The 119,357-nt window shown below is 41.7% G+C and overlaps 2 protein-coding genes across 5 annotated transcripts; one reads left to right on the forward strand and one right to left on the reverse strand.

Moving 5' to 3' along the window:
• The first annotated feature begins 14,144 nt into the window (after window positions 1–14,144).
• Window positions 14,145–20,011, forward strand: LOC134539370 (mitochondrial ribonuclease P protein 1 homolog). Its single transcript, XM_063381358.1, has 2 exons — window positions 14,145–14,548; window positions 18,698–20,011. Exon 2 carries the CDS (start codon window positions 18,705–18,707, stop codon window positions 19,929–19,931), a length of 1,227 nt encoding a protein of 408 aa, XP_063237428.1. The 5' UTR covers window positions 14,145–14,548; window positions 18,698–18,704; the 3' UTR covers window positions 19,932–20,011.
• Window positions 20,012–22,443: 2,432 nt separating this feature from the next.
• LOC134539372 (regulator of telomere elongation helicase 1 homolog) lies at window positions 22,444–102,318 on the reverse strand. Of its 4 annotated transcripts, none has more exons than XR_010076302.1 (16): window positions 102,110–102,313; window positions 101,130–101,337; window positions 89,310–89,473; window positions 88,207–88,461; window positions 81,258–81,371; window positions 79,641–79,829; window positions 73,361–73,540; window positions 68,314–68,426; window positions 65,045–65,251; window positions 64,597–64,759; window positions 63,179–63,439; window positions 49,623–49,856; window positions 34,770–34,997; window positions 28,043–28,199; window positions 25,228–25,325; window positions 22,444–25,114 (listed from the first exon to the last, which is right to left on the reverse strand). XR_010076302.1 is itself a non-coding variant. In XM_063381361.1 (16 exons), the coding sequence occupies exons 1-15, from the start codon at window positions 102,296–102,298 to the stop codon at window positions 27,316–27,318; spliced, it is 2,805 nt and encodes a 934-aa protein (XP_063237431.1). In that variant the 5' UTR covers window positions 102,299–102,313; the 3' UTR covers window positions 22,700–22,763; window positions 27,313–27,315. The 4 variants fall into 4 exon arrangements, 3 of the variants coding, with proteins under 3 accessions (XP_063237432.1, XP_063237431.1, XP_063237433.1); XM_063381361.1 differs by lacking the exon at window positions 25,228–25,325 and adding an exon at window positions 27,313–27,458 and having other exon boundaries at window positions 22,700–22,763; XM_063381362.1 differs by lacking the exon at window positions 25,228–25,325 and having other exon boundaries at window positions 22,444–22,763; window positions 102,110–102,318.
• Window positions 102,319–119,357: the final 17,039 nt, after the last annotated feature.

The following is a 119,357-nucleotide window of genomic DNA, read 5'->3' on the forward strand; positions in this document are numbered from 1 at the left end:
ATGTTACGTGGAGTTGCGTTGCACGAGTTTACAAAGGAAATGTTACACGAGTGTGCGTTGCACAAAGTCACTAACTATTACTTAGTAGCGTGGACCTAGGCGTTTCTGAGCCTGGTTATTCACACGAGGGATGAGGGTGATTGGAGGCGGCCAATCCCGTAAGTCTACGTATCGAGGCGGTGTTCGTATCCACGGTAGTGGAGCACGGACCGCAGCTAAATTCGTTCAAAGTTCCCTTGCGGGTGGTGTCAGTGCCGGAGCGACTGATTTTAACTAAAGTTCTGTTCCTCGGGAGACGGCCCGTGCCGGATGCTGGACCTACCCCGCGGACCAAGTGTGGTGCAGGGGGGTTTTAGATTTATGCAGCTGGATTAGGTCCTGGACCGAAAACCGGACCGGGTACGCACGGAGAGGTTATTAAAAAAGAGGTTTTAAGAAGTGACTATATTTACCAGAAGTGAACTCGGTGTGGACAAAGGATGATGTCTCTCCGTGGGAAGTGCGTCCGCCCCGGTCCACGAGTCGCGCTGTACTGGCGTCATGTCATGGCGTCTGGCCGAGGCTCGGTGGCCCTCGCGCCAGGGTTGACCTCATTACGTTAGTTTTTGATATGATATGTTAATAATAGAATTTAAGGGTGTTAAATTCTTACGTTAATTATTAAAGCTGAATCAAGGTCATTCGTCCCTTCTACAAATTGAAGTTATTATGTTTAGGAATTATTTAATTTAAATTTTACGTCACACCAGCGACTGTTCGTCTCTTGCCGGATTGCTCTGGTGGGGGTAATAACGTAACACGAGGGATGAATAATTATGTCATATGGTTTCATTGACTAATACAGGCAGAAGGCCGCCAGGGGAACACACACACACATATTGAAGTATTACACACGTGAGTGCCCGGGCACTCCTACGTCGCACTTTCGTCAACCGACTTTAAATTAATACATAATACTGTTTACTAATCAGTGTTTGTTTTTATAACGTGGTTGGTTGAAATGGCGGTCTGTTTATTTGGGTGGGGCCGGGTTCTACCTTGGTTGCTGGTGGCTCGCCTGACTCGGGTGGGCCATGGCTAGGGGCGCGTTCCGTTAGCGGGGTTGAATACTGGCGGTTGCAGGTCGGGCTTTAGGGTGGCCTTCGGTCGGACGACGTCAAGACATAACAGGCTGCATATGTACTACTTTGAGCAGCTGAACTTTCTTAGCCAGCACGTTTCGTCACATAACTATATCCGCAGACGTATCAGGCCGTGTGTGCACTACTTTGCGCTTCTGAACTTTCCTAAACAGTACGTTACGTCATGGGACTGCATCCACGACCACATCGAGTCGCGTTTCGTTATCGAGAGTGTATTTCCGGGAGTCCAGGTCGCGGCGAGGGAGAACGCTCGTCCTACAACGTACTTGCCAGGCTGCGATAGGGTTTGTAACGGAATAAAGGAGCTCGTGAAAACGCAGAGCATCATCTTCTCCTTGCTACCATCTACCATTCCCACTACATATGTAAATTTCCCTCCTGGTCCCATATTCCACGGTCCCGGCCACATTGGCCTGAACTCCACTCTCTCTCCAACTGGAGCTACGCGGGCAAATCAGGGCGATTTTCAGGACAATTCGCAGCAGGGACTTAGGGACCACAAGCCGAGGGACGTCATACTAATATATAATAGGTATATTCGTTTATAAGTTTCAAGACATATTTATGTCTAGTTCATAAGTTTACATGTAAAAGTATTCTTGTTTTGGTTTTGCTCGGTTTTGTATGGAGCGAAATGTCGCCATCTTCCTTCAGGCTCTCGCGGACTCCGACTCTGGGTGGACTCGTACCACAGGGAATCTACAGCCTTTCATTCAATTGAGTTTCATCTTGCTGGTAAAAATAGTCACTCACCTGAAACATTTGCTTTACTTCTCCTGCATTCGTGGGATGTCTTTGTGGAACTGCTGGGTCTACCCCGACTGCTTTCAACTTAAAACCTCCACACAACACATGTAAAGATGTACAGTATAAGGCACTGGCCGCCTCCAGCCACAGAACTTGTACTAATGCAGCCGCGCACATGCCTGCTGGCCACAACGAGACAATTTTAGAATAAACCTAAGGTCGATCGATGGCCAGCGCAAACCCCATCAGGTCACGTGTTAATAAGTAAACTACAGTAATAACCACCAAGCAATTCGCCTCAAGACTGCCGCTAGCCAAATCCTAGTGAATAATATGTCGTGTTTTTTTTTTTATCATTGCCACAGTGCAAGTTAAGCATAAATTTTTGTTTTGTATTCTGTTCTTATAACAAAATGCTCAATGTTCTATGTAAGTGTAGTGTTTAATGTGTAATGTAGTATCATAATGCAAAATGCAGCATGTCACTGTCTTATATCCTAAGCTGATCTTTTTATGTGTAAACCAGGCCAACTAGCACACACAAAATGTGATTAAAACTCGGGCTACCAAATGTCGGCTTTTATTTCATAGTAACAACCTACCCCGATCAATTAGGTATTTAAAAACAGTGTAGAACCTAGTGAATCCCGCTGTGGCTGACGACCCACACATAAAGGACTAGTAGCAAGCTAGCATGATGCCCTCCCAGAGAAATACAACTTTCCAACACCAATAATTCTACTAGATTCACCCTTGTTCACAAGCACAACACCGAGGGCCACAACAAACAGCACACATTCAACTTAAATTTCAATTTTCCTACAGTTTGGTTAACATATCTGGAGTAATGGAAGAAATAGCCTTTTCAATTATATGTCTCAACTCTGTTAAATCATTAAATAACAGCGGAATTTAAATACAATTTTTGATTGAAAAAACTTAAAGGTAAAATTAGCATGACATCATGTCAGGTGAACATTTATGCTGACGTCGTCCGACCGAAGGCCACCCTAAAGCCCGACCTGCAACCGCCAGTATGCAACCCCGCTAACGGAACGCGCCCCTAGCCATGGCCCACCCGAGTCAGGCGAGCCACCAACAACTAAGGTAGAACCCGGCCTCCCCCAAATAAACAGACCGTCACTTCAATCAACCACGTATAAAAACAAACACTAATTATTAAACTATATTACGTAGTAATTTAAAGTCGGTTGACAGAAGTGCGACGTAGGAGTGCCCGGGCACTCACGTGTGTAACTACAGCAATACGCGTGTGAGTGTTCCCCTGGCGGCCTTCTGCCTGAATCAATCAATCAGACCTTATGACATAATTATACAAGCCTTGTGTTGCGTCATTAACCCCACCAGAGCAATCTGACAAGAGACGAACAGTCGCTGGTGTGACGTAAAACATTCAAACATAATAATTCTTAAATATAATAACTTTCAATTAATAGAAGGGACAAATGACCTTAATTCAGCCTTTATAATTTATATAAGAATTTAACATCATTAAATTCTCTTGTTAACTTATCAGATCAGAAATTAACGTAATGAGGTCAACCCTGGCGCGAGGGCCACCGAGCCTCGGCCGGACGCCATGACATGACGCCAGTACAGCGCGACTCGTGGACCGGGGCGGACGCACGTCCCACGGAGAGACATCATCCTTTGTCCACACCGAGTTCACTTCTGGTAACTATAGTCATTCTTCAAAACCTTTTTAATAATCTCTCCGTGTGTACCCGGTCCAGTTTTTCGGTCCAGGACCTAATCCGGCCGCATAAATATCACACCCCCCCCCCCCCCCCCCTGCACCACACTTGGTCCGCGGGGTAGGTGCATTATCCGGTACGGGCCGACTCCCGAGGACAGAACTTTTGTTAATCTCAGTCGCTCCGGCACTGACACTCCCCGTAAGGGAACTCTTGAGCGAATTTAGCTGCGGTCCGCGCTCCACTGCCGTGGACGCGAGCACCGCCTCAATACGCAGATTTACGGGATTGGCCGCCACCAATCACCCTCACCCCTCGTTGAGCAGTCAGGCTCAGAAACGCCTAGGGACACGATAATACGGAATAATTACTAACTTTGTAACATTTCTTTTGTAAACTTGTGCAACGCAACCTCGTGTAACATTTCTTTTGTAAACTTGTGCAACGCACCCTCGTGTAACATTATTTTGTAAACTTGTGCAACGCAACCTCGTGTAACATTCCTTTTGTAAACTTGTGCGACGCATCTCTCCACGTAACATTCGTGAACTTATATAACGCAACCTCGTGTAACATTCCTTTTGTAAACTTGTGCTACGGTAATTCAGAAACTCTCAGACTCAGTTGCGTGTAATTGTGTAATTTGTATCTTGTAACGTCACCTATTGTACGACGTGGCGTGTAACCAACAACGTTACACCAGAGCCACTGTCGACTGAATAAATGATGCACGTCATTTATTAACTCACTCCAGCGTACGCTTCTTTAAACCTGCTATTCCCAACCACCGCCGAGTAGGGAATCTCTCAAACCCACGCAACACCGCCGACGGTCCTAGTGGGCCACGCAGGGCAATCGACCCCACGACCCAACTACCGACTAGCACCAAAACTAGTCTGGCGCCCACCCGGACTCATTACATTCGCAACAGCCACTCCCGCTAGGAACCGCACCGGGACTCGAGCCCGAGACCCCGGACGACGGCATTTGGCGCCCGCTGCGTGGGGCGAAGATAGAAAAATCAAGATTTTTCCCACACAAAATTGCAAGAACTTTCACGAAAAAACGGAAAATTTGAGCCATTATTAAATCATAAATTTTTTTTTCCGGCCACGCCAAGCCACAGCACGGACACGGGACGGCCATTTTGCACAGGCAAAAGTAATTAGGGTCAAGACAGGCCGGCGCGACGAAGCAAGCGGACAAAGGGGCTCCAACCACCCCCCCACCCCCCTCGGCATTCCAGCGCCAGCCGCGACGCAGAAGCCTACGTCACAGCCCGACCCCCCTCTCCGCAGCGGCCATCATCGGCCTCCGCTTTGTGCGAGTGTCCGGGCGCCCTCGCCCGTTGCCTCGCACGCTCATCCGTACCCCCCCCCCCCCCCCCAACGCGGACAATTCTCGACCTCCGCTTTGTGCGGCTGTCCGGGCGCTCTCGGCTGCCACTGCGCACGACGATCTGCGCACCACCTCCGCCGCGGCCATTCTCGGCCTCCGTTTTGTGCGGCTGTCCAGGCGCCTGCCCAGCCGGCGAGCGCGACCCCGCGCGCAAGCCTGCACCGCGCACACAGAGCCGCGAGCGAGAAGCACAGACCAACACCGCTAAACACGCACCATAACTAGCGCAACATGCAAACCCGGAACTCCGACGTTGTATGCGCCCAGTGCTTACTGCCCAGGGGAACAGATCTACTGATGGGGTCGAGACCATGGTACATGACCTGCCAATGCACCCCCCACAGTCAGGACCAACACGACCACTCATGGGTACAGCCGTGGGACGGACAGTTCCCGGGGAAGAACCAAGCACCAACCGTAAAGACGGAAACAGTAACTAACACCACCGTGGTGAGCACTCGCCCGACCACCTGCACGACATGCACACACGCCGCGAAAGAGGAACACCATGCGCAACAGCCAACGCCACCCGCCGACCCAAACCTCGTTACGTACAACCGCCCCCAAGGTTATCAGGGCAAGTTCACACTACCTGAATTCGGTGGCCTCACACATGAGGACCCACGAACTTTCGTAGAAAACTGTGAAGTGCGATTGACCCGAGCAGGGATACCAGTAGACGAGTGGTCGGGACAGGCCAGCGGACAACTGCGAGGCACAGCCCACGAATGGTGGGACATATGGGGACGGTTCGACATGCCGTAGACGGAGTTCGCCGGCGCACTTACCCGCCGATTCGACACGGAACAGGCATTAGTCGACTGCACCTCACAGTTCTATGGCGAGCGGCAGAAGGACGGCGAAACGGCCAAACAATTCGTAGCACGGAAACTATGTCTCTTCGCGCGCGTCAACCCGCACGCTCGACCCACGACAGCGCTACCCACTGTTACAGCGTTGCTCCACACCGGCCTCCAGCCTTTCATGCGTTGTTGTCGCCCAGAGTCGGTAGAGGAATACGTGCAACAAGCAGCGGCCATCGAACAGAACCTGCGCGACCTCTGGCAACGGGGCACACCGGGCATGAGTCGGGGACGCCTCAGCCAGGCATCACAACAGGGGGGAGCTGACACCCAGCCACTGACCCGGCGACGAGCCATCGAAAACACGCCCCAAACCAACGCCACACCCACCAGGTCGGCAACACAGGACGTCCCGGGACTACCACTGTGCCAGCGAGGTTGCCCAGACGGTACACGCCACTGGCACAAGGATTGCCCATTACCACCTCCTCGCGCGAACAAACCGCCGGGAAACGCCAACCCGGGGGCGGAGCATTAGGAACACCGCTCCCGGTTGTCACGGGAAGGGAAAGACCCCCCAACTGTACCAGCTGACCCACCCGCGGGACAGCCTCCTGCGCATCCCCGTAGAGTTTGACGGGCGAGCCGCGGCTGCTCTAGTCGACACAGGGGCGAGTCACGTATTCGTCGCCCCCCCCCCCCTGGTACCGCCCGGGAAACTCCAACTTTAACAGACGGAATTGCAATTAGCCACGAACACCCGACCAGGCCTGACCGTAGGGCGAGCGACACTCCAGGTTAGGATAAGGGGCTACACCACCACCGTGACCGCCCTCGTCGTCGAGGACCTCCGCGAGGAGATAGTCCTAGGGCAGCCCTGGCTAGCAGAGCAGGACGCCGTAATCGAGACCAAGGCCACTCGGGTACACATCGGCACGCAGGAGCGGCTGGTAGTTTATGCCGTCGGGTCCCTACCCGCACGGGCTCATGAAACCGCTACACTTCACCAGGTACGTCACGACGTCCCACCCGAGTACCGCGCCGCCGTAGACCGGGTACTAGCAGAGCGACAGGAAATATTCACGGTGTCCGACCCCCTCAGACGAACTACGGTCACTGAGCACCACATCCCGACCACCCACAACAACCCGGTGTACGAGCCCCCCAGAGGATACGGTCTCCGGGAGCAACGTGCCATACGGGAACAGGTCGCGGAGATGCTCCGGGATGGTGTTATCGAACCGTCGAATAGTCGCTACAACGCCTGCATAGTACTCGCGCCGAAGAAGGACGGATCACTGCGGTTCTGCGTGGACTTCCGGCCACTGAACACTATCACAGTTAGCGCCCCGCCACCCCAGATCAGCGTGGAGAACGCGGTAGCAGGACTAGGACGAGCAACGGTGTTCAGTACCCTCGACCTTAAATCAGGGTACTGGCAGGTTCCAGGGACTGGAAGTAACGCGCTACTAGTAACGACGCTATTTGTAACAGTTACTTTTTATGGTAACGATCGTGGTAACGCAATATATTAAGTTTTCAGTAACTGTAACTGTAACTGAATTACATTTTTCTGCCTTGAAGTAACGATAATTGTCGTTACTTCTTGCGTTACATTTTTTAAATGTATTTCTTATTGAACGAACAACGATTTGTTGATTGTTTCAATCCCAGAACGAAAATCCCGACAAGCATATTATTTGCGATGGTATTGCTTGTACTTGTAAAACTGCTGTTGGCTAGCCTGCGCTCGTATTTTGTTTTTATTGTCATTTATTTAATATTTGCGACATGCGGGTTTACTGCTGTGCTGTTTCATTAATTAACCTACCTGTGCACATGCGCGAAAGCAATGACAGAATCTAATGAATCGAGAAGCCGAGAAAGCAGTCCAGAATTTTCGTTGCCGTGGCCTTCATATTCTAATTTTTTCGAAGTTCGGTCGAGTGATAAAAATAACCTTATTGTGAAGTGTTTGTTGTGTGGTTCTACGAACAATTTTGTAGTGTGAACTAATTACTAAATGTAATTTAAGACCTATTTAAATTTTTCAGTTTAAATAAACATATACGTATATTTACTAAACACAATATGTTTTATTAGGTTTTAATGATAACAATATTACGTATCACATTTTTAGTTTTTCACAAAGTAACTGTTAAAGTAACTTACAGTTACTTTTCTCAGAACTGTAACTGTAACTGGTTCATTTTAAGTAGCGTAACTTGTAGTTGTAACAGGGTTACATTTCCAATGGAGTATTTGTAACTGTAACTGAGTTACTTTTTAAAAGTAACTTTCCGGTCCCTGGCAGGTTCCCATACTGACCGAGGACCGCGAGAAGACCGCGTTCACCATCCCCGACGACCGCAAATTCCAATTTCGAGCGATGCCATTCGGACTGAAATGCGCCCCTGCGATGTTCCAGGAGATGATGACGCGCGTACTTGAGGGCTACGTCGATCGCTTCGCACTAGCATACCTCGACGACGTAATCGTATTCTCAGAGACCTGGGAGGAACACATCCGACACCTTACACTAGTCCTAGAACGCCTCGCTGCCCACCACTTGACCGTCGCGCACTACAAGTGCCACATCGGGACGCAGGAGGTCGAGTTTCTGGGGCACGTCGTGAGCGCCGCGGGTAACCGGCCGCAAGCAAGCCACCTCACGAAGATCGCTGAAGCCGAGGTACCGCGAACGCGGAAACAGTTACAGCGCTTCATCGGCCTGATCAACTGGCTCCGGTGCTACGTCCCTAACTTCTCGAGGACAATAGCCCTCTGACGGACCTCCTGTCACCCCAGTCACGTTACCGGTGGAACGACCACGCCCAGCGCGCATTCGAAGAGGTCAAACTCGCCTTCACACAGTGCCACATGCTCACGCGGGTAAACCCAGAACGTCGCCTCTACCTACAGACGGACGCGAGTAACCTCGGGGTGGGCGCGGTACTATACCACGTAGGCCCAGACGGCGAGCGTGAGGTCACAGACTACGCTAGCGCAAAGCTCGGCTCGGCAGAGCGCCGATATCACAGCAACAAGCAGGAGTGCCTAGCCGTAGTCTGGGCCATGAAAAAGTACCGGCCAAACCTCGAGGGAAAGACCTTTACACTTCGGACAGATAACGGATGCCTGACGTGGCTGCACACAATGCAGGGCAGGAAGGGCAAACTGATTCGGTGGGCCTTGTTTCTCCAATCGTTTGATTTTGAGGTAGAGCATGTCCCCGGCACCGAAAATCAGCTGCCCGACCTGTTATCACGAGAACCCGACCAGAACACCGAACTGCGGGACGACGACGACTGGGACGCCATGTTACCCCCAGTCAAGCCAAACCCACCCGAACACGGCGACACTACATGTAGCCGCCTCACGGCCGAGGCCCAGGACGAGGAAGGACCGCCCAACACCGCCGCCGACCTGTATCGGCGCGTATGCCAGGCCCAGGAGACGTCACCCGACGCCGACCGCCGACGTCGACAGATCCCCGCGGCCGAACACGGTACCTGGAGCGTGCAGGACGGCGTGGTCATGACGCGGACCCCAGGCAACCACGGCGACTGGCGAACTTACGTCCCCACAGAGGCGCGAGAGGCCACCTTGCGGTTCCACCACGACCACGACCTCGCCGGGCACCCCGGGACGGACCAGACCCGCCGCGAAGTGGGCCAACACTACCACTGGCCAGGTCTGACCCACGATGTCCGTGAATACAAACGCGAGTGCGAGGTCTGTCAGAGACGAAAGGCACGCCGACGGGACGGGGAGGAGCAACAACGACCCAGGGAGCCCACCACCGCCTTCCAGACCATCGCGCTGGACGTGATGGGCCCCTACCCCCGCACGCCCCGCGGGAAACTCTTCCTGCTTGTCGTGACAGACCTGTTCACGCGGTGGACCGAAGCGTACACGTGCAGCAACATCAGGACCACCACTCTACTTCACATCCTGACCAACAAGTTTCTGTCATGCTGGGGCTACCCCCAGTCCATATTAACAGACAACGCCAGCCAGTTCCTGGGCCGTCAGTGGAAGGCCTGGTGCACCGACCACGAGGTCGAACACCACACGATGCCAGCCTACCACCCGAGGGCAAACCCCACCGAACGACGGAACCAGGAGCTGAAGGCACAACTGCGTATACGACTGGGGGCGGACCACACTCAGTGGGATACCCACATGCCAGACGCACTGTTCTGCGTCCGGAGACGCACCAACGCCGCCACCGGCCGGACACCGGCAGAGATGGTGCAGGGGCACAACCTGCCACTGCCAGGGGAATGGACCACACACGGACCACCCCACCCGGCGGAAGACACAGCCGACCGCGATCGACGGCGCACCGTCGAACACGACGAGGCTCGACAACGTCAGAGACGGTACGCCCAGGGAATAACACCCACGACCGAACACCCCCCACCCGCGGTGCGGGTAGGCGACCAGGTGTTTGTCCACGTGCACCCCCTCTCCACAGCGCCCCGCAACTATTGCGCTGGACTAGCCCCAAGGTGGAGCGGTCCCCACCCCGTACGCCGACGGCTCGGGAGGACCACCTTCCTGATACGCACCAGCGGGAGACGAGACAAGAAGGTACACCGCGACGATCTGCGGCTGGCCCACCTACCCGGGGAGAACCCCCCCGACGAGGAGGTAGCACCCACACCGGACACCGAGGAAGCGCCGGAGGAGGACACGCCCGCCGAGACCACCCCAGCACGAAGACCAACTGGTCAGAGCCGACCACAGACGCTCGTGTACGAGGACACAACGGCCACACCGGCACCATAGGTAGCCGACGAGCCCAGCGGGACACCTACCCTCGAAGACGAGCCCCAAGGACCCCTCATCGAGTGGCCGCCGGACACTGACGAACCCACGACTACACCGAGACCGCCAGAAGACGGCGTCGAGACACTCTCGATCACCGAGCTCTCGGACCCCCTCAGCACCCCGACAGAGGACGGCGAGGCTGAGACCATCCCCGTGGTGACGGAACCAGATGACAAGACCACTGACCTGGGACCGCCTGGCATCCCAGAGCGGGAGAGACGTCCGTACCACACTACGCTGCGTTCAGCCCCGGACGACCTACGGCCAGACGCCACCACATCGCCCCACGAGCCCCCGGGCCCGGGAGACGCCCCAGGGAACCTCCCCCCGAGGAATCGCCGACCACCCAGGTACCTGGACGACTACGTACGGGGGAAGGCGCCACGGGCCCCTGCCAACGTCCCACCACCCGGACTCCCGACTCGGGACCACCCAGGTCCAGAGCGCGGGCCCTACCAGCTGCCAGACCACCTCGGGCACTCGACGCGGGACCACCCAGGTCCAGAGCGCGGGCCCTATCAGCTGCCGGACCACCTCGGGCACTCGACGCGGGACCACCCAGGTCCAGAGCGCGGGCCCTATCAGCTGCCGGACCACGCCGACGAACCAACACCCGGCTGTTCGACGTGGGACGACCTGGACCCAGTACGCAGGCCCTACCAGTTGCGGCCGCCGCGAGCACCACCTGGCTGGAGCTGCTGCCGAAGCTAGGGGCGCCCCCACGTGGCGGGGTCACTAGCGGCGCAAGGTCGGGCTTCTCGAGGGGGGGGCATTTGACGTCGTCCGACCGAAGGCCACCCTAAAGCCCGACCTGCAACCGCCAGTATGCAACCCCGCTAACGGAACGCGCCCCTAGCCATGGCCCACCCGAGTCAGGCAAGCCACCAACAACTAAGGTAGAACCCGGCCTCCCCCAAATAAACAGACCGTCACTTCAATCAACCACGTATAAAAACAAACACTAATTATTAAACTATATTACGTAGTAATTTAAAGTCGGTTGACAGAAGTGCGACGTAGGAGTGCCCGGGCACTCACGTGTGTAACTACAGCAATACGCGTGTGAGTGTTCCCCTGGCGGCCTTCTGCCTGAATCAATCAATCAGACCTTATGACATAATTATACAAGCCTTGTGTTGCGTCATTAACCCCACCAGAGCAATCTGACAAGAGACGAACAGTCGCTGGTGTGACGTAAAACATTCAAACATAATAATTCTTAAATATAATAACTTTCAATTCATAGAAGGGACAAATGACCTTAATTCAGCCTTTATAATTTATATAAGAATTTAACATCATTAAATTCTCTTATTAACTTATCAGATCAGAAATTAACGGCGCGAGGGCCACCGAGCCTCGGCCGGACGCCATGACATGACGCCAGTACAGCGCGACTCGTGGACCGGGGCGGACGCACGTCCCACGGAGAGACATCATCCTTTGTCCACACCGAGTTCACTTCTGGTAACTATAGTCATTCTTCAAAACCTTTTTAATAATCTCTCCGTGTGTACCCGGTCCAGTTTTTCGGTCCAGGACCTAATCCGGCCGCATAAATATCACACCCCCCCCCCCCCCCTGCACCACACTTGGTCCGCGGGGTAGGTGCATTATCCGGTACGGGCCGACTCCCGAGGACAGAACTTTTGTTAATCTCAGTCGCTCCGGCACTGACACTCCCCGTAAGGGAACTCTTGAGCGAATTTAGCTGCGGTCCGCGCTCCACTGCCGTGGACGCGAGCGCCGCCTCAATACGCAGATTTACGGGATTGGCCGCCTCCAATCACCCTCACCCCTCGTTGAGCAGTCAGGCTCAGAAACGCCTAGGGACACGATAATACGGAATAATTACTAACTTTGTAACATTTCTTTTGTAAACTTGTGCAATGCAACCTCGTGTAACATTTCTTTTGTAAACTTGTGCAACGCACCCTCGTGTAACATTATTTTGTAAACTTGTGCAACGCAACCTCGTGTAACATTCCTTTTGTAAACTTGTGCGACGCATCTCTCCACGTAACATTCGTGAACTTATATAACGCAACCTCGTGTAACATTCCTTTTGTAAACTTGTGCTACGGTAATTCAGTAACTCTCAGACTCAGTTGCGTGTAATTGTGTAATTTGTATCTTGTAACGTCACCTATTGTACGACGTGGCGTGTAACCAACAACGTTACACCAGAGCCACTGTCGACTGAATAAATGATGCACGTCATTTATTAACTCACTCCAGCATACGCTTCTTTAAACCTGCTATTCCCAACCACCGCCGAGTAGGGAATCTCTCAAACCCACGCAACACCGCCGATGGTCCTAGTGGGCCACGCAGGGCAATCGACCCCACGACCCAACTACCGACTAGCACCAGAACTAGTCTGGCGCCCACCCGGACTCATTACATTCGCAACAGCCACTCCCGCTAGGAACCGCACCGGGACTCGAGCCCGAGACCCCGGACGACGGCAATGCAAGCTAAAAAGAAGTCTGTAGTCTCGATCATTATACCAAATCCAATAGTCAGAGACTTCGATGTTTAACCACTCTCGTACAAAGATATTAAAATGATAAGGAGTTCCATCCTATTACTAAATATGTGTTGTATAGAGCTCATGTTGCGGTAGTAGTAGCATGTTATTATGTTGACGTCGCCTCAAGTGCTCCCCCTCCCCCTATTGTTGCACATTGCTACCTATTTGCCCCGATGGCACCACCAGTGCGCGTGTAGGGAAAAGTGTAGATGCACGAGGTAATGGGGAGTGTGGGGAGGGCATAAATAATCTTGCAGGCCACACACAATCGTTTCGCGGCAGTATCGCGCGAGTCGCAAAAGCCTTCACGTCTCAAGGAGCTCGCAGCTGCCGGAGGAGTGGAGTGGCAGTTTTGCTGTTGGCAGCAGAGACGTCAGACACGCAGGAGGCGCGTGCTAGCGCGCAGAAGCCTTGGCCAACACGGGATGCAACTATGGTGAGGAAACTTCTCAGGTTCTTCATCTCGTTCCATGACCAGAACCTGTGGTACTCTTCGGGACAGTTCCTGAGCGGGAGAGTGACACACCTGCTCTAGGCTAGATCCCCCAGGCCACGAGGCTCGAACCCCCTCTATCACCCATTTGACAGCCGGGACTTTAACCACTCCAAACGGGATCAGCCCCAGCAGCATCAAAACATGTTTGATATTTGATCCTTAATGCACTTTTAATAGCTTATATTACTTTCCTGGATTCATTAGGAAAGAAATATCTCTCAATAACGAGCATAGTACTAAATCACATAGCAAGATTTTTATTTTATTTTTATGTATTACAGTGAATTAATCATTAATTAAATAACATATGGAGGCTAATTACCTTTAAGGAACAGAACCAAAATATTTTATGCATTTTGGTTGTTTAGCTTTTTACAATGATGAGGTTATTTTAACTCTGCATATGTCTGCTGACCGGTCAGCATTCCAGTCCACTTGGACACTTCCTTATAACACACATTTAGCCTATGGATGCATAGTGTGAGGGAATGGCCTATCTTATATAGGCACTTAACTTACCCTTCCTTGCGTATTTAGGTTCCTATCTTTACTTTTTATTGGGTTGCTTTTATTAACGATGGGATTTTTCTCTTCCTAGAAATAATTAAACTTTATTATGGCAGGGAACCGTTAAAACTAGTGTGGCGTTAATGAGTTTATTGACTGGATATAAGTTAATCTAAACTATTATACCTTTTGTGGGATATTTTACGAGCTTATCTAGAAAAAATTTTTCGAAAACAAGTGGCTCCATTTTTGTATATCTATGGTACGATGTTTTGTATGTAAACGAAAAGTTTCAAAAATCTTTGAACGACTAAAACTAATGAGAATATGGTTTAACGGAGAGTTAAGTATTGTTGTGAATAGATTTTAAGGTACGTTTTCCGTTTTTTTCTTCTTTTTTTCACATATTAATATAGGTTTTTTTACTAGTTTTACCTTTCTAGTTGCTGGTTTCTTGGTAATTTCACTAACCTAACCCACCTTTGAAACGGTTTAACAGTATTTTTAAAATGTCACTAACCTAATTCAATCACCCTAAACAGCTTCGGTTTCTATCACGTATCCGAATTTATTCCTTAAGCCTGATGGTATGATCGTGTATATTTTAATCTTGTGGTACATGATGGTACCTGTGTTTAGTTTAGTAGGCTACATGTAATGGGTTAGGGTGGCCACCACCATTGTGCGTATAGCGAACCCAAGGCACTTTCCAACAAGAGATGGGCCTGATTTTTGCTGCCACTTTATTAAGGTACTGTTTGTGTACTTGACACTAGCTGTAATTCATCTTGTAGTTGTCCAGAGATACTTAGGAATATAGTATAGCTGAGCCTGTTTTCAAAATGATAGGGCTGTTTAATGTCAGAACATTATGGCCAGGGCCAAGACTCTTTTCCTTCTTAATTTGTTTCAATTTCAAGTGAAAAATGGTTAATTGCACGTGCAGTTCTTGAAATATTGAAATGCAACTCCACAGGACGATTAGAAATTGAACAAGGAACTCAATAAATCCATTCCAATCTACCATTGTCACAATAACACAGTATTTGTCATGAAGCTGATCTACCCTAACCACTCATTAAAAGGTAAATTACTTGATCCTATATAGGAGTTTATTCAAATATGTCCTAGAAATAGAAAAAAAATATTTTGGGATTTTCAATTTTCTTTTCTAAAAAAAGTGGCTCTCTTTCAGAATTACCAACTTTTTTTTGTGTGGAGAAGCCGCTACTCTAGAAAAGTATGCTGTTTCTAATTCAGCAACCTGTATCTTGGTACCAATTGAGCTGCTCAAGTTTAGATTTTTTGAATAGATTCTGGCTGTCTGCATTTATAGAATGTTCACGGAGTATCGTTACCGTCCTCAAAAACACCACCTAGAAGTGTTAAAACCGACTCTGCTGGGGAAAAAAAATTCTGGGATTTTAAATACTTTCACAGTTGACCTTACCTTATCAACCTTTCACTTTCATATATGTCAGTATTGTGTGTTGCATGTGGAGAGTTCAAATAGCGAGTTAAAGTGTAGATGTAATGTTTACAGCACATTTAGCACGTGAGTCTCTCTATCACAGAAATTTAGGTTCAATTCCCAATCTATGAGCATCCATATCTTCCTGTTTGGGAAAAGTCGCAGGTCCTCTGAAGGTTGGTGTTCCTTCGCACCAGATTCTTGGTTCATGTCATGTTCAGGGACAAGTGTCACATTGTGTCACCTCATGTTTCACACATAGCCTACACAACCGCTCTGCTGCACCAGTAAATATTTAATTCTTTCACAACGCTCTAAGTGGCCAAGTGCATCGAAAAGACATCTCACTCAAGAAGTTACAATAATTTTGGTCGTTTGCAGCATGAATGAGTAGTGTTGGCTCGATTCTAATTCTCGTTTCTGTTCTCATATTTGAGATATGATGCTTTGATTTTGATTCCATACTTTTCAAGATAATGCTTTTAAAACTGTCAGTTGTCTTTTTTCTTTTTTTTACGAGATACAAAAGCCTTTTGAGTTATTTTACGAAAGTAATAACAATTGATGTTTATTTATTTATTTATTATTATAAATAATGATAAACAATTTACTAAGGTAGGGGCATTATAATTTCAGGTAACCGAATCACAAAATAAAATTAACTTTGTGAGTGCCAGATTTGTTACTTTTGTACAATAAAAATATAATTTCTCTATTTTTATACTTTGACAAAGTTGTGTTTCGTGATAAGATTTAAAATAGGGTGGAAACTTGTTATAACAACACATTGAGTAGGAACTTTATTGTTATAATAACTCACACAGTAATAAAAATAATTTAAATTACACTTGTAGTTAAAACAAAATTTGGTTTAAAGCATAGAAATGTTGAGTTTCTTTAACTAAGGATTTTTCAGAACATAAACCATTCTTCATTGAATAGGATCCTTAACAAGCAAACTAATCAAACTAAACTCGTATTAAAAAAAATCCTATAGAATTGGCCTGATACTTTGAGTAATTGGTTCAAGTTTCAATAAAATAAAAAAAAATGAGAAGTATAAAAATTCTGAAAAATTGGATAGCTCTTTATTAATCTGAAAGCACCCAATTGCTCAGAAAACTCCCTTTAATATATCAAAAATTATTCTTTAAGGTATCGACAAATTAAATTTAATGTTCTTAAATTTGGAGTGCTTACTTTAAGGAAAGAATTGATAGGCTTCCTTTGGATTCTTCTTTCTACTTTGATCCCATTAGAATCAATGGAACCTGTAGATTCCAGAATTGGAATCGACCCAGCACTGTAAGATCCCCCGCCCCAGTCGAGGCTAAACATCTTGAAGGCAGCAAGATTGGGAAAGCTATAAGCCAGTGCCTGAATATTGTGTTTCATCATTAGTTTGTACTTTGCAGTGTGCATTTAAAAAGCTGTCCTTATTTCAGTGTACTCTGTTTTCAGATATATGCCAAAGCGCACAAAAGTTTTAAACACAACTTTACAATGAAATGAAACATTTTTAAATATACCAAAAAAAATTTCTTTTGCAGAGGAAAATTTGTAATTATAATTTTGAAAATACATATTCCTGATGTACTTCATGTAAGCTAAAAAAACATTCCATTATTCCTTCTGTGGAAACGCAACTGAAAATTGCCATCTTGTTTCAACCATTTTTTTGTCATTAAATGTCATTTAATATTACAAATTTTTGGCTCTGTTTGATCATATCACATAATAAATGGGATTCCTTATAAATAGTGACCAACTGCTACATATAGTTTCTCCTGTGAAATAATAATTGGTGTTTAGTTTTGATATTTTTTTTTTCTCTTTAAGGCACTGGTACATATTAAGCATTAACCAAGCCCCCAAACGAATGAAGAAATAGTAGGTAATCTGGGAAAAAAATTTCAAAAAATCAGACAGAATTAGGACTAACATATTTTATACAAAGCACTCATTTAACGCAATGTTTAATAATGGGTTCCACGACTATAGTGTCGTTAGTTCGCAGACCACCGCAAGCTTCACTAAGCCGACGAGACACGCCAAGGCAAAAGATAGGAAGTTGCCAAACCCATCTATATAACGGTGCTCTGTACCTACTGCAATATAAGAGTGATACAGGCTATAGTGAGGAAAAAATCCCAGTGTTTGCCTGGGTTTAATTTGGGGAAACCATGGTAATTCGAAACCAGGACGACCGGACCAGTATGCAAACCCGGGTCCTCTGGAGTGCAGATCTAGCTCTAGTGTCTTCCCACGGCTATATATAGTTACACCCATCACTGACTGTAATCCCAAAGAGATATGTATATACCTTGGAGACAAGCGTATGAAGCACAAATATTAGCGTACTCAATAGAGATGTGTCAATTGAGTAACATTCATAATACAGCTACATAGTGGAACACGCCTAAGTTTTTAAATTAAATTGTTTGTTATATTCATCTATTTTTTTTCGACTGGCACCTAAGGCACCTTACAACCTCCTAAGTAATTATATAACGAGCACTGAGTCTGTGACCAGTACGTTAAGAGCGTCTGCAACCTTGAGACACCTCTGTGTTTGTCAATCTTATTTTACGTTGTATACTTGTACTAGTGTAGTTGTAATATACTTAACTTACTAATTTTAATATGTAGTGCTGTTTAATCAACTTTGGGAAATACAGTAGTCTTGATTAACCGAGTTAACATGGACCTTGACTAAGCAAAATTTCGGATAACATGATTATAATTCAAAAGTCATCATGGTTTTCAGTTGGTCCAAGGGTAATATTGTTCCAGCTTTTCTTTAGTGTAAATTCTTTCACGTCACTTCATGATTCACTTAACTAGTCAATTGCATCATTGAGGTTAATTTTATTAAGGTTTCAACAACAGTTAGATAATTTTCTAGGCCCTCAAAAATATGTTTCCACAAACGTTGCCAGGAATGGCACTTGAGTTCACCTTGTTTAAACGGAACTTGGTTAGTCAAGAGACTACTGTACCTGTTTTATTTTACATGTATTTCTAAAAGGCTTACTCTTTTTTTTTTCAGGTGTAACATGGCAGTGCAGTTTATAAAATGGAACTTTTTGGCAGCTATTGCTGAACAGTGCTGCAAAACATCCAAGATCATTTCACGTTCACATTCTTTCAAACATCCAAAAACAACAGCTTCCTGTACTTCTGTTTCCCTGTGCTGTAGGCCTAATAATTTTTCAACCATGGGAACCAAGATAGAATCTTCAGTTCCAGTGGTCTCTGGACTGGGAATTGATACAAGTAGTGTTACAAATGGTCAGCCAGAGCTGGAAAAGAAATTGAAACTCATACTTCTGGAAATGGAAGTGTCCAGACAGGAAGGGAAAAAAGTTCCGTCAAAGGTTTCTGTCGATCAGTTGAAGGAATTGGTGTCACTGAATACCATATCTAGTAGAAAGAAGTATTTGTCTTTTTTGTTTGAGGTTGAGATAAAGAAAGAAAATAGGAAACGAAAGAAAGAAGATAAACGACTGCAGCATGAAGAAAGAAAACCTGATGATGATGATGGTCACATCAAATATGGATTAAGCAACAACACATTATTCTTCAGGCTGTACGACCGTACGATAAATAACTTTTACCACAACAGGCTAATGCACGCAATGCAGTTCAACCAGAAGATTGTTTTTGACTGTGGTTTTGACCAGCACATGACGAGACAAGAGGCCAAGAACTGTGCCAAACAACTACTGCTTACTTTCTCAGAGAATCGCATCTATCCAGATCCGTTCGATCTGTATTTCTGCAACGTCAACAAGGAAAGCCTGACCATGAAAGCGTTGCTGAAGCACATCCCATCTATGTACGACGAGCACTTCCCACTCAACGTCACAGAGAAAAGCTACTTGGACTTGTTCCCGAAAGAAAATTTAGTGTACCTGACGCCACATTGCCGGGAGGAGTTGACGACGTACGATCACGACGCTGTGTACATCGTAGGTGCCATGGTGGACAAGGCCAATCAAGAACCTCTGTCCCTGGCCAAAGCCAAGAAAGAACGACTGAAGATGGCAAAGCTGCCGTTGGACAGGTATCTGATGTGGGGGTCGGGCTCCGGGAAGACTCTGACTCTGAACCAGATGATCCTGATAATGCTGGACATCCGGTCGACCGGTGACTGGAACAAGGCTTTGATGCACGTGCCAAGAAGAAAGCTGTTTGACAGTGATAAAGAGCGTGTGAAAAGTTTGGGCAGGACTATTAATAAGTACAGTAGCTTCAGGGTGGATAAAATTTTGAAAAGCTAATAATGGTAACGTAATGTACTGTTTGTAGTGAAATGAAGTTTGAGAATTACTTTCAGAATACAAAGTTTTTTATGCATAAAGAATGTTTTATTTGAAATATAATTAAATCTCTTGGTCTGTGCTTGCACAGTTATCTCGGCACTATCTATGGGATATTGTTTGCGGTGCCTGTAGAATAAGTGCATTTAAATTAAACAGTTTCTTGTGCATGTTAAAATTCTGCAAGACCTTCCATACATAATTCTGTTAGTTCCCAGTGATCTTAAGTTCAAGTATTAATTGAAGCCTAGAAATGTTGCAATAAAAGTTTAAAACACCATTTCTTAACTTTCTAAGTTCTGAATAAAACCATTTGGAAGGTCACCTCAGCAGTGTCGGAGTGTAGCAAACACGATTCTTGTGATATCTATGGCACACCATTTATCTTTATAAGCCTACCATCAAATACTTTGTATGAGAAATACGACACTGCGTAACGGGAGATAATTATCATCAGTCGGCTGGTTGACTTGCTGCCCGGGCATGACCTTCATCTCACGTCATGTACCTTTCCGCAAACTTTCCAAACCATCCTTTACTGGTAGTGAAATCAACATTACTGTCCGGATAGTTACATTTTAATTTTTCAAAAATTAAAGTGCTTATTTGTGTATTTCCGCTTGGTTCACATCAATTCTATCAGGCCCATGATTTTTTTTTTAAATTTAATAACCTTTTCCATGTGAATCATCTGTTTATTTCTGTTCTGGTATCTAATATCAAATACGTATATTCCCGTTAGTACAACATTCAACAGCATAAATGTTTCATAGTCATTTTGTACGATTGTGCACACAGTTGACTTACTTAAAACTAAACTGCTACCAACATAAGTGTGGCCTTCATGACATTCTGCATGCCGTAATACTTGTTTTGTCTGAAATACTTGAACACGATGCATTATGATTATGAGTGATCAAGCACGTACAGTTACCGGCAGCTGAATGGGCAGACATTGTTTTGTTTGTGTGAATTCCCTGCCACTGGCTAGACTGAGTTCACGGCCCGGTCTGTGGCCAGGCAACAATGGTACGGCATGGCACGGCGGCATACGCGCGGACGTAAAAACATTTGGTCCTTTACACTCCAAAGCCGCAACTTAACTTGCCATAGGTGATGTTTGCAGAATAGCCGATAGCGTAGTCAGACCTGCGCACACATATCTTCCCCCCCCCTCATAAGGCTGGCTACCTGTATGCTACGGTACATCTGTTGTTTACCGAGTTGAAACAGACTTTGTGGCGTCATGCCCAACTTATTTTTGTCTGTGAAGATTTTGTGCGCATCAACTAAATTACACATTGGCTTCAAAACAAATAGTTATTAACAAGGGTAGCATTTGGGCTGCAATCTCCCCAAAAATTAATATAAAAATAATTATGTTGAAGCAGAAAAATAATCTTGTTTCCCAATACAGTGCTGCATAAGTATTCTTAATGATATGAGAAATATTATCCATATTATCCCAATGGTTCAGAACGGCTTATGAATACAAAAACAAAGGAAAATCTTTATTTTCATTTCTCACTCTGTTTCTTACGTACCATCAGAACAACATTTGGTTGCCAAATTCAGCAATTTTCATCTTGCTCTCTATGTCTAGCCATTCTGTTTTTTAATGCTCTGTTTACGTTTTGTAGTCAAGATTTTATTTTTATCACAATGTTTCTCCACACTTTTGTGCATACTGTTGAATATTATGGTTCTCTTGTAATTTCTTCCTCCTATCTTTCACGGTGTTCAAAATGTCATCTTTCTTCAGTTTAGTGGACAAAGTGGTTAAATCCCAAAATCTCTGGCAATGTGGTATTCACAGATTTAAACAGCGACATTACACTCCTCTTCAATGTGACATACATCAACTGTGAGAACAAAGTTAAAAATAACACAACTGAAAAGAAAAAAAACATAAAGCTTAAGGTAGTTATGATAAAGCAACAGACCTGATCCGAGAATGTTATAATACTGACAAGGTGAAAACCATCTCAACAGGCCTTACTACATGTATCCTGGAAGACCTAAGTTTGCTTAGTTGGATAGTTCATACATTCGTTGCTGGTGCCGGACCATCGGATGTATACTCACAACTGTTTTACATGTATTAGATAGGAAATGCAAGGGACAACCAAAAATTTAGAACTACAGCCAATTCCCGTTAAGTTTTTTGAGGTACTGGACTTACTAGCAAGAAAATGTTACTAAAAGGGTAAAATTTTATTAGTTTACAGGACATGCAAAAATTTTTTAAAGCTTATTATTATAATTTCTTAAGTGGTATTATCTTAAGAGGTTCACCTACTAAAAGGGTAAAATTTTATTAGTTTACAGGACATGCAAAAATTTTTTAAAGCTTATTATTATAATTTCTTAAGTGGTATTATCTTAAGAGGTTCACCTTAATGTTAAATTAATCGTAAGATTGAAGAAAAAATTGTTACAAACATATTCCAAACAAATTTAAGTTTATAACAAATTTTTTTTTTTTTTTTTTTTACAGAAAACATCACCAATATGATAACCATGAAAATGGAGTTGCTACATACAATATAAAACTGCTATGACGAAAAATATAACAAATGTTGCACTTAAAAAAAACACACATTTGTAACAATGCTACACAGGCACTTACAACATTAAATCTAAGTGTCTTTGTAGCATGTTTGCTGCTCAGTCTTAGTCGCCACACAATCGGAAGGAATGCACTCTGACGTTATCCCAGCATGCTGGCCTCTAAACACATGTACAAATCTTCAAATGTCTTCTTATGCCCACGCATGACAAATCTGTGAAACCCTGAAACACACCCAAAGCAAATGTAAATTTTTTTTTCCAAACAGTTGTTCAAAACTTTTAAATACCTGTATGTACATCCGTACGGGAAAAGAAAACCACTCAAATTCATGACCATTCACAGCATACGCTCAAAAATTTGAAATGATATCAGCAGGGCCGTGGAGAATGGGGTGATGGCCAAATCCCTGGGACTTTGACACCAAGTGAGTTTGGTGATTTGAGTTCACCATACATGAATGAAAATTACAAGTCTGTTGCTAATACAATTCATTGGAATTGCTTGGCTTCTGGGTTTTTTTAAAAAAAACTTTCTGGTCTGTGTTGTTACAGAGTTTAGTGATCCTGCAGGAGACATCTTACTTTTTTTTCCTAGATGAATGTATTTTAGTTTGTAAAAATAAAAACGGGTTAGAACGAACCTCTAGATCAAATGTTAGGCAGTCACGTTTTAGTGACAGGAACAGCAAACATTTTTGGGATAAAAAGTAGCCTATGTGTTTAATACAGTATGAAGAAGTAACAAACACACACACTCGTCACAAAATTTGACAAACCCTAGGCGGACTCACTGAAAAGCATGTTTAAAATTCAAAACTGAACTGTTATTAGCGCCGTTAGTTCGCTAGTCGCCGTGAGCTCCACTGAGCGGGCGGGTCTCACCAAGGAGAAGGATAGGAAGTGTCCAGACCTTACTGTGGTGGTGGACATTGACACTTACTGTTTGTATGTCTGTGAACTATGATTTTCTGTTTAAAAAATGAATTTACCCCTTTTTCACACCATTAGGGATGGAATTTCATAGTAATATGTGGCATATGTGTTAATCCAGGTTATGAGCTAGCTGTATGCTGTGTCTAATCCAAATCATTTCAGCGGTTCGGACGTCAAGTAGTAACAAACATACACACATAATTTTGCTTTTATAATATTGATGTGACTTACATGAATGTTTTTATAAGCCTTTGATATTTAATTATTTTATTCTGAATTGCCATTTAACTAAATTTTTGCTGGTTTTCACACTGTTTGCTAGGTTAGTATTTGTTTAAATGTATATTTCTTTATTTTATTTACTTTCAGTATGGTTCTAGAACATTGTGTTTTTTTGGGAAAAGGAAGGACATTTGACGGATGCGCAACACGACGGGGCCAATTTTCTAGACATATTTTCAGTTACCAAGACATTCCAGCACTTTCTGTAAGTAATCTCATGATGGAAATATCAGCAGGTATTCGCTCCCACGGGTGATGGGGAAAAATTATTAGGTTTTCATGCCAACCAAGCAGAGAGAATTTTGTGTTTTGCATGTTTGTTTTTGCAGACATGCCTCGATGCGAGGTTAAGGTATTACGTATGGGATTGTGTCCTTGGATGAAAGCTGTGTTGCGATTGGCTGGTGAGGTCACGCAGCTGCTACTTCCCTGCGTGGTGGTACACATTAGTGTCGCCTCATCAGTCGTCGTTCAAGTACTGTGCCGTTAAGGACGTGTGAGACAGACAGTTTAACTTCTGGAGTTAAGGCTGTGCCGTAACTGAAGTGTTTAAACCTTTATTTTTCTTTGTTATCGAACGTTTAACTTTAGGCCCTATGTGTGCAACACAGGCCTGGTTCGCCTGCTCCAAAGGGACTTAGGTCCAGTTTATTCAGTAGCTAGGTAGACGAGCTTGCTAGGGACATTACGCTGTGAAGACACAGAACTGAGGAGCGATCTCCGGAAGTGAGCGAGTGTTTTCGTTCATAGTTTGAATGAATTTTAAATTTGTGATGTGAGAAGATCCCGTAGCAATTGTAGCAAGGTTCAAACCATGCCAACTGCCATCATTCTTGTAGCAGCCAACCACGGTCTGACCACCATCTTTGCCTTGCTGGGTGGATCTTTAGGTTTCACCAGTTTATTAGAAACGAACAAAAACAAGGTGTGATTCCGTCTGAAATATAATTACTCCATACTGAGGAAACTTATAACAGAAACAAGAAAATATTAACGTACAATATTAATTACATTCTTAAACAGGTCTCAGGTATATTAAAAAAAAACATTGGCTGGCCGTACATGGAATTATCAAAGTTTCATTTACTAAAAATACATAAACCAATAAAAAAAAATACATATGTGTTTAAACGATCCCCGGATATATACTTAAAGTTCAGAAATTATGTTTATCTAATTAACTGCATCTGACGACGTAATTAAAAGAAAGTTCAGAAAAGGGTCAAAAGATACAGAAGCACCGGAGGTCGGGGCTTCCTTTCCCGGAGATCACGCGGGAACATGATGCCAGGGCGCTTGTGTCCTGTTGAGGAAAGGAGATGAAAATGCCAATTCGGCGTCCGGCTCTCGGACCCTGTCTGGAACAGTCCGAATCAAAACTGATCAGAACTTGAACACAGACAGTATACGGGGCAGAAAATGCCCGGAAAAGTTAAGGGGAGGTTGGGGAAAGTCGCGGATCGTCACTCACCAGACAGGGGAGTTGGCTTCTATTTACAGATGCGTCGCCAGCCAGGAACTGGATCCCGCGATTACGCAGCTGGGCGCGGTTGATTTCTTCATTTCAAACTAAATAAATTTAAAAGAAAAATAACTATTACATTTTGTACTACGCAGACGGACTAAGCTACTTGAAAAAGATTACAGGGATAGCATCCCTTATTTATGCGACTACATAGTCGGTTGCGGCTGGATGGAAGTCTTGCAGTGTCTCGTCGATTCGCCGATAATCGCGAAATGGTCCGTCTGCAGTCGCGACGTGAAGTGTCTCGCGGAGAACTGCGTCTCGTAATTAAAAGTAAATCTTGAATCAAAAGTGGAGGGGGGGACTGGGAGTCCAGACCGAAAGGTCCCGAAGTTCCCCGAGTGGGCATCATAAAAAAACTCTGACTGATGTCTCGAAGTTGGTAGCACTGGCCGACTTTAGCGCTACCTGTTGAGAGGTGTCTGAAATGAAAAGTATCGACTCGCCCAAGGCGTCTGCTTTACCAAGGGAATAAAGGGCGCAGTCTAGTGCTGCACTCTGGCGGCCTACAGGATAAGTTGGCTGGGAGGTTCGCGAATTTGCCGCTAGGTATCGTGTGCGGTCCATCTTGGCACACACATTTTTTATGCGAGGCGTCCTTGGAGACGGTCGCTGTCTGCTGGGGTTTCTGACCTGTCATTGGCCTTAGGCGAATTCTTAGAACAGAGAGAGGAGGGGGGTGAACAAAAGTGCAACGATGCTGAGAACAAGCGTCCATGACGTGCTTTTCGAGGGGAGAACCTAATACGTATTCGTGACAGTAAAGGCTATGGTCAGCTCGTCTCTGAGAAATGGTAACAGCTCGTCCAGAGCTGCTGTAGGCGGTTTTAGTCATGAAGTGAAGTAACGTTACAGGCCTGGGACATGCCTGTAAGCGAGGGAAATTTCAAACTGGCTGCCAGCAAAGTATTAGATCTGCAAAATATCAGATACATCTCTGGGAAAGGTGCTTCTGTCTACTGGCACAAAGTTTAACTTAGGGGAGCACACCAGACTAACAAAGTGTAAATCGCCCTTTAGTAACCAAATTATAGAGCAAATAAAAATTTCCAAAAATTATTTCAAATTATAATAAACATTTAAAACATATTGTGTCGAAATGCCTAATTTCCGGCACACAATGTATATGCATCGTTATCCAACAAAGTCAGCAATACTGGTACACGTTTTCCTTCAACTACTTCGTTTGCTACAAAATACTGTTTGAAGACTCTAACTCCATATTTTCCAGTCATCTTCTCACAGCTTCAAATGCATATAATTTCCCAGACATGAATACCTCGTCGGTCCAAGCGTTTTGGCCTCTGCAGCCTACACTGCTATGAGTCTAGGTTATGTTCTAAACGACCCATCGGGTACACACGTGATTGAGCCTTTACTAATTGCCACATTAAATTATTTACACTTTTAATTTGCTCCTTCATTACAATCTTTATTGCTGCTATTCACGTTACATTTCTCGCATATATCACACATAAGTCATGCACAGTTAGTTTGCGTTCCTTCTCAAGTCCACTGTCCCAACCTCACAACTTTACATATATCACACCGGGGATTTTAGTAGATAAATGTTTAGGTTTTACAATTAATAAGAATGGATTTAATATTGACAAGGTACAGAATTTATGATTTTGTTTTTTTAATTTCTACCACTGTGGTGGGAGTGACCAAATTGGCTAAAACAGAAAGAAGAAGATCGGCCAAAGTCTGAACACACCCCTAATACAGAAAGCATGTGTCAGGAAAAGGATAGGCAGCGCTTGAGGGAGAGGCATGGTACTTAAACTACTTATCTAGTTACAACAGAGTTAAGGTTGATAGCATGGAATTTCAGATTCGGAGGTAATTCAAAAGTGAATCCTGAGAAACGACAGAAAGAAGAGTTGTAAAATAATGAGCTTTTGGTGGCAGAGATGCTTCTTGTGAGAATTGTTCAAAATAATGATTCCGCCTGGACAAATAAACTGATTTGAAAATGTTGCGAACTTTTGAAGATGACGAAATCATTTTGAGAGTCAGAACTAAAATTACCTCTCAGGAGGATGCTGAGGATTTTCTATGTCGAATGGTACTTCCTAGTAACCACACAGTAACCAGATATTTGGTTCTTGAGAACCACAAACCGGTACGTCCATGCTGGAACTCACGTGTCAAAATTGTGTGAGCGATTCCGGATCCTGAAAGGAAGATGCATTTTTCAAAACGTTCTCATCCAAGTGTGTCAGATGTAGAAGGTATGAAGCTAAGTGTAACCTGTGCCTTTACCAGAAAATAAGATCAAAGATGCTTTTGCATTTGAGATAGATATTGCAGATGGAAGTAAGGCTTGGACTGTTCTATCCACATGTGCTGTATACAATACTGTGTATATGGACATTGTTTCTTCCCTTAGGACGAATTATTTTCTTCTTAGCTTTCAATTCGCACAGCATACATTATTTTGGTGTGTTGCATGTGCCAATTATTTTAACACAAGATTAAATAATAAACTTAAATGAATGCTAAATAACAAATTACAGTGGTGTAAAAATGTTAATTTGTTCATCAGAAAGTTTAGACCTTTATGTATTTACAACTTTGTATACAATATTATTCTTCCTTGCTGAGTAATTTAGAGGTGAATAATTTTTCCAAAGTCTACAAAACTATGTATCGAGGCCTTAACAAGAACGTATTCTAAGTACCGTATATTTGTTTCGTATTTACATACATCTTATATTTATATGGAACACATGTTATCAGGTAATGTAAAATATCTTACTTTGTAATAATGGCAGAAGTTGGGTAGAGACAATTGGTTCTGGTAGGAACACCTCTTTTAGTACATGGAAGAAGTCTTCCATGCTGCCATCTACAGTGTATTTCTTCAGAGCTGTCATAAATTTTTTGTAACAGGCACTATCCAATGATTTCTCCACCTGAAAAAAAATTAGTCCAAATAGTGTCATTGCATAGCTGTTGAGTGGTACATACTCAAGTTGTTTAACTTTATGTTCTTTTTTTTTTTTTTGCATACTGGACATCATGTAGTCTCTAATTATTTTTTAGTAATTTCTTTTTATTCACATACAGTGAAACCCCTTATTTACGTTACCGTTATTTACGTTTTCCCGTTATTTGCACTATATTCTTTAGGTCCCGTTTGGTTCCCATTTAATCCAATACAATACTTTCACGCGAATTACGTCTCAAAAATCTAATCCATCCCGCTATTTACGTCACGTAACAACGATAGTAGGCCTAAAAACATTGTGAAAAACGTAACTTTTATAGTCGGCAGTGAACATTTTAAATCGCAAAATAAACATATTTTATAACATGAAAAGTTGCTTTTATTTCTAAACATATAATAATTTAAGCCTAGGCGTGTAAAAGTCCGAGTAATTATAGCAGGAGACAATCTAAAATGTACTCGGGAAAAACGTAAACTCACGAATGTATAAACATGCTGTTACTATATTTATGTCACAACTTAGTCAAAATACTGGTACGAAACATAAACCTCACTAGATAAAATGAGCGGAGTCTTGGTAACTGTTTAAAACGTATTTTATAATTTCGGAAGTATTGTACAGTTGACGCATATTTTTTAAACTAACCATTTATATCTGGGGATCGTAAATAATTAATTATTGGTATCAAGACATCAAGGTGAACGTAAACTTGAACACGTCACGGCAGCGAGAAAACTGGTGCGTATACCAATAAACTGGTATTAGAACTGGACAAAACTGGTACACGGGAGGTGGAGCTTATATTTTTTTCCGCTAAGCTCGCATCTATTGGCTGGCTGCTGATGGAACGTCACGAGTCTGGGCAGAGCATTGAGTGAGTTATACTGCGCATGCGCAGCTCAGACAACAGAGAGAGCCAGCCGGCGGGTATGTCGTGCCATAACAGCTGATTGAGTACGATGACCTTTCTCCGCGCACGGCGCGCAATTGACGGTAAATTTCCAATTTGCTGCCCTTTTATTTTAAAATTTTTTACTGTGGTGCAATGCGTATGTGTAATGTGGCCCGCATTTGTTATGAACGCTGCAGGATGCGACTGTATTTTAAATAACTTTAACGTATTTCTTACTTTTCCCTTTATTTACACTTTCCCGCTTTTTACACTTTTTTACTTTGTCCCCATGAAAAGTGCAAATAAGGGGTTTTGCTGTATTTGTATTTGAGGTGAGATGCCTTAGTCTTAAGGTTGTTTCAATGGGCATGTAACTATCAACTAATGCAAAGTTGTCAATTTTGTTACTGAGTTAAAACAAAAGTAATTATTGTAAAATGCTTCAAGATTTACAGAAAAACAAATAGACAGTAAATATTTTGAAACTAAAGTTAAAATAACTTAATATATTTAAATAATAATCTCTGTAGTATTTAATTATGATTTAGGAACAAACCAGGTTTTTGTGAAATTTTGGACTACCAGTTTCGACAGCTTGTGTCTATCTATGATAGTTTTACTTCTTTGAAGGTTTTGTCCTTCTCCTGTAGTCATCCATCATGTAAACATCGTAGTTTAGTTTATTTCAAATCCACTTGATTGTGTGGTGATTTTGTTGCTCCATGCCACCTTTTGGGTGAGTTTTTTTGCTTGATTCACCCAGGACTCATTTTAAGTATTTAATTTTGACCGATGTCCCCCCCCCCCCCCCCCCCCCATATTTCTTCTAGCGGTCGTGTGGCGTGAGGCATCCAGGCCCATGGTTGATTAATTTCCCATAACTTTTGGAACAGCAGTGAGTCCTCCTGCTCTTGTGGTCTCAGAATGCTGCCGGCCATGTCAGGAAAGTCGCTGCAGTAAATTTTTTTTTTTTGGACTTATTCCTACCTATCATTGCAATGGAATTAATTTTTTAAACTAAAGAAAGGACTTTTAAAATGTAAAATTTAATTGTTACCAAAGTCATTTTGTATGTTGTGTTACTCATAGTTAAGTATAATTGCCACAAAGGCTTAACTGGTTGTGTTAACCACGCTCTGCTACCAAACTTTCTGCCATTTTCTTTGCTTGCCTAGGTTTGCCTCGTGTAAATAACTCTCCTGTGTTGGTTTTAAAAAGTGTGTTACGAGTAAGTACAAATTGTTTAGTTGAAATACCAGAGCCGTGCGTGGAAAGCACTACGAAAGGCGTCACTGCCCGGCCGCAGCACCAGTCAGTGATGTGACTCGCTGGACTGGCATTCGGCTGGAGGAGGGGAAACATAAAAATAAGCCAGCCAGTTTGTGTGTGTGCGTTCTGTGAGTGCGTGAGGCCATGCAGCGGTGTTGACGGTTCCCCCTCCCTCCCTCACACTGGTAAATGTCCGTAAACTGGCACAATCTCCACGTGTCTATTTCGACAGGTTTTCAAGAAGCAACTGTGACCCTACGTTATTGTATCTTGCGTGAGATTTCTCAGCTTTCAAATTCAACATTCCATGACAAAACTGAGCCAATTGTTGGTGCTTTGAAAGCCGTATTCCAAAGCCCGGGCATTCTCGCATGAATTTCTCCCTCACTGTAACATGCGTGCCAGATTTTATAAAAGAAACTGACGAAGGGTAGTTTGCTACCTTTTTTTTTTCCTATTCTGGACGAGGACTTGTTTAAAAAATATAAAATACTAGCCGGGAAGTGATAGATGCCTTTCACTTCATTCAACACTAATAAAAGTAGCACAGAAAGCAGACCAAAAAAAAGGAACGAGGGTTAACACCAGTGTCGTGTTTCTTAAGCACCAATAAGCTGAGACAAGGAACAAAGACTTCACTTATACTCAACTGTAGACAGATATATAGCGCGACTTACATTCGAAGTGACCCTATCTCAGACCCAAATTATAGCGGAGACCCATACACAGGACCAACTCTTCTGCAGATAAATACGGTATCGAGTACTTTGATACCACCGTATCCAGCATATAAGGTCAGCTTATCACAAATGAAAATAGGGATAAAATATGCAGCTTTAATGAAGGCTAGAGGCCACAAAAACTTATCAACCAGAAAAATTATAAACAATTTTATAAACCACACTACCTTGCTTTGAAATTGTGCAGCATGGAAAAAAAAAGAGGCAGTCGATTAAGTTAAGCACGATGTTGCCAACTGCCAGGCAAACCCATCAGTAATCACATTCATGGATACAATTCAACACTCCTTAAACAAACACTACGAAGTAGACTCTACAAAATAATTAATACTACTTATAAGCAGTAACGATATAATCCAGGCATCATGTAATTTAATAATTACACAGATTTTCAATCCACATAATAATCAAAAATTAAAATAAATTTCAGGATAAAATTTTGTGTTAAGTACTTAATAAAGATTTACCTTCTTACGTCATGAGATACATGAGTGATATTTGTCTATGTACATGGTGGCCACTCACAGTCACCAAAAATATTCCCTGATTTTTCCCTGATTTCCCTGATTAAAAATTCAAAATTTCCCTGATATTTACAATTACAAAAAAACATAATTTTGATGAAATAATATAATATTATAGAAAGAGATTACTCACATTTTAGCACCCTGCTGTATTTTCTTCATTATATACATACAGAAGTTCGTTAAATAACATAATACATTTTAAATATGTCACTTTACATTATAGTGTCCCTTTCAATGACCAGCAGTCTGTGTTTTGTTTTATGTCTAGAGACCGGAAAAATTCGCAAATTCATTTCGCGATAGGCTAAAATACAAATAGTTATACCTCAGTGCTGCCTCTGCTATTGGCTCACTACTCACCTGGATGACTCTGGGCCAATGAGAAACACCCGACCAAAGCTTTATCGAATCTCAGGCTGCTACGTTGGGACGTCTCAAAAGACAGCAGCCAATGAGTGGGTGGCATTTGACAGAGAGTACGCAGAACTATGGAGTTCATCCTACAGGTCATTGAACCCGCGATTTTTTCCTGTCCCTAGTAATGAGGTATTTCAGTGGTGAGCGCTCAAACATTTTTTCACACGACTTTTGATAACTGTTCTTACATTCATTTTTGATTTGAAGTGTAACATTTCTAGTTGCGAAATATTCTTAGTCTTAGTACTCTCAACAAGGGATAACAGTACAGTGCCAATTTTACCTTGTGTTTGATTTAAAAATGAAACAACTAATGGATAAATCTTCACTCAATTACAATCAGTACTCCCATCTGTAGCTAAAGCAAATGGTCCACTTACTAAAGATTCAACAGTTTCAATTTAGTTTCACCAGCCATATACTCCTCTCCACTAAGGCAGATGTTTTTGTTCTCGCACAGCTGTATTTCCGTGCAATTCTTGAGTCCGGAAACATAGCTCTATACAAATTACCCGAATGATCGGCTACTGCCATCGGTAAATTGTGTTCTACCAAAAAACTTGTAAACATTAACTCTGCGTTTGTTACTTTCGTTTATTCAGATATAGCGAAAAACGACGATATAGATTTATTGCTCGTCACGGCTTTAAAATGTTCTGCATGTTTTTTTGATTCAATATGCCGTCTACAGTCATCCCTTCCACCATGCGCAATCGAAAAGTCACACGTGCATACATTACAAAACGCGTGACGTTCCAAAACATTTGAAGATGACAAGCAAGGACATTCTTTTGAATAGTTTGGCGAAAGTTCTGAAGAATAACGTTCTTTTTTTTTTACCCCAGATACACATTGTTCTGTCACACGCTTCATTTCTACAACCGGCACTGAAGAACACAACACTATCGAACAACATAAACAGGTTTCACGTCTGTAGACACGACAAAAACACTTTGATGAAAAAAAATGGCTTTCAAGAATGTACACAACACAGGTTAGCCAAAGTACCGTACAAAAATTATCGTGATGTAAGTAGTTAACAAACGAAAAGTCAGAGAATATGTACTAGTTTTATCGTACAACGGACGTAATATCGTACCATTTCTATTACAAAACACAAGAATTAATCTACTTATTTCGACAGTACATGCGCACACTTATTAGTTCCGTTATCTGCGCAACCACGTGATGTATTCGAACTGCGTTCACGAAACACGCACACCAGAAACGGAATTTTTTTTCCGTTACCGTGCAGCACAAAGCCTCGTTTCCGTAATAAACCAGCGATGTTCCGTAATTCGGTGTTAAATTCGTAATAATTACGGAAAATCCGTAATGATTGGCAGCTCTGCGGAAATATACATGACACAAAAAATTCCCGGTTATTAAAAAAATTCCCTGACATTTCCCTGATAATTCCCGATCAACGTGATTTCCCTGATAAATCCCGGTTTTCCCGGTGAGTGGCCACCCTGATGTAATACTATAGAAAGTTTACATCAAGACATGAAGAGTTGATAAAGGTTCTGAATTAAAAGGTGTGGTAGTTTTAAAATTACATATATGCAATACTTTGTACATCCAATTATTCGATAGGTACTGTGATAAAACTTTCTATATTGTATTGACTATTCTGATTTGTGTTGCGACACTATCAGAGTGTACACATTCTGTAGTGTCAGGGAAAAGTTCAGGGAATTTTGAATTAGTGAGGAAATTTACTTGAAAACCTGGATATATCATGGAAATTAACTAGTGGTAGTAATTTGAGAGGGAAATTTCATGGCCCATTCACTATAGCCCATAATATTTGAGAATGATGTGGAAAATATTTCAGGAAGTGAAAAAATACCAGCCAATACCGACATAATGGCAACAGCACTGAGTCCTTTTTCACACTCTGTCTCTATCACGTGCAGCGCAAACTATGCACCTGCTCACCTTCAGACAAACACTCATGCCGAGAACAAGCAAAATATAAAAGAAAACTGGATTAAAATATCATTTCGAACATAGCAAAAACCAGCAATCCTTAAAAAAAATATGTGAAAAAATAAAAATTGACATTCACAAACCAAAACAGATAAAAACAGGGCCTAAGGGCTTATTCACCATAAAGCAAGCAATTTGTCAGAACACTTTAAAAAGCATGAAACAATGTGAAGTATGATTATAAAACGTGAGGCAAACACAGGAACACTTCTTAAAAGGAATATAAAAAAAATAAAAAAAATGTTTCTTAAATGATATCAGTGAACTTAACCAATATACTGATCATGATGATCGTTATTAAACTGTGTAGTGAATGGGGACTGTGGGAATCTGGGTTGTTACATGATTTTTCTCACCACTATGCATTCCTTCAGCAGCATTCTAGTATTTTAACTATAATTATTGTATTCATTGTTATAAGGTACTTAGTACTGTAACCTTTTAGATCTTTCAGTCAAGCGGACCTGATTCACTACAACAGGAACATAATTTTCACATTTTTTTTCTCTCGAGAATTTTGCATGTTTAAAAAACAACAACTATAATAATATTTTAAAACTACACATACAAAAAATTAAAATAATACTCTTTGGTCACGCTTAATGCCAGTGCATCAAAAGTACGAAAACACAGGAAACTCGGGTGATGTCGCGAGCATTCTGATCCCCAGACCGACTGCACACCCGAGGGTGGTCACCTCTCTCAGGTACTCCGTGACCAACGCCACTTTGACCGGGTCCGCCAGTCTCCGCCCCGCCCCCGCAGCGCTCCGTGGTCGGTCGTGGTTGGTCCTCTTCGTGACGCTCGCCAGGGCGGCCTCGAACACCTCCGCCCTGCAGCCCCCGCACAGGGCGTCCGACAACACTCGCCCCGGTCCCCCCTCTCCTTCTACTCTGATGTCCAGCGTGATCTTCGCAGCGGGCAGCTGGGGAGACACACAACAATTAGGAGCACGCCGGAGTTCTTGCCAAACCGTTTTCAGACTAGTTATACTTCTTTAGGCGCATTACGAATCACATTGTCAATTTTTTAAGATGCGCGCGCAGGATGAAAAAAAGGCCACATACGAATAAAAATTGTAATGTGCTTTTCAAATCTTTAACTTCGGTGATTGATGCTGAACGCTGGTCCATATCATTAAAACATTTATTAATTGTGAATATAAGAGATAGAAATATAGAAATTGTGTTTATAATTTTTTTTTTTAAGGTTTATAAACACAATGTGTATTTATATAAGTGAGGTTATGTTCACGTGCGTACAATTTATTTGACTGGACGGAAGCCCAATCGCAAGTGTATCAGTCAATGATATGAATCAATTATAAATTATAATTCATCTCAATTATTTCACTAAATTAATTATAATTTTATACATATTTTGTATTTTTTACTGAAAACTATTTTTTTTATTATGAATTTGATTGAATTTATACTTTACCATCCGTTTTTACAATATCATGCCAGTCTTTTATTATTTTACTTATATCAATTATTTCCATACAAAATTAGTTAGTTTTTTACTAAGCCAAGTAAGTGTAAATACATAAATACATGCAGCCATTTTTTTAATTCAAATTTTATCTTCAGCTGAATACCAAATTATCCAAGAATATCAAATATTTTTTAAAACATCTAACATATACACTATAACTATGTTTTTCACATTCCACAGTCATCCAAGAAAACTTTATGAACAAAATTTCAATGAAAAAGAATTAAATATATTGATCTGAATCACACATGATTTGTTACATAAAAGCATGTATGCACCAGGTTGCAAAAACCTAATTGTAATTTCTGAACAATTCTTCTTTGCTTCATACATGTTATACTCTTTTCAAGTAAACTTTTTGTGGATGAGTCCCGCTAGCTGTATGTATAGATAACAAAATAATTTACAAAAGAATTTTATTTGAAATGTTGAATAGTACTGAGATTGAAATACGTAATTCTCAATTTTCAATTCAAATATCAGCAGACCTGTATGTCATCTTATTTGTAAAGTTAAGTGTCAATGGTAATGTTTGACTGCTATATGAATGTGAATGAATGTTGTTCAATGTCTTCAATGAGCCAATAGAAGTACAGTAGCTCATGGTAAAACTAGACAGTGACAGACCTAGGCATCCAGTATCTCCCTGAAGATGGACCCATGTGTGGTTAAGTCTTTTGCTGTCATTTCTGTCCAGGGTTGGGGAAATAAACCAGGTGTTTTTTTATTGTTTAAAATAGGTTTTATAGGTTTAAACCAGAATTTTTTATTACTATTACGTTAATTATTTTGGTTCTCCGCATGCACAAATGAAAGACATACATTATCCCGCTTTCTGCCACTCATTTTAAACCAGAAAATTTAAAACATCAAAGAACTGAAGTCCAGATAATCTGCACATCTGACTGGACTTAACCACAGAAAGGGTATTTCCCCACAGGTGGAGGATTTTCCATAGAATGGGTTTTCTCACAGAATTGGGTTTTAAAGTACAGTCGGCGAATTCACCCAGAATAGGAATTAACTTATTTTTTTTATTTTTTATTTTTTATTAAGAGTATTTTTTTTAGCTGGGTATAATTAACCACTTATTGTGATTCTACAGAAACCACAATTCAAAACACCACTATATTTTAAAGTTGTAGTGATGAATAATCACTGTGTTAAGACAGTAACTATATTTTTATGTTACTATTTAAACATAATAATAAATGTCAGTTGGGCACAATGTCCAATTGTTAACATAAATTATAACATTAAATTTATAAATTATCTTATTGAGAATAATTATATTAAAAGTACATGATTACACCAGAACTATGAAAACATCAAATTGAAACTAAACCATTACTAACGTATTACACATTAAATGAACAAAATATACACACGTATAAAATTATTCCAACCATGTATATCAGCAACTCTGGCATGAAATAATCCTGATATCGATGCCAATAGGTAGGGCCTATAAAACAACAGTTCAGAATACAGAACAATATTATGGTAGATCTTAAATGAGCATTAAATCCATATGTTAGTTCTGAATAATGAAAATGTCTTTTAATTTTATGTCACACTAGCCTACCCAGCAGAACCACCTCTGGGTTGACAACATATTCATTTGTTGAGCTTTATATAATAATTTGTCAAAAAATCATACTTACACTCACAGAGAATCAAATATAGTGGAACAAAATAATGTTTTAAACATATATACAGTAAAACCTCGCTCGTACGGCCCCCGGTTCATACGTACACCTCGGTCGTACATACAGATTTTCAGAAACCGTGCAAAATGAGGCAAAAAAATAAAAATATATGAAAAGTGTAAGAAATACGTTAAAGTTTATTAAAATACAGTTGCAACCTGCAGCGTTTCTAACAAATACGAGCTACATACACATTGGGTCACAGTAAAAAATTTAAAAAAAAAGGCCGCAAATTGATGGAAATTTACCGTCAATAGCGCGCCGTACGCGGAGAAAGGTCATTGTACTCGATCAGCTGTTGTTATGGCGCGGCGTAGCCACCGGCTGGCTCTCTCTGTTCTCTGAGCTGCGCATGCGCAGTATAACTCACTCAACGCTCCGCCCAGACTCGTGACCTGCCATCAGCAGCCAGCCAATAGACGTGAGCTTAGTGGGACAAAAATTTTAGCTCCACCTCCCGTGTACCAGTTTTGTCCAGTTCTAATACCAGTTTATTGGTATACGCATCAGTTTTCTCGCTGCCGTGACATGTTCAAGTTTACGTTCACCTTGATGTCTTGATACCAATAATTAATTATTTACGATCCCCAGAAATAAATGGTTAGTTTAAAAAATATGCATCAACTGTACAATACTACCAAAATTATAAAATACGTATAAAACAGTTACGAAGATTCCGCTCATTTTATCTTGTGAAGTTTATGTCTCGTACCAGTATTTCGGCTAAGTTGTGACATAAATACAGTATCAGAACTTAAAAGCAGTCACGTAATATTCCCGACATTCCCGTTACGTTTATACATTCGTGAATTTACGTTTTTCCCTTGTGCATTTTAGATTGTCTCCTGCTAAAATTACTCGGACTTTTACACGCCTAGGCTTAAATTAGGTATTACATGTTTAGAAATAAAAGCAACTTTTCATGTTATAAAATATGTATATTTTGCGATTTAAAATGTTCATTGCCGACTATAAACGTTAAGTTTTTCACAATGTTTTTAGGCCTACTAGCTAATCTTATCTACACTTAAAGTACCCACAGTATTTTTTTATTTGAGCAAATATATTGCATGTTAATTATTATTTTATTGATATAAAATATTAAAAAATGTAAACACGGGGCTTACGACACTGCCTTCAGTGTCGAGTTTTTTTATTTTTACGTTTGATTAGCTCAAGTGTTGTTTCTGCACGAATAGGATATAATTTTGATCGAAAATACATCAGCATAATATTTAGACACGGCAGGTCATTTCCCGTGGCAGCAGGACACGGAAACGGCAATTCATTTCCCGCGACAGTGTTGGGAAAAATGGGGGGGAGGGGGGGGAGGGATAGCTACAAATGGAAGTAATTTGGCCTCGCTGGTTTGTACATACAACTCGGTCGTAAGGACAAATTTTGGAGAACCGTGAGTGTACGTAGAATCGAGGTTTCACTTTACTTACAATTCAGAGTCTTCTATGCATATAAAAAGTGTCAAAACTCATATTCATCATGGACACACAAACTTTCCATGAATGGCTATTACAGTAGAACCCTGTTATAATGTTCCTGCATATAATGTTTTCCTGCTTATAATGTCATATTTTTAAAGTCCCAATATTTCCCCCATAAGGACAATGTATTTATTTCCTGCATATAACGTTCAAAAATAGTGTAATTTCCTGCTTATAATGTTTGCTTTCTAACATTCAATAAATGGGGAAAAAATGTTTTAAAATCAAATTATTCCAACACTTACGATAAAAAGTTTCCTTTATGTATGTATGTATGTATGTATGAAGTTTGTTAAAATACAATTTTATGCAATATACTGAAGGTACACAATGTTCATAGTTACGTGTCAGTTGGCACCCCTTAGTCAACTCTTCTCTTCTTTGCCATTCCAGTGGGTATTCATTTGCACGTACATAGTCCTACGATATTTAAGTTGCCAACCATTGAGCTAGGGCATAACTAAAAGTGTTTTCTATTGCTTACAAATAATTTTTTTTTTTTTCATTCATACGTAGGAATCCCAAAATTAAACATTTTCAGGTGGCGAAGGAGTTGACGTTCTCACTCTTAATGTTGTCATCATGAATCGTGAGACAATTTTACAAAAAATGTGGCAGTGTATCTTTAAAGACAAACAAAATTTAACCAGGGAACAAGACGAAGTTGAAAAATTGTTGGCTTGTTTCAGAAAATTCATGTATCAAGTATACTATCTTTGGTTTTAACATTAAAGTTGTTTACATAGCTTGGTGAGTCCATTGGTACAAAGCTCGAACATTGTTAAGTGCTAAATTGAGATTTCCTGCTTATAATGTTTTCCTGCTTATAATGTTTTTTTCTTGTGCTCCCTTGAAAAACATTATAACAGGGTTCTACTGTACCATTGTAGCACATGAAATAAATCTATTCTAGACAATTTAAACATTATTTTTTTTTAACCATGCTACAGAATGATGTGGGTTACATATATATTAGAATCGATCAACTTATCATTAACACAAACGAAAACTGACATAAGCAAAATTGTTGTCCATTTTTAGACTTATCAAAACACCAAACTCTATAAAGTTTCACCAGTGAGATAGTGGCCAAATCCATCATGGCAACCCAAGACTTTATGAAAAGATAATACAAACCCTAAATTAACATAAATAATAAATGTATTTTAGCAACTTTAAACAAACTAACATATCAATCCTAAAATCAGTAATTTATTATTGAAAAGCTAATAATCATAGAGTTTCAACTCTCTGCAACGATGTTTCACTATATTATGCTGATAATTTAAATAAGATCTTGATTAGAATGTAAATTTTTGTTCCTGTTAATCACGAGAAACATTAACGAGCAAACTTTTGATATCAGAGTGGAATTAGGGAATAGTGGAATTAGTGAATTAAGATACTGTTCAGTGACTTAAAAAAGGGACCCTTTGTATATATATCTCATTTGTTTGTGCTCGGAGCATGGACATGTAACAGTGTTTTTCTTTTTGTTGTTGGTTGTGTGCGGACAAAACTTTCTCCTTGCTTGTGTATCCAACAAAGGACAGTAAAAATTAAGATGGCCGCCTAGACACAAGTTGGTGCTGGGCGCTGCTAGAATTCACCAATTTTCGGGTGAATTCTTTAACTTCCGTAGTCACGGAACAGATACTCTTTTTAAAAATACATTGTTTAAAAAAACCATTTCAATTTTTTTAAAAACCACCTGGTTTAAACCATTGTGGTTGAAAACAACCAACCCTGTTTCTGTCATCTTATTTTGTTTGTGTCCCCTTTATTTGGATTAGCATAATGGTACTTTTACTCTTTCAGTTTTATTTGTTTTCATTTGTCCATCCAAGATTTTTACCACAATCATTATTTGTCTTATTTTATTAATATTTTAGTGATAAGAAATTTTTGACCTAATCTACGGGTATTTAATTTGTGAATGAGCCTGCTTTAGTGATGTTTAGTGTTTGTTGGGGTAGGTTTACAAAATAACATGGACTTGTTTTTCACTGGGTAGGTGCAGCATGAATTAATAGCATTGCCAGAATTCTGAACAGTCAGTTTTGTATCGTTCACTGCACTTTATTATGTACATTACTATTATCATTATCATTACTGTGACAGCTAATTTACAGCAGGAAAAGAAATGCAAAACAAAGGTACCATGTTTTATCGCATAATCGTTTCATGCACATAATTGTCGCACCGTTATTTTAGGACATCAAAATTTGGAGAAAACAATTTCTCGCATAAACGTCGCATGATTACCTATTTAGATTCAGAGCGCCTTGTGTAGGTAGTTTTCCCGTATAAAACAATGTTTAAAGTTTAAATCTAATATTCATTCTGATATTACCTCTTAATTATTTAATTAACAGAAATACAAAGTAATCTGATTTGTAAATTTAATTTTAAAGACTTTTCAAACATTATAACCTTTATCTTTTCGTCTTCGTCGCCGCTGTGTACCGCTTACAAAAATGTAGTCAGCGCTAGTTGGCATTATTCATGTTTGTTATGTTTATTCCCGTATAGAGCATGTACACGTAGTCGAATATAGATACAGACAGCTCATCGATTGCATGTAATGCACGCGCTCTGTCTAGTGCAGAGTTAACTACATTTGATAGCCCACGCTTTTTCATGGTGTGTACTACGACGATAGTTATGTGTTCCGACTCATGTTCGTGTCACAGTTTTGGTTTTTCTGTTTAAAGTTGTACAAAATGTTTTTGTTGCATAGTAGTGTTGGGCCGATTCCTAAAATATACAGATTCCGATTCCATTTTCGATCTTAAATTAAATGGTCAAATCTTCGAATCCGATTCCGATTCCTTAATTTTTATCTGACGACGTTCAACAGAATAATATACTCGGAAAAAAAAGTTTTTTTTATGATTTTTTAAAATGTAATTGCATTGTTTCATTTTCTGTGCAGAAATTAACATTATATACAGCTTACATAATGTTAAAAAGCATGTTCATTATCCTCAAGTTACGCTACCTTGAATTTCTAGCACAATTTGGCCCTTTAACCTTGCATATAGTTAGACGAAACACATGTTCAAACACTGCCAATAATCAAAGATGTCTTATGACGTAAATTGGAAATAATGTTATAACTTAACCAAGTTTAATACCTTACATTATCAACTAAATTTATTTATTGTAAAAAAGGTTTGTATGGTTAGGTTGAGAATTTTATTTTCAAGCACAACTAAATAATGATGCAAATAAAATGACAATATAACTTAGTTTTTACATATTTTAAGGGACCAGGGCAAAAAAAAATAAAAAGAGGGAAATGTAAAAATAAAAGTTTATCTCATTACAATGGAAACAATAAGAAAGAAATATACACTGCACTAAAATAAAATGTCAGAGATGCTTACTTTTTAATATATTAACTAGAACTTAATTATCTCACTTGGTGAAAAGAATAAATCCATCCAGTCTTGCAGTTCTTCACAACCGTAAAGAGAAAATAAATTTTCGGTTCTTGATTAAGAAAGATCTGTGCATGTTTAAGCATCTCAAAATTTCCATATTTTATGATGAGATTTTCTTACACAATTTGATTTAAACACTTCAAATAATTGCGTCGTAATATTCAATTCATTTCAGAAATTTATCAAAAACAATTCTGATAAACACAAGTACTTTCAAAAGATTGTTTATGTTTAGTAATAAAAATTTACGAACGTTTCAGCAGCAATTTTTGGAAATTCAGTTTTGCCAACTGCCTTCCCAAAATATTTCTAATGTAAAACGAGCACAGATGAACACGCACAAGAATGCCGATTTACAATTTGGTTATGTTGCTTTTAACTTATTTTAATATGGTCACAATAATCATCTTTGAATTTTGGTAAAATTTCAGTAAATATTATTTCATTAATAATTCTTTAAAGTTTAAAGTGCAGAGATGTGAAAAATAATTTTCGCGTTTACGTCACCAAAGATTTGGTTCATGGCTGTATGGTTTACCATGGCAGGTGGCACAAAAAAAATAGGTTGTTTACAATTAGGGATGCAACATCGCTCTTAAAAACATCAATATCACGAACATCGATGTTCAAACGAAAAAGCATCGATGTCAAAAAACATCGTTCTGACAACCGATACATCAATGGTTTAACCAATGTTTTTAAATATCAGGAAAAACATGCCAAAATGATTTAAATTATAGTATGTAGCCAAAAACCATACCTACTACAGGTTCCTGACCACAATATCCACAACCCATTTACAGTCGTGTCTCATGCAGAACAAAAACATTTATTAAAAGCAATTGAAAAAAAAATAGGGAGCAACATGAAGTGTATGTGAAGGTTTAAAATGTAACATTAATTTTCTCGATAGAGCTAGCGAGACCGTATCGGTACCAATCAAAAGCTTGTATGTACAACAAGCTATGAAATTGTCCATAAAGTCTCGCTGCTTTTTCCCTATATTTTTCAAAATTTAAAAGAAATTTCTTATATAAACAAATTTTTTAACGGTATTTATTTTTTGCAAATGATTTTACACATCTTAAAGTATTGGAAAAAAATTGATACTGAAATCAATCAAATAGTTCAGTATTTATAACATTTTTGATACCTACTTAAAAATGTAGGTTTTTATAGTAAGTATAGACAGTTAAAAAAAATTGTATCTTAAAAACTAAATGTCGTATCGTAATGTTTTTTTTATATATTCAATAAATATTCATGGAATGATAGCCAAAATATTATAAAAAAACTAGGGTAATTTTAATGATGAACTATGTCGATGTTTTTGGACTTTTTCGGCGATGTATCGCTCTTCAAAACATCGATGCTAACATCGATGTTTCATGAACGATACATCGATGTTTTGAAAACATCGATGTATCGTTTGCATCCCTATTTACAATGGCAAGCATAGCTGCCGTGATCAAATAATTAATGTTTAGTAAATAAAATTTACATTATTTTTTTTAAACATTTATGGTTTTGTCTATTTTTGAAGGTTTACTATTAAATGCAGTGCTGCTGCAACGTAATTTCCGAAAAACTGCTTTAGCTTAAAGCGGGAAAGTAGGTACTGCATTTGTACAGTAGGGAAAATGACGGTGCAAGTAAATAAATATGTTAAGTCACCTAAATTCGTAAATCTTGGTTCCGTAAAAAGATTTTATTATATAGTTTAAAAATTATATGTGCAACAATTTAATTTTTTCTTACGTTGAGTAGGAGACGTATTTTGCAAACTTATGCAGGAATCGGTCATGGTCGATTCCAAAACCTTTGTATTCTGAATCCCACGATTATAATGGAATCGGTGGAACCGACCGATTCCGGAATCGGAATCGACCCATCACTATTGCATAACTTATTAATTTAAATTGTTTGGCAGTCTATTGTACACTCTAATTTTTAATTAAATGTACTTTCCTTGAGTAGGTTTTGTTTTAATGAATAACTTTACCTAACAAAAAATGTTTCTCACATAAACATCGCACCCCTACTTTTCCAACTTTATTTTAGTATAAAATGTGCTGTGATTATGCGATATAACACTGTATTTTATTTTGATTTAACATTATTTGCCTAATTTGAAATAATAAACTAGATGGGAAGAACAGGTCACATAACAGGTATTTTGATTTGAATAACAATCTCCTAAATGCATAATCTATTTGGAATCGTACTGGTGTTACTCTGGTTGTTTTTCTCACTTGCTTGCACATAAAGTTTCTGGCAAGAGAAAGACAAAGTAATAGGGCGAGATTCATAGTCCAAGGCTTGTTTGGCGAATAAGTAATACTTTATAAAGTACTGCTTATTCTTCAAGTAGTACTTATTCCAGCAATGAATTCATAACCCTATACTTGATGAGTAATACTTGAACAAGCACTACTTATATTGGCGATGCTGTACATGATGAAGTATCTCAAAAAGTAAAGGACAAATTTTGTGTCAACGTAACGCAAGCAAATACACCAGCCCCTCGAAGTAACGCTCTAATTCGTTCCAGGAAAATAGAGCGCTAATCAAAACAGTGCTAATCAAATACGTTTTTGCTATGAGAGTGCATGTTATTCATAATACTAATTGGTTCTCCAGCCACTGAAATCTGTTTGTTTACTATTCCTTATTATGACATTTATTTTGTATAAATGTACATATTTACATACTGTTAACACATCTAAATACAATTTAAGAAAAATATAAATGTATACATTGCATTTAAAGTTCAAATAACCTAAAAAAATTACTATATTTAAATCACAGGCGGCATAATTGAACTGTACATAGCCTACTAACCTCATATTTCCTTACGAAGCACGTACTATATACATCACATTTTTTAGTTAAAAATAATAGTATTTTTAACATATAACCTCTGTTTGAATGTTTAAGAATAGATAAGAATAAATTTTACATTTTCTATTAACAAAATGATATCTTAAAACAATAGCGTAAATAAGGGTATAAAACGAGCGCAGCCTGTCATGCAAGATGTGAACTAGCCTCGAAAGCTTCCGGCATTTCCCACTAGAGCTGCTACTGAGTTGCAAGACGGCGTAGTATGTATAAACATTAGCTAAACACACACGTAGGCATCGGAAAATGTATTTACGAAATATTATTTACTGTGCAATTATAATTAGGCTTTAAAAATATGCGATGGAAGCGAATAACTATTACAGTCAAACCTCTCTGAAACGACCCCTCACGGTTCCCAGGAATAGGGTCATAATAGAAGGGGGGTCGTAATAGATGTTTTTCGAAATTTTCAGTTCATTTCACCCCCCCACAACGCTTCCCAAACCGCTACTCGCTAACCAGCCGTACAATGGCAGGATGCTGTCACTCACAATGCTAGACGGCTTTGCTTTAAACCCACTTCAACCTGACAAGTCCGTCGCCCTACAGGCCACCTCTAAAGAAAATATATGTTAGTTTACATGTACGTTTTCTGCTTTCCGTAGTTAAATACACTAGAACCCCGATGTCGAAAACCCCGGATTTAACAAAGCAGTGATTTACGAATACATTCTCGGGAACCGTCAAAAAATTGGACATTTTGACCAAAATGTGAAAATCAGAAGGAAAAAAAAAAAACTAAACTAAAGATCATTAAAATCTGTTAATTTTAACACACAGCGTATTTTTGTGTCGGCTTTAATACTTCCAATAATGTTCATGTGAGAATAACAAACAAATAATGGGACATTTCCTTTAAAAATATGGCAGCTGTAGGTTCTGCAACGCGAGTGGGCGCACACGAAGCTCGCCCGGCTGGCTGGCTGGCGGCAGCGGCTTCATGACCCCTCCCTCCCCTCGGCAACATTCTTCAAGGCTAGCTCATCCCTCCCAGACACACAAACCATCTAGTGTCCTCCCTTATAACACCCCACCTTCAGTTAGAAAATGCTCATTTCACCCTCCCTTCTTATTAAGAATGAGGTACTAAAGCGGCGAGGGAGGGGTCAAAATATGTCACTTTTCACACCAAGTTCGATTTCAGTCATCTCTGGCAAGGAATTTACAAGCTTTCAAACTTAAATATAGGTAAATGTATTTTAATAGCAAGGGTCCTATGAAAAGGAATATACAGAATAAAATCAAGCTGCTGTCACCAAACAAAGCATAAAACGGCCCAAAGCGTGGTCGCTTCGTTACTGCTCGCGCGAGAGGAGAGACGTGGAATGTTAGAAGAAAGATAAATGCGAGGGAGACAGACGGCAGCCAGTGTGTTTCCTGCGTGGGCAATAAGCGGCGTAGCCTTTTTTTTTTATGCTGGGTGAAGCAACCTTTTTCTATCAACCCGCGGGAAAAGATAATTGCTTGAGCTGTCAAAATTAACATCGCTGCGACAGTTAAAACAAGTCGAGGTGGGCGTGCATCCAGTCGGTTGCTGTGTATTGTCAACCAATAGTAATCAAAATAAAGAGAAATCCAGCAGGTAGCTTTCTTTGCCTTAACTGTGTACCACACTAGACACTCGCAAAAAGCTAAACGTAAACACGTTGGCACAAAAACCTTTATCTGCACCCTGCCGGCAAGTGGAATGGGGGTTGTTAAGCGCTGACAGCGGTCAAGAGGAAGTGGTATCTATTTTTAGATATGGGCTGCCTACGGCAGTACAGCACTCGGCAAGAGAAACGCAGTAACACGCTACTCACCACAAAAAACTTATTTTCCCTCCGATTTTCTTCGGATTTTCGGCAATTTTTTCACGGTTCCTCGAAATCGGGTTGTAATAGAGAGGTGTTCGTAATAAATGGGGTCGCAACAAAAAGGTTTTACTGTACATAAAAAGGTAATATCTTTTTTTGATTCGTCATAATGTTTATGTTACACAAGTGCCGTCTTATTTTTAATTTGTTGCATTTTGTTTGTTACATTGTGCACGTATGAAAATAAAATAAATTATGTGGACGAGAAAGAGCGCTACTTCGAATATATGACCGCGCACTTCAAATCATGCCCTAATTAATTGGCGTCGTTACTTCAAAACAGCGCTAATCAAAGAGCGTTACTTCGAGGGGCTGGTGTATAGGTACTGCTGTAAATACATAGTTTACCTGTTTGAAAATAAAAATGCCCACGTTTCAAACCATATATGCGATTAAAATAATGAAATTAATATGTAAGATGATATTTATACTTTAATTTATAGTGAACTTGAATAACATAAATATGAACATGTATTAAAAACGAATTTACAACTACATAAATGTGATTTGAATGTTTGTGTTGTTAAATTATGTTAGCCATCTTGTGTCTGTGATCTATAAGCGGGTGAAGTTAACCACGTGGTAGCGAAACAACACTCTAGCTGCAGAAGAGGTTATGTACGTAGGCTGTATTGTTTACAAAACTAAGCGGCAACAATTTGTTTCGTTTCTTTTCCCAAATTGAATTTTTTTACTCTCTCAATGTTAATTTAATAAATGGAAAAATTAACGGGAATTAATACCTCACATAACCTATTCCTTACAACAAACAAATCCGTACCAGTACTTGAGTCACCTAGATAGCCGACTTCATGAAGTATTACTTATATCAATGAATAAGCATGGCTTATTTTATTATGAATACTTGCGAAACAAGGCAAACTTATTTCATGACTGTGAATTCGTATTGAGCAGTACTTATTTGACGCAGTGCTTCGTGAAGTATTACTTGAAGTAGTCCTAATAAGCAGTGCTCTTTTTGTTCGCTATAAATTTAATGCCATACTTAAGCATGCATATAAGCAGTACTTTTTTCAAGTATTGCTTATATCACCACTATGAATTCCGCCCTAAGAGTGAAGGGTGAGCTGTTAAATGTTGGAGGAGGTACAGCAGTAGAAAAACTCAGCTGTTAAAGCAAGAGAAAGAAATACATAACTACAATAGCCCTGTGACAGCGATCTCCCTCTTTGGGATGTAGCGTGTCTCATCCTTGTTTGCTGTCTGCATTTTAATGAGCATCTACTCTCTCTATTTCCAACACACAATTTCCTTGTTTCCGTGTGCTCTGTTGCCAGATACACCCTGTAGAGCAGAAACAATTTAGACACATCTTTCATGTATTTGAAACACTGTGTTTTTTAAACGAAAATTTGGAACGAGAATTTAATCTAGAGCAACATATGATAATATTCCATTTTTACTTCTAAGGACACGTAACTAAAAGATGCCATCTTGGTTCCAACAGTTCTTGCAAACAAATATTTTTCATATCTTTTAGTATTAGAATTTTGACTGTGTTCATCGAAAGCACATAATTAAATGGAAATGTCTTATTATTAACACCCAAATAATGTCTTCCGGGAAATAATAAATGGTTTTTAGCAGACTTTTTTTATTTTCAGAATGTTTACAACTGTTATAATACTGTCAATGACAATATTTTATGGTCTTAAAAAAGCAAAATAGCAACATAAAAAATATTAAAACTTATTACAATTCATAACTATGGAGTGCATAATAGGATTTTTAATGTTAACGGGCTGGATCGTATCAAACCAGCAACAGTGGGCAGTGTTTATTCTATACAGCAAACCAGGAGTTCTTCCTTGCTGCGAGGTGGTCCTGACCGCCGCTTTCGGGCCCGGAGGTTCCTCTCTTCGGCCGCCATCGAACGGTCGACTCAGAACTGGCACGGACCTGGGGAATCCAACTGTCTGACTAAAAAAGATAAGACTATAGCAGCCATACGGACCCTACGACAACCTCTCTTCGTTTCCCTTCCCCTCCTCGTCCAGAGTACAAGGGTTATCCTGTCTCATCTGACACTATGCACTGAGCTTCATGAGGAAGTAGAAAAAAACCATCAAAAGTGTAATATGTGACGCATATAGATGCAGAGCACGCAGTTTTATTTCAACTAAGCTGTTCCCGTAGCTCCATGAAGTGACTGGAAATCTGAAAGTTAGAGCGGAGAAGCAAAAGTACGAGAGGCCACAAAATTAAGATTAATTAAATTTCAATTAATTTAATTAATTAAAATTAAGGTGGTTAGAGACATGAAAAAATATAGTAAACATCTTTGTTCTATAAATTATTTATTCTTTATGATGCATAGTTTCTGAGGTAGTATGTGACATTTATACATTTAGGGAAGTTGTGGGAACCTAACTTTGGGCTTAGTATTTCATTATTATTGCTGTTGAGAGAAAATCATTTGGTGTTGTCAGTTCTCATTGTAGCAGCGTTCCACAATAATGACACTTAAATCTCACCTTGTACAAGAACAGATTAAAGAAAAGGAACAATATTAACTTAGAGTGACACCTAATACTATTGATACAAGACAGTGCCAAAGTAAAGAAGCATCGAACATCCCACCCCTACTTGCAGGCGAACATTGTCCACGAATTCTGCTATACCTCTGCAACCGCGAAGAAATGTTTCACGACGCTGGTGACTTCTTCAATGTCTTCCAACACCCTTACGTGAGGCTGTACCCAGGAGGACAGCTGGCGGGTGAACGTCAAACAACTGTAGTGCATGTCGCACAACAGTATGGCCCCGTAGTCCTGGGCGTGCCTTACGACTCGGCCCAAGGCCTGGTTCACTGCCCGAGACGCTTCCAGCCGGTACCAGCCGTTCCCCGACAGGCCCTGGGGAACACACACATCAGCAGCAAGTTACTGAACCAACACTCCAGAGTATGTATTTGTAATAGGATAGTAGAAAACTAACTTTCATAGCACGTCACCATTTCATAAAAAAAAAAATTTATTTAAATTTATTCCATAAATAATCCAATTGTTTATAATTTCAAAACACCTATAATTCCATAATGAATTAAAAACATTTCTTTCAATTACAGTAAAACCCCTCACGTTTCCCGGGAATAGGGTCACAACAGAGAGAGGGTTGTAATTATTCTGAACCGACTAACCACTCCCCCCCCCCCCCCCCCCCCAACACACACACATACGATTATGTCAAAATATGACATTTTTACACACCAAGTCAATGTTCAGAATTTTCTGGCAAGAAATTAAAAAGTTTTTGAAATTAAATATAAATTTATTTTAATAACATACGTCTTCCAAAATAAAACAAAATAACCTACAATGCATTTTCAATCACCTGCTGTCATCAAAATGAGTACAAACACTCCAAAATGCATGGCACAACTGTATCTTTCAACGAACTCTAAAGTAAATTTTATACTGATTTTAGTAGGAAAATTAAAGGATTTTTTCTTAAAGTGATAATTTATTAGACATGGCCATAACTATATACCACGTCAGAGAAATTAAGAAAATTAAGCGCTGTGACAATGCATTTTTTATCACTTGCACAGTCCTGGTTGCGGATTTTGTTTGCACGCACACTAACCCCCACCCGCCCCCAAACGCCTCACCCCCACACACACACACAAAAACCCAAACGTAATCCAAACCTGTCTTATCTGTCACACCCCTGGTTCAGGAGGCAGTCAAAAGTGGTACAGTAAAACCTTTTTGTTGCGACCTTATTTATTGCGACCACCTCTCTATTACAACCCGATTTCGAGGAACTGTGAAAAAATTGCCGAAAATCCGAAGAAAATCGGACAGAAATTAAGTTTTTTGTGGTGAGTAGCGTGTTACTGCGTTTCTCTTGCCGAGTGCTGTACTGCCGTAGGCAGCCCATATCTAAAAATAGATACCACTTCCTGTCGACCGCTGTCAGCGCTTAACAACCCCCATTCCACGTCCCCTTGCGTCCCTTTGCCGGCAGGGTGCAGATAAAGGTTTTTGTGGCAACGTGTTTACGTTTAGCTTTTTGCGAGTGTCTAGTGTGGTACGCAGTTAAGGCAAAGCTACCTGCTGAATTTCTCTTGTTTTTATTACTATCGGTTGACAATGTTTGCTTAGTTTTTGAAGTCCGATTTGGTATATTTTCTCGCTTGAATTTGTGAACTATTGTTGATGACATGCAGATATTTTCCTTTTTTTTTCTTTCCGATTTTGTGTATTATGACTTAATAAATAAGATATCATTAAATATTAATAACTATTAACGTATTAACACAATGCAGGAAAAACCCTCCGGCCGCAGCGTGTAAACATGGTAGTCGGCCGCTCGCTCGCCCTTGCTGACCCTCACCCTGTACCGTGTGCTGCGGCCGATCTCGGATGCTGCTTGTACTTGTTAACAATCACGTTATCTGCTTCATTTTAACGAGAGTAAAAATATATTAAAACTGTCAGCAAATAGATAAAAGCTTTGTGTGTCCGCAAAACAGGGCACAACACTGGCCCGCCAGTTGTTTTCATTCAAAACGTGGCTAAAGATCTTGCATGGATCAGGCTGAAAACATCCGGCAATACGTGTAGGTTATAAGGAATCTTGTTATGAATTGAGACGTTATGTTTTTCGAGTAGATATACACAGCGACCGACTGGATGCACGCCCGCCTCGACTTGTTTTAACTGCCGCAGCGATGTTTATTTTGACAGCTCAAGCAATTATCTTTTCCCGTGGGTTGATAGAAAAAGGTCGTTTCTCCCAGCAAAAAAAAAAAATGAAAAAAAAAAAAGGCTACGCCACTTATTCCCCACGCAGGAAACACATTGGCTGCCGTCTGTCTCCCCCGCATTTATCTTTCTTCTAACAGTCCACGTCTCGCCTCTCGCACGAGCAATAACGCAGCGACCACGCATTGGGCCGTTTTATGCTTTGTTTGGTGACAGCAGCTTGATTTTATTCGGTACAGTAGAATCCCGCCGATGTGACCCCCATCTGATGGGTCCATTCCATTCATACGACCGTTTTTTGAGAAACCGTTAAAAATTTGAGCAGAGAAAGTCGAAAATTTGAGTAAAATCGGCTGAAAAACAAGTCTGTTACACTTTGTTGGGCGCTATGTGTTCACGTTTATCTTGGCGAGAGCTGGACTGTCAACGCGGCAGTGTTATCTTACCCGCCTCCACGAAAAGCCGCTGTGGTAGCTTCTGCGAGAGCATAAGAAACTCGTCCGGCCAGCATCCAACCTCCCCTCCAACAATGCGTGTGACAAAAGACAGGTTGTATAGTCCATTCTCGGTAAAATAAATATTTTTATGGGCGTATACAACTGTCCTTCGCCGTTAAAAAATACTTTATAAGTTTAAGTTATTATGATACAATTTGTTTATTAGTCACACAGCAGTTTATGCTGAAAAATCACTAACACCTCAAATTTTATTGAATAGAAAAATTTAGCAGGGCCGTAAATATATTTATTTTACTGCATAGTTACTTTCCCATCGACATTCCAACGTGTTTTTTTTTTTTACGCTGCGAAGGGACATGAAAATGATAATTGCTTGAGCTGTCAAAATAAACATAGCTGATGGCAAGGGCGGGAACGCATCCTGTTGGTCTGTCGCTGTGATTATCTACTCCAAAAACATGTCACAGCATTTCAGGATAGCATTGTTCTTATATCTTTCGTTTATAGCCGAATGTTTTCTACCTGATCCACACAAGTTCCTTCGCCACGTTTTGAACGAAAATAACCACCAGCCGGCTAGCATAGCCGAACTCGCGTGACGCGAATTCCTTTAGCGCGAGTATTTTATGTATTTGGATATATTTAGGGGGGGGGGAATTTGCTCGAATTCTCTATTGCGACCATTCCATTTATAAGTCCGTTTTTCCGGAAACCGTGAGGGGTCGCATCAGCGGGATTCTACTGTATATTCCTTTTCATAGGACCCTTGCTATTAAAATACATTTATATTTAAGTTTGAAAGCTTGTAAATTCCTTGCCAGAGATGACTAAACTCGAACTTGGTGTGAAAAGTGACATATTTTGAAATACTTTTTTTTGGATGTGTTTTAGTGGGGAGGGATAGGTCCGAAAATATTTACAACGTTCTTACCCCTCCCTCATAATAGCCCAATTTTACGGGATAAGGGAGGGTGAAATGAGCATTTTCTCACTGAAGGTTTTTGAAAGGAGAGCGAAGTTGGGGTGTTATAAGGGAGGACACTAGGTGGTTTGTGTGTCTGGGAGGGATGAGCTAGCCTTGAAGAATGTTAACGAGGCGAGGGAGGGGTGAGCTTATGCGTCATGAAGCCTCTGCCGCCAGCCAGCCGGGCGAGTTAGTGTGCGCCCACTCGCATTGCAGAACCTACCGCTGCCATATTTTTAAAGGAAATGTCCCATTATTTTTTTGTTATTCTTACATGAACATTATTGGAAGTATTAAAGCCGACACAAAAATACGCTGTGTGTTAAAATTTACAGTTTTTAATGATCTTTCATTTCATTTCGTTTTTTTTTCTATTTTTTTTTTTTTTATTATTTTCACATTTTGGTCAAAATGTCCAATTTTTTGATGGTTCCCAAGAATGTATTCGTAAAATCCGGGGTTCGTGACATCGGGGTTCTAGTGTATTTAACTACGGCAAGCGGAAAACGTACATGTAAACTAACCCGTAAAAATAAACTGTCTTTTGACATATTTCCTTTAGAGGTGGCCTGTAGGGTGAGGGACTTGTAATAAAGGTTGAAGTGGGTTTAAAGCAAAGCCGTCTAGCATTGTGAGTGACAGCATCCTGCCATTGTACGGCTGGTTTCTTAGCGAGTAGCGGTTTGGGGGGGGGGGGGGGGGGGTGAAATCAACTGAAAATTTCGGAAAACATCTATTACGACCCCTCCTCTATTACGACCCTATTCCTGGGAACCGTGAGGGGTCGTTTCAGAGAAATTTGACTATATAAGTACTGGAGTCCAGAGGCAGAGCGTGTAGTTAGTCAACTAAATTCTTCCCAAAGCTGACAGCGGCCGTAAGGATTTGAAATTACAGGGGGAAGAAGTATGAAACAGCTGCACAGCAGGGCATATGGAGATAAAATTACAAGGATTAAATATACAAAAAATTTAGTAGAGACATTCCGTCCATTTTTCTCTAGTCATGACAAATATAATTAGTAAAATAAGAGCCCATAATTTGAAGGAATTCGTATTAAAGATGGACAACAAAAAGAACAAAGGTCAGCAAGGCTCTCAGTACTCGCCAGTGATGTGTAACATCTAGCCTTTTGTATCACTGACTATGTATTAATGCAAGACTTATAAAATTATTGAATTTATATTAAACTAGCCGAACCCGCCCGCTTCGCTGGACGTGAAATAAGGTAACTGCAATGCATTGAAGGCAAATAATTAAGTAATGACTGTTATACGCAAGACCCCATTAAAATTTGTATAGTAGTTGTGTAAAACACCGCGTACAAACATACAGACGGACAGAAGAAGAACTACTGTTTTATTATAGTAAGATAGATAGATTATTCTTACATGTTCGCATCCATGCAGTATATGAAAAATCAGCATGCATAGCCCTATACCTATAACTAAACGTAGCTGCTCCCCACGCTTTTTCCGCATGTAATTTTGTATTATCTTGCTCCATTTAGAAATTTAAACATTATAACATAACAGTTGATACAGTTGTAGTTTTCTTATGTTCACAAATGATAATTTTTCTCACCTCTATTTCAGTCTTTGCAATAAAAATATGTTACTACCTAAATTTTGGGTAAATACCGTATTTACTCGTGTATAGCGCGCCCTCGTGTATAACGCGCACCACGATTTTTGCAACAAATTCTAAAGAAAAAAAATTTTTTTTCCCATAAATAAATTTTACTAACATTTTGTGGTACCTGTTAGGTAATTACCTATGAAACAAATGATTTAAATTGATGTGTGGTGATGCGTCAGGAAAATACGTAAACTCTGCTGTGTAGACGGAAGATAATGAAGCGCTGTATCGTCACAACTGCAACGGGGTAGAGCGGGAGGGAGGCAGGCAGGAACGTGACGCGAAGGACTAGATGACTCACCGGTAGCAGCTGCGACAAGGAAGCGGTAGGGGGAGGGGGAATGGAGACAACATTCTCTCTCTCTCTTTTATTTTACTAGCTGCGCTGGCTTCCTGTAGAGGGGGAGGTATAAAAATAAACAAGAGACCTGCGAGCTTGCGCGCGCACGTGTGTGTGTGTGTGTGCTGTTAACGTGTGTGCGAGACCAGGTTGTGTGCGTGCGTGCGTGTGTGTGAAAGAAAGGCCTTGTTGCTTGTGCGTATGTGTGGGGGCTGGCCAGAAACGTCACCCGTCACCCGGCAGTTAACGACTTCCACTCCTCCTCCCCGCCGGCCCCCTCATTTTTTTTTCCCGTGTATAGCGCGCATCCTTATTTTTTTCCTTTACTTGAGGGGAAAAAAGGGCGCGCTATACACGAGTATATACGGTATGTTTCTACTTTCAAATGTAATGTCGGGAAGACACTTCATAAAATTTCTTTGTAAACCACATTTACTGTTTTCCCATCTTGAGCTAGAATGTAAAGATTGTCTGCATTACTGACCCGCGAGCAAGCCACATACATCTGGCCGTGAGAAAAACAATCAGACCTTAAGTTGACACCAGCTGCCTTAAGGCTCTGACCCTGAGACTTATTTATTGTCATCGCGAAACAAACTGCTATTGGAAACTGTGTGCGCTTGAACCCGAACGGGAAGTTATTCGGGATGATAGGTATGTGTGGTATGAAAACAGTTTCACCTGAGCCACATCCAGTAAGAAACTCAGCTTCGATTATATTTCGTTGTAGAGCAGTTACTTTAAGTCGGGTTTCATTGCACAATTTTGGGGGAGTAAGGTTCCTATGAAGCATTATTGGAACACCGACTTTGAGAACAATTTTGTGAACAGGAAGACCACTTGCAGTGAGAGAACTCAAAAACTCAACTGGATAATTAGTGGCGTCGTCCTGATTAAGGACGCTGTTAAACGATGTATAAACCACTTCAGCCCCATTCAATTCGTTTCATAATTTTTCATTGATTGCAGCAGCTTGGTCATTTCTTGGAGTGAGTATGGCACGTTCACATAACCACATATGTTCCTGATGTATGTTTGACAGATCCCCGAATACCGAACGTATGAGTTAGTCTTCCGAAGATACGACTCTGCCAAGTATTTCTGGAAGCGTCACCTGACCGTGTTGCTCAGGTAGGGCACCTTCTCCAACTTACCTTCTCCAACTTTTAATAGAACACCGGAAAATTATTGTGCATGAGAATTACCACCCAGCTGTGCTCTCATGTTAATTGTTAATTGCAGTTTTTTTTTTATTTGAGGCCAGAGGTAAGAATTATTCAGTGAAGCTTTGATTTCATCGGCTTTAGTCCCTCAACTTACAACTGGTAGAGTTGCCAAAAATCTCCTGAAAAGAGTAGTGTGACATTTCCCATTGGCCTTTCATCGCGCCTAATGTCCCATAGTGTCCTGTCCACAGCTTCAACTGCTTTTTTATTCGCCATCGCAAACGATTAGAGAGCAATATTGTAACACTTTTGCCATATCACAATTTATTGTTATCGAACATGGTGATTCATTAGTGTCTTTATGAGAGCAGATTTTCATGAAATAAATCATTCAACGATAAAAGCTGTTTATTTAATTTAATTAAACGGACGGGTTCACCCCAAGGAGAAAATTGACGCGGCGAGACCTCGTGGACATAGAGAAATGACACACACTCACTGTTTATGTGTCTATGAAACATGATTTTTTTCTGCAATTTAAATTGTAATATACAAAAAGGGTATTGAAAATTGAAACAAATATGGCGACACTACAAACTGTCAGGATCTTTATTTTTTTCTTACTCTCTACTTAGTTCCTTACAACAGCAAGACCTAATGGCTTCTTATATTGATTATATTGTATATCATAAAATTAAGATTTCTCTTCTTTCCTTGAGCCGATTTTGATGAAATAAAGCTTATATTTCTTTCTCTGCTACGCTCAAGTTAACTTGAAAACCCCATTAAAATTCGTATAGTAGTTTTGTGGAACACCGCGTACAGACAGACAGACAGACAGAAAAAAACTACTGTTTTATTATAGTATAGATATTATACCATAATATTTCACAAAGTATTTATAACTTCTTATAAAAGCCACACGGCAATGCAAGCACGATAAAATATGCAAAATATATTTTCAAGTACATTTCTAGACGCAAATAACACACGTACTTTCCACACCCGCCGCTAGAGTTTGCTGCCGGAATCGTAAACGTGGCTTGCCATCATCACACAGATAGCAGCACGTTCACAACGTTGATTTTCGAAACATTAGCTTAGAAAACGGAAAATTTAAACTGTTAAAAACGGCTCAGATGAAAGCAAAAAGACTTGAAAAAATAATAAACTCTGGCTTTGAACCTTATTTTTGACAAGGAATTTTATTAAAATACTTGTAATAACCTCAGTAGGTTGCTCCCTGATGATGGCGAACGTCGACCGAAACATCGATGATATCATCGCCTTCGACAAGACTATAACCCACCAGGAGCCAAGTAGCTCATAAGTGACCCAGTTCGTAGGCACGGCAACTAAGCTCATTCCCGATGACTTTCAAAAATTCACAGGTTTCTCGCAGTAAAATGTACCGTGTTCAAATGAATGTGTTTGCAATTATAGCACAACGTATTTTTAACGGTGAGCTGCTTAAAGATTAACTTACAAGGCTGATAAGGGAAAGCGCATAGAAATGCGAGGCAAAAAATTTTTTCAGCTTATCAACCAGGCCCTGGACAAGTATTTTCTAACCAGTAGTGTTTCTGTTGCTCTTTTCACCACCCCTTTTCCACCCTCCTTTGCCTCTTCCATAAAAATTAGATACTGTCATGCCTTTGGGTGGCATTAATTAAAAAAAGAGGGGGGGGGGAGTATCAGTGGTGGCAAATTAAGACAGGGGAGAGGGTGAGAGAAGGTAGAATACGTGGTTCCTTGTTTATTTTACGTGAGAAAAGTCTTAAAAGTGTAGGCCTATAAAAAATATGAGCACCTAGTATTAAAATTCCACACGCTATTCACAACTGGAAGAAGTCACTATTCAAACAATCGTAGGAATAACAGTGTGTAGTGTGTAAGAAAGGCGGGCATGATTACATGGCATGATACTGTGTAACGTACAGTAGATATTTTTTAATGTTTGCTACGGTAAAGATGGGAGTATTACAAGTTCAAGGACCGACCACAGAGCGGTCAGGAAGTGGGGGAGGGATGGAGGGGGAAGGAGGGAGAGGAGGGAGGGGAAGGAGGTAAGGAGGGAAGAAGGGAGGGGGAAGGAGGGAAGGAAGGAAGAAGGGAGACAGGGAGAGGAGGGAGGAAGAGAGGGTGGACGGACACATGGCCATGCGATAGCGGGCTGGCGGGAGGATCAGTGTACATTCCATAATCAACCTGAGTAATATTTTCATTGTATTCATAGTCTTAAATATTGAATTGTATTTTATTTATTAAGACCAAATACACACAAATTATACCAAATAGATTTGTTTCAAAAAGTAAAAAAAATACAGTGTTTTATTGCATAATCGTCGCACATTTTATACTAAAATCAATTTCGAAAAGTAGGGGTGCGACATTTATGCGAGGAAAAAAAAATTTTTGTTAGGTAAAATTATTCATAAAAACAATACCCATTCATGGAAAGTACGTTTATTTAAAAAGTGAAGTATAAAAGAGCACGCCAAACACTTTAAATTAATAAGTCAAGCAACAAAAACCTATCTTCAACTTTAAATAGATAAACAACATCTATGATCCGAATGCAAGTCTGAACGAACACATAACTATCGTAGTACATACCACGAGAGAGTGTGGGCCATCAAATGTAGTTAACTGAGCACTCGACAGTGAGCACGCGTTGCATGCAATCGACGAGATATCAATATCGATATACGACTACGTGTGCGCGCTCTATACGGGAAGCAACATAACCAAACATGGATGATGCCAACTACCGCTGGCTACATTTTTGTAAGTGGTACACCGTGGCGAATCAAACGAACAGATAAACGATATAACGTTTAGAAAGGCTTTAAAAGAAAATTTAAACATCAGACAACTTCATATTTCCGTTAATTAAATAAGTAGGTGGTAAAGTCAGAATATATTTTAGATTTCTACTTTAAAATACATTGTTTTATACGGAAAAAAAATACCCACACAAAGCGCTTCGAATCTAATAGCGGGACCAAAAACATCATGCGATGTTTACGCGAAAGGTTTTACGTATATGTATCCAAATTTGACGGCCTTAAATATAGGTACGACGATTATGCGATAAAAGAGGATATTTATTTTTCCTCGGGCGGGTGGAGTTCAAAATGAACTACCCCTGATTTTACGAATACAATTTGTGGAACCGTGAGCATATGTAAAATCGAGGTGCTAGTGTATTTCTTTTCAATGACGCACAGCATAAATAATATTTACGTGGAAAAAGGAAGCACAGTTTAAGAAACAGTTGTAACTGCAGCAAATTCTACCAAATTTTTAGTATGGCGCTTTAAAGAAGTTACATTTTTTGTGTTTGTAGTAGGGGAGACCAGGGCTAGTTGCTATAGGGGCAAGTTGCAACAGTGGCTCTAAATCATTAACCGATGGTACTAGTGTCGCACCACTACGGGAAGGAAAGGAACCACACGTAATCTTAACGGTATTAGTTCGACAAGTCGTAAACAGATCGCGCTTGGCTTCAGTCGTGCACAACATTCCTACTGTAGTCGCGAGTAAACTCACACACGGATTACTTAGCTGCTGTTGTGTTGAATGTGTTTGTCGAAATTTAATATATTTGTACTTCTGAGGGCAGCTTATAGTGTTGTACTTATCTGTATATAATGAAAATTGTTTTATAACAACGCCTCTAAGTGAATGACGGTAAGTAAATTCAAGTTGTATATCGGGGCTAGTTGCAACACATGTTGCAATTTACCCCAGATATCAAGGATACTTTTTTAAATGTTAAACATCAATTCATTAGTATTTCACTCGATTTCAACGTTTATACCGATATGTTCGCGTTATATTAGCCCACGTATGTTAACTAACATAATTTGTTTTTGTAATCATTTAGGGCTTCACTCAACTATTTTATACATAAACATTGTTTAGATTCATCTTAGAAGTTACGAATATTTGAAACCAAAGCAAATAATCGAGAACTAGAATGCCGCAATTACTGTTTATAATATTTATGTTTATATATGCATTTTGTGAAAAAATGTAATAACTATTTTTAAATATTATAGCTATTATTTTCCCTTTGCAGTTACGATGAGAACGTATAAGAAGAAGACGAATCGAGGGGAAACACCACAGGATGTCATGGAGAGGGCAGGTAAACTTGTTTTAGCCAATCCAAACTCCAAAGACTGTTCCGTACGACAGATAGCAAAGATGTACAACATTCACTACTCTACACTGTACACTGTCAAGATACATACAAAAACTTAAGAATAAAAACATGGATATAACAACAGAACAACCTGAATTCAGTTTTGTCTCAGCGGGTTAACTACAGCCGCGGTGTGTTTTCAGTGCCGAACAAGAGTGTCAATTTGTTGAGTATCTCAAACGTAATTCGGAAATTATGTTTGGGCTAACACCAGCAGAAGTGCGCAAGCTTGCATATGAGTGTGCACTAAAGTTGGGATTACAGATTCCGGACCCTTGGAAAGTTAATGAGTGTGCCGGTCCAGATTGGTTTTCAGGTTTTATGAAACGCAATAATGAACTATCTGTCAGGCAGACTGAAGCCACGAGCCTTGGGAGATGTACTTCGTTCAACATGCATAACGTTTCCGAATTTTTCAATAAACTATCATCCGTTCTCACACGTCATAATATTTCAGCCAACCGAATTTACAATATGGACGAGACTGGAGTGGCAACTGTTTTGAAACCTGGCAAAATAGTTGCTAAAAGGGGAGTCAAACAAGTAGGATCAGTAACAGCAGCAGAACGTGGAGAAATGATTACTGTAGCAACAGCTGTGTGCGCATTAGGAACAACTTTGCCACCCATGTTTATTTTCCCTCGGAAGAACTTAAAAGATCATTTTATACGTGATGGACCGATAGGTTGCATAGGTACTAGCACAAAATCTGGTTGGCAAACAGAGGAAACATTCATCACATTTATGGATCATTTTGTCTCTCTTACGTTACCATCTCCTGAAAATCCAGTGCTTTTGTTTCTGGACAACCACTGTTCACACATCAGCTGCCAAGTCATAGATTTGTGCAAAAAAAGAGGCGTAGTTCTTCTTTCGTTTCCTCCACACTGTTCCCATTGCTTGCAGCCTTTGGACGTTTCAGTTTTTGGACCTTTTAAAAGGCGTTTTGAAACTGGAATTAATTCCTGGCACAAAAAAAATCCCGGCAAGACTCTAACCATAGTCGATTTGACGATTTGCCAGCAATAGTGAAAGATGCCTTCTTGCACTCTATGACACCAGCAAACATTACATCAGGTTTTCAGAAAACTGGTATTTCGCCTTTCAACCCTAACATATTTACAGCTTTCGTTACTGACCGACCAGATCCACACAGTTGTCAGATAGGCATGCAGGGAAGCGTTTCTTCTGAACTTGATGTGCATTCTGGACCCAGCATTATTGAAACAAGTGCTGAAACAAACATTCTTGCAATACCTGGTCCAAGTGTATCCATTCAAGAGATTGTGGGTCCTTTACCAAAAGCTCCACCTAGAGGGCAAACCTCTTGCAGAGGGAGAAATAAAAGGAAGTCTGCAGTTCTCACTGACACTCCTGAAAAGAGAGCGATTGAAGAAGAAAAACGTAACAGTGAAGAAAGGAAAAGGAAAAAGGCTGAAGCTGAAGAAAGGAAACTACATGTAATCAATAAAAAGAAAATTCAGAAACCTTCACAAAATGACAAGAAAGAAAAAAAGACAGCAAATTGTAAGAAAGTAACAAAAAGAAAATTAAACTTCAAAGAAGATAGCTGTAGTGAAGAACAGGACGAGATGTGTTTAGTATGCATGACAAAATACAACAGGAATGAAGAATGGGTTCAATGCACATCTTGCCAAAAATGGGCGCATTGGTCTTGTGCACGAAAAGACCCTATGTATGTGTGTAATGACTGTGAAACAGATGATTCTGATACATGGGAGTAAGTGCTGCAAGTTACCCCAGCTGGTGTTGCAACTTGCCCCAGATCGGGGGCAAGTTGCAACACTTACATCACCATGAATACATAGCTCTAGATTTTAATACTTAACTGCTTTCTATGTTCTGGTAATGTTATGTGACACCTAAGAGTATCTAAGAAAACATTCCCTTTATTATAGTTTGATTTTTATCGAAACATAAATACTACAATGCAAAATGTGAAAAGTGTTGCAACTAGCCCCGGCCTCCCCTATAAAACTATGATGAGGCGCTAAATGACAGCCAATATCTCCAAATAAAAAATTTAATCAGTTCTGCATCAACTAATCACATTTCCTACCGAAAACTGTATTGTACAAGCTTCACAATCACTGTGTATATAATACTAGAATACTCCATGTTTGTATTAGTGATTTTTCATGAGAGTTTTATTATTTCCCTAAACCAAACATAAAACCACTCAAATTTTTTTCAGCTAAAAATTTCAGCTCTACTCAAAAACTTAAAACTCAACTCGACTTGAAATTTTGAGTACTCTGGCACCAATAATGCAAACAAATGTTTATGTTAGAGTAACTGTCCTGTTTAAACATCTTTCAAAAAGCCTTCAGAAACTATTTAAAAAATCCTTTTTTCCAGTATTAACCAAAGTCTGGCATCACAGACTGCCAGTACATCAATACCCGCAGCATAAACATTGCTTTCAATTTGTTTGTTTAATTTAAACAGAGCATTTCAGCTAATGACAAAACTTTAAAATTCTCACCAAGTCTTTTCTTTCAGCCAACAACATGTTAAAGACTAAAACTAAATGTTTCAATATGTAGTCAGCTGTAAAGGGCCATGCTCAGCTAAATTATTTGCAGTTCATGAACAGGGATGTTATGTAAGAAGTTGATTCCACGTCAGCAAAAACGAACTCTGGATTGAAATTCTTCAGAAACGAACTTACGGCAGTGTTCTCCACGACGGACTCATCAAGGTAGCCACGTTTCAGCACGACCCGCGGATCAGCGGCCGATGGGAAGGGGATGCCTGCGAAGATCACTCCTCGCACATTCCTGTCAGCAAAGTCGAGATCCTCAGACCCCTTGCCTCCGGCTACAGCCATGAAGCAGGCGCCCCCTTTGTTGGGATCCGCGATCTTCACGTAGTAGTCGTTGATAGCAGCCGTCAGTCCTCCGTCTTGTGTTCGTGGTTCCACAATGATGTGCTTCAACACACACACACACAAAATTCCTATTTTACAATTTACATGAAATTTGTGTTTTGGAGATGTAACATCTGCTACAGTAACACACTATTAAAGGGAACAGAACCAAAACGAAGACAGTTTATGCCAAAACAATTTTTTATCATTCAGTAGACCACAATGTAGTATCTATATCAACTGACAATCTTATTACATTTGTAGTCACTTCCGAGAATTAATTCAATACTAAATGTGAATGACTTTAAAAGGGAAAACTAGTACAGAGTATCTAAAAATATATGAGGGAATCAATTTCAGGACTTTTACAGACCTTTTAATAAAATTTTCTTATAACTTTTATATCAGAAGACTATACATACACATATACGTACATATACATATAAACAAATTTAAACATATTAGGAAATATATCTTCTATTTGCAAGAATATGCTGATTTTTAAGTTTACAAGCTAAGACCTTTTCAGAGATAATTTACACATAGTTTGAGTATTCCATTTCCAATTATTTATATTTAATATGCAAACCATAAACTGAAGTAAGGCATCAGAAATTAGAATAGAAGTTAGCAGAAAGCTATTGGAATATTTAAGTTTCACGACTTCTACCACAATTACTGTTAATTTAAAGACTTTTTTATGACTTCTGTGCCCCGTTCACACCATGGTATCCCATACAGTGTGATTTTTTTGACATGATAACGTCTTATAAAACGATGAACGCCGGCTGCACGCACGAAAAAGAATGACTCTTTGTCACGTTCCGCCTGAGCTGAGCGTGCATGAGCTGGCCAATCACAGTGCGAGAAAATCTTCTATAATATCAAACAGGTTAGGGCGGGCTTTTTAAAAGCAGCAATTTAAAAAATTTGATTTATTTGTCCAATTACCTCATTTCAAATTAACAATTTATTGACAATTTGACTTGATTTCAGTTTATTTCTATAACTAATTGTTTGTGATTATATTTAAACAAATTATTTAAATTAAATTTGCAAAAACTGTAAATAATATTTGAAAATTAAAAAGTAAGCAATTTTTCATCAATGTTTTCTTATGACAATATCACGTAAAATTATCGTCCGTAAACCAACTTTACAGACAACCCGCTTTTTTTGTGTTTTTTTTTTGTGTGAAAATGGATTCCACTATCTATCACCTTGTAATTACAGATTCTGGTCCACAGGCCATCTTTCTGCCATGCTTCCTGGCACTTCCTCATGGCGATGTAGGAAGGGAAGAACACGAGCAGGCCGTGAGGGATCAGGCGACTCAAGTTGAGGATGGTGCGTCCCAGCGAACTCACGTACGCCTGGTTGTCCCTGTCAGACACACGGTGGGGCGGCTGACACTTACTTATATTACGGAACAAAGCCAACAACCAGTTTCATCACCGAGATTAACAAATGTTACTGGTTGAAATATCTAACAACATCCCTTATCTCCGACAGCAGACCATTATGTTATTTTTAAATCTGCCGCCAGTAATGAAGATGGCTGCTTACAGCAGACCACTGTATGGTTTTTGAACATGAGACCAGCAACTGCTCTGTTCCAGTGGCTGGTTGTATGAACGACGCTACACAGTAAGCACGAGGTGCTGGTACCGGTTGTGGTAGGAGGAGTCCAGCGGCACGCCGTCCGGGCCCGCCTCCACGATGCCCACGCACACCTGGCTGGGGCGGATCACGTGGGGGTTCTCCAGGGTCACGGGCACGGGGATGCACAGCTCCTTGACGAGGGCGTTGAGCGGCGAGAGCGTGCCGCTCGTCAGCAGCACGCAGCGCACGCCCTGGTCCGCCAGGCGCTGCATCCTGCCCGCGCCGCGACAACCGGCGACACACGTCAGGAACAAGGCCATCTCCAGAACATGCAATCCTAAAACACAAAAACCTGATGAAAAAACCCCATTTTCCAATAAATAAAAAACCATTGCGACTGTAATTTTTGACGTGATAACGTCTTATAAATCGATGAACGCCGGCTGCACGCACGAACAAGCATGACTCATTGTCACGTTCCGCCCGAGCCGAGAGTGCAAGATAATATCAAACAGGTTAAGGCAGGCTTTTTAAAAGCAGCAATTTAAAAAATTTGATATGACGTTATTACGTAAAATTATTGTCCGTAAACGGACTATACAGACAACCCTCTTTTTTTGGTGTGATCCAAAATAATTAGTTATCGACTAAAATACATAAAATTAAGAATGTTTATTTAAGGCACACTCAGCACATACCATTTTAATATGTTCCATTTTATTATTAGTATTATTTAAGGTCTGTTTCCGATATCTCAACAAAATACTACCTTTTCATTTGTTGTTCCAACACAAATATTTTCACAGATATTCACTAAGTGTAATATAATGGGAGTAAAAACCAAAAAAATACAGCTTGTGCTCTTAATTATTTATCACTTGTGCAGTTGTTGAAAATTTTGTGACAAACTAACAAATGCAAGGGGGATAACTTGTTAATAATTTCAGAAATAGCCCTTAAATCATAGTAAGTAAGATAAAATTTAAAAAATTGACATGGTGCTTGAGAACTAGACTTAAGTACACCCGAAGGCGAGTTAAAAGTCTTCAAACACCAACACCAACAACACAATAATTAGCCAGGACTGAAATGTATTTCACATTTCCCAAATGATAACAAGGAGCAACGTGGCACAGAGAAAGACACTGGGTTCACAATCCAAAAACACCCGGTTTTGAACCCAGGCCTGCCTGATTTGTTTTCCACAGTTCCCTGAAATGCCTCCACGTAAATAATGGGACGTTTCCTGAAGGTCATGTGTATCTCCAGTCTGTCTCATTGTCAGTTACAGTTTCTAATATCCACAACAAAATAAAAAATAAAGTTCCTTTAGCACTACAAGATGCTTTGTAGTGTGAGCTACTACATAAATACTAATACATAGGAGCAAGCATTTTTCAAGGAAAAAATTTTCCAACCATTTGTTAGACTGCATGCCTACAGAAGTTTTTTCTTCCTTGTAATCGGTGGCAGTCTGCAAGAGAAGCCATTGCCTATTAGTAAAGACAATATTTTATTGTTTTATATTTAGGCCAATTTAGTTTTTAAAAAAGGATATTTCTGTGTTATGGTTTTTATTTTTTGTGAACTCAGTTTATTCATATACTTAAATGTTTAACGACACTGACGTCATCAAAAGTGTCATTTTGACTGATACATGTTGCACTTTTACAATAAAATGATTCATAAAAAGCATGTCTAACTCCTGGGAAAAATAAAAATAAATCAGCAAGTAATATATGTGCGCTTGAAAAATGTACCAATGTCGCAATACAAAAGTAGTAATATCAAAAAAAAAAAAGCTACTTTTTTTTTTAAATCTATTTAGTACTTACATTTTGGCACAACTTCCTGCTAAACAATTTACATTCATTGACTTTAATATATTAAAAGATTATATCTTTGTAATTTCAACTGATTTTTGATTAAATATGTTGATTAATTACATGATTTTTGGTTGCATTGCAATGCTTTAGGTTGACGTCAACCAGGGCTGCGCCCTCCCTTGAGCCAGATGTGTCCCCTGTTCCGCCAGCACCACCACCCTCCCACCATCACCCTCCCACCATCACCCTCTCTTTGAACCGCCCGCCACGGTGATGCAAGAGGCATTAGAGGCAGGGCGACGGCCCAGAAACGTAAAATAGTAATTAATTAATAAGTAAAGAAATAAAGGGCTATGTAATGTGTGTTTTTATAATTTCGCTCAGTGTTTTGTCTTAAGTCACAGGAAGGACGGCGCAGCGCCACACGTGGCCACTACAGGAACTACCAACGAATAATCTTTAGACAATAATTAATTAAGTATACTGTTATGAAATCAGATGGAAGTCACAGAAATTGTTGTTTAATTATTACTAATTTTTAAAAGGATAAAATATGTTAGTAATTAGATTAATTATAAGTTAACAAGCTAACGGGAACTTGAGTGTTGGGAGACGCCATGACACCCTGTTGACCAGTCAGTCTTGTTCTTCCACCGCCCGGAGTGGGACGCTCCCGCACCTCGTCGACTTCATTGTTTGGTAACATCTGATCCGTTAGCATACTTTTTGCATATATTAATCTAAATAGCGTTCTTTCTGTCTTCGAGGCTTACTCCAGGTGGTATACTGTTTCAATAAGAATTTAAGCTCCTCGAGCATTTTAAATTTAACTTTGTTACATTTCATTGGTCAGGCCACGTGGTGACCTGGCCCACCTCCTTAACCGATTGTTTGCCTTTGGCTTTTTATCCGCTTCGCATGAACACTGTAGAGACGAGGAATGTTTAATAAATATCAGGTGTGAATCTCGAGTGTATACCTATTATTTCGGTCACGGGTGCCCCGGTGTAGTCGCCTGGTGTGTGGGACGCCTAGAGCCCACCTAGGTAAAGATTAGGGCATTACACGAGTGTACCAGCATGCCCGCCGCTGAGAGCGGGTGTTAGGGGCCAACGAAGCATTATTAGGGTTGTGTGCCTCGTCGCACTTGGGCGACGTCACGGCCCGAGAAAGGAGTCTCGACGGGTCCACGTGCCCACAAACCACGTGGTGGCGCCCAAACTCTGTATCCGCCCCCTTAGACAACCCTGTGTGATAGCAAGGTGTTTTAACGTGCAGGTTATAAGGTGTTATAATGTGTATTGACATGCTTTTCGGAGACTTAGGAGACGTTCGCTTACGCACTGTGTTGCTATGATTGGTTTTCTGACGGAGAAACTCACCCAATCACAAAACACCGACGATGCTACAGTTTTTTAAATCTCAGCTTGTCTCAAAAATTTTCGTGGCTAATACATTTCCCTACTAATACAGCAGTCCAGAGAGGTTCAACTTAAAGTGGTTTCTTACCCGAACCCTGGACTCAAACACCAGTAGTTAATCACTTTTCCATTATTTGTTATGTTCTGCGTGTTCTGCACACAAGAATCTTCTGTGCTAACTTCTTCGCGGGTCACATACACCTGTTGAAAAAAAAAAATCTGTTTTAAAGTAGCTACAAGCAAATGATAAATAGTGTAAATTATTGAAATTTGTAAAACACCACCTTACTAATTATAGCACCAAACTTACAAACTGCAATCTTTATTTGATAATGACCACCTATTTCACGTTATTCTATAAGCACAATTAAATAACGTTGCAGTTATCTCTTCCTTTAGAACAAGGAGAGAAACAGGAACGTAAAATATGGGTGACGTCATAGCTAGCAATGCATTTTATTATATGTTTATTCAAATTGTTACGATAACGAGACAAGACAGCGATGCGTGCCAGGTTCGGAGCGAGCTGGCGGCCACGCACGGCCACTGACGTCACGCGCCATCCACTGACGTAGGGCATGCCAAGCATGGCATGATTACAAGGGTCCTCACTACTTCCCAACCCTCTCCACTCCCCGTGCATTGTCCCACCTTGGGCGATTATCACCTTTAGCGGCCTGGGAATTCCGGGCTTACAGAGGCCACCGCCTGGAGAGGCGTGAATAAGCGTGTCATTCTCGATGTTTCGAGCGTCGGCCCGGGATGATGTGACTCGTCACAGCCGCTCTCGTCTGTTCGAGAAGGGCACTACAGGAATTTAAACAGCGACGCGGGCCTCCGCAAGAGTTCCGTGACAGTTTTGATTGAATTCCGAGGGTTACGATGGTTCCGCGAGTGAAGGTAAGTGGAACATCGGCGAAGAGGGTGAGATACCCCCTCGAGAGTGGCGCGACGCGGAGTGACGGGATCGAGAGAGTGCGACTGAGTGGCGCGAGACTGTGTGTGTGGACAGGCGCGAGGTGAGGGGCGAACCACTGTCGAGCCTAGCTCCAGTGAGGAGTGTGAACTGCGGAACTCGACAGACATTGAGTGACTTGAGAATAAACATTTTAAAGTGCAAGTGAATGGTGCTCAGACAATTTTAAATACAATTATTTATTAATAAAGTAAATATTAGTAATTAATAAAACTGTATTAATACTTAATTGGGCTATTCCCTTATGAACCCAGTTCTCCCCACATAGGTCGTAACAATATCATAACTTTCTAGATCTCGACATTTTTTTTAAGTATTTTTTAAGTGGCTTATTTTTCATAAGTTAGTGTATCTACGAACTTGGTATAATGCTACCTGTATCTACAAATTATCTTATTTATGCTTGGATGAAAAAAGCACCACTGAAAGTTACCTTGGCCAACTAAATATTACGTAATTTTGTTTAGAGTGAGATTTATGTAAGTATTTTTTAAACAGATAGAAATATGTTCAAACGCTGAGCTGCCCAAGACTTGCCACAATCTAGATGAAACATCGACAAACATCAGAATAGCACATCTTCACTAAACACTAGCGAGCCTCAGGTAAACTGACTGACGCTCGGAGTCCCTCGGGCCTGATCAAGGTTGTTATGAGACTACGAGACTACGAGACACCGTGCCTCCCCGCTCCTGCATCGTACGTGAGGGCATGAGGGCAGTGCACCAGCTGTGTGATGCACCCAGCGTTTAGGACACACCATGTGCAGGAAACTGATGTTTGTTTCTTTCCAGCTGACTCTTAGCTGACATTGTCATCAAAGTAGTTTTGCATCATTTAAAGCAGGGATGGACCAATACATCATTAAATCCTCAGATACCATCCTATCTTTAGTACTCAAAATATTCCATATTCGAGAATAATGATTTGAAGAAAAAAATACTTGAAAAGGGAAATTCATATGTGGTTCACAAGTACTACTTTATTTGTCGCTACGGAAGCTATGAAAGAAGTGTTTGTATAGTCCATCAGCTAAAGTGCTCTGAGGATGTTTGTTCAGAACTTCAGGTAAGATATTATAAAAAATAAAAAATTTATGGAGTGGTTGTTTCAAAACTTCAACATCAGTGTTTTTCTTGTGTATTATTCTATTATTTTATTCCTGACACTCGAGATATTGATTCTAGTTCAGTGCATTAAAGTTTTTCATTTGAGAAAAAGTGGATCTGACCCATTAAAAGTAATAAATTATTTTTTGACGTGAAAACGTCTAATAAATCGATGAACGCCGGCTGCACGCACGAAAAAGTGTCCCGTAATGCACATTGTCCCGTTAAGACTGTGTCCCATTACGCTCATTGTACGCTTGCGCCGCATCTATCTCTCTTCCACTCGATTGGAACAACCATCGATTTGACTTTTTCGAGGCACATTAAACTTGAAACACTCCCATTCGTTTCCTACTTTCCCTATTATCGTCCTATCCTTAACAGAATAACACAGATTGGAAGAAGTTAAATAGCAAACATGTATAAAGGTTATAGTTAAAATAATCTCTTCGTTAAAGTAATAAACATATTTGAATTAATGAGTGCAAATAAAAGTAAATTTATCAAATTAAATTGTAGATTTCATTTCACTCCTTTTTATGCATACAAAATAGTGATAATTCAATAAAAATGATTCAATTTTATTCATAAAAGTATGCAATCATTTCATCAATGTTTTTTTATGACGTCACGTTAAACTATCGTCCGTAAACCGACTTTAGAGACAACCAATTTTTTAAATGTTTTGAACGCACCTGCAGAGTGCCACGACGACACGCCTGTGCTGCAGCGCTGCCTCGAAGCCTGACCCCCTCTCCTCCCACTCACCTGGCCCCGTGTACCCAAGACACCATCAGCCGAACTGCCTGTTCGGACTCGACGGTCGGAACTGCCGTGCGTGAGCGAGGACGGTGAACTGGTAGGTCGGAACTGATGAACTCTGACGAGCTGATGGCTTCCCATAAAATCGGACAGTGAGCCCGAGAGACTTCAGTCCGAACTGCCGAGTGTGGGGACGATGTCTCGCCAGTCCATCAGCTGAATGTCGTGGCCGACACCTTGGTTGCTTTTTTTTTCCTGTCCTTTTTCTAACTAAAAGTGCAGCTGCGATCGCAATCTTCAGAGTTCGACGACGAAACGATACGTCCGACAGCAACAGCGACCACGAGACTGGACAGTGTGTGGGGGAGGCTTCAGTTCAGTTCGGACTGTTCGGTTCGACTGAGCACCTGGACTGGCAGCTGGGCTGAACGTGTGTGGGGGCCTCCCCGCTCCCGAGACCCCCGCCTGAGACCCACCGCGCTCCCAGGGCCTCTCCGCCCACCGGCGACAAGACACGCAGGGTTTGCATGTCTCAACATGGCCGCCAGGCACGTTAGAAGAAAAACTCACACATACAGGGATAGGAAATTTGTAGAGTACATGAGTGTGTGCAGAATTTCATTTCGGGAGGGGGGAGGGATAGAAGCACTTTGCCCAATGTTTTGTTTTCAAATTTTTCTTTTTGTTGGTGTGATAATAGATTTTTTTTTGACGCGATGTCTTATAAATTGATGAACGCTGGCTGCACGCACGAAAAAGTGTCACGTTCCCCCTGAGCAGAGCGTGCAAGAACCGGCCAACCACCGTGCGAGAATATCTTCTATAATATCAAACAGGTTTAGGCGGGCTTTTTAACTAATTGTTCGTGATTATATTCAAACAAATTATTTAAACTAAATTTGCATAAACTGTAAATAGTATTTGAAAATTAAAAAGTATGCCATTTTTCATCAATGTTTTCTTATGACGTTAGAACTTAAAATTATCGTCCGTAAACCGACTTTACAGGATTTCAGAGATGGGGAAGAGGTAGATACATATATCCACAAATCTTTGAAACACATACAAAAGTGAAAAGGTATGCAAGTGTAACATATACTAGTATCCGAAGGTAGAAATATGCGAGTGAGTATGTATGCTAGTGCTATGGAGAAGGGGTTTTTTTTTTTTTTTAGGGAATTTAGTTTTTTAAACAGGAAATATTTGTGTAATTGTTTTTATTTGTCTTTATTCATTAAAAAAAAGTATTTTTCAACAAATATGAAACTAAAATATTTCAAATACAAAATATTTCATACTACTTATTTCACCAAAACAGTCTCATTTGGATTTACACTTAATGTATACAGTAAAATAATTCTGATAAAAATGATTCAAGAATAAATATAATAAAAATTTCTTTCCAATCAATTTAGTTTATACAGTCTGGTACAAAATTCATGTTACATAAATACAATTAATGAATTAACCATTCTAAAAGTTTTTTTCTTTTTTTGTAATTTGAATTAAGTTTTGTCAAAATGCTGACTGATTTCATGTTTTTGGTTGCATTTTGGTGCGAAACTGTGTATTAACTTGCTTTTCGGTGTTATGTGTTGTATGGGCATGCTTTAAAGTATTATTTCAGTTTCATCCCAAATCACCATATAACCTCGTCCCTAGCTATAATGCGTACATGCCGCCAGGCGCTGCTACTACTGACAGCTGTTTTTATGGCAAATTATTTGACAACTAAAAAATTGGTTGTCTGATAGTTTAACGTGACGTCATAACAAAACATTGATGAAATGATTGCATACTTTTATGAATAAAATTGAATCACTTTTATTTTAATAATAAAAGAATAAATACTTGAAATTATACTAGTAATCAGATTCATTTTCTAACGTACATTTGACGTAGAAATTATTTCATATTACACATTTATAAACAAAGTTTTAAGTTTTCACTTCTGTCGGTGCTGCGCAAGTGTACATTGAGTGTAACGGGACACGGTGTAACGGAACAATGAGTGTAATGGGACATAGTGTAACGGAACAATGTGCGTAACGGGACACTTTCGTGCGTGCAGCCGGCGTTCATCGATTTATTAGACGTCACGTCAAAAAATACTCCATGAAGGTTCACAATTGTAAAAAAAAAATGGTAATGAAAAAACTTGTAAAATTCTTTAGTGGTCAGATTCTCTCTGCGCATTGATGTTTCTTTCAATACACTTATTCGTTGCACTCTGGTGACATTACTGTCTCGACTTACCCTTACTACATGTTAAAGTGGGTGATCATTACCTTATGACAATTCCTTCGCTTGCTCATGTAGACGCCGACACAGAACACAACCTTCAACAAGTCCTGGAACTTTAGCAAACCAACTCCCCTGTGCTGGTACGGTGAGGGGTTTGTGATGGACAGACACTCAACTGCTTTCTCCAGAAGGTCCACAACAGCTCGAGATTTCTCGCACGTTAGCTGCAAAACCAACACGACCTTGGTTTAAACTTGGTTTATCTGCAGACAGATAACTATCCTCGGCAGATGACAAAGTGCAATCATGCAACACACACAAAAGAAATCAAAAAATAAAATAAAAAGAATGTCACACCATTAAAAATATATATATATATTAATAATTAAATTTTCTACTTATTAAAGAAATGAACAAACATAGGGGTCAACTAGTAGTAAACTCACCACAATAACATAAATAACACAGGCTACATATTACACTCCTAGGACTAATAACTCCGTGTGAATATGGTATGTTTAATAACCACTTATGTTATATTTTATTGCTAGAAATGTGTAGCTAGCAACAAATGATCATGTACCGTGGGTTTAGCTACACACTTTATTTAGCCATTGGATACTAAGTATAATCTCACACATAATTTATTTTATTTTTTATTGTTACATGCCCACCAACAGTTGTTAAACTTTTGTGGTGGGCAAGACATATATAAACAGGTAACCATTTATCACTGCCAATGTATGGAATCAGAACATCCCAGTATTTTCCAGAAATGATGTCAGGGAAACCATAGAAAATTGTAAATGGGATGGCCGGACTGAGATACGAACCAGGTCCTCTGGAATGCAAGTAAAACATCGCACAAGTACGACACTTTACTCCACTTAAAAACAAGGTTAAAATACACTGAATTTAGGCATCCAAACAAGCATGTCTTCTGTGAATGTGATTATTACGCCAATTTGATTTCGCACTGTCGAAAGTAAAATTAATCAGTTGTTCCATATGGGATATTTTAACTTCTGCCCAGTGCAACTTATACATTGTTTACATCAGTGCTCGTTAATTGGCTGCCAGCCTGCGACATAGTTTCGTACGGCCCACAAACAATCTTTAAACAAATATCACTAGGTATACTCTCGCGCATTAGCCATCTTTGTTTGCCTACTACATGTAGACACTGTTATGAAGCCACTGTATTCTCACAGAATTATTGAAAAATATTTCTTGTAAACATTTTTGTATTTTATATATTGTTAAGTTGTAATTCTTCTTAAATCAAAAAGTTTTTCTTAATTATTTTTTTAATAAGTTTAAAATTATAATTTTTCATTTCTTAATGACATGCCTCGTATTGTATTTATTGGTTATTCTACAGAATAACTGAACATTAATAATGCTAGTTGTTCGGAATGAAATATTTATTCATGTGTGCCTGGACTGAGATCAGATTGAAAAATGTTACCTGCTCCTCAAAAAGAGTGAGGTGATTCATCAGCGGTTCAGACCACAGTAAAACTGAGCGACGCACATGTAACACTGACTGAACGATATTCGTGCCAAGTGGCGGTACGGAGCTTTGACGGTCCGACCAATCGTCTCCCACCTGCGTGATCCGGGTTCAATTACAGGAGGCAACAGCAAGGAAACGTGGAGACAGTTTGCAGTCGGCTGATGGGGTTTTCTCGAGGTGCTCCGGTTCCTCACACCCAAAGTGTTCCACCATTAGTTCGTTCGAAGGGCCTCGTTTCACGTCAGCTTCAGGAGGCCAGTGCCCTAAGCTTACACCAGCGCCTCCCGTGGCAGACCACGGGTTTGTGCCCGCCTGGCCGCCGGGTTGTGGCTCAGCACGCAGAGCAAACCCAGTCCTGCTCACATCCGGGCACGCCCGTCAGTAACTGACATTCATGCGTGCACACGTAAATCAAACGCGATAAAAATTACACCTCATACTAAAGCTTAAGAGCAATGAGCTAAACCATCCATTAAATATTTAAAAAATTACACACAGCTCAAAGAAATTGAATTTAAAAATTTTAAAAAAAGTACCAGGTTTTATGACTTGATGTAAGCTTTTGGATATACGCCATTGTGGGAGCAGATAGCAGTTCCCAAAACGTCGCTTGTTTCTGTTTTGGAAAACTATTGTGTTTGTTTTGTCTTTTAGTTTTGTTGTGTTTTTGTCTCGTTTCAAATGTTGTGCTGAATTTTTTTGGGTTCAATATTTTTTGTGCTGTCATCATTTGTGGGGGTTTTTTCGTTCTCTTAGTCCATTTTTCTTTGTTTTTCTTTGTTTGTTGACCATATTCCTGTTATGGAATATTATGTGGTGTATATATCCTGTTGACAACAGCAATATTTTTTTGCTTATTTTGTGTTTTTGTCTTTTGGATTTTTCTAGTTTTCTTCTACAGACATACATGTGTTTAACAATGGCGTATGTCCAAAAGCTTACAACAAGTCATGCTCTCCCATTGCACAAATCTTTCAAAGATAATACCAGGTTTTATATTTTTGATATTGAAACTTTTAGTGTGCATGGTTTCTTGACTCTCCTGGGGGGTAGGAGACACAATAATATGAATTAGATCAAACCAAACGGTATTTTATCCATGCGGCCGACGTGTCATGTTTTTTTTTCTTTTCCATAATACATATTTAACATTCAGTAATTCCATAACAGGACGTCTCAATCAGTGATAATTACTGAAAATACATGATAAGTGGTAGCATTGATGACCCAGTCAACGATAAGAGAACCGAACACACGTAATGGAAAACCAAACAGCTTCTAGCCTACAGCTTAGCTATCAACTATCACCATCGCTCAAGAAATTTTTAGTATATGCATAGAAGTATGGTTTTCAGGAAGATCAAAGCCTCCATATTGAATGTTTGCATATTTATTTATAGCTGAATTCTAGAGATAAGTTATAAAATATAGCCCCGTTAAGATGTAAATTATACTTCGCCCATACTGATAAATTTCACAAAAATATGAAGTCAGTTTGTCACAACTGTAACCACCATATAAGGGATTAATTATTTTTTATTAATTCATCTCACACAAGAACTAATCAATGTCACTCATCCTGTACCTGCACCAAAAAAATCCATCATAGGATTCTGTTTGCAAAGATGAACTTTTTTTTTTTTACCCAAACAGTAGTTTACCAGAGGATAAAAAAACACCAAAGATAAAAGTGACCTTAAAGTTAGTTCAGCTAACTGCGAAGTATGTTAAGGATCTTAGGATCTGAATAAAGCTAGAATAATAAATCGTTCAGAATTCATCACGCATGTAATCACATATGAGTCAATCGAGGTTGCAGAAAAATAAATTAAAACTTATTTCATCCACAAATTTTTATCTAGTTGCACATGAAGAAAAAGTGAACAGTTGGATTTTGCATCGCCCAGTTTTGCACAAAAACTTAAAGCCACAGGGTCTTATAATATTATAAATTGTCTGCTCCAGATCATTTGTGTTACCGTATCAGTGTTCATAAATCAAGTCTTACTGGACAGTCATAAAAGGAAGGGGGGGGGGGTGGGGGGGAGGGAAGCGTGGCTGGTAAATCCTAAGACTCTTGACACAAGAACATGACTAATTAAAAATAATATGCCCCTTCGGCTGCATTAGTAGTATTAAAATAACAATAAGTAGGGTCCTCCAAAAACCACATGCCTGAAGTCATTGGTTCTTGTTACGTTAGGGATAGAAACAAGATTTTGTGGGGTTTGTTTTTAGGCCATTTTGCTTTTAAAAAAAAACAGGAGATTTGTGTGTTATTGATTTTATTTTTTATGAAACCTCTTTACTCATATGGCGTAAACCAGACTGCACTGCCAATAGAACAGCCAACGTCCCAAACACTAAATTTCTGAAAATAAAATAATTTAATAATCAATACGACACAAAGCAATTTCAAGTGATCATCTGATGCACTTGTAAGTGCGAAAAAACTTAAAAGACACAAACCCATGCACTGGTATAAAATAAAAAAGATAATATATATGTACAATATATTCATAGTAACAAAACCTATATGTAGTATGACTATAGCCTGTCTCAAGCTTAGAATGCAATAAAGAACAAATGGCACCTAATGATACCTGATTAAAACTACCCGACTTAATAGCATTAACATTATTCATTTGTATACTATGGATAGTTATTATAAGTTTTAGTTTATTATTATTTTTACTATTTGTAGATTTTCCTAAGGCCATAAAATATGTCTTTTGATAGTATTATTACAGTTTTTACATTCTGAAAGAAAATACATTAATTATAAACCCAAATCACAGGATAGACTATTTCTAGCAGTAGGTCACTATTAATAACAAGGAATTCCAGTGATAATGTACTATGGTTAAAACAGAATTTTAAAAGACTTAAAAAAATTTTGTTACAAAAATTGATGAAACCAGAAGTAAAAATTGAGTAATATTAGATTAAGCTCTTAATGAAATACAAGAAGAAAATGTATTTACAACATTCTCATTCCAAATATTCTTTTTTTTTTTTAATTAAGAAGTGTTTTTAAAAAATGTCATTACATTACAATGTTTTATCTACAAATATTGTGCACCATTTAGAGACAAGATTTTATGGTTTTATTTTTACGCAAATTTCATTTTTAAATCAAGAGATATAGAGGTTTGTATTTTTTATGAACTCTGTTTATTTATAAACATTTCACAATTTTTAACAAATATCACAATTGCTTTTACAATGATACTTCACTAAAACAGTGTAATTTTTACTATACATGATGCACTATTACAATATAAGAATTTGTAATAAGCATATCTAACTACTGGGAACAATACATTTAATGAGCAAGTATATGTACGTTTGAAAAATGTACCAATGGCGCAATATAAAAACTAGTTATTGATAACAGTTACAATATTAAAAAAAAATTAATATATTAATAATAATTTTAAAAAAATTCCAATGTATTTACAACATACATTTTGGAACTAACTCAATGCTAAATAATTTACATTCTTTGAATTAAATATATTAAATAATTAGGTATTTTTTGGATCAGAGTTGAGTTTTGATTAACTATGCTGATTAATTTCATGATTTTTTGTTGCATTTTGGTGCTTTATGGTGTAATAACTTGAATTTTGGAGTTATGCAATGTACATATTGATATGCTTTTCTATGTTATTTTGGCTTTAACGCAATTCACCATATAATCTTGTCCCTGTCTATGGTGTACATCTGGCAACAGAGTACCTACATACTTCGAAACATGGACCACGCTAATGGCAGAATAAGTGCAGTGGAATTTAAATACACACTGCACAATCAAAGCTCCTTTAATTCAGTATTCGTCGGTTCGACATTTTCTGCAACCTGGCACCGATCTAGCTGCTTGCGTTTGGACTTTTCTCCCAGGTGGATTCTATGGCTTTTCGATCTTGACTGCCAGGTTGCATTCATTACTGCACTGCCTGCTTCACGTACAATGATACTGTAAAATTGCTAATAGGTAGAAGCCAGAGTTTACGGTGTAATAAAAAAGTGAATTTCATTTTTCAAAAATAAAGGAATATGTCTTTATCTTCATAAAAAATTAAAATACATGTAGGTTAATAATAAGTGTATATCAAGTACAATTACATTGATCAATTGTTTCAAAATTTTATAGTAAAATACTTCAAATATGTACATACAAGAATTCTATAAAAATTAATGAAAGTTAAACAAAAATATGGATCTAAAACATTCAAAATTTCCTTAGTTCATGAGAAAGTTATAAATACAAAATTTAAAAGAATAAATATTTATTTTAACTGCAATGTCTAAACTCAAGTTTTTTCACTATTGAAATGAATCAAAATATCATTATGCAATGTTAAAATCCCGAAATTTGTATAGGTACTTATACATTTACTTGTGATGTATCTCTGACTGTGTAGTATCAGCTATAGACTTCTATTATTAACTTTTAAAAAACCAGAAATTGAAACTTAATTCATATTTTTACTTAATACATATTATTTTAGATTTTTAAATAAAAACCTAAACTGAAGATATATGGAAAAAATATATATTTTTTAATGGAAAAAAAAGAGGTTACTGAGGTGAATTTTGGGTCATTTTGTGTTTAGTCTTGCATTTCGGTGTTTGTGGTACATTGACATCCATATCAGTGATCGGCAGTGATTGGCGGTGTACCGACTTAAATTTTGCAGTTATTTTTTTTATCGCTATTCACCACATAGTACGGCGAGGTCTGGAACATGACAGATTGAAGATGCCCTACCCCTTTACCACGGCCAACAGAGCACCAAACTCACCTCCACTTTTGACAGCAGATCGAACACAAAGCTGCCGGGATGTATCGTGTCTCTCTCCTCCAAATCCAACCCAGTAATTTCTTTCCCCAATTCCACGAGCATGGTCTTCAGGGTGGACAACTCATCCAGAGATAATTCCGACCCAGCCGTCGCTCCACCCAAGTTCGCGATTGCAGCGCACTCCATTACCTATGACATTAAACACATATCTTACTTTAAATTATTGGTAGGGTCAAGATATTGAAATTTCATTTTTATGCCAATTTTTTTTTAAAAACAAGAGATTTCTGTGTTTTTTTATTTTTACGAACTCTGTTTATTCATAAAGATAGCACTATTTTCAAACAAATACAACAATTACTTGTTCACTGATGCTTACTTCACCAAAACAGTGTCATTTTGACTGATACATGATGCACTTTTTCAATGTAAGAATTTGTAATAAGCATTTCTAACTACTGGGAACAATAAAAATAAATCAGAAAGTTTGAAAAATGTACCAATGGCATAATATAAAACACATATGTTACTTTAAATTATTGATAGAGACAATATTTCGAATTTTTGTTTTTAAGTACCATTTTGTGCTTAAAATAAGAGTTTTCGGTGTTGTTTTTATTTTGTTTATTTACTCTTTTTATTCATACAGATAGCACTATTTTTAACAAATACAACAATTGATTGTTCAATGATGCTTACTTCACCAAAACACTGCCATTTTGACTGATGCATGATGCAATTCTACAATGAAATAATTTGTAATTAGCATTTCTAATTACTGGGAACAATAAATTTAATCAGTACGTTTGAAAAATGTACCAATGGCGTAATACAAAAATCAGTTACTAATAACAGTTGAATATCAAAATTAAAGCAAAAGTTTTTACAATGTATTTACTACATACATTTGTGAATTAATTCCTTGGTAAAAAATTTACATTCCTAGAATTTAATAAGTTTTTATAATCTAGGTTGAGTTTTGATTAAACGTTCATAAACAATCTTAGCTAAACAAAATAAACCATAATTAAGTGTAAATGAATTAAAATATTATTTGAAAAAAAAAGAATTGATAAAAAGTATTTTTAATAAAGTTTTTCGGTGTTATATGGTGTATTGACATCCTTTTCGATGTTATTTATGCTTTATCTCAATTCACCACATAGTCTTGTCCCTAATTATTTATAATTAAATATGAATACTTACTGCACATAAGTACAAATAAAGTGCTATGCCTAACTACACAACCCCAAATTTATACATAAATACTTATAATGGTTTAAAACAGTATCCAAAATATCATTTTAGTAAGGAACATGACATGCACATTGAGATTGTTCTATGGACATCACTGAGTGACTGTTATCCTTTGATGAGATGTAGCAGATTAATGTGCACAATTTAGGAAAATGAATGAATAAATATAATACGGGTAACAAGTTCATACTAAGCAAACATGGTAGAAAACCTACACATTCTACATTCTACATTCAGTAACACCTACCTCCTTTCAAACACAAAACAGCACATGCTCGAATCAATGCTAACTATAGACAAACCAATACTTTACAACTGTGCAGTAAAGAACATAGGTTTCAAAATACTATGTATTCTCACCTGTGTGATTTCTGTGATTGCCGATTCTATGTCAGTGCTGCAGATCTGAAAAGACATTGCTTCTTCACACATTTTTGGTATGTAGTGCGCTTCATCCAAAATAATAACAGTGTTCTGAAAAGATAAATTTTTTTCTTATAATAAAATGTTTTCAATATAATTAACCATACCAAAACAGTACTTTCCCTATGTGCAAGAACACATCAAAAGCTATGCATACTGATTATTAAAAATCCATATATTAGCTAGACCACTGCAATAATATACATAATGAAGTAGCTTGGCTTCTGGGTTGTAGCCGTGTCCTTGGCGAATAATGAAACGTCTGCGAACTATTCGCCAAAGTAAGGAGACGCGGCTACAACCCAGAAGCCAAGCTACTTCAGACAATGGCAGTGAAAGCCTGCGCACATTATTAATATACATAATGTACAGAAATTGCTGGGTGTAATAGAATGTAAGTTTGGAGGATTTCTTTAGTTTAAAGTTTTGTGGAAGTGGCCAATTCAGTTCATAGCTCAACGGGAGAGCACCACAAATATATATCACTTTTTTTTTTTTCCTTAACGAAATTAAATTCTTGTGGCATTCCCTGACACCCATTTAATTTATGCTCTGCGATTTCCAAACATCATGTGTGGGGGTTGTAGTGTTGTTAACCTTAAATTTTAGCTACAATACAAAAAACTGTTATTATGCATAAACCCACTAAGTACAGTCAAACCTCTCTGAAACGACCCCTCACGGTTCCCAGGAATAGGGTTGTAATAGAAGTGGGGTCATAATAGATGTTTTCCGAAATTTTCAGTTGATTTCAAACCCTCCCACCCCCCCCCCCCCCTTTTCCCAAACCGCTACTCGCTAAGAAACCAGCCGTACAATGGCAGGATGCTGTCCCTCACAATGCTAGACGACTTTGCTTTAAACCCACTTCAACATTCATGACAAGTCCGTCGCCCTACAGGCCACCTCTAAAGAAAATATGTTAGTTTACATGTACGTTTTCTGTTTCCGTAGTTAAATACACTAGAACCCCGATGTCACGAACCCCGGATTTAAGGAAGCAGTGATTTTACGAATACGTTCTCGGAAACCGTTAAAAAATTGGACATTTTGACCAAAATGTGAAAATCAGAAAAAAAATTTAAAAAAAAAACAAATGAAAGATCATTAAAATCTGTTAATTTTAACACACAGCGTATTTTTGTGTCGGCTTTAATACTTCCAATAATGTTCATGTGAGAATAACAAACAAATAATGGGACATTTCCTTTAAAAATATGGCAGCTGTAGGTTCTGCAACGCGAGTGGGCGCACACGAAGCTCGCCCGGCTGGCTGGCAGCAGTGGCTTCATGACGCATAAGCTCACCCCTCCCTCCCAGACACACAAACCATCTAGTGTCCTCCCTTATAACACCCCAACTTCAGTGAGAAAATGCTCATTTCACCCTCCCTTCTTATTATGAATGGGTTACTAAAGCGGTGAGGGAGGGGTCAAAATATGTCACTTTTCACACCAATTTCGAGTTCAGTCATCTGGCATGGAATTTACAAGCTTTCAAACTTAAATATAAATGTATTTTAATAGCAAGGGTCCTATGAAAAGGAATATACCGAATAAAATCAATCTGCTGTCACCAAATAAAGAATAAAACGGCCCAATGCGTGGTCGCTTCATTACTCGCGCGAGAGGTGAGACGTGGAATGTTAAAAGAAAGATAAATGCGGGGGAGACAGACGGCAGCCAGTGTGTTTCCTGCGTGGGAAATAAGTGGCGTAGCCTTTATTTTTATGCTGGGTGAAGCTACCTTTTTCTGTCAACCCACGGGAAAAGATAATTGCTTGAGCTGTCAAAATAAACATCGCTGCGGCAGTTAAAACAAGTCGAGGCGGGCGTGCATCCAGTCGGTCGCTGTGTATTGTCAACCGATAGTAATCAAAATCAAGAGAAATCCAGCAGGTAGCTTTGCCTTAACTGCGTACCACACTAGACACTCGCAAAAATCTAAACGTAAGCACGTTGCCACAAAAACCTTTATCTGCACCCTGCCGGCAAAGGGGTGGAATGGGGGTTGTCAAGCGCTGACAGCGGTCGACAGGAAGTGGTATCTATTTTTAGATATGCGCTGCCTACGGCAGTACAGCACTCGGCAAGAGAAATGCAGTAACACGCTACTCACCACAAGAAACTTATTTTCTGTCCAATTTTCTTCGTATTTTCGGCAATTTTTTCACGGTTCCGGGTTGTAATAGAAAGGTGGTCGCAATAAATGGGGTCGCAACAAAAAGGTTCTACTGTAGTTCTTCTGAGGTGATTTCAAGCAACAGAAGTGATACTACTAGTGATACCACCTCGCTTTTTAATGCAATTCAATGCATTAAATATTTTATGTTCTTTGTTGTACTCTACTGTAGACAGATTATGGTGCGACTGATATATCAGGGCGACCATTACGGCAAAAAATTGAGGAGCGCATTTTGTTAGTGAAAGTGGAGGATTTGAAAAATGTTTCGTCACGCCATGAAAAAATTGGTTGTCTGTAAAGTCGGTTTACGGACGATAGTTTAACGTGACAAGGTCATAACAAAACATTGATGAAATGATTGCATACTTTTATGAATAAAATTTAATAATTTTTATTGAATTATCACTATGTATTTTGTATGGATACAAGGAAGGAGGGAAATGAAATCTACAATTTAATTGATAAATTTACTTTTATTTGCACTCATTAATTCAAATATGTTTATAACGTTAACGAAGAGATTATTTTAACTACAGTAGAACCCTGTTATAATGTTTTTCAAGGGAGCACAAGAAAAAAACATTATAAGCAGGAAATCTCAATTTAGCACTTAAAAATGTTCCAGCTTTGTACCAATGGACTCACCAAGCTATGTAAACAACTTTAATGTTAAAACCAAACATAGCATACTTGATACATGAATTTTCTGAAACAAGCCATCAATTTTTCAGCTTCGTCTTGTTCCCTGGTTAAATTTTGTTTGTCTTTAAAGATACACTGCCACATTTTTTGTAAAATTGTCTCATGATTCATAATGACAACATTAAGAGTGAGAACGTCTACTCCTTCGCCACCCGAAAATGTTTAATTTTGGGATTCCTACGTATGAATGAAAAAAAAATTATTTGTAAGAAATAGAAAACACTTTTAGTTATGCCCTCCCTCAATGGTTAGCAACTTAAATATCTTAGGACTATGTACGTGCATCTGAATACCCACTGGAAATTACAAGGAAGAGAAGAGTTGACTAAGGGTGCCAACTGACATGTAACTATGAACATTGTGTACCTTCAGTATATTGCATAAAATTGTATTTGAACAAACTTCATGTATTGTATGGCAGTGATTGTAAACATAAACATACATAAAGGAAACTTTTTATCGTAAGTATTGGAATAATTTGGTTTCAAAACATTTTTCCCCATTTATTGAATGTTAGAAAGCAAACATCATAAGAAGGAAATTACACTATTTATGAACGTTATATGCAGGAAATAAATACATTGTCCTTATAGGGGAAATATTGGGACTTTGAAAATATGACATTATAAGCAGGAAAACATTACGTATATGCAGGAACATTATAACAGGGTTCTACTGTATAACTTTTATACATGTTTGCTATTTAACTTCTTCCAATCTGTGTTATTCTGTTAAGGATAGGACGATGATAGGAAAAGTAGGAAACGAATGGGAGTGTTTCAAGTTTAATGTGCCTCGAAAAAGTCAAATTGATTGTTGTTCCAATGGAGTGGAAGAGAGATAGATGCAGCGCAAGCGTACAATGAGCGTAACGGGACACAGCATAATGGGACAATGTGCATTACGGGACACTTTTTCGTGCGTGCAGCCGGCGTTCATCGATTTATTAGACGTTGTCACGTCAAAAAGTTGTATTTTTATGACCAGAATTATCGCTGCGACCGACCCATAAGCAGAGGCAACTCTTCTGCTGGTAAACACATATTAATAGGTCTAGTGTTACAGTTTTTTTAACTTATTAAGCAGGATTACATGAAATTATCTCAAGAGGGTTTTACAGTATGTACCTATATTATTTCTGCTGTACACCCAAATTAAAACAACTGTTGTACAAGATATTCTTATATTAATACTACTGCGACATATATTTAGGAAACCTAAAATTTTGATGCAACAAGTTAAATCTTAGATAATTTAGTGTGCAGAGATAAAAAAATTTGCTTGTAAGAGTTCACTTTGTTTGGGAAAATTTTAACTATTTAAAGTCAAACTTATTATTATTATTATTATTGAATTTGTTACCAAGAAGCAAGAATGTACATAAAATAAATATTGTTCACAAATATCACTAAAAGTTATAACTTATTTTATGCCACAAAGTTCATACAGTCCTTATCTTGAAAGCATAAACAAATTGACATAAACTGATAGCCTATTTAACTTTTCAGATGTGCATGTTTTGAGGTTGCAAAAAATCACCCATTCTTGTTTGATGTTTACATCAAATTATGTATGTCGAAAACAAACATTCAAATTTTATCAATGACTGCAGCAAGAATATTGTGAGGAAACATAAATTACTAGGATTCTGCTCTGAACACAAGAGTTGTTACTTTGTATTAAGAACTCCAAAATTTATGCAAACAGATTGAAAACATCTAATAATACTAAGGGCGGAATTCATAATGGTGATATAAGCAATACTTGAAAAAAGTACTGCTTATATGCATGCTTAATTATGGCATTAAATTCATAGCGAACAAAAAGAGCACTGCTTATTAGGACTACTTGAAGTAATACTTCACGAAGCACTGCGTCAAATAAGTACTGCTCAATATGAATTCACAGTCATGAAATAAGTTTGCCTTGTTTCACAAGTATTCATAATCAAATAAGCCATGCTTATTCATTGATATAAGTAATACTTCATGAAGTCGGATATCTAGGTGACTCAAGTACCTACTGGTACGGATTTGTTTGTTGTAAGGAATAGGTTATGTAAGGTATTAATTCCCGTTAATTTTTCCATATATTAAATTAAAATTGAGAGAGTAAACTAATTCAATTTGGGGCAAAGAAACAAAACAAATAGTTGCCGCTTAGTTTTGTAAACAATACAGGCTACGTACATAACCTCTTCTGCAGCTAGTGTGTTGTTTCACTACCACGTGGTTAACTTCACCCGCTTATAGATCTAGAGCTGTAGCAAACCGTATGTATTCGGTACTGAGTAACGGGTGCGCCATCTAGTAACGAGTAACGAAACATTACACACGGCTGCATCTCGTTACTCACATTTTTCGTATGTTTTACGCATGCACGTGCATATTCTATGAATTTACGTTACAAAGAACAATGTTTGTTTATTAAGTAAAGTATAATTTGGAAATTCATGGTCCAAGTTTTTTACTATTTATTAAAGGTATTGTGTGTGTAGACAAAGTTTGAGATTGGAACAGAAACAACGTAAGAAAGTATTTTTTACAAATTAGAAATACATATGTATGTTTTTGTTTTTTATTATCGCGTATTTTCACGTTTTTTTGTTCTTATCGTAAAAGAGATAATATAAATAAGCCACTCTAATGAGATTTTATTGTTTCTTGGTTAACAAAAACAGTTAATTATCAAATATTGTTAATTGTTTATATTCTATTTATTATTATTTACGCGACGTCATACTGTACGCCGCGTACAGTACACGTACGCAATACGACTCGATTCGTTGCTGCAACATAACATAGCATTTTATGCGGTATCAGAAGTAACGAGTAACGTAACGATACGATAATAATGAGTATAAATAGTTATAGTAACGAATACATACGGGTACGCTTTTTTTGTTACTTTTACACCTCTATATAGATCACAGACACAAGATGGCCAACATAATTTAACAACACAAACATTAAAAACATATTTATGTAGTTGTAAATTCGTTTTTAATACATGTTCATATTTATGTTATTAAAGTTCACTATCAAATAAAGTATAAATATCATCTTACGTATTAATTTCATTATTTTAATAGCATATATGGTTTGAAACGTGGGCATTTTTATTTTCAAACAGGTAAACTATGTATTTACAGCAGGATATTTGCTTGCGTTACGTTGGCACAAAATTCGTCCTTTACTTTTTGAGATACTTCATCAAGTACAGCATGGCCAATATAAGTAGTGCTTGTTTAAGTATTACTTTGTCAAGTATAGGTTTATGAATTCATTGCTGGAATAAGTACTACTTGAAGAATAAGCACTACTTTATAAAGTATTACTTATTCACCAAACAAGCCTTCGACTATGAATCCCGCCCTAAGAGAGTTAAAAAAAAATTGGTTGTCTGTAATGTCAGTTTACGGACGATAGTTTAACGTGACGTCATAACAAAACATTGATGAAATGATTGCATACTTTTATGAATAAAATTGAATAATTTTTATTGAATTATCACTATTTTGTATGGATACAAAGAAGGAGTGAAATGAAATCTACAATTTAATTGATAAATTTACTTTTATTTGCACTCATTAATTCAAATATGTTTATAACATTAACGAAGAGATTATTTTAACTATAACTTTTATACATGTTTGCTATTTAACTTCTTCCAATCTGTGTTATTCTGTTAAGGATAGGACGATAATAGGAAAAGTAGGAAACGAATGGGAGTGTTTCAAGTTTAAAGTGCCTCGAAAAAGTCAAATCGATGGTTGTTCCAATTGAGTGGAAGAGAGATAGATGCTACGCAAGCGTACAATGAGCATAACGGGACACAGAGTAACGGGACAATGTGTGTAACGGGACACTTTTTCGTGCGTGCAGCCGGCGTTCATCGATTTATTAGACGTTGTCATGTCAAAAAACCTAGACAATAATAATTTATGCAACAAACGCAAATAAACACACAGTAAATTAAAACATAATTTCCTAATACTCACAAACAGATCGATACCTTGAGAATGCCTCGTTTTGGGATCCAGGAGGTAATTGTAGGGCATGAAGACAATATCGGCAGTGTCTTTCACTGCTTTGGCAATGTAGTACGGACAGCACTGCAGTTTTCTGCTCTCTCTTACCAAGTCCTCAATGTCGAGAATACCTCCATCTTTGAGTGCAGAACTCTCTTTGGCTGTGTCCACATTGTTATAGAAGTGGCATGAGCGAGAATTCACTTTGGCACGACAAAAGTGATCCTGAAATCAGACTTAATGAGTTACAAAAATTAATCATGAATTACAGAAGCTCAAAGTTAAAATCACAGCTGACAAAAAACAGTAGGTTACTCAATAACTCATTCATACCATGCTTCTCAACTTAAGTAATATAGGAATCTAAACACAAGGTAGGTCATTTTAAATACATAATCAGGTCTACTCTAAACTATCAAAGATAATAAAATAATGTAAATTTAAGTATTTTTATGCAGTTACTCAGGTTACAACAATACGTATAAAGAAAACTTTTAATTAGGGAAAGGCCAATCCAATCCTCAAATACAATCAAATCCTTAGTATTTCGAACGATTTCATGTACGAGAAAAAATATTCAAAAAATATTAGAGGAAATGAAGTAAATTACAAAATTCAACATTGATGACATCTGATGTTTACTACGTATTTTTTTTCCTTTTACCACTCCTGTTACCATTCCCCAAGATAGTGTACTTTAAAAATATAATTATAATAATAAAATTACAATATGTAATGATTATGGAAACTTAGTTCATGAACAAACCATTTAAAAGGTTAAATGTTTCAACAGCACAGTTGACATTTTTTCATTTCTTATACATCATATTATTTTGGGCCCTTTGACACCTAGATTCAGATTCGAGAAAATTGGAATTTGACCTTTCACTACTCTTAATTAAAATATTCTCAAGAATTATGTATTTGTATTTCGGATTAACATCTAAAACATCTAAAACATCAAGCAATATTTCAATTTCTAATTGCAGTCTGACCTTGACAGTGTCGCCTGTTTGGGCAAAGTGCAAACGCCACAGTGTGCAAGTATACAACTGGCATCACGACGAGCGTACCTTATTTTTGACGTTCACAGTCTTCATCTCAGGGTGGATGCACATCTGGTCCCTGGAACCCAGCACGGCCACCTTCACGTGAGCGTAGCGCGTCCTCTTCAGCTCCTGCACGGCCTGGGTCAGGTCTGCGTGCGTGCGCGAGGCGTAGATGATCCTCGGGTCTCCTGCGAACCCACGTGTACGGGAACGGAAAACATGTTTGACGGATCATAGTCTTTGAAACAGATATTGGTACATACTTACGTATTAACGCCACCGCAACAGAAGTTGCGCTAATCTTGTTGTTCGCACACGCACGCAGTTATCTTTTGTATTCCTTGTTCCCTTGTTGTTTGCTGATTTTTGACGCCATTTTTTAGTGCCACGAAAATGTGTATTTGGGATTTGCCAAAAAAAGAACAAGATACAATTTTATTTTTTCAGGAGCGAAATATTTTAACAAAAAAAAACAAAAATTTACCAATTCCCGTGACATTAAACTTTATTTTGGTAAACGTAAGTTTTGTAAATGTAGGTAATTTAAGACAGTGGGATCAGCAAGTGGGACTTAGAAAAGACAACTGGTTTGAGGGAAGCACTATTGTGAACGGTTAGTTGGGTTGGTACAGCGACATTAAAAATAATGTAAAATTCTGTTACTTTAGGTTAGAGATGTTCAAAATACTTTAAAATATTGTGGACGGTTGATTGGGTTGGTATCGCTACATTAAAATATACTCTAAAATCATGTGAATGGTTGGTTAGGTCAGGATAGCTACATCTTAAACTGGTAACTCCTAAGCAGTCATTAAAAATTTTGTGAAAAGCAACTTGATTTATCAGATTAATAAGTTCTCATTTTATTGCTCTACAACCTAATACATCACTAACTATCTCACTCACATCACATTCATTACATCAACTTGTTTACATACACCGAGTCCTATTATTGATGCTCGTCCTTTTTCCCTCCACACGGGTGCCAACCTCTGTCTCCACAATTCTCATGCTGGGTGCCAACTGACACATATCAACAACACTAAACATAACACCCTTCCCCCTTAAGTGATGAAATCCTTCATCCACCCTGGTTTGACCGTTGCCCTATTAGGCCTGGTACTACTAGACGCATCGCCTTCGTGTGTTTGATTCCCCTCACGGCAAGGGCCCTGTTGTGGGTTTACAAGCCGTGGTGCGCTGGCCTCAAAACCCCGGTGGTCGCCCCTGCTCTGCTCCGTTAGGCGGCACTGGAGACTGTCCTTGCTATGCTCTGTTGTGCTCCCCTACCTGCCGCTCCACTTCAGCGCTGGAGGATCCTACTGCGGATCCTACCCTCTCACCCCCTGCTTGTGGAAGACTCCTGCTAGCATCATTTCCAGGAACAGCATACCTACGGCGCAATTGATCAATGTGCCGTCTCATGTAAACTCCTTCACTTGTTAACACTGTATAAGAAAGGGGCCCTGTTACGCCCACCACAACAGCAGGAACCCATTTCGGTCCCCTACCCATATTCAAAGCGAATACCAGGTCTTGGGAAACAAACATCCTTGGAGGAACTGGTTTGGTCTTCTCCTCTTGCTTGCTTTTCATTTCTTCTACAAAATCCGGATGCACCCTGTCCAGGCATGTTCGGAGTCGCCTCCCCATGAGAAGTTCGGCTGGGGAGGCTCCGGTTGCTGCGCACGGCGTCACATGCTGCGTTAATAACATCCTTGCCAAACGGTGTGGTAAGTCTGCCCCATCCAACCGCTTAAGCGCCTCCTTCATCGACTGAACCATTCGCTCAGCTTGACCATTTGACGATGGATGGTATGGAGCAACCTTGACCAGCCTAATACCATTGTTCCTTGCAAAACTTATGAATGCAGCAGAGGCAAATGCAGTTCCGTTGTCACTCACAATAACATCGGGAATACCATGGGTTGCACACAACGTACGCATAGCCGTTATGACACTCTTAGCATCTGTGGCCGCTACCGGTAATACTTCCAACCACTTCGAGTACGAGTCCACCACGACTAAGAACACTTGCCCTCTGATAGGCCCTGCAAAATCGACATGTAGCCTGGACCACGGTTTCCTGGTCCATTCCCACGGGTGATTGGGAGCCTTGGGTGGACTATGATGGGATGATTGACAGATCTCACATTGTTGCCCGACTGCCTCCACATCTCGGTCAAGTCCAGGCCACCACACGTAACTGCGTGCCAGTGCCTTTGTCCGGACCACTACTTGATGGCAAGCATGTAGCGTCTGGAGGATGTGCTGGCGAGCTTCTTCTGGAATTACCACACGGTTGCCCCACAGCAAACAACCTCGATGCGTGGTCAATTCATGTTGCCTCTGAACAAACGGAACGAATTCTTCCGTCACTCTTGCAGTAGGCCATCCTTTCATGGCCCAATTGTAGACTCTTGACAAGGTGGGATCCTTCCTGGTCAGCTCGGCGATCTCTTGTGCCGTTAAGGGAGGAGTGTCAAGCGCTTCTAGGAGAAGTACTTCCATTGGTGCTGGCACAGGGTTTTCATGGGTTACGCGGGGAAGGCGACTAAGACCATCAGCATTGGATATGCTTGCTCAAGGTTGGTATCTCAACACAAAATCATATCCACTTAGCAGTACACTCCAACGAAGCATTCTTGGCGAAATGATGTTTGGCGTAATCTTGTCTACCGTGAATAGCCCAAGAAGGGGTTTATGGTCTGTGCGGATCTCGAAATTTCTTCCATATACGTAGTTGTGGAACTTTTTCACACCTGCAATTATGCTAAGGGCTTCACGATCAATTTGCGCATAATTACGTTCGGTGACCGTCATTGTGCGAGAGTAGAAACATACGGGTACTTCATCACCGTTGTCATTTGGCTGACTGAGAACAGCCCCAACCCCATACTGTGAAGCATCACATGTCAATATAAGGTGTCGATTTGGATCATAATGTGCCAGCAAGGACTCTGATGTCAGAAGGGCCTTGGTACCTGCGAAAGCCTTGTCATGGACCTGTGTCCATTCCCACGGTGACTCCTTCCGAAGCAGCTGGTGCAGGGGCTCCGCCACCTCAGCCTTATGCTTAAGGAACGAATGGTAGAAATTCAGCAGGCCCAAGTAGGCCTGGAGCTCTCCCTTGTTGGTGGGGACCGGAGCTTCATGAATAGCAGCCACTTTATCAGGGGTTGGACGAATTCCTTTCTGATCCACTATATATCCAAGAAAAGTCACCGCAGATGCTCCCAATACACACTTTTGTGCCTTCACATGGATTCCCGCTGCTCGAAAACGCTCTAGGATCTGCCTTACCCTGCTATATAAATCCTCCATGGATGTCCCCTTCACCAACACATCATCAAAATAGGGCAAAACACCATCCATGCCCGCCAACAAGTCCTCCATGAACCGCTGAAACTTACCAGGGGCTACACTAACGCCGAACTGTAGGCGGTTCACCTTAAATGCCCCCTTATGCGTAACCAGCGTTTGGGCCATGGCCGCACTTTCATCCACTCGCAGCTGTTGAAATGCCTGAGCCAAGTCGATCTTAGCAAATACTGTGCCCCCATAAAGCTTGGTTAGCAGTTGGTTAATGGGAGGGATTGGGTACAGGTCTTTCTTCAAAGCCTTATTGATGGTGCTTTTATAGTCCCTGCAAATTCTCACTTCCCCATTTTGTTTTAATACTGGAACAATAGGGGTACCCCATTCAGAATGCATGACAGGTGTATAGACCCCTTGCTCTACTAACTTGTCAATCTCACGTTCAATCTTTGGTAGGAGTGCGAAAGGAACAGCCCGTGGTTTCAGTCGCAGAGGTCTGACTTCCTTGTCTAACTGAAACCCAATGGGAGGGCCTTTGTACTCTCCCAACTCTGCACTGAACACATCAGGAAAATCATTGACCAAGTCGGAGACCGAATAACTTACTGCGAGAACACCTCTAACTTCTATTCCTAGTGCCTTCATCCAGTTCCTACCCAGGAGCGATCGGTGGTGCCCCCTAGACACAATTAATGGCAGTTTACTCTTCCGCAATCCATACGTCACGTCAACTTCACAAGTACCCAGCGTCTCTATAGCATTCCTACTGTAATCCTGTAAGATCACTGTGCTCTTCTTTAGTGCCGGTGACCCCTGGGGGTAGATGTTTGAGATGGTGGATTCATCAACAATTGACACTCCCGCTCCTGTATCTAGCTCCATTTCCACTGGATAACCTCCAATAAACACTGTTGTACCAAACTCAGCAGCCCCTTGCACATTGACGTTCCAAAGATGATACACCTGGTCTTCTGTAGAGCTTGGAATGCTATTCACTTCCTCCTACTGCCTTTGCTCTACCTGATTTACATTGCCCTTGTTCTTATCAGCCGCCTTTGCTCTGCAGACCTTTTCAAGGTGGCCTATCTTCTTGCAGTAATAGCATTCTACATTTATAAAACGGCATGTGGCCCTGAAATGTTGACCACCACAACATGTGCACTTAGGTGTCTTAGAATTTAGGTTACGCCTAGGTGCAATGTTCCTATTACTCACTTGGTCTACCCTCACAGGGATGTGTTCCTTCCCACAAGTTGCTTCCTGTGCTACATAATCGGCATTCACAACGGCTGCCGACGCACCACGAATGTCACGAGTGTTCTGGTATGCAGCCTCGGCAGCAAGGGCCCTTTCCTGGGCTTGGGCGAATGTCAAAACAGATTCAGACAACAACCTTCGCTGCACCGTTTCATCCTTCATACCGCAAACAAAACGGTCTCGTAGAGTAAGGTCAAGGTTATTGCCGAAATTGCAATGTTCGGCCAGCCTTCTCAATTCGGCAATATACTCCGCCACACTTTCATCTTCCCGTTGATTGCGACGGTGAAATTTAAAACGTTGATAAATTTCCGATGGTGTAGGCGCGAAATGGTTTTTTAACAGCGCCACTATCTCCTGGTACGTTTTAGTGGCTGGAGCAGCTGGCGAGATTAACGACCTCACAACACTGTACGTTTTTGGGCCACACACACTTAATAGAACAGCACGCTTCTTCTCGTTACTTGTGACTTCATTAGCTTCAAAATAAAACTCTAAGCGCTCTGCGTAGGCATCCCAGGTCTGTGGATGCGCCACATCAAATTCTTCAATGTTACCCAAGTTAGTCATGATGCTGGTTGAATGTGATACCTATCTATTGTATCCCATCCTCGTCGCCAGTAATAAGTTCTCATTTTATTGCTCTACAACCTAATACATCACTAACTATCTCACTCACATCACATTCATTACATCAACTTGTTTACATACACCGAGTCCTATTATTGATGCTCGTCCTTTTTCCCTCCACACGGGTGCCAACCTCTGTCTCCACAATTCTCATGCTGGGTGCCAACTGAAACATATCAACAACACTAAACATAACACAGATGAAACTGTTATAGATTGGAACAATTACATGCATGAATTGTGTGTCTTGGATATGGAGAATAAACCACTTAAAATCTGTAACTGTGGTGGCGTTAATACGTAAGTACCCTGATATTTGTTATGATTTGCCGATATGTCCCCAACACAAGTGCCTTCTGCATTTACCAGTGGTGTGCTCTCTTCAAGGCTAACAGATGCAAAGCCACTGTAAAAAGCAAGCACATGTAAATTCAAATCTTGCAACTGTAGTGGAGAGAAATATCATCTTCATTATTATGATCATGTACAGTTTACCTGTTTGAAAAAGTGTTATGAGAATCATTAACTGCTTATTTGTTCTTTTCTGCACTATTTTTTTTTATTTAATAAATATTATTTCTAAAATTGGATTATCAAATGCACATGTGCCCTAGTAGTATGTGTTTATGACTACAATGACGGTAAACACAAAGGTCTGATGATCTGGCTAGTTCGGGACCACAGCCATTCGGAATTACTGAACCTCAACATAATTTAACTAGAATACCAAAGAAATTATAATCTACAATACAATGGCACATTAAATTTGTATTAAGCTGCTCTAAAGAAAAAAAATGAGATAGTGTCACTGTTGGGTCATTCCATACCAAATCAACCATAAAAAAACTATTTTTGACACCCAGTCTCAGATTTTGACGAAACTTGGTATGGTTGTTCAATTTATTGATGTAAGTAACCATACCAATTTGTTTTGCTCTATCTCTAGTGGTTTAGATTTTACAGCCCCTTAAAGTTTATGAATTATTGGAATTTTAATCATCTGGCTGCCGTTAACTAGATGTGTTGTCCGATGGAAAAAAAATTCATATTTTTTTAATTTACTAACCATTTTGTCTGAAAAAATTTTTAAGTTTGGATCAATGTAGCCGGAATAATATAAAAAATCAACAAAACTACTAAGTGTTTATTTGGAACCATAAAAAAATCCCAAAGTGTAATTTTTATGATTATCGAAACAAAATGTAGAGTTTTACGGAAAATGGTAAATCTCATAAAGGGAAAAGGATAATCATAAAATCTCTGTTTTGTTTTTGTTCTAAAAGATATGTTCTACCACATTAAACAGTAAGATTTGTGGTTCATTTTACTCCTTTGATAATTTTTTTCACTTCAAAACACAAAAATGAGTTAATTATTAATTTTGGTTAAAAAGCTGCTTTGGCCGCTATTTGCCTGACTGTGTTTCTGAATTATATACAGATGATTAAAATACCATATTTTCCTTTTTGGTATCCCACATGCTTTTTTATAAAATAAATTACCTTACTTGCTGCTTCCTGTTTCCCACGATGTCAAAGCCCTGCATTCGTGCCGTGACACCATCCTGTTCCTTTTCCACTCGCAAATACATTAACAACTGCCAGTGTAGTTTACCTATTTTTTTGTGTTTGTGCCTGGCTGCGGACTTCACACACCCCTTCCCCGTCTTCTGTGCTCGCCCTGTTCCAGATCCAGATGCAAGATCTTCCCAGGAGATAAGCATAGAGGCCAGCAACTGATACAATCCGTGCATAGAGAGAGAATAAGCCGGGCTGTGTGTGACCTTGTGCATGTCCGAACCTGCCTTCCCCTCACAGCAGCATTGTCAGTCCGTCACAGGCAGTTGCCATGAAAGAAGTAAGATTGGTGCTTATACATAACAGTCAATTAAGCATTTCAGTAAATGAGTGTTATTGATAGTATTTATGTGTTTTTATTAAACTAAGTGAGTACCAAAGTGCATTGTTGTTATGTTTTGTTGAACAATGGAGAAAAAGTGCAGTGTTGGAGAAACTACTGAAAGTGATTGCCATCTGTTACACTATGTCAAGGACAAGTCTATACAAGGTATTGAAAAACTTTCTGAAGAAGATTTGAATCTTTTTACATTAAGATGTGAATCCAACAAGGTAACAACTGTTTGCCTTCACCATGAAAGTGTGTTTTTAAATAAGTATGAATTTTTACAATAGATGTGTTGTGATCCTTTCAAAAGACATAAAACTGTTATTAAAAAAGCACTTCGTGTTTTAACTGTACAACAGAGTAGAATCATCTTATCAAAAGGGTACAAGGTTAAACCTGGTCAGAAACTTTGTGCGTTTTGCAGGAATAAACTTTTAAAAGATAAAGAAGCTGACAAGGTTGAAAGTAATGATGAGCACGAGAATGGACAAAGGATATAGGACTAACATTTAAAGATGAACTAAACCAACTTCAAAAAATACTGTAATTGACGAGCTAAATTCTTCCTTTCATGAAATTGGATGTTCACCAACGAAATTACATGCACTTGGTCATCATAGCAAATCACGTTATGCTAAAGAAAAGCTACAAAAAGTTCATGAAAAAGTAAAATCAAAATTTGAAACTGTTCTTGAAGTTGATCTACCAGAAGAAAAAAAACTTGTTGGAAAAAAGTATGTTGCAGAACAGTGAAGACATGGATAAACTAGCGAACATTATTAAAAAGGAAATTATAGGTGCATCAAGAAAAAAAATAAAAGAAACTTTTAACACATCTGATTATTCTGTTCATAAGGCTCAACAAGTGTTTAAAGACAAGGGTTTTTTAGGCGAACCAGACCCTAAGCAAGGGAAACAGCAAGCCTTGAAACTATTGATTTAGTGAAACAATTTTATCAGAGTGATGAACATTGTAGAATTCTGCCAGGGATGAAGGATGTCGTGAGTATAGGAAAAAAGGTTTATGAGAGAAAGCGTTTGATTTTGTGTAATCTTTCTGAGCTATACTCAAGTTTTAAATTGGAGCATCCTCATTTGAAAATAGGTTTTTCAAAATTCTGTTTCTTGAGACCTAAATGGTGCATTTTAGCTGCCTCTAGTGGCACACACTTAGTATGTGTGTGCACAATACACCAGAATGTTATTTTATTGATTCATGGAGCCGGTATAGAGGAAGATTACAAAGAACTGATATTGCTCATAGTTTGTGGAGGAGCAACAAGAGAATGTATGTTAAGGCATTGTGACAAATATTCATCAAAAGATAACCTTGTCCATTTTTTACAGACAAAGTTTGAAGAATATGACAATGAAGATGTTATTGAGTTCAGTCAGTGGGTTTCCACAGATCGAACTGAAATGATAAGGTGTTCCAGTTCTGTTGTTGAATTTATAGAAACAGTTGAAAAACTAAACAAATCAATACCTCATTCTTACATTGCCAAATCACAAGTATCTACTTTTAAAATTTTAAAGGAAACAGCTCTTTCCAATGTAGCTGTAATTGCAATGGACTTCAGTGAAAATTATGCTTTCACGATACAAGAGGAATCCCAAGGTTACCACTGGACCTCAGATTCATGCACTATTCATCCTGTAATCATTCACTGCAAGGATGCAACTGGCAAAAAGCTTGTTCTACCTTTTTTCATCATATCTGATGACCTCAAACATGATGTAAGTATGGTGTACGAAATCCAAAAAACTATGACTGCCTCTTTGAAAGAGACCACCCACACATTAAAGAGATTCATTACTTTAGTGATGGATGTGCAGCACAATATAAAAATAAATACAACTTCGTAAACCTGTGTCTACATGAGAGAGATTTTTTACTGAGAGCTCAGTGGTCATTTTTTGCGACCAGCCGTGGCACAACGGAATGCGACAGAATAGGGGTTACTGTAAAACGCATAGCTCAAAGTGAAAGTCTTAAACGACCTATGGAAAAACAAACAGTGGCTGAACTGTTTGACTTCTGCAAGACCAGAATTGAAAATATTAGTTTCCATTTTATTACTAAAGAAGCAGTTAAATTGACTCGTCTTGCTATGGAAAGTCGCTTCAAAGATGTTCAAACTCTTCCAGGGACAAGATCATTTCACAACTTTCAGCCACAAAATGATTCACAAACAATTGAGGCTCGAAGAAATAGCAAGGATGAAAAAGCAGCTATTGTTTTTAATTTATTTAGCATTCAACAAAACTTATCTTGTGAAATTAGAAGATTTGTACCCTGGATGTTTTATTGCTTGTGTTTATGACAGCTTCTGGTACTTTGGCATGGTGAATGAGATAAATGCTGAACAAAAAGATGTCACGGTACAGTTTCTTCATTCCCGCGGACCATCACCATCTTTTTTTTGGCCTGAGAAAGAAGATACATGTGCTGTGCCCATTCCTCATATTATTGCTATGGTGGAACCGCCAAAAACAATGACTGGAAGAACCTATCAGTTTTCACAAGAATGTATGACAAATATCCAATCAAAATTTGAAAATCTAGAAGAATTTTTAAGTACAATGACCTAACAATGTTACAACCGCAAGAACTGTAAGCCTTAATAACATAGGAGTATTTCATGTGTAAGTAAACACACTAATGTTTTATGTAGTGCAATTTAATAATTATATTTAAATTGAACTGCAATCTCATTACTGAGGTCAGTTCTGTTCGTATTTGTGAGTGTAAAGGGAACAGGTTGATGTCATGGCAGGAATGCAGGATTTGACAGCATGGGAAACAGGAAGCAGCAAGTAAGATAATTTAATTTATGAAAAGGTGTGTGGGATACCAAAAGGAAACTATGGTATTTTAATCATCTGTATATAATTCAGAAACACAGTCAGGCAAATAGCGGCCAAAGCAGCTTTTTAACCAAAATTAAATAATTAACTCATTTTTGTGTTTTGAAGTGAAAAAAATTATCAGAGTAAAAAAACCACCAATCTTACTGTTTAATGTGGTAACACAAATCTTTTAGAACAAAAACAAAACAGATTTCATGATTATCCTTTTCCCTTTATGAGATTTACCATTTTCCGTAAAACTCTACATTTTGTTTCGACAGTCATAAAAATTACACTTTGAGATTTTTTTATGGTTCAAAATAAACACTTAGTAGTTTTGTTCATTTTTTATATTATTCTTGCTACATTGATCCTAACTTAAAAATTTTTTCAGACAAAATGGTTAGTAAATAAAATATAATTAATTTTTTTCCATCGGACAACACATCTAGTTACCGGAGGCCAGATGATTAAAATTCCAATAATCCATAAACTTTAAGGGGCTGTAAAATCTAAACCATTAGAGATAGAGCAAAACAAACTGGTATGGTTACTTACATCAATGAATAGAACAACCATTCCATGTTTCGTGTAAATCTTAGACGGTGGGTGTCATAGTGTGGTTGAACTGACATGGAATGACCCTGTTTAAAAAAGTGTCATTTATCACATTGTGACTGTGATTTACATTTCTTCAAAAAAGATTATGGAAATGTACCCGTGAAATGTAACCTGCTAAAAACCACACGAAACACTGTACTGAAAAATAAAACCCTACAGTAACGATAAACTCTGAGGGCATTCCAAGACGTTCGGGTAAGGTAGTGAATAAGCACTACCTTGTTGGGATACAATCTTAATCTAACTCATGGACCGTATTCCAGAACATGTCCAAACTGAATCCCAGCAAGGAAACAAATCTGCAACCGTTTTATTCAAAGTACCTTGCATAAAGCTATGAACTGGTTTCAACGCAATCCAAAAAACGTTTCGTAATCATCAAGACAATTTTTACAGCAAAAATACTTGAGATAGCAGTACTATCTCTTCAAAGATAGAAACAACTTTCTAAACTTCTCATAAAGTACTTTTAAAGTTGCAATTATTTCTTGTAATAACCAATCAAAATGAACAAAACATATTCCATGATAGCGCTTGGTACGTCCCCCGATGATCACAAAATGACTATAGGCATATATGAGATAATAGCGACAGATACGGGTCAGCCATTTGGACGAAATCAACGAAAAAGTGAGATCTGCGCATTCACAGACCTTGGTCAAAAGATCATCAATGGATAAAATACCACAATCCGTTCCCCAAAAATAAGGGATTAGCTGTGTCCTATCGTGCTCTAAGAATACAGTTAGTGTATAAGTGTAGCATATTAAACGGGTAAACCCTTATATTTGTTGTCGTGGAATACCGGCCTGAATGAACTAGTACTGCGGACAATGCAGTAGTATCACCTGGCAGTCAAGGTCAACAGCCAGAATCCAACCATAAACTCGAAATTCACATGGCTCGATTCGTGACAGAACATAGAATGCAGGTTTAACGACCTTTTCACTATACATGTACGTTTGTGTGTGTGTATACATATACAGAGTAGCTTGGCTTCTCGGTTGTAGCCGTGTCCCTGGAGAATAATTCACTGACGTTTCGGTCGACATTGCAGTCGCCATCATCTGGAAGTAGAGTAGGTAACTGCTCCCTGATGATGACGACTGCAATGTCGACAGAAACGTCAGTGCATTGTTCGCCAAGGACGCGGCTTCAACCCAGAAGCCAAGCCACTCCAGACGATGGCCGTGAGAGCCTGCGAACAATTGAAACTGTGCTACGGAAACGGATGGAAACTAAAGCAAGCAGTGGAAGGCCCACCCCAGGTCCTGGCGGCCGGCACGGTCCCCACGGCGGCGTCCAGGCTCCTCTGCAGCCCCGCGACCAAGTCCCCGTCCTCCAGCTGCAGCAGGCCCTGGGCCTGGGCCTGGCGCTGGGCCTTCTTTGCCGTGAGCCAGGCCAGGCTCGAGCACAGCAGGCTGAGCGTCTTGCCGGTGCCCGTCGGCGACTCCAGCACCCCGTTCTGCCCCTGGACCACACACGCACTCCCTGCATGCTTTCTATCATGTCCCACGAGTTACACTTCAATATCCACCTGCACCTATAGGCCAAGCCTAACAGGAGTTTGTTACCTACATTCGTTTCAGAAATTTTTAATCTCAATGACTGACACACGGTGTCTCTGTTGATTCACTTGTTTGGTGAAATTGTTTATTTGTTTATATTGTCATGTTCCTTATTTTTTTAATGATATTTCAAATAATTAAATATTCATTAAAAATTATACCACTGCAGAGTCCTGAAACAGACATATCATTACGAGCGTATTGTTAGTGCATGTAGCTGACAGACTGCTTTCTGTCCAGAGTGTAAGCCGAGGGCAGAGAAAGGAGTGTGTGAGGGTAGAGAGAACATCCTCTTCAATCCAGACAAACGTCTCAAGTTTGAATTCACCTGCTAAGGCTTCTTACAAAGCTTCATCTCTGTGGCCCCAAGGGCACAAGGTGGGTGACACTGGTAGAAAGTGTCAAATATGTTTCATACATGGTGCAGGAACTTTGATGGGGATGTTGCGTTTAACGAAATAGTACAATCGTTACGTTCTTACACGTAATAACAAATAATTAAATGTCGCTTAGGAAAATAAAATATAATAAATCCAGATGCCAATAATATTTTACCCTTACGTAATAGACTTTATAACAGTAAGATGCTAAGTTCAGAAATTACACGAGCACGGATACCTTGTGTATAATACCATCCTTAAAAAGTCTCCGTAATTACCCTTCCCTAAAACTAACCTGTTGTAAACATTGAATAACTTTTTCCATGTACGGACCTTGAACATCGTAAGGCTTAAACGGAAAACTTATAGTTACTTCACCTAATGTCAAATCTGTCATTTTTTTTTTAATTACAATAAACATCCGCTCTGAACACTTTATATTATGTAGTATACTATTTACAATACGATCATAAAAGCGCGCCATTTGTATTAAACTTAAAAACCCAACATCATAGATACGTTTAGATATAGATGAGTATCATGATGATAACATTGACAGTGCTTACAGCGCTTACATAGGATGGATATTGTACTAGTTTTGAAATGATGGCATTAATTAAACATTCAAAATGTTAATGACCACTTCCATGCTGTCTTATGTATACTTCGAGCATATATATCATAGAGAGCTTATTCGTCGTTTGTTTGGAAACCGAGATCTCGAACAGCTGATTGTTGGCTACCTGCTGGAAAACTTCCATAAGAACCAATGTAGTGGCGGGCTATCGTGCGGGATTTCTATAGTTTGCTGCGTTTGAGAAAGATAATAGGTTTGGTTTATATTAATAAACGTATTAATTAACCAACGTAGAAATATATTAGTGCTGAAGCTTATCAGAAAGTTTGTAAAATATGGTTTTTTAACTTGAAGACCCAACCCTTGTTTACCCTACTTCAAATGTATTTAATTTAATATGGTTACTTCTTGTGTTGCGTACGGATGTAATGAGAGATTCGAAAAAAGAAGCAGTGTTTCGTTTCACAGGTAAGGTTATGAATAAATAGATTTAGTTTAAGAAAGGATTTGAAACAAAGCTGTTGCGATGTGACGATAGCCGACTTAACATTTTGTGAATTAGGCAAATCCGTATTTATAATATACTTTAGTTAATGTCAGTGTCGAGAATTCTATGAAACAATTATTCTAAAAGACAATTATAAACTGATATTCTCTTATTGTTTTGCAAAAGATATTTGGAATGTGATAAACCTAACCTAAGCGACCTTAAACATGATCAACCATTGGACCATTAAATTACTTATGAACTATTTGAATTATTGCAATGCTATTTTACATAATCATTACAATAGATGTCAGTAGCTAAGAAAAATGTTTAATCTTATTTCTAATTTCTTTTTATAGGATGACCCCTAGTTTGATTTTTAATGTTTTTTTGTAGGTTTTGTGTCAAACTTATTGTTAACATTGTGAGAGTTTTTAAAATTTACTGTTTTACAGTTTCCCAGTTGATGAGAAAAGAAGAAGTATTTGGACTTTGGCTCTTAAAAGGGTTGATTTATATATGATCTTTTGTTTTGAGTAAAGAGCAGACATTCATAAAACTAAACAGGGTTGATGCATTTGTTAACAAAGATTGTGCAATGATATGGATGCCAATGATGTGACCAAATTCTTGTAATATATGTCTTTGGACTAAATTTATTTACTACTTATTAGAATGTAAACTCAAGAAATGTAACATACTGTATATGCCTATGTTTACCATAATTATATAGTTTTAAGTTTCATTGAAGCTAAATGTAAAATGATTTTGGAAAAGTATCTGTATGTGTGTGTGAATGTGACATACAATTGTACATGAACTATTGTATTTAATAAAATAGATTTTCTTAATTTTTTTTTTAACTAAAATGGTTTTCAATTTTGATTTATTATTTATTTTAGAACCTGAAACCTCATATATTTAACTGCTGTAATTTAAACATAACTTGTTATTTTTTGTTTACTTTTAATTGTAGGTAATTAGATACTGTAGATACCTACCATATTGTTTTTCAGTTCCTAACTCGGTGGCCAAGGCGGCAGTTCAGCTTGTCGCTCAGCAAGTCAGAATATAATGTCTATATTTAAATGTGTGCTTTAATAAGAATAAATTTGTCATTCCTTTCTCATTATTATTTCATTTCAAGCTAACATCCCTAATAAAGACAAATGAACCTGTCTCCTTTTTTGCCCAACAGTCTGAAATCAAAGAAGGGAGGGATAGAAAAGTAGCAGAATAATGACTGGCAGGAAGAAGATGAAACCAGATCACAAAACCGAAAACTAAGCTTCATAGGTTCAGTATAGTGGACAGATTTTATAACTTTTAAATTTAGTGTGTATAATTTAAAATAAATAATGTTTAAAAATGTATGGCTCTTTGCTTAATAATTCTTTATCTGGCCAAAATCTAGAGAAAATAAGGGTTGTTGCTGGTTTTTCAATAGCAGATGAATACTTAGTTGTGAAAATGTAGTTACATTTAATTTGAGGGCATTAAAAGTCTAGGTCAAACAAGCATTGCTACTATTTTTTTAAAAATGTGATTTGAGAATTGAAAACCTAACACACTACTTAATATTTACGAAGTGTATTTTTATAAGTTTTCCATTATCCTAAGTTTTTTAATGGCAACATCTTTTAGGGGTTCCATATAATGGCCAAAATTCATATGCAGAGCTTTTAGTTACACATTTTTCTCGAAAACCAATGTTTGTTTCAGCACACTATTTTCATATTGGTAACATCTGTCACCATTGTATGCATTGTCGTCCTGCCGATGTTGATGCGTGGTTGGGTGGTGTCTGAGGGCGCCAACTAACCTTTAACAGGGGTGGTTGCTGTGGGCTAGTTCACAGCACGAGACTCTGTCTCTCGGTGGTCGTGACGTCGCCACGTGGCAGGCAGGAGTGGTTGGACCACACACACGACTAACGTTGTCGGCACGCACACGACTGTCCGGTCCGCACACGAACACCGATCGCCGAACTCCGCGAGTCGCACACGACTGCTCGCGCCGAGGGGTGAAGGCCAACTGGCGCGTCCTGGCAGGTCCCGTTAGGGCTCGAGTCGATCTCGCTCTCCGTGACAATCGACCTCCACCCGTTCGAGACACTACCACCGACCACACACGCCGACCGGTGAGGCACCGAGGTGGCATAACGACCTGTGCGAGCCACGGGAGCACCTGGGACGACGTCAAATGCCCCCCCCCCCTCACCGAGGCCGTTATGCCCCCTCGAAGCCTCCATCACACGCATTGCCTCGGGGCATTTCCTCCGTAGGTACACTGTAAGTTCTCTGGAGTGCACTGTGTCTGAGAGGTGTTGGTAGATGTAGTGGAGTTGGGCTGGGCGATATGCGGTAGCAACCTCATCACTGAGCAGTGGTGTGCATCCGGGAAAAGGTTCTGTCTAGGGTTGGTGCGGCCCCCAGCACGGGCCCCTAGTGGTGGTTGGTACCCCTCATTTATCCCGAACCTGACAGGGGGGACATGAGGCCGGGTCGATCGCCGCACCACCTGAGTTTGTGACGTGGCGTCTGGCTCAGCTTGGTTGGGTACAGGCGGTGCTTTCCCTGTGTCGTCGGCCTCATCGAGAGGGACGATGGTCACTCCTCCGTCCTCCTGGTTGGGTTGCTCGTCGCCTCGCTGGTCTGCCCCTGTGGACTCAGGCTCGTCAACCCGCACCGAAAATGTCGATCCCTCCAGACTCGCATCTGCTGGCCATTTAGGGGGGGACATGCCCTGGGTAACGGCAGATGCCGTTAACCCCAGATAGTCCCAGTAACCCAAGCGCCTCATCATGTGCTCCAGCTCGGGCATTGTGGCCCTGCTTGCCTGGGGCTCGGGCATCGTGGCCCTGCTTGCCTGGGGCTCGGGCGACGAGCAAGTATGGTGCACATTCGCCGTCTGCATGGCCTGTGACAGGAGGGGTTGACCTGTGGCTGGTGTCATTGGGCTTGGTGATACTATGGTTGCATGATCTGTGTCTGATGTCGCCGCGAGAGGTGATGGGGGGAATTGATGTTTGTCTGATGTCCTTCTTGTCCTCTGTGGACCTTTGTGCAGGTGTCCTGGACCAACCTTAGGGTGGACTAACCGGAGATCATCTCGGTGAACCTTGGCGGCTCTTCCACTCCGTGTTGTGACCGCGTAGGTGGTAGGCCCGAGTCGCTTCACTACCTCACGGGGTTCGGACCATTTAGGGGCCAGGCTTGCGCAAAACTTCTTGCATCTGGAGGAAAGGTGGTGACATCGGACATACACCTGTTGCCCCGGCTCCAATGGCAGGGGTGGGTGAGTGGTCTGAGGGGTATGAGTGGCTCCAAACTGTGCCTGATTCCGGCGTGCATTCTCCCGTCTTTCGGCGACAGGCATTTGAAGCACTCGTTCAGCAGCGCCCGCTACCCGGAGTTCCCCTGGGAGGGCGAGATCCCGTCCCTGAAGCAACTCCGCAGGGGAGTAGCCGGTTACCACGTTTCGGCGGCGACGGAGGCAGTACAATATCTTGGGGAGGAGCACATCCCACTGGGTGTGGTCGTCCCCCAGACGTAGCCGCAACTGGACTTTGATGTCCTGGTTGCGGCGTTCTGTCGGGTTTGCTCGTGGGTGGTACGTGGGTGTCGTGTGGTGCTCCACCTCCCAGCGCTTACAATCGGCCTTCCAGCGCCGGCCTTTGAATTGTGTGCCATTATCTGTGAGTAGCACTCGGGGAAACCCATATCGTGGGAATACTTCGGCATCGAGGAGAGTGGCGATGGTCTCAGCTCGTACATTGGTGACGGCGAACGCTTCTGCCCAACGTGTGAAAGTATCCGTGATTACAACCAAGAATCGCTTCCCGCGGGATGTGCGGGGGTATGGGCCCATTACGTCGAGAGCCACGGTGTGAAATGGGTCATGTGGCCTCCTGGGGCACTGTTGCTCTACCCCGTCAGGCCGACGGGCCTTGCGCTGTTGGCATGGTTGGCAGTCTCGCACATAATCGCGGATGTCACCTGCAACGCCCGGCCAGTGGAACCACTGCCGCAGTGCCCGCTGGGTCTGGTCGGCCCCCGGGTGTCCCGCTAGGTCGTGATCATGATAAAAATGCAAGGCAGCCTTCCGTCCGGCCGGCGGTACGTGCGTGCGCCACGAGCTCATGTCTCCGGGCGCACGGCTCTGGAGTACCCCGTCAAGACTACGTAGGTGGGAAAGCTCCTGTTCTCTGCATTTAGCGAGGTCTGCTTGACTGACCAAGTCCTGGCTCTGTGCGAGACAGACAATCTCCATGAGGTTGGCTAGGGTAGCTGGCGCAGGGTCGCGGGGCCTCTCGGCCGTAGTGGCGTATAGTGCTGCTGGCGGGGGCTCACTTGTAGACCCCGTCTGGGGGTTGCAGGGGGGAAGTAAGTCGTCCCATCCCTGATCGTCCTTGAACACAGTGTTGGCATCCGGGTGACGGGAGAGCTCGTCCGCCAGCTGGTTCTCCCGCCCAGGGACGTGCTCCACGCGAAAAGCGAAGTTCTGGAGCATCAGTGCCCACCGCGTGAACTTGGATTTGCCTCCCTGGGCGGAGTTCAGCCACTGCAGGCACTGGCTGTCAGTGCGGAGCGTGAAGCGTCTCCCCTCGAGGTGGTGTCGGTATCGCCTGAGTGCCCACACCACCGCGAGACACTCCTGCTCGTTGACGTGGTACCGCCGCTCTGCAGGGCCAAACTTGGCACTGGCGTACTCGATCACCCGCCTCTCTTCTCCAGCTCTTTGTTGGTAGATTACTGCCCCCATACCCTCCTGGCTCGCGTCTGTCTGGACGAATAGGGGAATATCGGGCACTAGCCGTGACAGGGTGTGACACTCCCTGAACTGCTGCTTGACACAAGCGAGGGACTGCTCTGCTGCGTCCGTCCATCGAAACCTGCTCTTGGGTGACAAGAGGTCCGTCATTGGTGCGGTGATGGTGGCGAAGTTCGGGATGAATGACATGAGCCAGTTTAAAAGTCCCATTAGCTTCTGCAATTGTTTTCTGGTACGGGGAGACTCTTTCCCCTCTATCAGGGCCAGCTGATCTGGCAGGGGTCGACACCCATCCGCGCTCACGAGGTGCCCCAAGAACTCCAGTTCCTTCGCGCCGACATGGCACTTGCGTGGCGCACACATCAGTCCATGTGTGGCTAGCTGTTCGAGGACCAATGCGAGGTGATGTGCATGATCCTCCCACGATCGTGACCATATGATCACGTCGTCGAGGTAGGCCGCAGCAAACTTGCCAATGTAGCCATCCAAGACGCGGACCATCATGGTCTGGAAGGTCGCGGGGGCATCCATCAGCCCGAACGGCATGGCACAAAACTGAAACCTGCGCCCATCGGGTGCAGTGAAGGCTGTCTTGGGGCGGTCCTCAGGCCGAACTGGCACCTGCCAGTAGCCGGACTTCAGGTCTAGTGACGTAAACACCTGGGCATCGCCCATGCTGGTGAGCGCTTCTGTAAGATTTATGAGTGGGGGTGGTGCCGGGATGGTTAGGTCATTAATTGGCTTAAAATTGATGCAGAAACGCAGGGAGCCATCTTTCTTACTGGCCATGACTATGCGACAGTTGTATGGTGACGTGCTGGGCTCTATTACCCCATCCCCCAGCATTTCTGTGATTTGTTCCTGGATGGCAGTGAGCTCGCGGGGACCGAAACCCCCTGGCTTGGCGAATGGAGGAACATGGGGTACCATGGGTATACAATGTTCTGTAATATTCGTGCGGCGCAGCCGGTCAGCTGACGCGAACACCTGTGGTTGCTGCCTGAGGGCTCTGTCTAGAAGGGCACAATAGTCTGGTGGTACGCCGTGGCGTAGGTCTATCAGCTGGGTAGGATCCGTCCAGGTAGGTGGGCGGCGATGTGACAACCCATACACAGTCCAGCGCCCCTGGGTCCCGACATGCATTCTACCTGCCCCGACTTCTATGTTAGCATCCTCCTGGACTAACCAGGGTAACCCTAGGATGAGCTCATCCCTGAGGTCCTGCACTACGAGTGCGCACGTCCTGGTCACATAGTCCCTTATGCCGACACTCACCTCCACACGCCCAGTCGTGACCGTGCTAGATCCCTTTGTTGCGAGCTGAATGGTGTCTGCCTCAGGTGTCACTTCAGCATCAGGGACAAGGTGGGCCGCAACGTAGGTGTGAGTCGCCGCGGTGTCCACCAACGCCTCCACTGGCCTCCCATCCAGCGAGACAGGGATGCGGATGAGGTTTCCAGCCTTCGGTCCCATCCGCCCCAGGCGCGGTGGTGCTTGGCTGGGGTCCCCAGCTGTGGGTCGGGTCACCGGCGACGCCTGGTGAATGGTGTCGCTCGCTGGCGACGTGGGGCTGTCCGTCATCGGGTGCGGTGGGCCGCCTCCACTGGCGAGTGGTAGGTGAGACGGTGCGTCTCTCGACCCTCCAGCTGTGGGTCGGGTCACCGGCGACGCCTGGTGAATGGTGTCGCTCGCTGGCGACGTGGGGCTGTCCATTGTCGGGTGCTGTGGGCCGCCTCCACTGGCGAGTGGTAGGTGAGACGGTGCGTCTCTCGACCCCCCAGCTGTGGGTCGGGTCACCGGCGACGCCTGGTGAATGGTGTCGCTCGCTGGCGACGTGGGGCTGTCCGTCATCGGGTGCGGTGGGCCGCCTCCACTGGCGAGTGGTAGGTGAGACGGTGCGTCTCTCGACCCTCCAGCTGTGGGTCGGGTCACCGGCGACGCCTGGTGAATGGTGTCGCTCGCTGGCGACGTGGGGCTGTCAGTCATCGGGTGCGGTGGGCCGCCTCCACTGGCGAGTGGTAGGTGAGACGGTGCGTCTCTCGACCCCCCAGCTGTGGGTCGGGTCACCGGCGACGCCTGGTGAATGGTGTCGCTCGCTGGCGACGTGGGGCTGTCCGTCATCGGGTGCGGTGGGCCGCCTCCACTGGCGAGTGGTAGGTGAGACGGTGCGTCTCTCGACCCTCCAGCTGTGGGTCGGGTCACCGGCGACGCCTGGTGAATGGTGTCGCTCGCTGGCGACGTGGGGCTGTCCGTCATCGGGTGCGGTGGGCCGCCTCCACTGGCGAGTGGTAGGTGAGGCGGTGTGTCGGCGGAGGCAGGGCGTGAGGTCCGGGGACGGCGGCCAACTGCGTCGTCGCCCCCTAGTTGCAGTTTCTCGACGGCGCGGGTCCTCCCCTTGACGCCATCCACCGCGCCTCTCTGGTCGGGCACACTCTATGCCAGTGGTGTTCGGGCGTCGGGCAGTATTGGCAGTGTGGCGGATGATCGTCACGTTCACTGGAAGGGCCACCACGTTGGCTGCCTGCCCGTGCTTGTCGCACCGCCTGGCCGCCCTGATTCGGACGCGATGCCCCTCCCCCCTCCTGTAGTAAGTTGGACTGAGGTTGGGATTCCCTTGGTGGGGGGGGTTGCACATATCGCACCACGGCCAGGGTGTCCTCCAGGCGTTTTGTCGGCCTCGCCTGTGGGACTTGGGGCGTCGTGACGCTTCGGTCGTCTCGTGCTGCCTTGAGGTCCTGTTCTACTTCCCTTGCGAGGGCGAGGAAAGCGTCTAGTCCCTTCTCCACTGCAGTACGCACGAAGGGCCGTACCTCGGGCGTCAAGAGCTCGACAATGTTCGGTAGCACATCCTGTATCCTACCGCGGGGTGTTAGACGTCGGTAGAGCCGCAGCTTCCCGTGCACAAATGCTTCTACTCCTTCCCCGCTAGACTGGGCTCGGCAGAACAACTCGTTCATGCAACAGGCCCGTGCACGCGAGTCATCAAAGCGTGCCTCCAGGCGTCGTGCAAAATCAGTCCACGCGGTGTCGTAATCGCCTGTCTGAGACCACCAGGTTCGGGCGTCGCCGCGCAACTGGCTGCTGGCGCGTTCTGTCCACTCCTCTGGTGCGATGTGATGGCGTGCTAATTTTTCCTTGCATACCCGCAAGAACATGGCTGGGTCCTCGTGGGCGTGACCCGCGAACTCCGGCAGTATGACCGGCCCACTCGCGGCGCGCGGCGCGGGGGTCAGCTGTGCGTGGTACGCTTGCATCATTGTGCTCTCGCAGTTGACGCAGAGGAACAACCCATCACGAAAATGCACGAACTCGCGTACTTCAGCGCACGCGCGGTGTTTTGTGACCTCGCACTGTAGGCATCGGGCCGTCTCGCCTGGCTGCGCGCGGCAGCGCGCGGCTGCGCACAGCGTGTTTGTTGTACCCCTTGCGGCGCTTCCCGGCTGCTCCTCTTTGACGCGGACGCGGCCGCACGCACACTGACACTGAGCACTCTCGTTATTTACGAGTGACTCCGGAAAGGGTCTAAAACAGCCCTCACACAATCCCTCCATGTCGATGGCTATCTCCGGATCTCTCTGCATCCTCGTGGAACGTGGCTGGCCGCCCCGGGAGACGGGATGTGTCCGTGGACGCGGTCCGCGGTCGTGTGTGCCGATTCGGCTGCCTTCGGTTTCACTCGGTTAAGCTCGGGTGCCGAACGGCCGGAGTTGGCTTCTTTGGTGCACGTGAGTGCTCGGCGGCCCGGAGAGGGGAAAGTGGTGGCCGGTGCTCCTTTCTAGCGCGCGCGTTGCTGGGGTGGGGGTGGGGTGACCTCGTTTGCCCTTGGGTCCCGTTAAGGGCGCTGGTCAGACGCGCCCTTTGTCCTGCGCGCGCGTTTTCCTCCCCTTTGTCCTGGCTCGCCTTTCGACTACTTTGCCGTAGTTTTGACGGAAATTTTGACGGGTTTTCTTTGCCTGAATTGTTTGCAATTTTGATGAGCCCCACGTTGGGCGCCATTTGTCGTCCTGCCGATGTTGATGCGTGGTTGGGTGGTGTCTGAGGGCGCCAACTAACCTTTAACAGGGGTGGTTGCTGTGGGCTAGTTCACAGCACGAGACTCCGTCTCTCGGTGGTCGTGACGTCGCCACGTGGCAGGCAGGAGTGGTTGGACCACACACACGACTAACGTTGTCGGCACGCACACGACTGTCCGGTCCGCACACGAACACCGATCGCCGAACTCCGCGAGTCGCACACGACTGCTCGCGCCGAGGGGTGAAGGCCAACTGGCGCGTCCTGGCAGGTCCCGTTAGGGCTCGAGTCGATCTCGCTCTCCGTGACAATCGACCTCCACCCGTTCGAGACACTACCACCGACCACACACGCCGACCGGTGAGGCACCGAGGTGGCATAACGACCTGTGCGAGCCACGGGAGCACCTGGGACGACGTCAGCATGTATCTTAAATAACTTATGTAAGTTATAGGCATTATAAACACAATTTTACATTTATTAAGAGCATAAAAATTTTAACCTCTTTATAAAAAATAGTTATTTTATTGTTAATTCAAAGTTATGATCAATACTTTCAATCTTAAGGACTTAACATGTTTCTCTGCATTGTAATATTTTTATGTCCCGGCTTTTCCGTAATAAAACATTCCAAAATTACTTTTTTCCAGTCACTACCTACATTCCTCTACTTATCCTGAAAACGATGTTTCTAAAATCCTACTAGTTTCTTAGAAATTATCATTTATAGCTTACATTGCAATACCTGAGCATTTTTGCGGCTACCACCATTTTTGCATTTCCTTGCGAGACTATGTGTGTACATGTTCTGGAGAACATAAAATTATTGTGGATGGTTGGTTTGGTTAGTATAGCTAAATTAAAAATACTGTACAGTATTTTTTTTATAGTTTCTTAGGTATTTATAATTTAAGTAGTAGGTAACTATCCCGATCAAAACAATTATCCACAATATTTGTAAGTATTTTTAATTTAGTTTGAATATTATCTAATTCCTGTCACACAACTCTATAAAAGATGATATGGAGATTTCTCATGCACATTTTTATCCTTTAATGTTGTGGTATTAAATTTTCTTGTGTGAATGACAAACTTCGATGAACTTTGAAACTATTTGGGTCTCGGAATTTTCTGGTGTGAACTGTTTGCACACTGTGGTAATTTCCAAGCAACCATTAAAAATATTTTACTTTATTTTTTAATGTACCCATACTAAACTACATATTTTTAATGTAGCTAACATATTCAAATTGTCCATTATTACATCACAAATTCATGATTATTTACACTGAACATGCACAAACAAAGCCTCAGAACAGACTGTTGTAAACGTTAGCACGCTAGGTTTGCAGATCCCGTTGACGTCGTCTGGCCGACGACCACCCCAGAGCCCGACCTGCACCCGCCAGTATACGCTCCCGCTAACGGAACACACCCCTGGCCATGGCCCACCCGAGTCAGGCGAGCCGAACAGCAATTAAAGGCAAAGCCGCGGAAACCTGAGTAGACAAGAGAAGAACCGTACCCATTCCTCCTGAAACATTAAATTAGGATTTTAGCGACAATAAAATCTCTTCCAGACACACCCGTTTGGAGTCTAGCGTAATGAGATCACGCCTGGCGCGAGAGAGGCCGAGCCTCCCTCGGACGCCATGCCAGTTCGGCAGTTCAGCGCAGCTCACGGACCGGGGCGGACCTACGTCCCACGGAGAGGCAACATCCTTTGTCTACATCGAAAGTAACGTCCGGTAAATATAGTCACTAATTAACAGAACCCCTTTTATTACTTAACCTCTCCGTGAGTACCCGGTCCCTTTTTTCGGTCCAGGACCTAATCCGGCCGCATCAATTTAAAGACACCCCGCACCACACTTGGTCAGCGGGGCTGCTCTTCAGTATACGGCACGGGCCGCCTCCCGCAACTTACAGAACTTTATTTAAGGTCACGCGCACGGCGCTGACCACAAACCCGCAAGGGAACTTGGACAAACTTAATTGCGGTGCGTGTTTCACCACAGTGGGCACAACACCCGCGCCGAGACATTTGCATACGGGATTGGCCGTCTCCAATCGTCCACCCCCTTAATTCAGTGTATTTTTGTATCCCGTATTTTGTATTGCTAACTTACGTTACCCGAGTAACGAGTGCCACGTAACTTGTGCGCGCCCCCTTAATTCAGTGTATTTTTGTGTCTCGTACTTTGTATTGCTAACTTACGTTACCCGAGTAACGAGTGCCACGTAATTTGTGCGCGCCCCCTTAATTCAGTGTATTTTTGTGTCCCGTACTTTGTATTGCTAACTTACGTTACCCGAGTAACGAGTGCCACGTAACTTGTGCGCACCCCCTTAATTCAGTGTATTTTGTGTCCCGCCTTTGTGTTACGAAATTACGTTACCCGTGTAACCAGTGAGACGTATGAGACGTAGCAGCGTCCGAGGCCACGTAACGCGGAACACAAACCATACGGCGCCACGGAATAACGAGTAAACCCCCCCCGGGGACCTCTGTAGAGTGTTGTATTGTGTACGACTCGTTCCTATGAATAAAAGGTACGACACCACCACCTTAACTCCACGCCTCTTATTTAAAATCATCTCACGCAACACCGCCGCCGGCCCTAGTGGGCCACGCAGGGGCACATACATCCACGACCCCCAAACTCACGACTAGAACCGAGCTAGTCTGGCGCCCACCCGGACAATACGTAGCAAGAACCGCCTTTTCCCACTAGGAGCCACACCGGGACTCGAGCCCGAGACCCCGGACGACGGCATTTGGCGCCCGCTGCGTGGGGCAGAAAATAACGTGAAAATTTTTTTTTCTCCACCTCCTGGACATTTTCGAGATAAATTCACCAACAGGCGACAGCGGAGACACGAAACGGCCATTTTGGACACAGGAAGGGTCGAAGGCCAGACAGACCGGCGCGACGAGGCGAGCGGACAAAGGACACTCCAACCACCCCCACCTCCACACGTCATCACGGCGAGGCGAGCAACGGAGCGACGTCACCACCCCCACCCCGCGCGGACCGTTTTCGCCTCCTCTTTGTGCGGCTGTCCGGGCGCTCTCGGCCATCGCCTCACACGCCCATCCGCACCCCCGCCCATGCCGCGGCCATTCTCGGCCTCTGTTTTGTGCGGCTGTCCGGGCACCTGCCTAGCCGGCGAGCGCGACCCCGCGCACAGACTTGCACAGCGCGCACAGAGCCACGAGTGAAAAACACGACTCGACACAGCTGAACACGCACGATAACAAGAGATGGATGCAGACGAATGCAGTGGGTGTTACCACCTCTACCCGAGATGGTACTTAAACGGCAGGATCGCCGCGGGGTACGAGTGTGGCTATTGTCAAGAGTATCGCACATACGGGATGACGATGTGTGGAAGCCGGTCGTGTCCTGGAGGAAGTAGCATGGGCTACCACTGCGACGAGTGTACCGACCTATGGCATCGTGACTGCACCAACGAGCGTGAAGGTACTTTGAGGCGCGAGTCCTTCACGTTCACGTGCGCGCGATGTACCGCAGGACGAGCCACCCAAGTGCAGTATTCGGGAGCAGCGCTACTAATTCCTCCCCTACGATACGCCGCGACAATTCACGACATCGAGACGCCACTCACGCAGACGCAAGACGTATCACGAACTCACGCCCCGACGACATCCGCACCGTCACGTACAACCGTCCCGACGCCGACACTCACGCCGACGCACTACGCCTCACCAAGGACGCCTTCCGTCCCGACGCCGACGCTCGTCACCCTCTCGCCGCCAATCCTGCTCCCTCCGCCTCCGGGCCCAACGCCACCAGCCTCAACACCCCTCGCAGACCTGACGCCACTCAACATGACTGCGACGACGCTTGACCCGCCAAAGCCGACCGAACGACGCACGACGCCGACCGTCCCACCGCAGTCTGCCACGACGACCCGAATCCGCAGCGTGTCGGAGACACCTCACGACGCCGGGATGGCCTCGCCACCGCACCTGACCACTGTCACAGTGCCGCGAAGGACCGTTCCGACGCAACCCGCGTCGTCTACGACACACGCCTCATCCGGGACGCCACCAGACTCGGCACCGACACGTCGCGCCACACCGTCGCCACCGCCTAGCTTCAATTACATGCAGCCGTCGTCACTGCCACACGAGCGCGCGGTCTCAAAAGGGACGCTGGAAAACGGAATGCCCAGGGCCACGACGCCGAGACGCCTGTGCGAGGCCCCGCCACCGGGACTCGCCCCGCGGTGCCCGCCTGGCTTCGAGGCACAGGGGATGGAGCCCACCAAAATGAGACAGACGCGCACGACATCGACGTCGACGCCGTCTTCGGCACCGCCTGAAACATCAAAAACGCTAGAGGCGCCACGACGCCGCCCCTCGGCCGGCCTGCCACAGCAGCCACCGAGGCGACGCGCAATCTGCCCTCAAGAGGCGCCACGACGCCGCCCCTCGGACAGCCTGCCACAGCAGCCACCGAGGCGACGCGCAATCTGCCCTCAAGAGGCGCCACGACGCTGCCCCTCGGCCGGCCTGCCACAGCAGCTGCCGAGGCGACGCGCACTCTGCCCTCAGGAGGCGCCACGACGCCGCCCCTCGGCCGGCCTGCCACAGCAGCTGCCGAGGCGACGCGCACTCTGCCCTCAAGAGGCGCCACGACGCCGCCCCTTGGACCGCCTGCCACAGCAGCTGCCGAGGCGACGCGCACACTGCCCTCAAGAGGCGCCACGACGCCGCCCCTCGGACAGCCTGCCACAGCAGCCACCGAGGCGACGCGCAATCTGCCCTCAAGAGGCGCCACGACGCCGCCCCTCGGACAGCCTGCCACAGCAACTACCGAGGCGACGCGCACTCTGCCCTCAAGAGGCGCCACGACGCCGCCCCTCGGACAGCCTGCCACAGCAGCCACCGAGGCAACGCGCACTCTGCCCTCAAGAGGCGCCAGGACACCGCCCCTCGGACAGTCTGCCACAGCAGCCACCGAGGCGACGCGCACTCTGCCCTCAAGAGGCGCCACGACGCCGCCCCTCGGCCGGCCTGCCACAGCAGCTGCCGAGGCGACGCGCGCTCCGCCCTCAAGAGGCGCCACGACGCCACACCGTGACGTCACCGCGGCTACCGGGTCGCCTGAGCTCCCTGCATCTGCCTGACGCAATGCAGGTCGACGCCACGGCACCTGGACGCCCGACCGCCCCCCCACCGCACGTGACCGCCACTCGGCCGATGACACCTGTCATCCGTCTGGCACGACGGGCCGCTAAACGCCCGCATGTCGGCAAGGCTGAGCCGGGCCGTGCCGAGCGCCGCCCGCGCTTGCAGCCCGCCTACCGAGAGCCACCTGACCTTGGTCGCCGCCGCCCCTGCCGGCCGGCACCCTGGCCACCACCGCACCGCTGCACGCTGCGAGACACCGCAGCCACACTCGGAACCACTGTCACCCCCCGAGAACGAGTCCGGGGAGGTGCTTAGGGCACAACCGCACAACGACCACGCCGACACCACCCTCATGATGATGGAACTGGACGACGGGGACGAGGAGGCCTCTACTCCAAACCCGCCCGGTACACCGGAACGGGAGAGGAGGCTGTACCCATCCACGCCGTACCAGACGCTGAGGGCCAACGTCAACAGGCCAGCACCCGGATGTTCGGCGTGGGACGACCCGGGACAGGTGCTCGGGCCCTACCAACTGCGGCCACCGAGAGCGCCACCCGGGTGGAGCTGTTGCCGGAGCTAGGAGGCGCCACGACGCCGCCCCCGGCACGCCTGCCACGACGGCAACCGGGGCGGCGCGCACGCTGGCCCAGTCGGCCACGTTCACCAGGTCCAGTGCGCTGACCTTATCAGCCGCTGACCCCGCCCAGGCGCCACGACGCCGCCCCCGGCACGTCTGCCACGACGGCAACCGGGGCGGCGCGCACGTTGGCCCAGTCGGCCACGTTCACCAGGTCCAGTGCGCTGACCCTATCAGCCGCTGACCCCACCCAGGCGCCACGACGCCGCCCCCGGCACGCCTGCCACGACGGCAACCGGGGCGGCGCGCACGTTGGCCCAGTCGGCCACGTTCACCAGGTCCAGTGCGCTGACCCTATCAGCCGCTGACCCCGCACAGGCGCCACGACGCCGCCCCCGGCACGTCTGCCACGACGGCAACCGGGGCGGCGCGCACGTTGGCCCAGTCGGCCACGTTCACCAGGTCCAGTGCGCTGACCCTATCAGCCGCTGACCCCACCCAGGCACCACGACGCCGCCCCCGGCACGCCTGCCACGACGGCAACCGGGGCGGCGCGCACGCTGGCCCAGTCGGCCTTGATCACCAGGTCCAGTACGCGGAGCCAACCAGCTGCTGAGCCGCGAACCACGCCGGGATGGAGTGGCCGGAGCTAGGGGTGGCCCCATGTTAGCGGGACCATAAGCGGCGCAAGGTCGGGCTTCACAGGGGGGGGGCGTTTGACGTCGTCTGGCCGACGACCACCCCAGAGCCCGACCTGCACCCGCCAGTATACGCTCCCGCTAACGGAACACACCCCTGGCCATGGCCCACCCGAGTCAGGCGAGCCGAACAGCAATTAAAGGCAAAGCCGCGGAAACCTGAGTAGACAAGAGAAGAACCGTACCCATTCCTCCTGAAACATTAAATTAGGATTTTAGCGACAATAAAATCTCTTCCAGACACACCCGTTTGGAGTCTAGCGTAATGAGGTCACGCCTGGCGCGAGAGAGGCCGAGCCTCCCTCGGACGCCATGCCAGTTCGGCAGTTCAGCGCAGCTCACGGACCGGGGCGGACCTACGTCCCACGGAGAGGCAACATCCTTTGTCTACATCGAAAGTAACGTCCGGTAAATATAGTCACTAATTAACAGAACCCCTTTTATTACTTAACCTCTCCGTGAGTACCCGGTCCCTTTTTTCGGTCCAGGACCTAATCCGGCCGCATCAATTTAAAGACACCCCGCACCACACTTGGTCAGCGGGGCTGCTCTTCAGTATACGGCACGGGCCGCCTCCCGCAACTTACAGAACTTTATTTAAGGTCACGCGCACGGCGCTGACCACAAACCCGCAAGGGAACTTGGACAAACTTAATTGCGGTGCGTGTTTCACCACAGTGGGCACAACACCCGCGCCGAGACATTTGCATACGGGATTGGCCGTCTCCAATCGTCCACCCCCTTAATTCAGTGTATTTTTGTATCCCGTATTTTGTATTGCTAACTTACGTTACCCGAGTAACGAGTGCCACGTAACTTGTGCGCGCCCCCTTAATTCAGTGTATTTTTGTGTCTCGTACTTTGTATTGCTAACTTACGTTACCCGAGTAACGAGTGCCACGTAATTTGTGCGCGCCCCCTTAATTCAGTGTATTTTTGTGTCCCGTACTTTGTATTGCTAACTTACGTTACCCGAGTAACGAGTGCCACGTAACTTGTGCGCACCCCCTTAATTCAGTGTATTTTGTGTCCCGCCTTTGTGTTACGAAATTACGTTACCCGTGTAACCAGTGAGACGTATGAGACGTAGCAGCGTCCGAGGCCACGTAACGCGGAACACAAACCATACGGCGCCACGGAATAACGAGTAAACCCCCCCCGGGGACCTCTGTAGAGTGTTGTATTGTGTACGACTCGTTCCTATGAATAAAAGGTACGACACCACCACCTTAACTCCACGCCTCTTATTTAAAATC

The sequence above is a fragment of the Bacillus rossius genome, chromosome 15, assembly GCF_032445375.1.
Source record: "Bacillus rossius redtenbacheri isolate Brsri chromosome 15, Brsri_v3, whole genome shotgun sequence".
In the NCBI taxonomy this organism is placed as follows: Eukaryota; Metazoa; Arthropoda; class Insecta; order Phasmatodea; family Bacillidae; genus Bacillus; species Bacillus rossius.

Bases quoted from the DNA above. Each gene is read 5' to 3' on its own strand.
- LOC134539370 (XM_063381358.1), top strand. From the start codon at position 18,705: ATGGCAGTGCAGTTTATAAAATGGAACTTTTTGGCAGCTATTGCTGAA.
- LOC134539372 (XM_063381361.1), bottom strand. From the start codon at position 102,298: ATGGCGCGCTTTTATGATCGTATTGTAAATAGTATACTACATAATATA. The intron at 34,998-49,622 runs GTATAGCAGAAT...GTGTCTCCCCAG, and splicing joins ATTTCTTCGCGGTTGCAGAG to CTGCCCGCTGCGAAGATCAC. The intron at 27,459-28,042 runs GTAAGATATTTT...TCTTCCTTTCAG, and splicing joins ACTTCTGCCATTATTACAAA to GATCCGGAATCGCTCACACA.